General features: G+C 46.3%; 14 protein-coding genes across 17 annotated transcripts in view; 1 reads left to right on the plus strand and 13 right to left on the minus strand.

Annotated features, from left to right (window-relative positions):
• Nucleotides 1-2,233: 2,233 nt before the first annotated feature.
• Nucleotides 2,234-6,323, minus strand: LOC143430574 (calaxin-like). The gene is made up of 5 exons (XM_076906916.1): nucleotides 6,227-6,323; nucleotides 3,974-4,294; nucleotides 3,368-3,482; nucleotides 2,789-3,042; nucleotides 2,234-2,696 (listed from the first exon to the last, which is right to left on the minus strand). Exons 2-5 carry the CDS (start codon nucleotides 4,288-4,290, stop codon nucleotides 2,474-2,476), a joined length of 909 nt encoding a protein of 302 aa, XP_076763031.1. The 5' UTR covers nucleotides 4,291-4,294; nucleotides 6,227-6,323; the 3' UTR covers nucleotides 2,234-2,473.
• A 196-nt stretch (nucleotides 6,324-6,519) lies between these two features.
• LOC143430771 (uncharacterized) lies at nucleotides 6,520-7,402 on the minus strand. The gene is made up of 4 exons (XM_076907188.1): nucleotides 7,192-7,402; nucleotides 6,901-7,135; nucleotides 6,674-6,815; nucleotides 6,520-6,613 (listed from the first exon to the last, which is right to left on the minus strand). The coding sequence occupies exons 1-4, from the start codon at nucleotides 7,306-7,308 to the stop codon at nucleotides 6,520-6,522; spliced, it is 588 nt and encodes a 195-aa protein (XP_076763303.1). The 5' UTR covers nucleotides 7,309-7,402.
• A 564-nt stretch (nucleotides 7,403-7,966) lies between these two features.
• On the minus strand, nucleotides 7,967-9,382 carry LOC143430637 (uncharacterized). The gene is made up of 3 exons (XM_076907011.1): nucleotides 9,140-9,382; nucleotides 8,179-8,509; nucleotides 7,967-8,110 (listed from the first exon to the last, which is right to left on the minus strand). The coding sequence occupies exons 1-3, from the start codon at nucleotides 9,219-9,221 to the stop codon at nucleotides 8,089-8,091; spliced, it is 435 nt and encodes a 144-aa protein (XP_076763126.1). The 5' UTR covers nucleotides 9,222-9,382; the 3' UTR covers nucleotides 7,967-8,088.
• Nucleotides 9,383-11,536: 2,154 nt separating this feature from the next.
• LOC143430789 (uncharacterized) lies at nucleotides 11,537-25,519 on the minus strand. Its single transcript, XM_076907207.1, has 5 exons — nucleotides 25,514-25,519; nucleotides 13,571-13,660; nucleotides 12,790-13,238; nucleotides 12,198-12,610; nucleotides 11,537-11,878 (listed from the first exon to the last, which is right to left on the minus strand). The coding sequence occupies exons 2-5, from the start codon at nucleotides 13,653-13,655 to the stop codon at nucleotides 11,845-11,847; spliced, it is 981 nt and encodes a 326-aa protein (XP_076763322.1). The 5' UTR covers nucleotides 13,656-13,660; nucleotides 25,514-25,519; the 3' UTR covers nucleotides 11,537-11,844.
• On the minus strand, nucleotides 23,363-25,211 carry LOC143430699 (uncharacterized). Its single transcript, XM_076907080.1, has 4 exons — nucleotides 24,947-25,211; nucleotides 24,151-24,305; nucleotides 23,641-23,869; nucleotides 23,363-23,532 (listed from the first exon to the last, which is right to left on the minus strand). The coding sequence occupies exons 2-4, from the start codon at nucleotides 24,227-24,229 to the stop codon at nucleotides 23,481-23,483; spliced, it is 360 nt and encodes a 119-aa protein (XP_076763195.1). The 5' UTR covers nucleotides 24,230-24,305; nucleotides 24,947-25,211; the 3' UTR covers nucleotides 23,363-23,480.
• A 4,713-nt stretch (nucleotides 25,520-30,232) lies between the features above and the next one.
• LOC143430852 (uncharacterized) lies at nucleotides 30,233-30,889 on the minus strand. The gene is made up of 3 exons (XM_076907288.1): nucleotides 30,754-30,889; nucleotides 30,506-30,668; nucleotides 30,233-30,437 (listed from the first exon to the last, which is right to left on the minus strand). Exons 1-3 carry the CDS (start codon nucleotides 30,887-30,889, stop codon nucleotides 30,233-30,235), a joined length of 504 nt encoding a protein of 167 aa, XP_076763403.1.
• A 3,401-nt stretch (nucleotides 30,890-34,290) lies between these two features.
• LOC143430562 (uncharacterized) lies at nucleotides 34,291-40,278 on the minus strand. Of its 2 annotated transcripts, none has more exons than XM_076906901.1 (6): nucleotides 40,074-40,278; nucleotides 39,268-39,540; nucleotides 37,968-38,924; nucleotides 36,097-37,461; nucleotides 35,596-35,913; nucleotides 34,291-35,432 (listed from the first exon to the last, which is right to left on the minus strand). In XM_076906901.1, the coding sequence occupies exons 1-6, from the start codon at nucleotides 40,141-40,143 to the stop codon at nucleotides 35,212-35,214; spliced, it is 3,204 nt and encodes a 1,067-aa protein (XP_076763016.1). In that variant the 5' UTR covers nucleotides 40,144-40,278; the 3' UTR covers nucleotides 34,291-35,211. The 2 variants fall into 2 exon arrangements, with proteins under 2 accessions (XP_076763016.1, XP_076763015.1); XM_076906900.1 differs by having other exon boundaries at nucleotides 36,097-37,464.
• Nucleotides 40,279-45,846: 5,568 nt separating this feature from the next.
• On the minus strand, nucleotides 45,847-60,623 carry LOC143430558 (hydrocephalus-inducing protein). The gene is made up of 36 exons (XM_076906890.1): nucleotides 60,542-60,623; nucleotides 60,383-60,478; nucleotides 59,852-60,303; nucleotides 59,568-59,668; nucleotides 59,121-59,247; nucleotides 58,902-59,012; nucleotides 58,346-58,588; nucleotides 58,038-58,261; nucleotides 57,842-57,962; nucleotides 57,628-57,764; nucleotides 57,298-57,549; nucleotides 56,878-57,178; nucleotides 56,469-56,729; nucleotides 56,019-56,343; nucleotides 55,580-55,867; nucleotides 55,055-55,299; nucleotides 54,504-54,797; nucleotides 53,778-54,051; nucleotides 53,420-53,642; nucleotides 52,642-52,869; nucleotides 52,089-52,393; nucleotides 51,578-51,737; nucleotides 51,230-51,425; nucleotides 50,744-50,977; nucleotides 50,501-50,670; nucleotides 50,178-50,382; nucleotides 49,104-49,669; nucleotides 48,754-48,889; nucleotides 47,939-48,229; nucleotides 47,619-47,834; nucleotides 47,239-47,349; nucleotides 46,864-47,097; nucleotides 46,578-46,802; nucleotides 46,365-46,510; nucleotides 46,077-46,260; nucleotides 45,847-46,002 (listed from the first exon to the last, which is right to left on the minus strand). Exons 1-36 carry the CDS (start codon nucleotides 60,597-60,599, stop codon nucleotides 45,847-45,849), a joined length of 7,896 nt encoding a protein of 2,631 aa, XP_076763005.1. The 5' UTR covers nucleotides 60,600-60,623.
• A 1,039-nt stretch (nucleotides 60,624-61,662) lies between these two features.
• On the minus strand, nucleotides 61,663-64,612 carry LOC143430670 (uncharacterized). The gene is made up of 8 exons (XM_076907047.1): nucleotides 64,538-64,612; nucleotides 64,247-64,464; nucleotides 63,646-64,148; nucleotides 63,339-63,509; nucleotides 62,971-63,142; nucleotides 62,436-62,879; nucleotides 62,086-62,284; nucleotides 61,663-61,764 (listed from the first exon to the last, which is right to left on the minus strand). Exons 1-8 carry the CDS (start codon nucleotides 64,538-64,540, stop codon nucleotides 61,663-61,665), a joined length of 1,812 nt encoding a protein of 603 aa, XP_076763162.1. The 5' UTR covers nucleotides 64,541-64,612.
• Nucleotides 64,613-65,840: 1,228 nt separating this feature from the next.
• LOC143430671 (hydrocephalus-inducing protein homolog) lies at nucleotides 65,841-70,773 on the minus strand. The gene is made up of 16 exons (XM_076907048.1): nucleotides 70,585-70,773; nucleotides 70,275-70,513; nucleotides 69,973-70,092; nucleotides 69,827-69,910; nucleotides 69,556-69,737; nucleotides 69,161-69,396; nucleotides 68,877-69,101; nucleotides 68,612-68,774; nucleotides 68,340-68,542; nucleotides 67,950-68,159; nucleotides 67,617-67,853; nucleotides 67,180-67,335; nucleotides 67,051-67,114; nucleotides 66,683-66,868; nucleotides 66,198-66,454; nucleotides 65,841-65,984 (listed from the first exon to the last, which is right to left on the minus strand). Exons 1-16 carry the CDS (start codon nucleotides 70,771-70,773, stop codon nucleotides 65,841-65,843), a joined length of 2,895 nt encoding a protein of 964 aa, XP_076763163.1.
• Nucleotides 70,774-70,838: 65 nt separating this feature from the next.
• Nucleotides 70,839-73,324, minus strand: LOC143430672 (hydrocephalus-inducing protein). Its single transcript, XM_076907049.1, has 9 exons — nucleotides 73,186-73,324; nucleotides 72,899-73,100; nucleotides 72,628-72,814; nucleotides 72,370-72,494; nucleotides 72,197-72,290; nucleotides 71,700-72,078; nucleotides 71,340-71,566; nucleotides 71,046-71,285; nucleotides 70,839-70,970 (listed from the first exon to the last, which is right to left on the minus strand). The coding sequence occupies exons 1-9, from the start codon at nucleotides 73,322-73,324 to the stop codon at nucleotides 70,839-70,841; spliced, it is 1,725 nt and encodes a 574-aa protein (XP_076763164.1).
• A 3,207-nt stretch (nucleotides 73,325-76,531) lies between these two features.
• On the minus strand, nucleotides 76,532-81,989 carry LOC143430673 (uncharacterized). Its single transcript, XM_076907050.1, has 5 exons — nucleotides 81,827-81,989; nucleotides 81,421-81,625; nucleotides 79,565-80,027; nucleotides 79,381-79,467; nucleotides 76,532-79,330 (listed from the first exon to the last, which is right to left on the minus strand). The coding sequence occupies exons 1-5, from the start codon at nucleotides 81,987-81,989 to the stop codon at nucleotides 76,532-76,534; spliced, it is 3,717 nt and encodes a 1,238-aa protein (XP_076763165.1).
• An 854-nt stretch (nucleotides 81,990-82,843) lies between these two features.
• LOC143430713 (beta-hexosaminidase subunit beta) lies at nucleotides 82,844-87,192 on the minus strand. The gene is made up of 7 exons (XM_076907100.1): nucleotides 86,909-87,192; nucleotides 86,103-86,328; nucleotides 85,060-85,181; nucleotides 84,456-84,828; nucleotides 83,912-84,204; nucleotides 83,226-83,485; nucleotides 82,844-83,074 (listed from the first exon to the last, which is right to left on the minus strand). The coding sequence occupies exons 1-7, from the start codon at nucleotides 87,113-87,115 to the stop codon at nucleotides 82,897-82,899; spliced, it is 1,659 nt and encodes a 552-aa protein (XP_076763215.1). The 5' UTR covers nucleotides 87,116-87,192; the 3' UTR covers nucleotides 82,844-82,896.
• Nucleotides 87,193-92,546: 5,354 nt separating this feature from the next.
• The window catches only part of Brp (ELKS/RAB6-interacting/CAST family member bruchpilot), a 59,919-nt gene continuing 14,515 nt past the window's right edge, over nucleotides 92,547-137,950 (plus strand). The window contains exons 1-5 of one of the 3 annotated variants that reach the window (XM_076906891.1): nucleotides 92,547-93,311; nucleotides 113,660-113,809; nucleotides 117,636-117,732; nucleotides 119,587-119,714; nucleotides 128,543-129,445. In XM_076906891.1, the coding sequence (XP_076763006.1) occupies nucleotides 92,547-93,311; nucleotides 113,660-113,809; nucleotides 117,636-117,732; nucleotides 119,587-119,714; nucleotides 128,543-129,445 (2,043 nt within the window). The remainder of the gene's footprint in view (nucleotides 93,312-113,659; nucleotides 113,810-117,635; nucleotides 117,733-119,586; nucleotides 119,715-128,542; nucleotides 129,446-137,950) is intronic. The other 2 variants (XM_076906893.1, XM_076906894.1) reach the window with 2 other exon arrangements.

The following is a 137,950-nucleotide window of genomic DNA, read 5'->3' on the forward strand; positions in this document are numbered from 1 at the left end:
ACGCGATTCTATTCTGCGGTGTGTGTCCGGAACGAATTTTGCATTATTTGTAAACGTCGTTCGGTTGTCGATACGTCTGTTTTGTTCTTTTCTTCTCGCGCTTAATTTCTAGATAGACACCGTAACAGCCAGTTAGTTTTCCGCCGAGGCGAGCCGCGCTTCGCGTCTCGTTCGTGACGATTCTGAACAAAATCGATGCATTCGATCAGCAGCTGACATTCGAACGAGTATCTCTCGACCCGAAAAATAGCGAGGCGTGGTCTAACTTTTGCTGAATTTTTCGAACGAAATTCCCATGGGACGAGCGAATGAATTTCTGTCACGAACGACGCGCGAATGCGCGGGATACGTCGAGAACACAATTCCTCCAGGAAGATGTAACGCGCGTCTCAATCAAGACTGTAAATAGGAAATAGCAGGCGTTCGATGGACCTCCACCTTAAGGTTCCCACACTACTCCCGACGTTTAAGTGCCTAAAAAGTAAAAAGGAAAAAAAAATGAAATGAAAGAAACCGGAAATAAACCGCGTCTATCCTCCTCGAACCTTCGTTGTCTAGTTTCTAGAAGTGGGTAAGATACTATTTTGACGGCCGGAAGCCACGGCGAGACACGGCTCTCCCGGAAGGCTAGCATACCGTATTTCGAGAGTGCCGCGGCACACACGTACACACTTTCTTTCTTTTCGTCGTAGAATCTCAAAGTTTAAAAAACACTCTAAGTAATAGTAACGCTACCAGTAGTGGAGTATCGAGAAGAATGTAGGAAAACAGGCAGAGAAAAATGGAGAAAAAAAAAATAACGTATAAAACAAGAATATATCTATCTACGAGACATCGGTGTTTAAGGAAAACAGAAAAAAAAAAGAAAACGTAAAAAAGAGTTACGCGATAGGAAACGTGGACTGTAACGCAAAACCCTAGGTGACGATAACGGAAGAACATGTAGGTGAAAAACAGAAAAAAGAAAAAAAACAAGCAATCGTCATTCCCACTTTGATGAATTAATATACGTATATATATACATATAAAATATATTGACTATATGCATATATAAATATATATGTTATACATATATGTATGTAAAAGACGAAATAGTATTTTATCTGACTGCTAGTTTCACGTAACAAGCGGACGGACGCCGTTCGACACAGCCCTCAGCAGATCTCAGCACTCTGACGAAACGAACGTGGATCGTTTATTTTTTATTCGCGCATGAAAGTCCCGCTCGTTTCCGTGGAGCGCGTTTATGAACACCGGTATTCACAGGCTGCGTCGGGAATCAGGATTCACGACTATAATACGTAAGGTACACACGTTCAAAATATATTATATTTTAGGCAGAAATCGGATTTTTCGAATAAACTCGCGACCATCGTCTTCTGCTTTCTTCAACGGAGTAACGATCAACGTTTCAGAGTACAAAGGGTTAACGTACAAATACATCAGGAATGAAATCGAACAAAATTAATCCTGCTTTCTCCGCTTGATGCAAATGATAATTCCTTTCCTTGTCATTTTTTCTTCTTTCCATTGAAAAGAGAAATTATTCGTTAAAAATCCGATGGCCTTCGGTACAATTGAATCTTTCAACCCCTGTTCCAGTGATTATATCGTACAAAGAAGCCGCATTCACTCGATTCGCGATGCAACCTGTGAACGCGCGAGCGCGTGCGTGTATATTAATTATTACAGAATATATATATAACAGAGTATATATATATAAATAAATAAATAAATAAATAAAGAAGAAAAGAATATATATACACAATGGTACACGAGTCGTGTCCGTGGACAAAGGAAAAATGATGGAACCTTGAGGTCGCGGCACGGGTCCCTGGAACCGGAAGTACCGCGACAGCGAGAGCCGAGATATTTTGTTGCGCGTGCAGAGAAGTCAATTTTTTCGATTTAAAATGAAAAGAAAACAAGTAATAATAAAGAGGAAACCCCTTGCATCACACTGTAATACATACCTCTAGAGAATGTTTCATAGTTTTTAAAATTAGCCTTCGGGTTATCGGTCGAGGATCGAGCGCGATCGATCGTTATTTTTCTTTCAAAACGGCGGTTCGATGGGGAACGAAAAGGGAAGAAACAAAAAACGGGGAATAATTGAAAAGTGATTTCGATGCTTGGTAATCCGAGGGTTAAGACTGATTCAGCAAACACGCTATAAGAAAGCCAGATCGAGCGTATTTTGTAATTATGCTATTATTATTATTATTATTATTATTATTATTATTATTATTATTATTATTATTATTATTATTATATTATTATTATTAATATTATTATTATTATTGTTTGTAATTACGATTACTATCGAATTTGTTTTTAATAAACGGCAGGTGCCATGATTACGAACGTCCCGATTGCATTTATCCTTTGCGATTAACACTATTCTATTATTTTTCCTGAACAGCCGCTAGTAAAGCGCTTAAATCAGGACACCCTTCGCTATCAGCGTATCATTTCACGACTGCAACGTAGCTAGAATAGAGGCGCAAGTCTCGTCCGTCGCCAGACACTGTCCAAAAGCTTCCAACAGCAGAGGCTCCTCCGTCACAGCCACCTTGTAGTCTAGAAAAGAGATTTTCCCGTCACGATCCACGTCCAGCTTCTTCAACGCCAGCTCGGACAGATCTTTCACTGCCTCGTCGGGATCCTCCTCGCCTGGCTGTTTCATTAGACAATTCCTACGAGATTACCTCGCATAAGATTACGACCGCCAATTAACGCCTTAAATCAAGATCGAGTTAACGGTTGACAGTCGAGACGAGGCTCTTACTTGAACAATTGAAATATCTCATCCTTCATGATGAAACCGTCGTTATTCAAGTCGTACACCTTGAAGCAGAATTCGATCTTCTCACGCAGGCTGCCGCGCAGATACAGATCTAATCCCATGACCCACGGCTCCAGACGGATTATTCCCTCGTTCTCCCGGTCCCAGCAGCAGAATATACGCTCCACCAGCGCAACCTCCGTGATCACTTTGAACGTGTTGTGCAACAGCTCGCGGAAGATTGTCCTGTCTATACCCTGAGAAAAAAAATAGCTCCGCTTTAATTTAATCAGAATGTGACAGTACTGAAAAATATCATACGTATTAGTATCGAGTGTTCGTTATTAGACTCGATTAAAAACCGTTTCATACGAATCGTTTTATCGATCAGACGTTACCGCGAAAGTGGCAACCACGCGCTGAATTATAGTTCACTCGACGACTGAGAAATTGAAACATCGGGATAATCGCGCCCTGAGGTTGCATTGTGTGCATCGCATGATCGCGAGAGGACGTAATGACAGGCTCACGCACGCGAGTTTAAAAGTCGCGGAATTCGAAACGGAAGGCGTGTCGCTGTACCTCCATAGTTTGATTCGGCTGTGGTCTCCTCCCTATGATAACCGATTGTCCTACTTGTTGCTGTCCAGAGCTGATCAGCTTCTTGTACAGCTTGCACAGATTGTCCAACTCTGACCTGTGATCGTTGAAAATAGCGAATTAAAGGGTTGCGTGCGATACGGTAGTTTAGAGGACGATATGGAACAAGTAGAGGCGTTCTATTTAATAATTGGTAGAGGAAAACACTTGACAATTTTTAGACGTCTCGAAGTGAGGCAGCAAAGTGTCGTAAATTAGAAATCTGTGGGTGTCTTAGGAATTAAAGAGAAATATCAGCGTACGCTCAAGAAAGAAACTGATAAATACGTCAATCATCATAAGTTCCATGTCTCATCAATAGTCACAGTGAATTTTCTGATATTTTTCAAATTTTCTAGATACCACAGATTTATGGTTCATCAATTATACTCTATTATCCTACTTTCCACAATTCGCATCAGTCACATTTCTGAATATGCACACGAAAACTCTATCCAAAATCGAGGATACCAAATTATCACTGTCATCTCGACTATTAGCAATTTCTCTGACGACAGAACAATCGACGCGTTTAAGGAAGCTACTTGCCACGAGAATCTGGTCTTCCTCTTCAGCGATTCGGTCAGCTTCATCGTGTACGCGGTGTTCCTCGCGCTTCCGGCGACGGGCATCCTCCTGCGCGGCTTTCTTCGCGGCTCGTGCTTGGGGCTACCGGAAGTCTGCCGTTTGCCGACGACGGACGCTTTGCGGCCGCTCATCAAGAAGATCGAGACGCTTTTCATCAACGTCGCGCCTGCACGAAGGCTGACGGCGCCTCGGACGTCGGCGCCGACGCCGACGCCGCCGCTGCTCCCGTGATTCATTCGAGGTTTCGCGCTCGACGAGAGGCTGCGTTCGCCGGACATCCCTCTGAAATTCGCGAGCTTAAGTTCCGTGTTCAGTTCCCGCGAAGCTTCCCCGAGCTTCCAACACTTTCATCGATCCTTTCTTTCGACGAAGATTCATTTACATGAAAATATTCTTTGCTGGTAAGTTGCATCGCAGTTATATTATACTGAGTTAAAATAGGATTGTTAGTTCTTCGTAGACGATCGAGTAGTATAAGTCAATTATTGAGCTAACAATAGCGTCATTTTTCTCTTCTTCTCAGAAGCAATCATACTCGTATTAAAATGTAATTCTCGAACTTCGAGACGATGTCTGTACATTCGAAACAATGCACGAGATATTCAGTTTCGAGGTTGTCTGAAGGATTAATCGAATCCGTTGTAAGCTGTACGTGGTTCTACCAACTCGTAGACGCGAAGATTTAAGGAGTGCGGGAAGTAGGTCTCGAAAGATGAGCGTCCTGATAGGATGTGAAAATTGGATTGCGAGTGCAGGTGTTTCGCGATTTTTCTAAAGATTTTCCATAGAGAGTTTTTGCCGCGTTACGTAAGCTTTCAACGCTCGAGGTGTAAATTCCGAGAAACTAGGTAATTGGTTGATTAACCGTTTAAGAAACATGGTTGGAAATCGTGTTTTCTTGGTTGTAATTATATATAGTTGCCACAACATGAAACGCAAATTGATCGCGCCAAGACGATAGAAGCTATGGTTACGGATCGATTGATCAAATAACGGGTTACGATTCATCGTTCGCGATTAGAAACTGAATCTCTTCGTTATACTTTATTGTAAAATCTTCCAGGGGAGACAGGTTGTTGTGTCGTCGCTCGATCCAATTTGTTTCCGCCTGAAATCGATCGCGTTTCGACGTACACGACAGAACTAACGCGAATCCTGAACGATCTAGGAAATTGAAATTTTCTTAGCTGCAATTTTCTTCCGCCAGCTCCATGAGCGTTCGCATGGAAATTGATGCGAATTATTTAACGAGCTCGATGCTTTTCCGTGGGCATTTCAACGTGGATATGGAGCAGATTTGCATAAACAGATTATCCAGTAATGGTTTCGTGCTGGAAACTCATTCAGAAATATGAAAAGTTTCTCACCACGTACGAGATCGTTCTCTAGGCAGTAATAAAACACTTGTTTCCTGGTGTTTCTCGTATGCATTGTTACCTCGTGCCTGGCACTGTAAGCTAGTGTTTCAATTTCCGGAAGAATAATGGTACAACGGATATTAATCCGAATAATCGCCTCGTTAGAAGGAAAACGCGATGTTTCTTTAATAAACTGAGCTTAAAATTTCCTGCGCCTGTAGCGTTGGAATATGCACGCCTGAATGAATGCAATTTCCTGCGCTTTGCGATCACGGTTGCGTATCTACAGGCGCTGGTGGATTCTTAATTCTCGGTTACTTGTTATTCAGAGGAAGCCAGTCGCGTTTTCTCAGGCTAGTGACAGAGCTCGATGGATAGGAGAGGAGACGGATATAGGAGAGGATCGAATTAACCGGTTCGAATTCAGATATCATAGGTGCAATTTCACACCAGATTAGATCGCGCCACGATAACAAACATCACTGAGTTCTCGATTTAACTTCTCTAAGTTTGCATACACGCGATACCATTAGTCATGCGAATAGTTTTAAGCGTTGGTGAGAAAAGAATGGACTGAGATGCGAAGTGCTCGCATGATTTCAATGTTTTCTGTTGATCGCAAATTTTATTCTGTATAAAATGTTGCTCTGTTCGACAGGAATTCCGTTGGTTGTACGTGATTTCAGAGTTTACTCGACAGTTCGCGTAACGTAGTTGTCGCGAAATGGCACTCGTGTCACAACTTCTTGCTCGAGTCTTTTATCGAGATTCGCGATTTTAAAACCTTTCTGTGGGTTGGAGACTGGGCTCCAGTTGTTGCAACTTTGAATAAAAATCGCATTAGCAATAAACTCACCTAGGGACAAGAAGCAAGTGCCGGCCTCGTGACGGTTTCTTTCTTGTTGCCAGCAGTTACCTAATGAAATCGATCAAACTTTCTGGACGCTCGTCGAATATCGTAACCATTAGCTTCCGAGTTAAAAAAAGGAAAATATGTACAAAGAGAATGCAGGAAAAGATGCGTGCAGAATATTATTTTCATACTGAGAAATGGACAATACGATCGCATAAGTCAGCTACTATAAATATTTATGAAAGAAGCGAGCGTGCGTAATACAAAAAAAGAAATCAGTTGCGCATATATGAATATTAATTTTCCAGTATCGATACTTTCTTGGGCTGATCCTTGGATTCTTCGATCGTACCCTCGTTCGATCGCGTCGATTGCACGGAATGATGTTTCCTACGAAAGTCGATCCTTAATATAAAACGAATCGCAATTCCTCGACCGCGTTTCCCTTACCTGCAAAGTTTCTCGAAGACGCTTCGAACGAACGTCACGTGATTCTGAATATCCATCAACACGTTGTCCAGAGTCTTAGCGATGTTCTTCGCAGTTTTCATTTCTAGATCGTTCGTGGTATCCACTTGAGAGACTGGAAGTCCTCGAGAAAACACAACGACCAATTAATAGTCTCGACTATTCCCACAAATCTTCTCACAGCAAAAAAAAAAACAGTTAATAATTACTCTGAATTATTTGGCCCTCGTTAATTCGACCATTTCGCTGATATGCGTTCAGTTTCTCCGACGAATTCAACAGACTCCACAAACCATTGTCGTTCTTGGACGGTGGTTCAATGACCCCCGATGGCGTACTCGTCTCCAACATCTCGCCGATCGCGTGGTCGATGTTCTTCATCGAAATAGTCCCGTCTTGAATCAGCTCTCTCAGAATCGTGTTCAATTCCTTGAACAATTGCATCTGGAACGTCAGATTCGATTAAAATTGCGTATCGCACGATATTCCATCGAACTTGCCTCGCGTTGCACGAGATTGTTCACGTTGGGGAAGTGAATCAAGAGTTGTTCGAGCTCCTGGCTTCCTAATAAGATCGCCTGCTTCATCATGATGTCCTTTACGGTGCTCTTCAACATGGAGTCGTTGTTCGCGACGAGCTCGTAGTTAGCGACACGGTGAACTCTTGTGCTGCGCTGTTCGTCTGGTTCTACTTCATTTTCTTTACAATCGAATTCGTGATTAAAGATATTTAGCAACAAATTGGTGCTTCTGTTCGATCAAGAATTTGCTATCGCAGCAACTGTCTCTTACCTCGAAATTCTAATTTAGCAAGCGAACCACAGTGTATCTAGAATTAAACGATCGTTGCTAAAATGTTGCTTCGACACGGCAGATTTCGCTTTTTACTTACATGCAGAAAAAGCGAGAGTAACGAAACTGTTGAGATCTTCATTGTTCGCCAATTTCAGCTGGAATCTTCGCAGAATCGTTGATCGTCTACCAAGAGTCACGCTAATGAACGGCTCTGGTGGCGTGATCGATTTTATAGCAGCGATACGCGTTGTTGAACGCACAGTATGGTATGCAATGTTTATCAAACATCCCTCGGAAAACATCCACTTAAGATCGAACGGAACTGCGTCCACCAACGAACAGCGATAACTCATTGCGGATAGCAAAAGTTTGCACGCGTAGAATGTCGCTAGCCGCGCAGTGATTTCATGCTCGAAAGTGAAATTATTTAAGGAACAAAAGCGCATAACCTTCGACAATCAGCATCGAATGTACTCAGTGTTTGTTATACAAAAGTTAATTTTATTTCACAGAATACTGTACAATCGTGGAGGTATTATACAAAAGTTGAGCAACGCAACCTAGGTCATATCCGTTTATCATTCTTCGAGACAGTGAAGGCCTTATCGTCCGTATCCGTAGGATCTGCAACAAAAGACGAGTAATTAACACGCCTGAGTTCGAAGACATTTATAAAGAAAAGGAATATTTACCCAGCTTTTGCACTCGCAAACGACGCGCTGCCAAACGGAGAGCTGAAGGATCCAGCGTTAGCGTAGCTATTGGCACCACCTCCGTAGCCTCCGTAAGGGTAACCACCACCGCCAAAGCCGTGATGAGGGTAGCCACCACCGCCATAGCCGTGATAAGGGTAACCACCACCATAGCCGTGATAAGGGTAGCCACCACCGTAGCCTCCGTAGCCACGATGGATTCTCCCAAGACCAAATCCACCAATGACACCAAAACCACCGATTCCTCCGAGTCCTCCGACTAAGTGTGGATCAGGCTTTGCTTCTCTGACCACCCTTATCAATAGTGGTTCTGAAAAGATAAAACACCCACGTTAAAAGAATTGCGAGGGTTTTGACAGTTTTTTTTTATAATTTCGTAAGAACGAACATCATGAAAAAAAAGAAGTTTGGATACAAAATAGGAATAACAAGAGACGCGTTGGAAAGGTGAAGGTTTCGCAACCGACCAGGAAGTGGAAGGTTGCATCAACCTTGAGAAAAAAAATAAGGTCGTTAGGAAACAACTTTTGTCAGCCAGCTGTAGACCTGTTAGACGTTCACTAAACGATGAGTCACAGCTCGGAGAGTATTTCGATCCCATCCGTGTGACGCGGAGAGTGTTAATCATTTGATGCTTCGGAATAACACACGTAGCGAGACGTAAAACAGAAGCTGTCGTGCGACTATCAATCGACTATGAAGAGGACGTAATCCATATGCGTCTCGACTCGTCAAGCAGAGACGAAAAGGAATATTCCACCCTTAACGTAACCGTGGACGCTACCGCTATTATTACGTACTACCTCCTCGAAATTATCAGCTGTACAACAATTATATCTTATTTGAAATTTTCTTGACAAAAAATCGTTACAATTTCCAGCTCGTCCCACTGTTACACGTGTAAAACAAAGAGAAGAACCCCTTCTAGGAAGTGGCGTACCTTGTTCCTCATTGTCAGAGTAGGTAGGGTAGGCACAGACGGTCGCCAGCGCCGCGATTAAGACGATCACCGCGATCTTCATGTTTCCGGGCTTTTCTACACGATTCGCAGCTCGACGGGCGTCTTCGAAGTTTGAATACGAAGTGGCAATAAGGAAATACGGAGGGCGTTCTTTATATAGTAAGCGTGGACGTCTCGATCGTTCCGGGATGCCCCAGTGCGTTTACGTAGGTACGAAACAGACACTCTACCACGAGGAACGGCCGCATCTCATTAGCACGGATGGACCGCCATTGTGCGAACGCGTTGCAATTTAACACGCCACTAATATGTCGACCATTGGGTCTTGCTCGTGGTCGAACGACAACGGACGATGATTAGGCAATACTCCAACCCTACGTCTCGGCCGTCACCCTGTTTCGTTGAAATTCCACCGGCTGCACGACACGCTTCTTCGATCGAACGAGTTTTATGGTTCTTTTTATGAAACACGCTCCGTCGTTGATTCGATGAATCGCGCGTCTCAGAGGACTCGCGTCTGGAATCGTGATTGCACCTTCGTCTGCGGATCTTACGAACGTTTTATTAAATAATAACCAGCGACCTTCCGACGATTTTTTTCTTTTTTCTCTCGTTTTACGAGTCAATGGGAGAGGATCCGACGCAGTTGCTCGCGAGACTCGTTTCGACGAGACGGACTGCAAAGTGCTCACCGTTTATCGCGAAATATGAATCCATCGGATAACGTTGGATGAAAAAAAATAATTGCGCGATGGAAATAGTTGCAACAGTACGCAATGCCGGAAAATAGGTTGGAATAATGAGGAAGAAGCGCTGCATTGAGGAGTAATTCATGAGACTCATTTTAATGAGCCGAGGCGCGAAACGTCTGCGTATATCGCGACACCACGAATTCATCATCGGTTTGGGATATTTTATCGAAAACGAGCAACGATGGGACATGAATAATTTATTAACCAAGGAAGAGGAACGAAGCCTACGTCACGAGCGAGACAATAGCGGGGAAGAAATTATTTTTCGAGGACCATAAGCGTATAAACCTAAAATCCTGACATACATATATGCATGGACTCTGTCTGTAGACTATTTCACGCGTGGTTTACATTACCATGCGTAAGAACGGGAAATTTTTGAAACGGTAAAGAGAAAAAAAATTCCATAGTCACCCAATGAATCACGCGAACGTTTTCACGTAAGAATTACACAGCGACTTAATCGTCTTTTATAAACGACGGCCAAGGCTTTCGTATAATGCGCGACGATTCCCGCGGCATCGTCTAATTCGTCTGTTTAGCGAACCAATTCGATCCATTTCTCGTGTCGAGCGCCCAACATTTGCTTCGCCTACGCGAACGGATCGTCCGCTCCTCTCGTCTCATTTTCAGACCCATAAGAATCGAACGACGTTACGTCAGTTGTAAGAGCCGCTGTTTAAATAACTGCTCGCTGGTCGTTTGAAAGCGTGTTTGCATTAGCATACTCTGATCTCTAATGCCTCTAACTCATCCGGCTGAACGACTCTCAGGCCTCGGACAAATTGATCCATGTACCGCTGCGTCGATTCAAGAGGAGGCTCTGAATCGCAAGCAGAAGATTTATTCCTCGTCTAGCGACTTTCTAATGATGACTAGTCGCCAGTTGACCAGTTAGAAAATTGAAAATTGACCGTGAACCTGAAATTACGAAACGGATCGCTGTCATTCGAAGAGCCATGAGTTGCTGTTTCTTGTTCCAGGAAGCACTCGAGGGTATAATTATGATTACTCCATCTTACTTCATAATCACTTATAATTACTCAGTGTACGATACGTATTTTTGACAGCTGCTCGACGGGTCGACGTTTAATGGCCTTGCTCGTTTTGAATTTCGTCGCTTCCTGTTACGAAACAGAGATTCCACCTCGATGAAAAATCTAATTCGATGAAAATGAGAAGATGTAAGACTGGAAGCTTCGTTTGAAAATAAGTTTATTTCGATATCGATGTCTTACGCATCGTTTAGGAAGGACAATGTTCTCTGCTCGAGACAGATTTAATGAGTAACAATCCACGTTGCTGGAGTAATGAATTTCTCGTCGATGAATTCATAAGCTATCGCTAACTCGTATTTTCTTATACTACGAACTATATACTACAAGTGTGATTAGCTTTGATCGATTTTTTTTGTTCTCGTCGATTACGACTTTAATGGCAGTTGAACGATCGCGCGAGCCCTTTACCAGCGTCTTCTAATATTGCACTTGTCCATTCGACAACACCTCTCGCGTTTTTACTTACGTTCTACCATCCTAATTTAAGAATACGAGATTAACTAATTATATGCGAAGCAAGGGAATGAGATTAATTTTGAAAATCATCGGTAAAGGGTTCGAGCGGTGTTCGACGTTGATCGTTCGATGGAATTTCGCATCGCGAGGAGATGACATTGGCGAAAGAGGGAACGCGAATCGATTTCACGGAAGTTAAACCTAAGATGGCCGTTCTTCACTCTCGAGAGATGATCCGGGGTTGATTTCTTTGAGCCACGATGGAGAGTAGAGAAGTGGAGCGTCGTTGAGTCTATGAAATATAATGCACGCGTCCCGTGTGCGCACGTTAATGTCGCGTGGAATATTGATGTTAATGATGTCGGGAAATGGGCGTCTCACTCGTCGATCCTGCGTGCTCGATCGACCGGTCGGAGATCTATTCTTCGACCGGCGGTGTACGCCGTTTTTTCCTGCAAAAATTGTTTCATAAATTTTACGCGAAGCGAAATGACAAAATTAAGAAACGAAAATAGAAAAAAACACAAAATAAAAGTTTATAATAAGAAGAAATATGAAGTAACGTCTGAAATGAAATCAATTTTCAAACTAAGAAGCGGAAGTGGAAGAAACACGAAATAAAAAATTTAGAGAGAGAAAAAATATGAACTAACATCTGAAATGAAATCAATTTTCAAGCTAAGAAGAGGAAGTAGAAAGAACGCGAAATAAAAAATATAGAAAAGAAGAAATACTGAGTAACGTCTGAAATGAATTTTCATGGAAACCTACCCATTAGGTGATCCACCGTAAGCAGTCGCCACAGAGCTAGCAACACCCCCCTTTCCAGTGGAGTAACTGTTAGCGATCGCAGTTACGGCTCCAGGTGGAGAACCACCGGAGGATCCAGATCTAGTGGACCCACCAGGGAAACTGAACACCATGGGGAAGAAATTGTTCAGGTTCGGGTAGTTCTGTCGGCGGCGATTGCCTTTGAAGGGCACGAAGGGTACAGACAGCTCGTCGTCGTCCTCGTCTTCTTCCTCCTCGTCATCCTCGACCACGACTGGGGTCTTCTTGTTCTTCTTCCCATGGTGAACCTTCGGACGATTCGCGGACAGTTCTGTGCTGGTGTAAACTGGCTCCTCGGCAGGAGTCACCGGGGCTGCCTCAGTGGTGAACACTGGAACCGGTTCCTGTTCTTCCTGTTGAGAAAGGCATTCGTTCGACTCTTCGATCTGACGTGCATCTAAAGCGTCTGTTTGTTCTGTTTCAAGTACTCGAATCAAATTCCCTAGTCTCTCTCGCATCTTTCATTTCAGAACGAACGACAGATGAACATATAAAAATGTTCCTCTTGTGGATAAGTAAATTACAAGGATACCTGTGGTGGCAAGGCACCCTGCTGTTTATGCTGATGCTGTTCGTCCTCTTGATTTTGTTGGTCATCCTGTGGATAGTGGGCTTCCTCCTGGGGACGATGCGCGTCTGGTTGGTACTCTTCTTCCTGTTGCACGACAGGCTGCTCGTCCTCGTTGTAGGACTCTTCGACTCCTGGCGCCGCCTGCGCCTCAGCGCTCGACACTTCCTGTTCCTCGATCGGTTCCGGGCCGTTGTTCAAGTGTGGCGGTTGCATGCCACCGAAAAAGGCCTCGCCGCTCACGGCGTTCCCCTGCGCGAAGACGCCGGTCGCCTGGCCGCTGTGACTCGAACGGCGAACGGGTCTGTAGTAGCCGGTGAACATCATGGCTCTGTGGGGATACGGGTGCACGGCTGTCCTCTTCTCCCGCAGGAAGACTATGGGGTTCCCGTAGGGGTCCAACATTACTGAAACTTTACATTTACTGAGTTTTAAAGAGCTTGAAGAGAGAATAGAAGGTGTATTGATTTTTCTAACGAGGAGATATTTTACGATAGCGGAATGGTTTAATTGGAAGCTGACGTGTCGATCGATGAGAAATTGTTCGAGTTTTATACGTCAACTATTTGGCGTTACTAAAACTTTGGAAACATCTGAGATAAAATTAGATTTCTATAGTTAAGAGTACGTGCGAGTTTTGCAGCTATGACAGTTGAGGTGAAGAAAATTGGAACGAATTAGAAGAAATTTCGAATAAGTTCCCTGGAGAAGGCAGACGAGCCTAACCAAGGGACGATCTACTTACTCGGTTCAGCAGGGATAGCCCTAGACTCTGCCACAGCTACCGTCGTCGCCACGACGAGCAGTGCCAGACCGATCCACTGTGCCATCCTCGAAACCGTTTGAACTCGAAGCTGAACGTGAACACGCGAAGGATCCTCCGCAGCTATAGGCCAGCGAACGTCGAGATAATTCGTCGGTACACCACGAGTCGAGGGCAAAGCACACCAGCACACTTGGGCCTGTTGAAGGTGGGTCTACCTGTGCCGCGAACTTTTTGCACGATGCTGCAATTCTCGAATCCGCAAATGCTTTTATACCAGGAGCTAGGATTCACGCGGGGGATGGGATGGGCGAACGACGGCCACCGGCTATGGGATGGATCGGACGGATCCACGCATGGAACGGGGATACGGGACTCTCAGCAGTCCCCACCATCGTTCGTCAGGTGGTTGCCTCGTACCCAACAGGATCGTCGTAACGCAAACGTGCGCATCGTTCAACGATACGTGATCGTCATCCGAGATCGGACGTTGCCTGGATCGAACGCATTAATTGCGATCTCCGTAGATCGCCGTCCGATTTTTGGTTGATCGTTGCTCGACGATCGTCAACGGTCGCGTTTCAAACGCGGCGAGATTAGATGGGTGGTCGAGACGAAGGACCGCGCCGTACCCCCTTTCACGCGCGTTGCAGCCAGCGTCGCTGGACGAGTGCAGAGGGACGCCAAGGGGATGCGTTCAAACAGACGCTGCTATATAGCCTAGAATTTTAATTAAGACGTGTCACAGACGAGAAATTGAAGATTAATGTAGAGAGGCCTCCTCTGACAGGAAGTTACGAAGGATTATCAATGAGTGCGGGGGTTGACAGATGATATCGCCGTTTCCTCCGTGGCTGGTCTCGACGGTTGTGAGTCAGGCTGATCGAGCCACGATAAAAGGATCTAACGACGGAATAACGACGGGGTTCATACATTTTCAATCGGTCTATAAATACTCGGTAACCAGGAGACCAGCCAGAACAACGCTTTCCGCCGATACTCTCTTCGTCTGTGCCTGTACTTTCACGGGAATTCGCGTTTCCAGAATTTCTATTCCCTTCCCCCCCGTTCACCTTCTCCTTTTGTTCACCGATACGATTTTTCCACGAACTTCACCCTCCCGGCTGATTTCATTGCCGTTCAACCTCTATGCTTCATCGACGTCGTACAGAGAAGTATAAATTTCCCGCAGGCTGCATTAATGTACATCGTAAATCGATCGTCGCTACAGCCCAGTGAAATAACTGAAAATTCATCCAACTTTGAATAATCTCGATCGTTCGACGATCACAATTAATCCGCGCAGATTATCAGGACCATCCACTGTCCGTCTTACGCTTCTGTCAGCGGATACATATTCGACTAACACGCGTCGATTACGGACAAGTCGCGCGCGAAATCTGCGCAGCCACGCTCGAACCTAGTTTATTCTCGATCGATCTTCCGGCCAATCGTTTCCGCCGATCGAAGGCTGCGGACGCTGGTTGCAGCGGATCCATCGTCCACCCGGTTAGGTAAATGACGTCCGCCTTTGACGTAACCTCTTAATATTAATATTATGTCAGTCATACACTCCGTCGAATAGTGGGCCCGGCGCAGAGGGGGTGGAGGAAGGGGGGAGCGTATATGACACTTGGTCAGAGGCGACGATAATTCTCGGGGATGATCAAAAGTCCGTAAGAGTCCAATGGCGGTGGCCGCGGCGCTCGTGCTCTGAATTTCAAGCGTGCTCAAGACAGATCCGCCTTCACGTGTCACTGTCCGTTCCTCCGGCACGCTCTGTCCCTCTCGCTTCCTCCATCTTCGTCCGTCCTCTGTCCGGCATCGAATCGCGCCGTGGCAGCGAAAGAGCAACGGAATTGCGATCCGACTCCGCTATAGCCTTCTGCAGAAGCCCACCGATCTCTCTTTCTACCCGCCACTCGCTTTCTCTCCCCCTATCTATCTATCTTTCTCGCTAGAAGGACCCCTTTTAACAGTATTTCTCCTCCGTTCGGGGTACATTATTCATCCCGCGCCTCATCGTTCCTGTTTTTCCTCTCGTGCGAGACGCGATCCTCGCCCCGGTTCGTCGCTATTGTTTCTTTGCCGGACGAGCGTTCGTTAGAGGGTTGATGCGAGGTCTCCTCCAGTCGATCAGGGTTGAACCAGAGTGGTCGCAGCGAGGACGACGGAGTCGTCGAGGCGATCTGTGTGCGACGATGCGAGTGTCGTTTCGTATGTTCGTAGTAAGAGAGAGTCTCGATTTTTGTCTAGTTTCACGAGCTTTCTTATAGATTGGTAAGATTTGGGCTTGGTTCTAGATAGATGGGGATTAGAGATATTTAATTACGAACAATTCATTAGACAATGAAAATTTGTACTTAAGCAGGAGCTGGTAATTATGATCGCTGTCGTTGGAATAATTACCAGCGATACAGTGGTTGATACGGTACGCAGGCTGGCAAAGTGGCGCGATGCCACCGACGCGAGGGTTAACAAGGCTAATTTCCGTTTCGTAGATTAACTCGGAGGCGGATCGATCGGGCGATCTGTGTACCGCTATCGCGTCGTTGGGTACACCGTGAATTCGTACTGTTTCATGAATCAACTTCCAAACGCACCGTTTCCCAAGTCACGCATATCGTATTTTCGAGCGTGACCAGGCGACGCAAAGCGGCCACGTCCACTTCTGATAGAACGAACGACCGTTCCGCTCGGATGCAGCCGGATTCGCGATGCCACGCAAAAATTTACATTGCATCCGTTGCTCTTAGACTCGCGATTTTTCGTGTTTCTTTTTTTTTTCTTTCTTTCTGACCGTGCCCGTCCGTTTCTCACGGACCGCGGATTAACATAACCATCTTCATGAACCGAAAAGGATGTACCCGAGGGGATCGCTTTATGCGCCGTAAATTCTTCAATTTTTTCCCCCCTCAAACCCCTAGAAACGGAATAGTACAGCGCGATTGAATAATGGCGGGTATTATAGGGTTATAAAGTGGACGTTAAAAGTGTCGTTCACCGCGCAAGTGCGTCGAGAATGTCCTCGAGATGCGATCGCCTCTTCGCTTCGACTATTTCGAGGATACGAGGCCTGGTTCGACGACCCCGTGGAACAATCCCATTTCGCGTATCGTCTTCGAGCCGACGCGGACGTCTCAGAAATCAGTCCATCCGCGTTTAAATTCACGACGCGCGTCCGTCTGCTAGACACACAGTTGCCTAGATACAAATACGATCGAGTAGAACGGTCACGCGCGTTTCTCGATTTATTTCTGGCTAGCAACAATGCCCGAACAGGTTCTTCCTGGAACGTGATTACCAATTAACACGTTAAGCGTCGCATTTTCATGAAATATTCAGTTTCTTTTAACCCCTGCTGCTAGAAGTACTCGAGTCGGTTCAAGGAAAATCGAATCGACCTGAAAACCCAATCGATCCTATCGATCGCACCCTTCGTTTACTCACGAGGAACCCAACAACTACCCTTGGCTCGCGACGCAATAATATATACAACATAATTGCACTTCGAGACGTCAAATGTTCGTAGATACGCTTCATTACCTAAGCGCAATTAACACATCGATCCCTCATGAATTCCCACGTGATCCTACGGCTGTAAATCATGGGCCACCCTATAAAGTTTCACTCCACCCCATTATTTTACGATCGATCGGCAGCCAGGTATGAAAAGATACGGTTAACGGTTCGTGGCCGCTCGTAAATTGTCAAATACGAGCTGGGATGGATTCGTATCGACGAGCGTATCGAGAGCCGCTCGTAAACAGTCGGCGAATCGCCGTACGTCATCCGGTTGAGAGGATCGGCCCGCGAGCAGAGCGCATGTAAACCGATGATGCAAGTCCCATAATAATGGAATTCACCGGCCGTCCGTTCGTTCGTCCGTTTCTGCGCCGGCCACTGGAGCCATTCGTCTTCAGGAATCCCTTTGTTTGCCCGTTTTCCATTGTTTTCCTCGGTTTTCCGCGTACAACCCGTAAACGCGTCGCGTCCGCTGCGAATCCGCGGAATCCGTGGACGCGATCGTACGCGCTCATCTCATCGATCGAACGACGAGGGGGATGGGAAAAGCTGGCGGTGAATTAATCGAACCCTGGTGCGAACCAACCTACGATCACGAACAGAAGTAACACAGCCGTTCGAATCGGTAGGATCGTTTTGGAGAAAGTAATCGAAGCGTTTATATGGTACGAGCTTATAATAATTCCGTACGTTACTCGAGCGGAACCGGACGATACCGTTTTATACGCTCGACTAATTGACAGGTGGTCAAGGGCCTCGATTTGGGTCAGAGTGGTAATGAGCGGGACGGAAGGGCTCCCACGTAAGCCTCGCGATTTGAATACGCGGTTATTGGTATCAAGGATGACGAAGCGGAAAAAGTGGCAATGGCAGGAAGCTCGACAGCATTGAAATCGATAGGAACGAGGATTATTATTAGAACGTTCGTACCTGACGAATCGTCATTTGCTTAATAAATGGTACAATGGCCACCAGTGGTCCCTTTCGCTCGTTGTTCCTGTCTGGTAATAAGTTTCTGAAAAATCGTCTACCCTATCATTGATTCCTCGATTTCTTTACCTGAAAATTGAATGTGACGTACCATATGTCCATATCGCAAACGGAGATGCCGAACAATGGAACATTAAAACACATCATGTCCTAATCCCGCGATACTCCTCCGACATACCTAATCCTTTTTCAGGAAATATCATGCTAACTCGTATTTGGAGACGAATAATGCATAAAGGGAACCCGGACGGCATTCGTATGAAGCTTTCAAGAAGATGATGAAAACTGAATATAAAATCCCCTTGGTTCATCTGGAAAAAAAGGGGATAAGGAGAAAGGAGGAAAAAGTAAGATGGAGCCCGTGCATTAAGCTACTCGATCGCTGCGCAACTTAACCACGAGGAACGACTATTTTTTCGTGATTCACGTCGACTTTTATTAGGTAGAAGAATGAGTAACATATCGTTCGAATTTATCGTACACATATCATCCTAATTGACATCGCTCGTGCACGTAATATCGTTCAGCTCTTCGCAGTCTCTTAAAAGAAATCTTTTAACCCAAGTTTAGAAGGAAAATGTCTTCGTTACGAGGTATTCGTGCGGTAGCAATAAAAGTCGCTAAACGACCCAATCGCAGTGTCTCGTTGCTGCATCCTCGAAGTCTCGAACGTAAACTCCGTTACTCTTGACTTGCATAATCAACGTTTCTCTCAGAAAGGCGATGTACGATACCCTGAATCGACGTCGTGTCCGAACTAAAAACTACGCGACTCGTTCGAGCTACTTGGCGGATTCAGTCAAATCGAATCATGTAAATCACCAACTTTGGAACCGAACCGTTCATTCACCAAATTTACCAGCGATGCAGATACACCGACGGAATGTCAATCCCGTGTGCGACGATTCTGTTAATCCAACCGCGGGGCTCGCTCGAGCGAGAATAGAAGACAGTGCGTTCCTCGAGTCGGTGCTAGCGTTAATCGTGTATGCCAGGCGTCGTTTACTTATTTGTCGCAAAATGAGCGAGCCAGACGATGACTCTCTGGTTCTCAGGAGGCTCCTGTTTTCGTGAACAGCCGCACGCACGGAATCGAAGATGAACCGGCGTAGACATACGCGTGCTGCGCAGGGGCATACAGAATCGGACACGTCTGTCTCCTCACGTGCGGCAACTGTCGAAACGTGAGGCAATCGTATCGCTTCTGCGGTGGGTATCGCCTCGATCCGTTCGATTATCGCCGCGAGAACGGCGCGCGAAGACGTACGACGCCGTGGAAATTGCGAGATCGACGGCGCACGCGATCTGGAGCCGCGCGGCGATAAAACGGAACGGAAAGCCACTGTTGAGGGCGAACGGTACCGGAAATCGAGGGAGATCGAGAGAGACACTTGGGTTCGCGTCGTTTCTGCGACTTGGAATATCGATTACGTACAGGAACGAACGCGGCTGGATGCTGGGTTATCGTAGCAGAGATCGATGAAGTTCCAGTGATAAATAGCGCGATCAAAGGGGTGGAAAAAGTGAGATACGATTTCGAGGAGCTTAAACGGATTTTCGTATCACCGTGAAATACTCCTCCACTGGTTTTTACTAATTTTTTCCAACCGCCTTTCGATTGTTTAAAGCTACTCGCTCGTCCACTTCGATCGAACAATGCGGGTGGTTGACTCAACAAAATTGAAAGTAAAATGGACAGTGTGCTTTCAATCGAGTTGTATCAATCGTATCGTCCAAAGAGAGTGCATCACTGTACTCAATTGCATTTTGGGTTGATTATTTTTGTGGCGTGCAGTGAAATACTTGACCTGAAAAGCTAGTGAAGTACCATATCCAATAATATCGAAAGAGCAGAAAATTTTAATCCCATTAATTATTTTATAAACTAATAGCTTAAATTACAAAATAATTTTACTCAATTCACAGCGATTACTCTGCTATATACCGTTCTATAACAAAAAATCGATCGTTCGATGCTTCCAAAGTGACATTGAAGAGAAATAGCCTCCGCAGTCGAAGCTACGACGACAGCTGTTCTGTCTGAGAGTACCAAGCGTACGAGGAAGATCATCGGATCATCGACGAATCCGGTTTCTGTTCGCAGAAGAAGGCACGTCTCCGCGCGCGCGCGCGTCCAGTTTCCCGGAAGAAATTAGAGGGTTGTTTGCCACGTCGTCCACGTACGCGCATGAATCGTCCGCGGTTCTTTCTCGATTTTCTAATTCACGCCCGGATCCGGTGGTTGATCTACGATTCAATAGAAATCCCTTCGTAGGAGGCAGAGGAGGCACGTGGATAGCGATGTTTAATTCAGGATCGTTTCTCGGAATAATTCCGACCGTGCAAATAATATTACACCTCACGACCTCGCCGGACGGATGCCGGTTTTGCCGTAGAAACGTCCAACCCGTTGGCAGAAACGAAAAAAAAAAGAGGGAAAAAAGCGCAACGCGACTGAAATACATATTTTATCGATCATCGGCTCGTTCCTCATCGGTTGTCCCGCTTTGACGCGGTCGACGCGTCGCGCTCCGCTCTGTTCCCCGTTTCTCTCCTCGTTTTATCGCAACCTGTTCCCCGTTCTCCCATTTTAGATTTATCGAACCGTTTCGCCTAGGGAGGACGATGACTCTCGATTAGATCCGCGCTCGCGCGCGCGCGCGCGCTAGCAATCTCTTCAGATATTCGAACACGAATCACGGAGAGCGAGCACAGGTAAGCCCAGGACGACGGGTTGAAGGACCGCGTTACATCTTGACCGTGGATCGCGTTCATTTCGCAGCTTTCCAGAATAAAACGGCCGCGACAGGTGTTTCGACATCGTGTCACTAGCGTAACGCGTCCAGTGCTAGACGCCTATCCTGTTCGCTGGCGCGGAAACGAGCCTCTCTTGAATGACCAACGAGCGTTATTCGATTCGCTTGCCTCGCGGGGAAAGAATGGACGACTTCGAGCTCTGATTGTCGATGGGAACGAGTTATCTTCGACTCGAAGCTCGCAGACACTGGCAACGAGTCTCGATCAGCTTTCAGGAAAGAGTTCTTCGAAATAGACAATTTCTTAATACAATTTTTCACATATCTCTGAAGCAACAATTGGCAATCTTTTTCTACTATTATCAGTATCGTTGTTTTTATCGTATCTACCATTATTTAGCTTTAAGACGTAGCATCTTCATCGCGAGGACGCTTGCTCGAACCACATCGTAGCTACAAGAACAGCGAGGTCTATTAATTTCAAAGGAAATAATCCCTCCAGGATCGTCGTCCTGGCCACCGTGACGCGAATGCCCGATTAGAATTCCGCAGTGAAAGCACTGTGCTTTAAAGGTATAAACGGATAATGAAGGATGAATAATTAAGCCTCCCTCTTTGTACGCCAGTGATCCTTCTGATCAGCAGTCAGTGGATCGACGGACCTGGGGTAGGCCGGCTGGAATTTACTGTCCATCCTTTCCAGGGAAGACATAAAATAGTCGCAGGTGTATAGCTGGCCGACATAAACGCCCGCGAGTATTCGCAACAGCGGCTACGGATTCTGCATCCCGATGCGAAACGAGATCTGTCCGGGTTGCACCTGCTTGCTCTTCGTCAGACGTCGGGGTGACTCAACGAGGATCGATCAGAGGGAGAGCTGCCGCGATACTTCCGGGTTTTGGTCAACAGACACGAGTTTAACTTGGTTGCGATCGAATCCTGACGTGGTTCGAAGTCCTCGAATTCATTAGAATCGATTATTTCTCTTCTTTCTCTCTTATTACTAAGATGGAAATTCCTTACAGTATTAAATGTACGATAATTAAACGAATTCTAATCGAAATAAAAATTTCTGTTTGAGAATTTGAACAGATTTAGTGGGTAATTATTGTGTACTGATGGCTGTAGAAGCTTGTTAAGAAATTTTCTGCACATTTCGTTTGTGTATCATAGCGTACTGAAGAGCTAAGGATATCAGCCGCGGTGGATGAAGCTTCCAGGACAAGGAAGATTGTTTAGTGGCGTCCTGGAGGCGCCAGTCGTACGATCGTTTGAACCTGAGATCCTAAATCAACGTCTGCCTGGACATTGATAACAGCGGCGACGTCAAATCAAAAAGTATGACGAACACTTAGTTACGTCAGCGTGCCTATAAGTCCGGCCACGAATCCACCATAAAATATATAGTGCTAGCTGTGCATGACGCGCGGAATACAAGATTTCTCCCCTTGCATGAATAAAATCCCTTGTCCGACGACGACGCCGGCCTCCTGGCTTTTTGCGAATTACCAAGCGGACCTCCGCTGGACTTCGATATCAATCAAAGGTTCTACGACTTTCTGCGATCACCTCGATACCAGCGACAAGAAACGATTCAATTTACGAAATCCGACTCCATCGTTCCGACACGCATGGATATCTAATAGATGAACCAATTAGCTCGTAGATACGTCTATGGTAATCAGTGGTTTCTCTGTAAAAAAAAGAGGCTCGATTCTAGTTAAGAGTCGAGTTACGCGATGAAGGGGTTAAGGGTTAAGATAAAAAGCTGTGAGAGCAGATCGATTCGAGTATTCGATGATTTCGCACGGAAAAAAAAAGGAGAAGGTTGAGAGAAAACGGCAAAGGGGACAAAAGGAAGGAAAAAGGAAGGGAGACGATGGTGAGTTCCTAAAGGTTTTGGACGTGCGTGTCACGTGCCACGGGCCGCGTCACGTGACTCGCGGCGCGGTAGATCTGCGCGGCGCATGATTGCATGAAGATCGCGATGGCGGCTGCCTTTTGAGCACGGCCTGCCATATTTCAGCTCAGCCGATTTTTCCAGCTCGCGCGACGCACACGGAATGCCTGACAATCCGCCGCGGCAGCGTCGCCGGCAAGCGTATATTGCGAACGTGGATCAGCGCGTTAGGGTGCATTCGAAACGACCGCGGCGAGCAATTTGAAATTTTAAACGGCACCGCACGCCATCTTTCAGCCGCGCGTCAAGGGAACCGTGTTCTGCGTGCGACGCTCGCCTTGCGCTCTGATCCATCCAATCTACGGCGCTCTCGATCGATTTTGCTTCGATTTCGTCACGAATTTATTACATGTTCGCTGATATTATTCTAACGAGATCGATCAGAATGCAAATTTTCAGTTTCTTTTATGTTTAAGTTGACGAAATGAACGTTTCGTTTCGGGTCGATGGGATAAATGCAGTCTTGGAGAAAGTGGCGACCAATTTCGAGTGGAATCGGATGATTTAGGGTGAAAATAAAAATGTCTAGAGTCGATATTGCTGTGACACAGAAAATTTTTATTATCCTTTTTGTTACATGAGCCATAGTCCGAAAGTGGTCCGAAAAGTATGGTCGGAATGGGTGTGTGAGGATCGTGCGGTTGTCCCCGGAATGGAAATTTCATCGTTTCCGAGATTTCAGCAAGAATCCCGCGACGCCCATGTCCAGATACCTAAAATCAATTTTTTTTACAAATCTATCCACTTAACTGTTACACCAAACCAAATTTGTTCTGAAAAAAAAGAGGGAAAAAGAAACGCTGTCGTCTCTGTGAACCCACCTCTTTTGCAAATTTGAAACATCACGTTTGTTTTGTTTTTTCTCCGATGTAGTTTGACTGCCATCGTTGGAGACAGATCTGGAGGTGACTGCAGTGGACTTTTCAGATGAGCCAGTGGTTGCTGAAGGTATGTTCGTCAATCTTTTACCCTGGCGGCTTTCTTTGGACTTCCTTCTGACATTGAGATCCGACGAGACCACAATTTCGTCAAACGTTTGTCCGACAATGGCTAAAAAATTGCGGAAAGAAATTGATCGAAGCGGTGATTTGAAAAATGCGACTGAAATAACAATGTACAAGCGACAAGAAGGTTAATTGGATCGTGGAGCGTGACTGTGGTTGCACGTGCAACCATGACGATGCACACCGATGACTAACACTACTTTTAAACGACTACAAACGAGAAGCTTAGTCATCGACGGGCAAAATCGACAGGTTTTAGTTAATAGATTTCCGCTGTAAAAACTTGTGTTCAATTAGTTGTTCAATTCAAACTCCTTACTGACTTACGTTTTTTATTAGACGTTTGTTGGGCGTGGACAATTACGCAAGCTAAAGTGATCACCAAAAGGGCTAGGAAATTCGTCATTTTGCCGAATTCCAGGTGTTGGCAAATTTTCCTTAAATTTCTTTTTTTGTTGAGTGGTCCAAAATTTCTTTTACCCCTGCAAAAATAATAAGTCTATAAAATTACATCAAGACAGATTCGATGCGCAGTAAGGAACGCGTGTACAATGTTTGCCACTTCGATATTGCCAACGATATTGATGTCTCGCAATGTTTACAGGTTCTTAATCGACCACAAACGAATGAAGTTTCTAAACCAGCAACAGTCACAAGAATTCTCTGGAAGAGAGACTTGCCCAACGTCTCCTACGTTAGAGACCATATTGACCTATCACGCGTCACTCGTGACGTCCCCAGCGAACGTCACTTGGCATTCTCTTTCCAATCGGCACTTTCTTTCGCAACGATTCAGAGACCTCGATGTTGCCAACCAAACCATTAATCATACGATACCAATCATACACCGACCCACAAACCGTTCTCTCGAATCTCCACCATCTAACGTTGCCAAAGAACAGATCACCCCCCCCAAAAAAAAGCAAAAGAGAAAGAAGAAACCAAGATGCAAGAGGTACGCACCTACCCGCGATATCGAACAATTTCAAGGAGGAAACAAAGAAGAGGAGCAACGCTGAACTAGACGACGACTCTCAAGGATCACGATTATTCGTCAGAACCGATAGATGAAGCAAACAGTAGCAGCAAGTATCGCACAGGGAAACTTCCTCAGCCGACTTACCGACAACTTAAGCCAGAAGATACTTTCCGAGTCGACAACCGCACGAGAAATGCGAGCACAATGCCGCGGAAGGCTTGAAGAGAGCATCGCGGGCTCGCTATAGTGCGTGGCGAACAGGAACAGGCCGGGGGTAAGGGTCCAGGAGGAGGCGCCTCGCGGCCCGTTCGCACACACTGTAGATCTCTATGCACCGGACAGACCACTTTCTATTTCATTTTTTTTTTTTCTTTTCCCTCCACTTTTTTTCCTCTCGTGCGTCCGTCTCGCTCTGGCGAAGATCCGGCCTTCTCGTACGATCAACCGGGTAGGACTGGTCTCAGGAACGGGCCTCTGCGTGTCCAGCAGCGGCTAAACAATGCTTAACGACCAGAGAGACGGACCTTTAACGAGCCCCTTTAATGCGTCCACGGGTGTCACGAACCTCGGTTGCACTCCGCTACCGTCCTTCACGGGTGTCTCCAGCTTTTGTCAGCGTCCAAGGATCGGCAGGGTGCGAATTAGGGTGGTTCAGCGGGATTTTCCATCGAGACTTTCAAACAATCTTAAGCGTTATATGGTTTAATCAGAATAGACGAAACATGGACGTAATAATGTGTACAATTAGCATTATGGTATTTGTTTTGGACTGGACTTTAAGTTTTCTTCTTTCACTGAAGATAATAGCGCGATTTAAATGCTCGATTGGGGTGGTCAGCAGTCGAGGTATTTACCGCAAGGGAAACAGGTCAAATCCGATGGGGTAAACGTATTTATTTTGGGCTAGGTGGTTCGTCCGAGTGTTCGAAAAAGGGCTTCTTCGTTCGTAAAGAATAGATTTTATGACGAGACGATTTGCATTGTAATCGAAGGCTCCCGAGAGGAGGTTCCAAGTATTCTGAAGGAACGTTCTCGAGAGCGATCGAGAAATTACAAAGCAAAGGAGGCTGCCGCACTGCGCCGGGTATTACAAGCCAATCGCAAACGGTTACGGGTTCCCAGAATAAAAACAGCGAGATTTGCTACGCGAATTCCAAATGAACGAGTACCAATGTTTTATTACCCCGTGGCTCTTTATAGACCGATCCGACAAGAATATATAAATTCTCCTCTCCGTGGCTACATTCCCACACTAGTTCCCTCGAAACAAATAATTACTGTCGGATCCTCGCAAAAAATCCTCTGCTTCGATGCAAGCTCCGCGCACGCGAGCCCAAGAGAAACCTCGCACGAAAATCACGCAACAAGCAGACAACGAGCCTCTGAATGAAAATTCGTTAACGATACTCCTCCAGTCTCTCCAGTGCAATTAGCAAGAGGCCACGTACGTGGAGGTGGAACAAAGAAAAAGCTCGCGATCGTTTCGTTTCCAGGTGTTTTTATTTCCAAACGAAACAGGCTCCCATCGGAGAAAGTTCGAGGCGGAATGATCTCGCGGCCGTCGAAGATCGCGTGTGTGTACGCACGCACGGATCGGTCCCGGTCATTGCACGCCTCCCTACGGATCCCGATTTTCGGCGCGTTTCTTTTTTTTTTCTCTCTTCCTCCTCCTTTACGCGCGCCCTCCTCCTCTTCCTCCTCTTCTTTCGCCTCCCTTTGTGCTGTTTAATCCCCGGCCCTCCGTCCCTCTGGCACCGCCGATTCCTCGCACCGGCTGGCCTCGTCCCTCCGCGCCGCCGCTTCGACGATATTTTGTCGGTTTTATTCGCGGGAACATCTGGCGCTCGGACAAAGGGAGCCTGGCTGGGCCCTCTCACAGAAAATCTCCAGGAACCGGAGGGTGGTTCGTCCCTTTAGAGCGCGCGAGCGCCCGCGCGCTTCCTCGCGCGCCTCTATTTACTTATTGCTACCTAGTGACGTAGAATGTTTGTAAACAATGCTCCTCCATTGGATGTGGACCAGCGATCGTCGATCGATGATACGGCGAATTAGTCTGCGGGGGTGTGTCCGTCGGCGTTGGTTTGAATCTCGTTACCTGAGGAAGAGTAGAGACATTTTTAAATTATTTTTGCAGACGAATAGGTTGAATGCAAGTTGAATTGCACTTTACAAGGTTTTTCTATATGAGATGTTGGAATGGATGATTCTATCTCTGGAATTATTGATGGTAATAATGGTAATAGTAGGTGTGTTTGTTATATCCTGTTAGGCAAGGGCGATAGAGGGTTTATTAAAATTTGTTGTTTCGAGATTAGCCGAAATTCGAATGCGTCCAGAATGTTAATGGTAATAAGATGGGGAGGTTCGTTGGAGGATCGACTTTAAGGCCTGAAGCCAGTTTGCTGGACGGAGTAACAGGACTTTCACGAGGCGCAATCTAAGATCAGCATTCTCCTCTGCCAAGGTATACGTGTACGCATGAATAGACGTGTGTGTACAGTGCGGAGGCACTTGATGACCTTTAACCCTTGCCGAATGACCCTTGAAAGGGAGACCCGAGGCGATTTGCATACCGGGATTTATTGGCTCCAACGGAGCCCAGATGATGATAGTGTACGTGCCCGCGTGATTGATACGATTTTAACAATTCATGATACAGTTGTCCGTCGTGCGATCAGTTCTCGTTAACTCCATCCCTTTCGTTCGGTGCTTGCTCCTTTATTTACCTTCGCATAGGTAACGCGCTTAGAATACGCAGCAGAAGAGTACCAACAAGTGCAACATCCTCGTTTCTTTCTTCGTCCAAACTCCAATTTAGAGTAATCGAAAAAAAGAAACGCAGTTTGAGGAAGATATGCTACAGGTGGTTGAAAAAAATTCCTCGTTCGACCGCGGAACCGTAGAAAGAAGCATTTTGAGATTCTATCTATCCATCCATCCAGCGCGACACAAGGACCAACCAATTCACCCTGCTGTTTACATCTGCTTAAAACGCACGTAGCCAGGACCAGAGAGTGCGGATTTAAAACGAAGCCCCGAATGCGAGTGTAGGCGCATTTAGGTACGAAAACAGACCGGTTCGCCCGGCGGGCAGAGCCGGAGAGGCCGCAACATCGAGCTACGAGCGGGCATAACATGGCGTCCCTCCTGGTCCCTTTAAAACGAGTTAATCCGTCTGTCTGGCCGTCTGCCGATCGCCTGAGAACCAAGAAGATTCATTTTCCCTTTGTCCATTCTTTTTCACACGTACCAGAAAGGAGCTGCGGCTCAATGGGACAATGCGAGGCAGCGCCGCGCTGGCTTGAACCCGCGCGAGCGCGCGTACCACCGCGTCCCTTTGCGTCCGCAGGTCCCACACGCGCGCGCGTTCGAATAATCAACGCGTAGGCAAAAGCGAGCTTTTGTCGAAACGAGCCGGGGACATTGAGCGCTCTGTGGAGAGCGAGGAGGACAGTGGAGCGAGAGGATCGAAGGGACGGCAAGGATAACGATAGGAAGACAGAGAAGGATGCTGAAGGCAGCCACCGCAGAAAAGTGACACGCACGAAATACGAAATGATTGTTGCGTCTTACACAAGACTGGACCAACGCTCGGACCCTGGACAGATGTTTCTCTCGCGTTCTCGTTTTGGTACCTTCTAGAGAGAGGGATCGTTGTGGTCCGTGGTTCACCAGGAGGCAGAGACGAAATGACCACGCGTCGCGATTATGTCAGACTTCCTCTTTCCTCCTTTTAATTCGCGCGGGTTCGTTAACCTTCGAACTCTTCCTTTCGTCGCATCTCGAGGGAGGCGCGCCTTCTCTTTCGGCTCGTTCGTCCCTCTCGAGGCGCGTTGCACATCGCGCGAACCCTGGACCTTGGTTTTTTGCGCGCGGGTGAACGATCGGAGAACCTTTTGAGAGAAAGCGCGGCGGTTCGAATGATGCATGGTCATCCTCGTCCCTCCACCCCGTTTCTTCTCGCCTTTTTTTCTAAACGGAAGTCGCGCGGAAATTTGTGGACGATAAATATTTTATTGGCCGTCCGTGGCGCGTCCAGAGAACGACCGGGGGACTCTCCTCTCGATCCGAAGACGTTGCCTCGGTCGACAGATGTTCCTGAACGTTTTGTCGATGGAGGGAAGCATCTCGTAAAAATCATGTAAATCTCTAATGGGCGAAGTTCGTTAACCCGACACGCGTGAATTTACGGCCGGTTCTCGAGGGAACAGAGGAGCCTTGAGATCCTTCCGACCAATGAGACGTGCACCGCGCATGTTCGGTCGTTTTACGACTTCCTACAGTCGCACGCAAATCCTGGTCACGATACTTGGAAATTCCATCGAACGGGACATCTCTCCGTTTTGATGCCCGCCTCTCTCGCGCCGCGTCACCCCCCTCGATTCTTTCAACGTGGATCCCTAAAATTCCTCGCGCAAAGCTAAACTATCAACCGTGAAACCGATGCCAACTAAATCGTTTTTTGGAATTGTTTCTATGTACGAACTTCGAATGATTATACGAAATAATTCTATCGAGCGTGTGTATCGCTTCGTGCTCCAAATCCAGAGACGAATCCCACTGTCAACCGTCCAAGAATTCCTTCTCTCCCGGCTGCATCTATTTCTGGTCGACGGCATTAAAGATTCAATACGTCAACGCGATTAATTTCATGTCACGGAAAGGGTATCACGATTTATCCATCCGCGGCTGCGAATCGACGCACGTTCGCGTGAATCGCGTTTCCCGGAATCCCTCGGAAGGGTTACACCTCGCGATTAGGCGTATTTAGCACGCGAGGATTCCTCGCTCGTAAATAGAATCGTACGCACAGGCATCTGCACCTGAAGGAATTGCAGGAAGAACCGATTCACGTCGAACTGATTCGTCTCGGCTGGCGTTGCCGGCGCTGATGATCGCCGGTGATCCTCGTTGAGCTGCGACGCGCGTGCCTCGACTACACGCGCGCGCGGAGTCAATTAATATTCTTGGTTATGGGACACGGGATGGTTCGTGTCGTGGCTGGCTGTTACGTGCGTTGGAACGGAGAGGGATACGGTTCCGATGCAGGAGAGACTCAGTTTGTCGTGCTTTTAAACTGATTTGAATTTGTAGACGCATCCTGCGCGTAGTTTACTACTCGCGTTCGCGATCGATCGTACGATCGATCGTTCAGGGAATTGAATCACGTACCGCGACGAAGGAGAAACGACGGTCTAACGATATAAATATTAGAAATGACACGATTTTTCGAGATCACAGCGATCTTTCCAATCAATTTTTCGAGTGATAATCGCACTGCAATAATTGAACCCGTAACTTCGCATCGAAATACCGAAAATATTTCGTGTGCAAGTGAGATTGCTTCGCACGTAAAAGTGTGAATTACTTTCGGAAGGTGTGAAACGGATATATCTGTACGAATAAAAGCAAATAAATACCTTCGACATCTTAAAACCTTTGACCAGAGGAAGCTTCAGCGATGCTGAAAGACGCGGAATACGGTCCGATATTGAAACTGGCACTTTGCGCATTCGCGTGGCTCTGTCCTTCGGGTCGACCATGCGAGTCGATGGATCCTGCGGACGCTGTGGCGAAGGATCCACCACCCTGTTGCGGATACGAAGGCACAGGGTAGATCGCGGGTGGAGGATATCTAAGATACCAAAAGAAGTTAGTGAAAAATCGCATAAAAGGATTAACACTTATTTAGAAGATACGTACGATGGATACTGTCCATAAGAACAGTCACCACAACCCCCTGGTTTGTGGTGGTGCTTGCGGTGATGCTTGAAACTACGTTCCACAACGAAATCTGAGCCAGAATCACTGTAATCTTCGTCCAGGAATCCAAACTGCGGCGATCTTTGTTCCCTCTTGTTCTCGTCTATAGAATAAATCAGTACACGCATTGAATTACCTTACATAAAAGGAAGCGATCGTCTCGCGTCGAAGATAATTAGCTGACTAACCAACAGTGGACGCCACTTCCGTCTGCTGCGCTGGACTCAAGGATCGCGGACTCTGGAGCACTTCCGTTGGCTTCGCGACACAAATCTCGCAGAAAACCGCGCACACCACGAGCAACGATATAATTCGCGTGGTCATTTCGATGCAAACGATGCCAGCTGACTCGCGCGATGAGAATCGATGGATAATCGTAGCCAGTTTCCGCTGCACGCCGCTTTTATACGAGGAGGACCGTTCACCGTCAAAATCCAAGGAAGACACTCGTAGTTCCGCGATTTCCGCCGTATCCGATCGACGCAGTCCATTCGTTATTGGCGTTCGAACGAGTGGACGACCTTATGGTCCAGGGACGAACGAAAGTGGACCGCAAGAAAGTGCCAGCCGCTGTTAAGGACGCTAATCAGCCTGGTCTAAACACTTCGGGGAATTACGTGGTCGAAAAAAAATAGGAAAAAATGAGAGAAACAAACGAGAGAGAGAGAGGAAGCCAGTGATTTATAATACCGGTAGACGATATTGGAAGAGTGGATCGTTCGTATCCATGATTTCCTGGTATCATGTTTTATTCAGTATTTTTTGGGGGGGTGGGGGAATTGTCAATGTTGAATTTGTCGCTTAAATGATCCTACGAGTGATTTACTCAAGGTTCCGTTCGGTTTTTGACATTTAGTTCCTGGAACAGTGTTATTTTTAGTGTGGCTTGGGTTTGGAGAAGGTTTCGAGCGCGATGAGCTAAGTTAAAGGTGATCGAATAGATACAGGGTTAATTGTAGGGAATTGAAACGAATATAGAAGATAGTTTTCTTAGAATTACGTGTGTGCTCTATGTATATGCATGATACGCGATGTGTCAATAACCGATGTACAGGCGCGATACGCTCTAACTCTGCTAGTAATAATTTCAAGAGCGCTAATTTGAATTCAAGTGTCTATTCATTAGACAAATCACGTCGTCGGTAATTGGCTTTATCTAGTTGAATACGGACGACACTTGGGTTACATTCCGAGGAGTTTACATAAACCTAATTCTGGCACAACAGTTGGTGCCCAAGTTCGCAAACTATTCTGCAATCTTGGCCAGGTTGGAACTGAATAAAGTTCATCGTGAACGATCAGCAAATCAACAGTGTCAGCGAAGTGCATTCCATACATTTACGTAATGACTATATTTTCAGGAGAAGAAAAAGCGAACGCGATCAATGGTAATTTATCAGGAACGATCGATTCTCTTCGAAAACATCGATCGAAGCAGGAATATCCTTTTTACCCTTTTGAAACTGATCGCAGTTTTATCGACTGATGATGATACAAGAAAATAGAAGATTTAATCAATTTCGTAATTGAAGGTATTTCCTGATGGTTAACAAATAACCATCATTGCAACAGCCGACGAGAATCAATAGAAAAACCAAGGGATTTCATTTTTGCCATGACTTCGTCATAGAACAGAATATAACAGATTTTTATAGCGTCGACCTTTTTAAAGGATATTCTACCAGGGTGGAAATTTTGACCGTGTTACGATGATTGCTTGACCTGGCAACCACCCAGTATACTCCTTAGAATTTCTGGGAAGCAATAAAATTGGGGCTGCGTTTGGAAATAATGGAACAACGGAAGAGATAGCAGTGAATTCAGAATGATTTACAGTTTCAATTTTTGTTTGTATTCTAAATATAATCTCTCCATAGCTAAAATAAATATTTCTACATTCCCTTAATGGTTTCTCTTAATCATTAAAACTACAGAAACATTCCACGATCCTCGACGATCCTTGACCCAAACTGTCTTCTTAGAGTGAGTACGGGGTTGCAGCTAGGGCGAAGAAAATTCGAGAACTTCCCAAATTCTTGAAAACGCACCCTAAAGCAGGTAGAGAAAATCCTTTAAAAGGGACTTTACAAATTCTAAGACATTCAGTAGAGCGACCGATTCCTGGCAAGAATGAAGCCGCTCGATTTTCTATTGATTCTCACCGCTGTTGCGACGATGGTCGCCTGTCGGCCATCAGGAAGCGAAATGTCTTCGATGAGAAGTAAGAATCTTTCGTATAAATCTGAAATTTAATTAAAATACTTTATTAATTATTCCGCTTATATCTTCTTGGAATATCAAAATATAATTATTTCATATATAATGTATTTCTAGCAGACCAGGAAATTAATGGAATTGCAGAAATGAATAATGAGTTTCGTAAGGTTAAAAAGGATTCGATCGACGCGCTAAAAGCATCCTGTAAGTTCTATCATAATAATCGTACGCTTCCAATTGAATTGTTGATGGAGATCGTCAATTATCCCAGTTGCTATTCGCGATGTTTATTTTTCTTTCTTGAGAAAATATGATTGCCACGCAATTATGGAAGGTGTTCTACCGACATTGTTGTCGCTTCGTTAATCACTCACCATGGACTTTATTCAGTTTCAGCAACTGGTAAAAGGTGTAACCAGTATCCTGGACTTTGTTTGCGCCTAGGGTCCACGTCGTAAAAACAAAGTTTCGAAAAACCACTTGAAATGGAATCCGTAATCAACAAAATGAATTTAATTGCCGATGGCGAGACGCGTGGAACGGAGATACTTAAATTTCAATTAGCGTTTCTAAAATTACAGTAGATGTCTGATTTAAATAATGATTTTTTAGGCGATAGCTCTCTGTTGCAGTTCGAGAAAATTAGTTTCTTAATGGTACTCTAGCGTAGGCTTAAATTGTAATTGTTAGGGTAATTTTAAATTGCGTAATGTTGTACAAAGACCACAGTGAAGAGGTCGGCTATTGACACATTGGAGAGGCACAAGACTGAAATTAAAATAAGACTGACTATCTTTGTCAATTTTCGATCGATGTTGATCGTTTAAGTACTTTAAAATACATTTGTAATTTTAAGAAAATTGGTTTTATTCTTCGTTAATAATTTCCCTTATACTCTGAACTCGCTGTAACTTCATCAGTACAAATTCAATTATCCGTAACTTAGTTTGTCGCATTCCAAACATTCCCTGAAACCCAACTGTCCCAAGTGTAACAATTATTTCGGGAACCAAATGTCAAAAACCGAAAGGAACCTTGAACCAATCGCTTCGAGTAGACTTTTAAAACGTCAGACTCGACGCTGACAAGCAAAAGCGTGGTGCTTAATGTATGCGCATCTACATATCTTGCGTAAGAGAGCGAGACGGAGGACTTCGCGTAGAGACGCATGATAAGACGTGATAATACGGAAAATCCGTGAAGACGCAACACGAATGATGGCTAATGTAAAAATAATTCTCGATAATTATACCCGAATTATCAGAATTTGAGAGCACGAATATTCCAATGCATCATTTGCTCCTAATATTCGTACATATAAATCTTTCAGTTCCAGCGTCGAACTTAAATTTAAATGTATACTTGGCGGATGTTATTCAAACTTTGCAGCAAAACTCGCTAACTACGAAAAGTAGCAAACGATATTCCTTTGCGTCGAATAGCATCGCGCATCACGATGACCTATGCCCTAACGCGATGGAATACGTTAGAAATCAATACAATTTGCGTTGCTTCTAGATTAATATAAAAATGTTCGTTTATTATCAGTAGTCGTGATTAAAAAGTTACATCGCAGATCTAATATTCGATTCGAATAAATATGATGTTACGCAGAGACAGATAAAGCAGTGTCACGGTCGAAAGCCACCTTAAACTAACGATTAAAGCAGCTTTCGTCGTTACGAGAAAGCAACATGAATACAAGGCACGTTTCAATCGAATATTGTAACGGAGATAGCATTTTATCTGTCCCAGATACTTATTATTAATTCAACGATACAGGCTAATCGTATATCGGTGGATACAACTAAAGTATTGCTTGAGACGATTAAAAGGCGTACAGTTTTTAAACTCGCACTTTGAATATAATTAAGGAAAAAGTTGGAATCGATGAACACAAGCTAAAAAGTTTAAGGTAGAAAGAATTTTCGAGAGTTTAGTCGAGCAAATATGATCCTCCCCCGTGGTTCGTACAGTGGCAAGAACAGTATCACAAGTCGCGATAAATTCATTTGAAATTCTCGACTCGTCGAACAACGATGGACAGTACTAAATTTTACAGGAAGCGCAGTAAATCGCGTTACATAACGCGCGATGCGACGATCGCACCGCAAAATAATCGCGATTTACGCGCGGCTCGATTATAATGTCACGATCCCGCGTCGCTAATCGCGTCCCATCGACGTTCGACGAGTCGTTCGTCGTTGTTGATTTATGTATTCTCTTAACTCTCGATCCATTGTCGTTTCATTTTCCTTTCAGATCCTATAGGCTACCATGAATTGCTTATTCGCGTATCGTAAATGTATCTAAAGATCCTACAACTTTCAGAACGATGGCACGGTCCGTGGAGTTCGCGTTTGTCCTTGGCGAGATGGCCAGAGGAGTCCAGCCACACGCTTGACGCAACGATTCGGATTTTTCAGCGGTTAGTTGCTGAAGACGAGCATGTTCCTGGTGTCCACGTTGGCGGAGGCACTGCTGCTAGCGGAGCTCTGGCCAGATCCTGACGACGACGCATGGCTGGACGCGATTGCGCTGGCCAACCCGCTTCCGTTTCCGGAAGCGATCGATTTGGCGGACGCGTTGCTCGTAGCCAAACCTCCTTTGGAGAACGAGTTGGCGTTTGCGTTTGATATAGCGCTAGAACCTGGAGAACAGAGACGCAATCGTTCAATTAGAATCAACCCTCGTGAAAGCAGTATGTAATAATTATTAAAACGAAGGAATGGAAGCGTACGTGAGTATAATTAAAAAGTAATTAAATAAGAGAAACGACAAAGCAGTAAATGTTTAACAAGACTCGAACTTACCTCCGTAGGCTCCTGCTCCACCAGCACCTCCAGCAGAGGCAGATGCGTCAGCCTTGGCGCTAGCTGCAGCCGAACCTCCACCGTTTATGTAGCCGCCATTGAGACCTTTCGCAGGAACAACGTAACCACCGAGTCCATCACTCCCAGCGTTGGATGTCGCGCCAGCGTTTGCATTACTTCCAGCGGAACCCCCGCTCTGTCCACCTTGTCCGGATGCTCCTGTGCTTCCATAGCCAAGTCCAGCGTTACCAGCACCTCCAGCATTGGCTCCTGCGCCAGCGTTGCTATTAGCTCCAGAAGAACCTCCGCCAGATCCACCTTGTCCAAAGATAGCACCGATCATACCATCGGTATCAACGCCAGCATTGCCACTCGCTCCAGCTGGTTCACTACCGTAACCTGGTGCGCCATTGTAACCAGATCCAGCACCGCCAGCATTGCCACTTGCTCCAGCTGATCCACTACCGTAACCTGGTGCGCCATTGTAACCAGATCCAGCACCGCCAGCACCGCCAGCGTTTCCAAAGATGGCACCGATCATTCCATCGGTATCAGCGCCAGCATTGCCACTCGCTCCAGCTGATCCACTACCGTAACTTGGTGCGCTACCATAACCAGATCCAGCACTGCCAGCACCTCCAGCGTTTCCATAACCAGATCCACCGCCTGTTTTGCTCACGCCAGATCCACTGGATCCGTACACGGGTTGTCCCTTCGTAGGTGCGACATAGCCGCCGTTACCAGCGCCAGAAGCTCCAAACCCGCTGCCTGATCCTCCACTGGGTCCTTGGTTGTAATTTCCAGAGGGTACCACACGAACTCCTGAACCAGACTGACCGTATCCTCCAGCAGCTCCACCCGCGTTTGCGCCAGCATTCGCTCCAGCGTTTGCTCCAGAACCGGAGCCTGCACCAGCGTTACCACTAGGATACGCTGAAGGGTAGCCTTGTCCTCCGCTTTGACCGCCAGCATTCGCTCCAGCGTTTGCTCCAGCAGCAGAGCCTGCACCGGCGTTACCACCAGGATACACTGAAGGGTAGCCTTGTCCTCCGCTTTGACCGCCAGCATTCGCTCCAGCGTTTGCTCCAGCAGCAGAGCCTGCACCGGCGTTACCACTAGGATACACTGAAGGGTAGCCTTGTCCTCCGCTTTGACCGCCAGCATTCGCTCCAGCGTTCGCTCCAGCGTTCGAAGCTCCTCCTGGGACTACGTAGTGATCGAGTTCGTGTTTGGCTGGTATATTGAGGAAAGGATTCTGCGCGCCGATCTCTCCTTGAGCGACTCCACTCGCACCAGCGTTGGCATTAGCGTTCGCGTTACCTTGGCCAGAACCACTTGGAACCTGACCGCTTGGAACTTGACCGTTCAAGAAGGGATTGTTACCTCCAACGTACGAACCGCTTGATGGAGGGTAGTTTGGTGGATTGTAACCTGGTTTCTCAAGAGGTAAAGTCGCTACTGGATACGCGTTTCCGTTGGCTCCTGCGCCAGCGCTTCCTTGGATTGGTTTTGTCAGGAAGGGATTGTTACCACCGATGCTGGCTGGAACGCCACTTGGTCCTTGAACGTAGCCTGGGGTGCCGAATTGATAAGCTCCTGCGTTCGCGCTAGCTTTGGCGCTAGCCATGGCGTTAGCATTGCTGTTAGCGTTAGCGAGAGCATTCGCGTTGGCGTTAGCGAGAGCATTGCCATTGGCAAGGGCGTTGCCATTGGCGATGGCGTTGCCATTGGCGAGGGCGTTGCCATTAGCGATGGCATTGCCGTTGGCAGTAGCCACAGCATTTGCGTTCGCATTGGCTCCTGCGAATCCTGATGGACCGACGGCTTTTCCTGATGGTCCGTAGTATCCACCCTGTCCAAGCGCACCTGCTGAAAAGAAATACCTTTCAGTATCAACGAATAGCAACGAAGCGCTAATCTCATATCGCTTTACTGTACAATATATGAGTGGGTAAGTCACACACAAATGCATGTTACAAATCAATATTTTCGAGTACACGTAAAATCAATTAATCTCATGTTAAATGTTAATCAAAATAGAACACAAGGTTGAAGAAGAAACTTTCACGATCGTTCAGAGTCAGCAGAATCTCAAGAGCATTAATAACAGTTCACGCTATGTACACGAGCGACGAGAGAGTCTTCTCAACTCCGAACAGCAGAGACATTCTCCTGAAGCTGCGGCGCGCCACCGTCGTTCATTTACGCATCGATCCATCGATCACTCTGAGCATAATTACAAAGAAAGAGTTAGACACGACATGGCAATCCTCTTGAACGGAGAACAGTGCTTATTTAGGCCGCATGCAATGTAGCATCTGGTGCAAATGAAATAGAGTTCAGCCTCGAAGATCCCGTCGGGGGCGGCTCACCTTTGCCTCTCTGCGGCGAGCTAGGTTCCTCGACCACGATCACCTGCAGCGAGTCTGGTCTTCGATCGTGATCAGGTCGCTGGAACATCGGCGGACGAGGATGACTGAAGGGCGACCCTTCGACGATCACTACTGGTACCACCGTGTCCTTATTATTCACAGGACGCGGAGTGATCTCCAGAATCGGTTCAAACGGAAACAACTCGTGAGCGATCACATGCGAGTGATGATCATAAGCAAAAGGAGGTGGAGGAGGATGAGGACGAGGACGTGAGTGCAAATGAGGCGGGAGGGGCACAGGGATCACTTCGATGTCTTCATCGTCGTATCCTCCGGGAACAGGATACGGAGACGAGATTGTAACCGTAGGAAGTTGCTTCTGGAGAAGCACAGTAGCTTTGCTGCCAGCTAGTACGTTTGCAGCTGCTTTGTTTCCAGCGATTCCTGGCGAGTAGTAGCCTCTTGGCAATCCTCTGCCATTGTTGGATACCACGTTTCCGTCTGCATTAACTTGAAACCCTCCTGAAGGGTAGTAACCACTGGGTCCTCTCGTTCTTCCAATGGAATCTGCTCTCGCCTCTGCGTTAGCAATCGCTCCAGCATTAGCGTGAAGACTCGCAGGCGAGTAATAGCCACTGGGCGCTCCTCCATCGGTGTTCCAAGTATCCTTGGCGTTGGCGTTCGTGTTGGCAGCCGCGTCGCTCGCTACGTTTCCCGGAAGATAGTAACCGGTCGGCGATGCACCGATATTGGAAACGGCGTTCGCGTACGAGTTCGCGTCGGCGTTCACGTTCGAGTACGGCCATCCGTTCGCGTTTACGTTCGCTTTGGCGTTCGCCACGGCGCTCGCGACAGACTGAGAACCACCGGGATTACCGTACTGCACCGCATTTGTTGGAACGTACTGGCCGCCAGCGAGATTTGAATTATAATCCGGCCCCGTGGAACCGGCGTAACCTATGTTCAAAGAAAATTCAGCACGCTGTTTACGCGATCGGAACAGGACTCGGCTCGTACCACCCTTCCTGTCCCCGCAAACCGTCAGCAAACCGTGATTTGCTGTTCGTCGTGTGTTATTTACCGCTCGTGTAATATGTGACATCAGTTATATTTATCGATTACGAAACGTTCGCGGGTATACGTTAAAAATCTCTGCTTCTCAATTTGTAAATCTTGCAGGTTTTAACGACGTTAAAGCATGTACTCTTCTGTAGAGTATTTTCGAATTGAATTTCCCCAAAGTATGAGTCGCAAACGTGACTAAACACCCCTACGATAGTTCAGTTGTCATGTTAGGTACCTTGAGCATTAGCAGTTGCGCTAGCGTCAGCCTTGGCAGAGGATCCTCCAGCTAGTGCCTGAGAATTCGCGTTGGCAATCGAGCTCCCGCCATTGCTTTGGGCCGTGGCCGATGATGTGGCCAGGTTGGTCGAAAAGGAGAGTGGTCCTAGCTGCAGGTTCGTTCCTAGCGAATCCGACTTGCTCGACGCATGGTTGCCTTTGTCTTTGTGGAAAAGACCCAACGGATCCAGCAAACTGATGCCGCGATTCGCTGCTATCCCCGAAAGCAATCCTGCAAAGTAAAATCGATGACTCTGCAATTCACCATTCGAGTACGAGAGCAAATATTTTGATAAGCGAACGCAAAATACGGTGCTTCTATCGATAATATTAGAATATTCTTGTGAATTTGTAAAAAAAAACTAAAGGAAATTTGTCATAGAACAAACGATCAGAGAATGTAACATAAGATTCTATCTATAGAAGAATAATGAGAATCCGTTTCAAATGTCAGCGAAGGAATTTTCAATTGATATAACGACTAAATACAAAGTGCAGCGTTACTTTATCAACTATAAACACGATAAAGTCTATCTGTGAACGAGGAAAGAATTAAAAAATAAAACAACAGAAACAGTACACGGATAAAATTATGAAGTAGAAACAGAAAAATGTTCCAAGTGAAATTAGAGAAATTTCATCGACGAACAGAGAAGAGTGCGACTCTAATTTCATTCCCCGTCGAGCAATTAATCTCCACCCCCGCGACGCGATGTCCGCGTTCGAGCCGGAAGTGCTCGAGAACCAAAGGGGACGAGAACTCACCAGGCCTCGCGGACGAGCTGGCAGCGTAGAAAAGTACCAGCACCGGCACACAACACTCGAAGAATCGCATGGTTCTCGCACTCTCGACCGTCTAAATGCTATACACGAATCCACGAAACTTGGTCTTGCTCTCACTGGCACCGCTGCTTCGAGTCGATAATCGGCGTGGTCGAAGAGTCAAGAACGACTGAGGCTGTTGAGCGAAACAACAACTTATATATACGAGCCACCGGTGGATTTTACGTCGGCCAATAATTGACCGTTACTCACCGCTGATCGTTGCTACTCCGTCCGTTTCCCTATACGAGGAATCGAGCTTTCCACGAGGGGACACTGTCTCGAACGCGTTTAAAGGCTTCCCGAAACTTTACGCTGTCCTTGGTCAGCCGATCGCGGCGAAGTTGTAAATCAGGCCCACTTCGCGGGTGAAGGGCAGAACCCTCTTCTCTTCTCTCTGTCTTTCTCACTCTTCTTCGAAGTACATAAAGCTTGATACTGCCAAGGTCTAAATCGCCTTGTCGCGTCGGATCCCATCGCATTTTTCCACGTCCAGGTACCCTTTGCGCCTAATCCCGTCCGCAAATTATGCCTCCGCCAAGTATATAGTAAAGTAAGCCTAGCAAATTTCTGCGTTTTATGACTCATCGTTAATGCGTTTGTATGCACAGGACAAAGAAAGTGGAGCGGATATCCCTGAAGGAAAAACGCATTTACAGGAGGGTTGAAATGGTAAGATAATATGGGTATCCTTTTGGCAGCCATTATTCCTTTATTAGGTAGGACAGCTTATTTCCTTTTATTTAAGCACTTTGGACCACTGGAAATTTTCGTACGATATCTTGGATTAAAAATAAATTGAGATAGGATATTGTACTGTGCGATAAGTAAAAGCATTTATTTTATTTAGGCGTTAACTGATTAGTGCCGTTAGCGATTACCTTGGAATGGCTCGCTTACGTTGGCAAACGCCATTTAAATAATTCTAGACTTCAGTTTATTCGTACACGTGTATTCTTCCTAATTAGCTGCTCGGACGTTATCGAATAAACAGTGAGAGAGAGCAGTGTCTCTCGTATTCTGAAGAACACGGACGATGGATTCCCAAAAAATGAAGAAAAAGTATATTTCACGGAAAGTGGTATACTACGTTCAGGAGGATTTATTTGTGAATGTGTCTGTGAGGTAACCTGTTCAGGAGCAACATAATATCTTTTTTACTTAAGGACGTTTAGGAATCCAAGCCTAGTCGAGGCTCGTGTACCGCAAAAACATACATATTTCTCGGTGGCTTAACGAAGCAATTAATAAACGTGAGCAACGCTTACCGCGTAGGTGCAGGTAACAGAATCGTGTAAAGGTTGTGAGAAATTAGACGCACCGATGAACATCCGGTTATCGATAGAACCTTGCATTAGAACTGGTTTGCGCGGCTCGTCGATCTTTCGATACCATTGAATATCAATTTTAGCGAATTAGGATCGTCGACGAGATCGAGGATTAAAAATGCCAGACGAGTGTCGGCATGGAAAACCGCAATAAAATGATCGATAGCATCTACTGACGCGATGCGTGTTTGTTTCTGTTTGCGCTTATCTTTAAGCGTTAGATAATGGGAATTTTACGATTGAAAACGGCGTCGTCAATGGCATCAGCGTGCGAGGAAATTCTGACGGCGACGTTCTTTTTAAAAAGCGGCGCTAAGAGATACCCGATCGTAAATCACGCACGATTCATTTCGCGTAACTCGATTATTCCCAAACGCGTGAAACCGATTAAAACGAGAAGAAAATAAACATGACGATCGACGAGTGGAAATAAATATTGGAAAGCTGTAAAACACTGGAGGGAAAATCCGGTGATACACGCGTAACGTTGGATTGAGAATCACGCGTTGGTTTCAGCTTGGTGTGTCGAACGCGCGAATAATCACGGATCCGCCGCGTACATTTTACGATCGTGACCCGATGGAGCTCGATATTGGGTCAAGGTACATTTCGCGAGAAATCAGCAAGAGGAAAAAGTAGAGATCGAATAAGCTGTCGCTCGAGAGACTCGCCTTAAACTCCTTCGAAAGCCATGAACGCTGACTTCGAGTCGAGATTCGGTTGTTACCGTCGAGATACGCACAACCAGTCGAAGGTTAGCAAATCTATGAACGAGAAGAAGACGAGAAGTTATGCAATTCGAATTGAAATCTTTCGTGGTGACAATTAAAAATGTCTATAAAAAAGCTATTTTAGACTTGATTTTCGTCTGGTTGTTCCTTCGTGGCGCCTCTCACTCTCTCAGCGATCCGAAATCCTATTGACGTAAGCAGCTGGTTTCGAAGGCAAGGATACATGCCTGCGATGACTATCGTACATCGGAATACTTTCGCGGTAGAATGTCAGCTTGCAAAACTGCGACTCTTTCGCAAAGCTCCATTGTTCCCGCGTTCGAGTATCCGTCATAGTCATTCGCGCGCGTCCCTAGCTCGCGGACTCTCCTATTTTACGGTTTATACCGCGAGCCTGCCCACACTCTTGCCGATCACGGGTTTCGAGCCTGTGAAAACCTGTATCCCCAAGGTCAGGTTCAACGACTGCCAACCCATTGGCTCTGTAACAGGAATACTCCCTGGACGTGCGTGCCAAAGTAATAACCGTCGTTACTGCCCATTAACAATTAATACGAATCGTGGAAAATATCGAGTAATATCGTTAGCCTCGAGCTTTAATGCTCCCGTTTCTTTATGCAATCGATTCGATGTTCGAAGACCAGCTAAAACAGCGGGTATGAAGGAATAAATAGGCAAGTGAACTCATCCCCACCTTTCGTGTTCGTAATTATGCAAACCGGCAACGAGAACCGGTTGATTTTATTTAAGGGGCGAAAAATATATCTTCGAGACGAATCGTTCGTTTCACGCGACAGAGAAGTGTACTTCTCGATTTTTGGGCACGATTTTTTAGACGATACTCCCGTGAGATACGTTCACGTCATAACTGGGAATCTTATTCTGTAATTGGTGGACCGTGAAAACTGGTAATCAACCTTGTCAAAGTCCGCGGAGACAAACGACAGGCTGTCTTCGCGCGTACGATAAATTAAAAGATTTCGATAATGACTGTTTGCGACTACCGCGTTATTATCCGCAATTAACTCCATTAACGCTTGGACGAGGTAATACACGGCAGTAACGCGGCGCTTCTCCCAGTGATTTATGTATTGACAGATGCGTGATTGCGGTTTTGGGCTATTTATGGAGCTTGATTTATCAGGAATTCGATAAATTGCGGTAACTTTTTAACGTAATTCGAAAGGTAAATAAAAATAATCTTGAAAGTAAAACACGATTTAGAGAAAAGGAATAACGGTGCGTTCAATTAACGTACGTTTAGTAAACATTTAATATATTTTCCAAATGGAGCTTGAATTCTATTTTACAAATCAATTTTCTTCGATTAAATATTTATTGAAATTGACGAAAGCAGTGTTACTTCACGTAAATGTATACTTCACTTCAAAGAATTTTAATCTCTATGTAAATCATCCTTCGACGACAGAAAATTTCTGTTACGTGCCAGTTAATGTTTATTGTACAATGTGCAGAAACGATTAAGAGATTTTCTTGTAACACAGAACAATCGTGCGCTGTTTGATGTTTCATTTCGTATTCCGAGGTTTCCGCCTACATACGTTACGCTAATAGCATACGTACCGGAAGTAGGATACCTTAATAAACAGTTGACTGCAAACATCTATCCGATCATACACCTTCGACCACTAGTTAGAATCCCAGAATCCCGTGATGGGACTTCCAATTAGGTGCGAGCTGGAAATTCCGCTCTCTGAATCACGCTACGGGCATTTGTATAAAAAATTATTTCGATTTATCGCACGCAACGCGTTCGATGTACATATTTTACCTCACAATCGACCGTAATTCATCGTCTATAAATTCTATCACTGCATCGCGTTAATACCAACCAGCAGACGCGTAAGTATCCACCTTAAATGCAATCGCGCATGGGGTGCCACCCTCTGATTAAAACTCGCCAGAACTCTGTTCCCATCTGTTGCTCGAGATTCGATCATTTCACGCGAGGTAACGAACGTAGACGCCATCGCGAGATTCATTGCGGTCTAATTAAATACGCAACAAGAGCGCACGTTCGCAAAAACAGACAACTATCTATGCAGAACTTCGTTTCGAAAACGATACGATGAAATCTTTTTTCTTGCACTCTGCGAGTAGCCTGAGACTTCGACATGGTTTAGAGCAATGCAATTGGAGTGAAGATTTCATAATTATGCAAATAATTCTGCTATAAATATACAATAAGGCCAGTTGTGTTACCAATTTATGTTTATAATTTACAATCAACCAAGGGAAACTTATAACAATTTCTAAAATAGATTGCATCAAGTATTGTACATACTCAGAGATTCTAATTAATCACGCGTATCAAATGAACGTTTGAAAGGGGATCTCCTCGGAAATAGAGCGTCGCGAGATAAAAATGTCGTTCCACATAGAGCACAGAATTTCGCTCGTATTTGCCGCGCGTCGTTGCGTGCGACAGAATCCGTGGAAACAGATCGACGAAGAACTAAGTGGGGACCAACACAAGTGTCAAGTTCCTCGGGTCAAACGCCTGATAATAGCGGGGCACCGCGCAGTTGATAAGGAGCTCGCGTTGTTATGAAACGTGTCCGTGAAACCTTTCACTCGCGCGGTGCGCCTCGATGAGTCAGCCGCGCGGAGCGAGCCGCGTCAAACGCGCGTCGAAATTCGATGGCTGCCGAGAAAAACCCAATGCCATGCTTACGTGACGATCACGCATGTCTCGGTTCTGTTTGTTCGGGCGAGCTGATCGACGGAGATAGCGGATTTACATACGCGTATCTCTTCTCTCTTTTTCCTCTTCTTTTATTCGTTTTTTTTTTTCTTCCTCACATTCGCCCTCGCGCGCGTACCCGTTCGCTTGTGACTTGTGGACGACGAGGATGGACGACGAAGGAAGACACGTCCGCGCGGAAGAAATGTATGTATTATAATTTAGAGGCTTCACTGTGTTGGCTCGTTCGTGTGGTTAATTAATGGACGTCCGCGAATGGTGGCCTGTGTTAATGAATCGTGAGGAAATCCAGAGGTGAACGGTGGTAAGTAATATCAGCGTTGTGAAATAAAGGGTACAGCAGGTATTATAACGGCGATATGATACGTCAACGGTATTTTGTAATTGGATTACTTGTGTTTAGTTATTGGCGTATGACTACCTGCAGGATGTGAGGGAGTGGTTAGATTCATTATCCTTTCGGCATCCTTTTAAACGGATACGGTTCGAACGAGGTTTTAGCTCTACATTCGCGTGATACGTTCTTGCGAATTGTTTTTAGAGAATTAAATGGAGATTCTTGATTTTTACATTGTCATCAGATGGATTTAGAATCGTGTATCTTCTTCTTTCTGGTTTTATCCTTACAAAAAGTAAGGAAGTTGTTTACAGCTACGACTTTCCTTGATCATTGGTTACGTAGAAGTAATATTTCAATGCTAAAAGTGAAACATTTAATTTATTAGAGAATAGGAACAGAAATTTAATATTATTTTTTGTTAACTTATGACAGACTACTGATGGCAAAAGCTCCTTTGGAACTGTTGCCAGGTTTGCTCTGTATTAACCCTTTCACTATACCACTAGGCGTCCTTAAGCATTACAGATACGCTTGTTTGATCTCGATTCACAGATATAATTCTTATTAAATTCACGATTACTTCGTATATCCTTTATTCGAAAATTCCTCTCAAGTAATATGTCCAATTTACATTAGAAAGTTCGTGATCAGTGCAATACACTATTAGCTTTCCTGTAACTGGATACTTGTCTTCCACGGACTCATTATTCTGTTCATCCTCCTTAATATTCACTTTGATCTCGATTCCCTAAGAAATCCAGGAAATCGAGGCCATAAATAATTTCTTTATCACAAATTAATGCCAATTCGACTTCAACTTACCTGTTTGGAATTCAAATTAACCGATAGAGGATCTACCATGAAAGATTCCGGAACGTCCAATAGAAAATTAAAGGTCTTCGTCTCTCTAAATACATTTTTAAAGGGTATAACTGCTGGAGATCCTCGAGTGACCACGTAAGGACCCATAGGTTTTGGTAGACCGCAAGAACCCACCAAAGGAAACCTTCCAAATAAACAGCAATTAATATCTCACACTCTTACAACCCATACGAACGAGTCAGTTTTTTTTTATCCAGATAAAAACAACGATACGAATGAAACTCTTACACAAATTCCCCAGCAATGTCTGAATTTGCTACCAAAGTCGCGCTGACATTTCCGACGTCACATGGCTCGTAAATCACGTCTATCACACCGTCACTTAATCCTTCCGTGGAGATATCTTTTCGACACTCGAAACAGTCGCTGTCCACCTAAAGAACGATAGAAAAGACACGTGGAATTGTAGTTCTTAGCGACATTTCATTGCATTTTCCATACATCGATCAAAAATGTGGTGATATCTCGAGTAAGGTTCTTCACTGGAAGCGTAAACGTGCAGGAGCTCCCCAAAGTCGCGTTGACACGTGTCACCTTCTCGAGAGCCGCGGGGGTGGCTTTCAACCGCAACTCGTACGGAAACAGTCCCAACTTTTTACAGACGACGTTCAACGTGACGGTTTGATCGATTGGTAACGTTGGATGATAATTTATGTGAAGGAACTCCTGAAAATTTTCGAGGCTTCAACTTAAATATTGTCAATGTAAATTGATGATGGTTATTTACGTGTGACAATGGTTGGACGATTATTGGCACGCGACTAAGCGTGACAAACGGATGAAGACACTCTGCCGAATATTCTATCATATCCTGTTCCAAAGGGTTCTCCAGTTTCAACGCGTGGCACAGCTGAGATCGCGCTGGGGTTGCTAATTTGATCGACTGGATCACTTCTGGCTCCGTTACTTCGTACTCGATCTCGTAGAATTGATACTCTTTCTCGTCGTTGGTGAACGTCACCTGTACGACAAGAATATAGTTACAATTTGTAGTAGAGATTTTAATTTAACGTGCCAACTTTGAGTTCGAGCTATATACAATTTTATACAACGACAAATCTACTACAAAAATAATAATTCATTTTAATGGAAAAGGAGTTACTTTAAAAGAAAAATTCCATTCTTTGTAGCAGTAGAACACCACACGATAGTCACGCTGGCTGTTCCCTGGGACATCGATTCTTTCGTTACCCACGAAACTGTACAGTGGACTCTATCCACGAAGAACGAAACAGTTAAACAACTTCCACTTGTAGGCGAAAAAAAAGGATTTAGGGGTTTTAGAGCCCACAATTTCGACAGCCGCGTCGATTGAGACGGTGAAGAAGTTTATGGTGCGGACGTGACCTTCCATAAAGCGACCGAAAAGCTTAGACCAAGTAAAACGGTTACCATAAACCTTGTCACCGTAGTAAAAGCAAGGAAATTCTAAACTGCGAACTGTGTTTTCTCTAAACTACTCATATATCGTAAAAACCGAACCTCTGTTTGATTACTATCATCTTTCAACAATTCAATGTCACATCGAAACCGTTGCTGATTGTTCAGCCAATTATAAACAGGCAGCAGCTCAGTGTACTTCGTTTTCGCAGGGAAACGACGAACAATTTTCGCTGTAGCTTGCGGTGGTAAGCTTCGTCCACAAAGGGAGTACAACAGGAACAGATTTTCGTCCAAAGATTTCAGTGTCAGTGTTCCCTACAAGGAGTAATAACTTTCAATAAATTTTCATTATTACGTTCGTTTAAGAACGTAAATTTCTTACTTAGAAACATCAGTAGATTAATTAAACATCGTTTTACCAGATGAAGAGTGTGCTCAGAGTTCGTGACGAGTGGCGCGTAGGTGACAACGCAACGAGCGTACTCCTGCGGAGGGATCTGCAAAACCTCTTCGACGAAGAAGTAGTCACCGATTACTTGAGGCTTCAGTTTCCAAGGAGAGTTCGTATCGTTCATTACAACAACCGATCTCTCCTGTTTCTCGCGTACCATACACTCGAATTGAATGGTTTCGATCGGCTCAGGAAGCTTGCTACACACTCCAGTAATTTTCAGTCTCAGAGGTTCGTGGTTTTCAATATCTACGATGGCCTACGAGAAAAATCGCAAACACAATAGTGGGTCGAAGTTGTCTCGTAACTTTTCCACAGTCATCTGGATTTTAAATTCTACACGCGAATAAAATTGAAACGGTGAACAGAATATCTATTCTTTAATTAAGAACGTGTACTCTTTTAGAGTGTCTTAATTTAATTCATAAAAATTGCGCGAACTGTTTTTAAATATTCCTCGTGGAAATTGTTTTCTTTTAATCAGTCCTCGTCTGCTTTCAATCTCGTCGCAGTACTCGCCAGAATTTCGAAGTTAAGAATGAGAATACCGTTCGGCTTGTCGGCGTACGGTGGTTTAAATACTTTCAAGCACACCACTGAGAGTAATTAGTGGCCGAAGCTCCAATTACTCGGGGCGGCGGACAATTTTTTAGCCCGTGCAATCTCGAAAGTTAAATCGAGGGGTAGCAGGGGTGGCGGGTGTAGGACGCGTGCGGAGAATCTCATTAAGAGATTGTTTGACATATTTGTACGCCGCTACGGGAAACGGGGTCGTGAACTCACCTCACCCTCAATTAATCCCCGCTGTTCAGAGGGTTGGAACTTCACTGCGAAACTGACATCCACACCAGCCGAGCAGTAGCCAGATATAGGACTGATTTCGAAATCGCGCGTCAGCTTTGAGGTGTTCCACTTAAACCTACACGAATTTTTCTATTAATAACGCTCTTCTAACGTTATCAAAATTTATGTCACTTAAATAGCGAGGCATATTTGTTACAAAATTGCGATACTTGTCAGATTTGAAATTGATGAATTTCACACTCGCTATTTATACAATGTTAGAACAGAATCTTGTTAGAAGAGAAACGAAACGTTGTCGAGTAGTTAAATAAGGCAGATAATTTACGAACCTCGAGCCCAAATCCCCAGTGTTCATTAAAACCACCTTAGTTTCCTTCGCGTAACCCTGAACGGTCGTACCAAAGGGAATATGAGTTCTATTCAACCGGAACTGCGTCCCTACACAACTTCCGTGCAGGATGAACAACGGTAGGATCATCGAGGACGACTGCAGAGCCACCTTAGCAGCGAATGGCCTCATTCTGGTCGTGGGTTTAAAGGTGACCGACACGTTCACCCTTTTACTCGGATTTAGAGTGACATTCGATGACGGTTCGATCGTCAGAACGTCCGAAATGTGGGGTTCGCGGGTGTCGAGCGAGTGATCGATGGTCCAGGAACGCTTGGTCTCCAAAATGGACGCCATCGCCATCCCATTCGCGTCTTCGTGCTTCAGGTCGCAGCGTCCCAGGCGCTCCCTCTGCTCGTCGTACCCACTGAGCTGCTTCATCAGACCGAACTTAAGCTCCAACGGCGCTAGACCCTCGTTCACCACTGGAATCCTCTTCGTCACGCTCCTGGAGGCGGGAACGTTGCCGAGATCGATCGACTTGTCGCGTGGGTTCACCAAGCGAACCTGCAAAGCGTTCGAAAGACAGAACACAAAGTGGAGAAGCTAGTTTAAAACGCTAAAAGTTAATGGAGCTTAGAATTGAAACGATCGCTGACTGTGATGAGAATTTCGTGTTCCTCAAGAAGATCCGCTTTCGAACGGCAACGACGTTAATTTCTACCTCCGTTTTCGATTAAAATTTAATTCCCTAATAATTCTCAGCAAGTTCCATCGATTCCCTCTTTATTCGAGGCACGAGCGTAACTTCCACGCCACTTGAACGCGAAAACTTTCCGCTCGTTACGCGGAAAGATTCGATTCTCGAGCGAAACTCGCGTAAATATCACTACAGGACATTAGCCGCGCGTAGAGCGCCGCGGAACTTGCTTTGTTACGCTCGCCAGAGAGTTCGACCCGGCGGGTAAACCGGAGAACCGGCTCGACTGCGTAAAAACTGGCGTGCAGCATCCTTATCGGGGCTCGAAAGTTTTAACAAGTAGACACCGAGACTGCGAGTCATGGACCAACTTACCTTGTACCCTATACCCTGCCCTGTGATCGTTATCCTCTTCTCGATGGCAGAGTTAATCGTGAACAGCAGGCAGTCGTGGTACTTGGTCTCCTTCAGTGGTCGAAAAATTATCGGTATGGCGATGCTAGCGTGACCAGCAAGAGCTTCAGAGATGCAATTTACGTCGATGGACAAATGCGGTTTTTCCTCGTACTTGCATTCGATTCTACATCGTAATGGCCACATCAAGTTCCATGCAATCGACGCATTTATTGCTCCATGAATAAAAATTTAATTTGCACGGAAAAAGATAAATTGCAGCATGAAATGAAGAGAGAACTCACACGTAGGGGACACTGTCAGAATTTGTCAGACGAAGCTCCGCATAATACGAAATAGCGTTGTTCTTTTGAACGTAACAAAGTCCAAAATCGTAGCGACTGAAGCTGAACTCGACGGCGGGTCTTTTGAAAACTGCTTTCAGTAAAAATTTATAAGTAGAACCGTGGAAAATCTGAGGGAAATTGAACGAAATTTGTTATAGTAGTCTAGCTGAGGGACTTGGTCATCGATCGCGGTTAGTTTACCTTCAGAAGAACGCAATGGTCTCTTATCGTGGCTTTTCGATACGTTGTCAACGTCAGATAACAGCTGCAACGATTTTCAATCATCACGTGGCCTTGTTTCTGAGACATTGTCACGTTGTACGCGTTTCTGCTCTCAATTTCCGGCGTCATGCCAAGCTCCCAAGTGTAGTAGAATGCAACTTTACCGATATTTGTTATGTCAAATTTTATGGTAACGGGGACCTCGAGCATCAACTTCGAACGAGAACCAGGAAATATTTTCTTATTAATTCTTACTCTTACTATTTCTTTATAAAATATAGCATAAGGAAAAAGAAAAGGTAGGATATGTTATCACAATGAAGAGAGAACAGGATACAGTCAAATCTGAATGTAAAGCAAGAAAAAGGAACAAAACGATGACAGTAAGCACAAAAAATATAATAAAGCGTAGCTGATGATAACGTCTCCTTCGCTTCTCACAATTTTGGCAAAAAGTTTGTTCACCTTGCCCAGGTCGATGACGTTCCCCTCACCCTCGATAGCTTGCACGACGTCGCCGTTCGGTCTGCAGTACGAAACCGAGGACACGATATCGTAAACGGAGGCGGTCACAAAGATGGAAAGGGGGCTTTTCATCAGCTTCACGGCGCACTGAATGGAAAAGTGGAATTCACCGACCCGGCTCGGATGGTACTCGACCCTGTGAACGAATTAAAGCGTTCACCGTGCCATTCTGTTAGCGATTCTTCGCGGAATACACGAATTACGACGCGGGTTTCAAGAACGAACACATTTCCGAACTCATCGCGCGAATGTTGTGTCGCGTATTGTTGAGATAAGAGCGACGATTACCAGAGATGCTGCTCCGTTTTTGGGACGAGAGATCCAGTCATTGGGGTTACGCTGACTTTCTGCAATTTACCCTCTGAGTACAGAGATTCCTCCACTATTTTAAAACCTACAGAAAAGTCCTCGTTGTTCAATATCCTTATCGATTCCTTCACGTTGAATCCTGAAACCCCATTTTTAATACTTCTTCAATCGATACTTCAGACTGTGGATAGAAATGTGTATACAGAGTGTCTTATAATAATCTCTTGAACGTCTACCATCTCTAAGGTGACTTTTTTAAGCAACTTTTTCCTTTCGATCGCTGAATCATCCCCCAAGTGTCATCTATCAAAGTTCTAGGTCATATTATATATATTTGTGTAATAATTATTCGATCAGAAGCATCGTTCAAGCGATGGAGAGATAAAAGGTCACCCTGTATGCACCTAGGTCACGGAAGAAAAGAGAAAGAAGGACGAAGAAGAAGGAAACTACGTTAGTGATTCACGGGAAGAATACTCGAAGCACAAACCCAAGATTGTTGGCTTCAGTTTCACGTGAACAGTGAGACAGTGTACGGAGGGCTCGGTCACGACACCGACGAGCAGAAAAAGGCACTCGAGATTGTATCTGTCGATGGAGAAGAGCCAGAAGGATTCGAATACGCCTAACTCCTCTGCCAGGAACGTGAAACCCAGATCGGTTCGTTTCCCGCGTTCAGCAACGCCGTCTGTCACCGTGCAGTGAAAGTTCGATATCTCGTCGGTGCCGCGTAACGTCCGGTCCCTCCACGAGAAACGATAATCATCCGTGGTAGGGTTGATTAGGTGGAACTTTCTGAAATCGAGCCGTTCTGTTTTAATTTGACGATCGATGATCGCAATTTCTTACGAGCGATTTTATCATCGTTTTAAAATGCATGTTTCATATTATGATTCCCCATTTACCCTTCAGTTGCAGCTGGTTTAATTAATTCACCACGTATTTTCGACAAATGCAAATGAAACCAGCTCGTAATTTGTTATGAACTTCGTTAAGCCAGAGGCGTCGAGGTTCGCGAGCGACGCAACGCGCTACACACTTACTTCACGTGAGTCTCGCCGACGCCGACCACTTTAAATTCGATTACCCTGATGTTCCGCCACAAAGTGGGATCGTCTATCTCGTAGCCCACGGGACCGGGTCGCGACGGGTCTCGCCTGCCTCCTGTTACGTAGTCGCTCTCCTGCACGTCGAAATGACAATAAGGCAGCAAACTCCTCGCCAAGATGAGAATCCTCAAGTCCGCTCGTTGCGGGTCTAGATTTTCCACCCTGCATTTTTACGCCCTCTTTAAATTCCGTTTCACGCCTCTCACTGTTCTTCCATTCATACATTTATTAACGCCACTACTTTTCTCAAGTTTCTGGTGGATTTATTTATCGTCTTATTTTATCTTTTTAGCGAATTTCACCCCTTCTCGCCCTACTACACTTTGTGGAACATAATTCCAGCCAAAATCTAATTAGAGGAGTTATTATTTGCCAAACATCCTGACTCTCGCCAATTACACGGAGCAAACAATCACGCTGGAGAAATGTAAAGAGAAGAGGGAAAAAAAGAAAGAAGAGTGGACAAGCCAGAAAGTAGCAGTGTCGCCGAGTAAGTAGAATAGGTAGAGGATTAACCAGAGGGAAGATATTAAGAAATGTTCACATCGCAAAAATTCTAAACAGCCACTATTCTCTCCAACGCGTCTCGAACCCCAATCTATGTTTCCTCTCCTCGAAGATCTCGCGCTGCCATCTCTCATAGTCCCTGACATTCTTCTAATTCTCGCACATGGTATATTAAATTATTCCACGCCGCAATCTTTATCCGTACTTGCACGTGAGGTATGCCTTGTAATAAAATACATCCTTGGGTGAGAATTTTAATGTACATTCCACGGATTGCCCAGGTGGTATCGCGCCCATCTCAGGGTGAATCGCGAAAGGCAAATCGTCGCCTTCCAGCCAGCTATCGTTGCTCCTTTCCGACAATCCGGCGTTGCTGCTGAACAGATCCGATGGCCTCGTACTCGAGGCTGTCCTCGTGTCGACGCTGCCTGCAATTGTCGATATTTTTATTGGAAATTTTCACGCGTCCAGTTGCTCTTTAAAAAATCGAGACTTTTCGAAAGGAATTCTCTGAAATCGATTATCATCAACCCCTTAATAATCGTGATCAATCGCAGGATTACCAGAGACAAGCGACATGCATTGTTTGGACGATAAATTCGCAGTGTCCCCATTTTCCTTGTGAATGGCTTGATTTTTACTTCGCGATTCACTTGTTGCAGAAAAAATCCCTCTCGAACGTCTGTTCGGGGTTCCCTCCGCGGTCGTCGGGGTGGAAGTCACGTTTCGACCGTCTCCTATGTGCCTCTTCGGATACTGCTCGTCCATGTTTATCTTCCAAACATACATCGTATTTACGATCCCCGGATTCGATAAGGTAAACGTGTACTCTCTGGTCTGCAACGAAATTTCGTAATTCTACGCCTCGTGATTGGAACGCGGAAATCGTGATTCGATCACTCGATTCGCGATGCGAGAGGGAAACGTGTTTCGAATACGAGAACCGATCATTGTGCCGCGGTGTTTCGACTGAACATCTCTCATTTTGTCATCCATTTGCAACGAGTGACGTACGAGTACTTCAAAGGTGCACTAACAATGCACAAATACGTCAGAGATTCGAAGAATAAACGAGATAGTGGCATTCACAGGCGACGATAATATCGCGAACTCGTTTGCATCGATTTTTGTGGAAACTAATTGTAGGAGAAGCAGCCAGTCTTGAATAATAGCTCGCGTCTGACTAAACTCGCGACATTCTACTGCGACGCCCTATGGACCACTACCTCCTGGGTATTGACAGCGTTACGAACGAGTTTTTCTTGATCGTCGCGACTCGTGTAACAGACCTGGAACATCAGAGTGTCTTTGAAGTGAATCTCTTTGACGTCGCACGAACAGTCCGAAAATGCAACAGCAGCGCTTAGTAGGAGTTGGATGCTTTTGCCAGTCCCAGGTACAACTTCGTGCCTCGCCTCGACAGTTGGCTCGACGATCTTCTTCGCTAACGACTCCAAATCGCTTGGCTCTGATAAATTTTCGTGTAGCCTTTTCCATCGCACCTCAGTTTGTCTGTCGTCCCAAACTACCTCATCCGTCGGGTGTTCCGTGATTATTTCGCACACGAAACAATCGATACAGGTCTAAATAATACAAACGACTATCAGAATTTTCTTTTGCAAAAGATCGCAGTCGAATGTAGCTTTTTGCTTGGACAGAAGAAAATTAGGAACGCGTTATTCTTCTTATAAATTGATGGCTTAATAGTTACACTTGGAAGTTATAAAATTATACGGTTAAAGGGTTAACATTGGCTGGTGAAGAAAGTGTATCGAGGCTGGAAATTGTAAATTATTTCTCTCACGATTCGCGGACAACAGGTTTTATATCCAGAACGTACGTTTTCGTGATTGGTAGGTTCCGATGCCAGGAAGGTAGCTACGATCTCTTTGGACGTGAGATACTTGATGTGTCCAATAGATGGCACGAACACAACGTGGGGGTGTACGTTCCATTGGAAACGGAACCAACGGTCCGTGGATTTATTGACAATCTTGAAAGTCTTTTTGTACATTTTGCTAATGAAACAGAGCCCGTAGTCGAGGATGTAGGTCAGAGACACTGGGAACATCGGATTGCTCGAAGCTGTGTGAACACACATTTTACTTCGAATTACCGGTGATAAAGCAACAGCAAGCTTAAACGGGGCTGACAAAAAATATTATTCCATACGATTGCGATATCTCTAATGTATTCAACTCGTAAACCAGAACGCGATCTGATCTAAAATAATAGATTAGGGAAATAAAATAATAACAAATAGTTTTCTTCATTCGTGGTAAAACAATTACGAGGTTCGCTACTCTATTATTTTAGTTTTAACAATTTTACGCTACAGTAGATTCGAATCATCGATTTTTTTTACCCGACACCAGGGAATTCTGCTTGGACGAGACCTTTCGTGGCTTGTGGCCGTCTCGAATTCCGATCGAGACTTTACGTTTATTGTCCTCGAATGGAAGACCGTCCAATACTATTGATTCCACGTAACACTCGCCCTCCAAATTGATCGTCAAATTCTCATACGGGTTGTCTGTCACGTGCAGACGGATTTTCCCGTGGTGTTTGCCGATTTCAGTCGGCGAGAAGGTTACTTTGAAACGAGCCACGTTTCCGGGTGCCAAACGAACCACGGCGCATCGATCGTGCGACTCTAAAGCGATGAAATTACATTCTTAATATCAACTTATAACCCGCGCTTTTCTATATATTTCGTGTCTGAAATATCCGTTAGGGTCGGTCGATCACCCCTGGTACGCATCAAAGGGGCTAATATCGGCAAGAGTGTCCAATAAAGAATGTACCGTCGCAGTAATCCTCCCAGACTTGCAATAAACGCATCGTGTCCACGCAGGCATTGAAGAGGAACACGTTCTCCTGATCTCCATCGATCTCCACGATTACTTTCGCCTTAATGAATCCGACGTTCTCCATGGTGAAATATCCGCGACTGGCCTCATCGATCAATGTACGGACGAAGCACAAAGTAGGTGTATCCCGTGCACCGTGCGCTGGCTCCGTAATGGCCACTTCCGGCACGCAAGATTCACCGACCAGTTTCACGTGTAGCTGGTCAACCTCTAGATTCGAAGGCAGAACCACGGTCGCTTGAAACGCACCGCGAAACGTCTGCGAACATCCAGGAAGTGCCTCGTTCGAAAGGGCTCGTGCGTCGAGAAGGAACGAGAGGAATCGAAGCTCCCGTGGAGAGGATGAAAAAAATAAAACGGTACTATTGGATTGCCTGCAGTTACCTCGATGACGTGCGGTGTGAACGACACGGTGAACACTTTGTGGCTCATGGGAGGAATCTGTTCGCTTCGCGGTTCTACGAGGAAGGTGTTGGGCTTGGCTGTGACCGGGGTTAAAGATTCTTCCATGAAACGAACGGCCACGCTCGCAGCCACTATGCCACGGTTGTGTAACGTGAAACAGGTCACGTGAGTACTCAGCACGTTGATGTACCGGAAGTAGAGGCACTTCTCCTCGCGCGCGAACACTGTGTGCGGTCCGATCTGAAAATGGTTTAGGTGCGAACGCGAATTTGTGGCTATAAAGTTTTAATTAATTTAACCCTTTTGAAATGACAATGGTTTTCATGTGGTATCGTGTGGGTGGAATATATTAAAGGGTCAAATGATTAGAGAAGAGAACGATAAGAACGTTTTTAGGACAGTCGAAGTCCTGAATTCGATCGACCACGTGGTTCTCCTGGAAAATCGAATCGAGGTTCTGAAAATCGACAGTGGGGATGCACGAGTTCACGCATAACGTGACTATCTTCCCAGCACTGTCTTCTGGAGCGCTGTTCTCTATCATAATTGTAATCTGTTCGTCTTGAGAGCCGACAAATTCCGGGTAACAGCTGATTGGCACGCTATCCGTTTGGCCAACGTCCACGTTGCCCTCGGTTCTCATGATCGTCATTGGTCCTAACGTTAATCTCTCTGATTCATTGCGAACCCTATGAATTGACACAAATGGACAAAGCTAAATTCAATTGATATTACAAATATGTTTGTTGATTTTTTGTAGAAACTTTAAAGCTATCTCGCCAAACGAATGTGTTATTCAGAAAGATACTCGGTTTTGTCGGTTCTCGAAGATCGTTTTCCTTTCCTCGACGCAGCCTTCTTTCTTTTCGACGTCAGTTCTTTCTCAAGATCGTCAGTCCACAACCTGCTCATGTACATCACGGACGGGTACTTGTGCAGTAGCTGGATAGAATAGTGCAGCGGGAACTTTCCAGTGTTCTCGATGTTAAGATAGATGGTTTTTTCCGTGCATATGGCTAACGTTCCAAAGTCAATCGTGGGATAAGGATGGACACGGCATCTGTCGTAATTCGAAGAAGAAATTCTGTAAAACGTTTCACCTCGTCGAGGAATTCGAGGCAGTGATATAATTGTATACCTGGAATAGTACGCAACGAGAGATACTTTGATAGGAATCTCAGCGATTATCGTGGTTTCTTTGTGCGTGTCGATCAAATGACACTTTAATATCGGCGCTTCTTTGAGCGTCATTTCTGCCTTTGGCTTCAATATCACCTACGATAGCGAGAATAGTATCAAATGGACCTTTAAACTCGAGTCTCCGCGCTGTTTCTCGTTGCTATAATACAAACTTGCACACTTCCTTCTCTGTTCGCTGAGATAGTTCCAGTGGAGGGTTGTACTTCGAGTTTCCTCTTGAAATTCCCAGGCAAATTTAATTTCTGCAATCTCTCGTTGTCCTCCAGCGTGATTCTGCGAGGAAATCTTGCACAGTCTTGTTCGTCTTACGTAAAGTAACAGAAAGAATGGAGAGGAAGCTCATCTTACGCGTATTTCACCTCGTAGTCGCCACGATTTTTCATGGTGAACATCGCCTCTGTGGGCGTGTTCACCTTTACGCATTTCAAATCGACAGGATTCGCGTAGTTGATGTCCACTGTGACGTCGTAAGCTTCTGCGGATAACGATACAACGTCAGTGAAAATGGGATCCTCGTCGTCTGTGTGGAGAAACGCTTCGAAGATCACCCTTGTCTTTTGAATCGCTCCGACCTGTACGAAGTTTCACAAGAAACACTTCGTTCTTATTATCTTTCCATGTTCTAAAGACTGGAATCAATGAGAACACGGTGTTACCGTGGCAGCGCGATAGCAGAACTGGATGTCCTCTTCGCCGCGGAGTTCGATCACCCCCGCGCAAGGTGCGAACGTTATTTGAGGATCGATAGGTTCTTCAGCTTTCAGATCCCAGAAGAGCGGCACCGGGGTTCTGTTTCTAACCGTCAGCGTTCGATATTCCGTTCTGTAGAGAAGCGCGCGACCGAACGAGATTTCCTTTTCGCTCAGCTCGATGTCCAGCTTCGTTCCCTCGACTTGCATCTGAAGTGGCATTTTGGAAAGGTTTCTTAAGATAAAATCTCTTGGTCTGTCATATAAAATAGCAAATAATTAAATTTCAAAACGTAGTCATTTGCGAGGAATTGAATTTATTCTAGAAACTACACTTTCCTATAAAATTTCCCTTCTATGTCTAAGCATACATGGTCCACGTTTCAAATACTAACCTTAGCAACTTCGATGCTTCGAAATAAGCGATAAAGCAGAAAATCATGAAAAAGTTCAAAACTAAATTACGATCGATCAACTTTGAAAGCTCTCGAAATTAATTTCTATACTTGTTGCGTCTAATTACCTCGATCGCCTCGACTCTCGGATTGTTCCTCAGGCAGAAGTACAATCGTCCCGTGATAATCCCAAGTCTGACGGCGATGGCCGACAGGACGAGCGCCGCGGTGCCGGCCGGCTGCGTGGATTTCGTTTCTCGTTAACGAGATGGGAATCGATTTAACGGGACGCGCGACCTTACTGCTACGCGATAATTAAACGGGGATGTCGTTAGCCGATAACGCACAGGGATAAGGAGCTGCGAGGGCTGGACGGTGAAACACTCGGGGCTGTTACCCCCCAGCCAGAAACGCGCCTCCGCCTCCACCTCGGAAACGTTGCGAAACTTCAGCGGAGCGTCTCGACGGTGCGGCCTGCGAACAGATAAGACCCGGGTAACTTGCCAATTCCCCGTCTCCTAGGGCAGAGCGATCGAACTCGTTCGATTCTCCCCAGATTTCCTTCAAAATAAAGGGAATCGCTCGGTTCCGTTAACTCCTTCAATTACTCTTTGTTACTTATCGTTCAGAGCTTTCGACGCAACAGTATCGACTAACAAGGAAACGATTTCTACGTATAATTCGCGTGCATAGACTAGGAACGTTCGAGTATTCATTGGTGCACGAGAAATTCAAGTCTATGGAAGGTATAGAGTAAATGTATAGAGATATTGAAATTCTGTAGTTCGTAGAACCTCTTGTTTCCTCGTACCAGCAGCAGCGATCCGAAATCGTACAGTTCTCTGTCGTTAATATATACGGGGCTGTCTACCTCTGTTAATTTAGCATCGACGGTCTGAAATATATTTGCATAGAATTAACGATCGTGAATATTCGGGATTATTAATGTTAATTTCTGTCGTTTCGAGACAAATTTATGACCTGTTGCTATACAGATGGAATTTTTCGAGGTACCAAACAGATAAATACACTAGGTGATAAAAGAGTTTAGAAGATAGTTGTATAAAGTAATAAATACATTCGCGAAAATGGCGTCTGGATTCATGTCCAGCCTAGGTATGTCCGCGATACCAGATACGTTCACTTCGTAGGTGTCGTTGTTCCCATCCGAGACTGTGAACGCGTACGTTTCCTCGTGATGGCCAGTCACTTCCGGCTGGAAGCTGATCTTGAATCTCTGACTTTCGTTTGGCGGCAGGATCCATCGTGGCTTCAACGGCTCCTCCAGGATCGCCTCGAAAATTGAAACGTTGTTCGTATCCCTGCTCTCGATCGTCGACGAGTGTAAAGAACGATCCTCCGCGGTTTTGCTCGTGGACTTTTGCTCCTCCATCTTGCCAGCGGACCTCTGCCCGCGTCTGTGATTTCCTTTACGATCGCTGAGGTTCTCTTGCGCGCTGTGCTCGCTGACGTGGGTCGATTCGTCGACAGATAACGCTTCCGGTATCAGAGAGACCAATCGATAGACGTCTGGATAAACAGTTCGTTTCTTAGTGGTAATTAATATCAGTATCGATACAGAGTTCTTTTATGAAACGTTGAAACGTACCGCCATGTGTCTTTTTTATTCGTCTCCCTACTTCTGTCCACCTCAGAATGGAATACATTTTGGGTCGTATATCTGGCTGCGGTGCTGGCTCGACGGCTATAAAGGATATGTAAATTTCATCGATCGTTGTATATAAGAAGAGTTTGTTTCTTAACTTACCGAGAGCAGATCTCGCCAATAGATTTTCATTCATTTGTGCAACTACTAGATCGTACATTGCAGTTTGCCAAGGATCGCTGGAGTTTACGTACCATATATAAAAGTTATTCAGTGGCACCTATTTTAAAAATCCTTTTACACTCATTTCTTTCTCTAATTATGAAACCGTAATATATTAGTCACAATTATTTGTTTCGTATGATACCTCTCTGATCGTGTCCAAAGTACTCCTCTCCTTAGATCTTCCACTTCTTGGTACCTTGGACTTGATCGTGGCAGGCGTTTCCTATAGGCAAAGAAATAATTTTATCCTGGACGATCAAGAACGGATAACAGTAACAAGAACGAATGCTCCAAGTACCATGGTTCCTTTTATTGGATCCCAGTTGCGAATCGTACTCTCGATCAACGAAAGCTCCGAACGAAATTGATCCATCGCGGCCATAATTTCCTTGACTTCGCTTGGAACAGCTTCCTTTCCTGCGGAGTTGAACCGTGACACGGTCGTAAATCACGGCTATTATTTCTGGTTCTTCAGAAGACCTACTTCGTTTCGAGCTGTCCCGGCTTCTCGTCGCCCTGCTCGCCTCTCGCCTGCTGGAAGCCGGCCTCGAGTTCGTGGACTTTTTACCGGCCTCGTTCGCGTGTTTCGCCGGCTTTACTTTTCCTTTCCTCTTGCGCGTCTTCGAGCTCGCTACGTGGCTCCGTGCATCCTGCGAAATGGTCACGGTCTGCTTGAAAATTTATAACCGCGCGTCTCATATCCGACGCGTTGAATCTCGCGGGCTCGCAACCGCCAAGCTTTCGTGAATTATACAAAATGTTCGCGCCAAGTTAGACCAGCCATTGCCGAACTTTTAATTGTTTCGAAACAGTTGAAAGCTGATAAAGTCTCTCGCGATCGAATCTCGTTCTCGTTCTACGTATAAATCTGTCAGATTCTCGGAACGATTAGGCACGGTGGAATTTGATTGGTCGTGTAACGAGTTAGAGAAGAGTTTCGTGGGTTTCACAGAGGAACGAAGACGTTCAGACCTTCCCCTTAGCACGTTCCATCGTTCGTTCGATAAATCGAGCTCGCCTACGCGATGCCTCCGCCCTTCTGACCGGTAGAATTGCATTCAGATACATCTTCTTATCCTCGTCGGGAAGCTGATCGTACTCAGACAACGACATCTCGTCGATGTCCTGGATCCTCTGGTCGAGATCAGGCGCTCTCTCCTCTGCAAAGATGAAAATCTCGTTTTTCTGTGCCGTGGACAATGCTGTTCAATCTCTCGTAGCGAACGGCTGAACCGCTTTGAAGCAACGTTATCCGATAGATTCCCTCTCGATTAATCCTTTGCTGCCTCTACGCGAAGCTTCTGCACTCGTTTCCATTTTACCCTTTTCACGACTTTTTTAATTCACCTCGCGCGTTGGATCGTTGAATTGTTACGTTACAAGTGGCGTTAAATGGCAGCAAGCGATATGAAATTTGACATGAAATTGTATTTCGAATACTAGCATCGCTTATAATTGTAATAGATTAATTTGGATGATACTTTACCGATTTCTCTTCGAAGCTGCTCTACTTTGCTGTGATAACAGGCCATCGAGTTAAGAAAGACAACGAATTGAAGATACTCGATATGACCGACGATTCGCAACAGCGAGAGAAGAACTTCGTGCGCGTTGTTCCGCAGGAAATTGCTCTGCAAGCTTTGCACAACGAAACCCCGCTCGAGATCCTCCGCAGACAATCTGTGGACCGTTCGATTCGCGATAGAAATCAGTACGATTAACAATCCGTCGATTTATCAAAATCCACTCAGTCTACGAAAGAGTAAAAAAAAAAAGGACTTTTACATTCTAAACTGAAACTATAATCGTAGGGATTATTCTCGAAAGTAACCTTTCTCGAAGAGCTTCAGCTATTAACGCAGGACTAATCCCAAGGAACGTAGTTTCCTGCTTCATCCTCGCGCTTCTGTCCGCTTTGTCTCCTGGCGATTCGTGGATCGCACGAGCGTCGACTATCCTCTCCAATAATAAAATAGCTTGGATCTTGTATTCGTATCTGCTTAAAGAGTCCAGCGTTTCTAACTTCTCAGGGGCTGGAATTTTCCCGAGTTCCGTCAGTGGATCAGGATCGGCACGAAGTCGAAGGATTACTTCCTCTCGCGTGGCTGGTGCTTCAGTTTCAGTTGATTTCGACGTCCTCGTTTTCCTTCGACCCTTGGGGGAATCGGCTGTCCTCGAGGACTTGTCTCTTGGAGAACCTTTCCTTTTGCCTCGACTTCCCCGAGTCGATTCGGTTTCATCGGTTTCACGAGCGTCTTCGACGGCCAAACGATGTCTGATGACGATGGAACACGAATAGAAGAGAGAAAATGTTCGTTCGAACATTTCAGTTAACGTAGATGGAATCTGATTTGGAAAAATCTTACATCTGCTTCTCGTAAGCCTCCAAGTAACTCTCGTAGGTGTCATCGATAATCAGACGCATCTGAATCGAGCACGCGCTTCCGCCAAACGCGATCACTTCCGTGATCGCCTCGTCGATCCTGAGAACCGGGAGTTGCAGGACTTTGGCGCTTCTGCACGCAGCTTCTTGGTACTCTGAAGAAAATACAGATTCCTGAGTGTCGTCAACGACCCAACTTAATCGCCGATTAATAGCCATTGAACACGCATATTCGTGGAAATTCTGTCGGCATCCGCGACACGGATAAGCTCCACGCCAAGATAGATCGAGGTAGATAAAGCTTTCATTAAATTCATGAACGCATCGAGGACACGCGCAGCGATCGAGTACCAGTGAAAGGAGCCCCGTGGAAAATAACGCAGGCTCTCTTCAGCGGCTTCGAGGGACCCGGAAGATCGTTCGACGCGACGGATTTTCGCTGGATACTCGCGAAAAGTTCTTTCACCGGGTCTTTCATCCTGCTCTGGAAACCTGCTGCTTCATGGAGGCTGTCTATGTAGCCTGAAAGCAAGAATGCTATTATTCACTTACAGAGTATATAACTCGCGAGGTATAGCAATGATAATAGTAATAAATTAAGTTAGCAAGCAGTCACGAGCCTGATGTATCATTGAGGAAAAAGAAGTGGATAACTTACAGAAAAGCAGCTGTTGAATCTGTTCAGGATCGCTAGTAGGCAGAGGGAAATACTCTATCGAATTTTCTCCAAAAATTGAAAAGTCTGGACAATCTTTTTTGTCTGAATCCGTGCTGGACGTGTCGCTGGGAACTTCGCTTTTTTTTCCACGACGACTGGTCCTACGATGACTGCTTCTTCTTGACGTGGATTGTTGCGTGGATCGTGCTGTGTGTTTCCTTGATTTTCTTTTCGTACCACTTTTCACGCGCCTCCTTTCTCTTCTCTTTCCAACATCTAGTTCTGGGGTTTTTAATTCAGATACAACGTCTTCTTCTAATAGTTTTTGTTTGTCCAATTTCTCCATGGCTAATGCTCGAGACATCTCGTTTAACAAATCGTTGTAGAACTTGGTTAATTGCCAGGCCATTGGTTCGCCAGGCTTTCTAAGAGGTAGTAATATCTCTTTTGCCTTGTAATAATACAGTAAGGCTTTTGCTATGTGGTCCTCCGTCTGAAATGTGCTGGACAACATGATTGATTAATGGTGCAACGCGTGTAATAATAAATTGTCTTCATTGAGTCTAATAACCATAATAATTAATGTTGCAAAAATCCTTACTCGTCCAAGTGATGCCAAAAAAGCTCCATGGGATAATCGCACGCATTTTCGATCGTGAAAACCTTGTCCTGAATCTCCGTAAAAGGCACAGTGGGTAAAAACCGAATGACTGGTGCAATTATGTTCACCCTTTTCTCGATCCCGCGACCGATTAGCTTAACGATCTGCGTCTCGAAGCCCATCTTCACGATTATCTTCAATTTAGCCTCGATGTAACACTGAACCAAACGTTTCTCTCTTTTAAAATGACTCTTAAGTCACGAATTTCTAGCTTATCTTTCATCCGTTTACCATCTTTCGAGGCTTGAAATAGACACGAACTACTTCAGAATTGCCAGGGGTGCAGCGATTCGTTTCGCACTCCACGCTAAAAGGATACTCTTCTTGTCGCTTTTTTCGCGTGCCATCCAGTAACTTCGCCACCCACTCGCAATCGACCAATCCCCTGCGATATCGTTTAAAATTATCAGAGACTTAACGCGTACTAATGATTAATGGCGAGGTGAAGTGATTTCGACAAAAACGAAATAATCGAAGTGTTGACTGAAGTTATATTGACAGTGGAAACATCGAACGAGGAGTGAGCGAAATATGCGCGTGGATCGTTGCACGCTGGTTTATATGCACTCTGCTTCCGTTCGTATTACTCCATTCCGTGGTAAATGAAACGGGATCACAAATGAAACCGAGCTTAATCAAGATTCTGTTTAAAACGAGTATCAAGAAAAGATCTCGAGTAACGACACTCGGTATTCAAAGGGGAACCGCGAGGATTCGGCTCGTTACGCTTTAAGGGAAGTACGGTTCGCCGGAAACGTGCCGTTCCAGCGGACGGGGGAGTTAAAAATCTCGTATAAGAGAATCTCGTGTTTGCGGTTAAATATGGAGAGCGAGAAGTTCAATTTAGAAAGCGCATGCGATGGTTTCTGATACGGAACCGCAGTAAAAAGAGCTCTTTCGTGGAAGTGTGCTGCGAGGAAATTGAATTCGTAATACGTCGCTCCGTATTAATTTCGTAGCGAATGATATTATATTTATAGTTATCGAACGCACGCGATAAAACAGTCGTGAAAGAAAGAGAGGATGAAGAAATGCGAAATATGAGAAGGAAAAGAGGATGAAGAGGAAAAACATGGAGAGATATGCATCGAGTGACAGCTACGCCAATGCAGGCTCGAAGAAAACTGCGAATAATTCGTTGTTACGCCAATGACTCTCGCAAGCACCGAGGAACAGTGCTTTTTAGCCGACGAACAAAAAACTACCCCGCTCGAGCTGAGTCAGCAGCTTTTTATCGCTCCTCGTACTCGCGCACGCATTTCCAGGAATTTATATGGGTCACTAGGACGAGCTTCATTCATTTTTGGTACGTTACACGCGTGAATATACGAGGAGCCCTGGATCGGCGTAGAATCGTCCGATCTTGGTCGAACAAAAACAGAATTGTAAAACACAATCTCTTCTACGTGTCAACTATCTAATAACGAAGATATCGCGCGATTTAGGATACGTTCGAACAGTCAACTTCGCTACTTTAACTCGTACAATACTCGATTGTGGATGATTAAGTTTGTCAAGAAAAAAGAATAATATATTACTCGTTTCTGATTAAAACGCAGAGGACTAAACATTCTCCCACGACGACATCACGGAAGTCCAAAAATTTCGTATTAACGCTAACGTACGGATAAGTTACTATCCCCTTTATATTAATGGGAATCGTGCATCCGTGCGTAACCTGGAATAAATTCAATCATTTGTTAAACTCATGAGTGACAGATTAACACCATTATATATTCCATAACAAGAAAAAGAGATCAACAGCTCAGTAAAAAAAAAAAGATTTATTTCTGAAGAAACAAAAAAATACAAAAACTAATATTAAGCAATAATTAAGCAATAATTCTGATCGTGTGTAAGCACGAACGATCGATGCACTCTCGCATCGAACCTGTATATAGATCGTATGTTTCACTTCCGTGCTCCTTTCCAAAAACTTGTCCCTCGTCGGACACCAGATGACTTGAAGAACAGCAGACTCTCCGAGTGGTAGCTGAGACTGTTTCCTAAAATTCACTACGATGCCAGATCGTTCGAGGGGATCCTTTCTCCCAGCCGCTTTCATTTTCATCCCCACGTTCCACGGGCCGTAATTAATTACGCTCGCGGTATAATGAGCGGCGCGCTCGACGATCACGTAGCCCATATCTTCGGACAAAGTAGAAATGTATTCAGTTCGCGACTGGCGGATCATTAAAGAAAAATCTGTCGAGCTAATGGCCCGGGGTAGCGAATAAATTTTCGAACGAAGACACGCGGACGGTTGATGGTTGCCTCCCGAGTGCTTATGCGGTCGGTATAACGATGAGAGTTAACGGTGTACACGCGCAATTACGTCCCTGATAGCGGTAAGGGGGGCTAGGATGCGAGACGTACCAATAACGTGCTCGAATGAAAAAAGTTGAGGAATTGGCTCGTGCTTGCGAGTGGTGGTAGCGTGCTGCATTAAAATGTATGAATTTGCATCGACGAACTTCCTTGCCAAGTGCCTCTCCACCGCCATGTCGATGTCCATGATTCGTGGAAACGTCTCCTCGCGCGGAATAATGCACCACTCCTCGGCTGGAAGTAGGGGTAAGTCGCGTGTAAATATGGCGGGGACGGTTCAGCATGCCTAACATCTACCAGCACCGAGTCAATGAAATATTAATCCGACTGTTTTATAATAGAACCGCCTAATGTGCTCGGGTTTGCCGTGGGACTGGTAGTCCTTGAAATCAGAAGGGGATACGTGGAGCCGTTACCAGTTAGAATCCCCGCGTCCACGTCGAGCAGATCGTCCTTCTTCTCCGCGGCGATGTCCTCGACCTATCGTGCGGCGCGGAGCGGATAAAAATCTCTGCGGACATTTAGATAATCGCGCGATATCTTACGTTGAATATACGACTATCGGTCAGCGACTGGATGGCACGGTATTCCAGCTCGATCGAATGATAGCGAGGCGGTTTTCCTCGAGGTATGCGTGGATAAACTTGAGGGAGAGTGCCGCGAGCACTCACTTTTATGGGGATAGGCATCAAGTGGGCTATCTGGGAATTATTAACAGAGAGCAGGGCGAGCAAGTGTGAATTATTTAGTAAATTGCGGAACAGATTGACAGGAATGAACGAATACAAGATAGAGGATAAAAAAAACTATAAAAACCACTCTTACAGTATATACAGAAGAATTATACTGTCTCTGTGTATCTTGTCTTGCTCTCTTTTAAAAAATTTAACAAAATTCAGCGCAGTATTATCGAGTTTTCGATTTCTAAAGGAAGAATGTAATGAAATCAAACGTGTTATCTATCTGAAGGGTTTAATTCTACCTCCAATTGAAATTGATGATCGATAGAACCAAGGATCGTTGGCAAATGGTCCACGTGAAATTCCACGAACGACTCAGCGTCCACGGTTCCGCTGTTAGGCCAAACTCGCAACGATTGTGTATCAAAACCACCGATCGGCTGATTCGAAGCCGCCTCCGCGCCTTCTACTTTATATTCGAACGCAATCGCGCAGGTATTCCTCAGAACGAAAGCGCTGCGTTTGCGTTCCAAGAACAACTGCAACGTATTACACAATCCCAAGCGTAATGGCCAGCCGTTTCCTTTTGCTCGCGAGCATTAATCGTCGCAGAGAAAGACGAGAAACGTTACTACTTGTTGACCGAAATCGATAACGTCCGTGTCAATCTCGTATCGGACGGCGTCGGCGCGGGCGAGCACGCGAATCCTCTCGTTGGGTCCGCGAACGATCTCGCAGACGGCGGTGGCTTTTATTCGAAGCCGTTCGAAACCGTGAAATCCTACGTGGAGCCGTTGCACGGAATACGGAAGCACCGTACCCTCCTTTGGAACGATCTCCAGGACCTAAAACGATATTTCATACGTTGCTGACACGAATACGCGAAACAGAATGCTGCACCTTCTTCCAAGAAATTGATAATCATTCAACAAATCTGGTATTTCAACAAATCTGAACCATATACGGCTGTAATAATACTTGAAAGGGTTAAAGAATCACCAATCAATGACGCAATCTCTATTTACCTCGTTGATGTACGACTTCTTTGGCGGATCGGTACGCATACCTTCCAAGGCGATCAGATCTTCGTCACTCTTGAAGTATGGTATGACAATTGGTAGTAGAAATTCCCTGATTTCTTTGCTGGATACTAGGCAATCACTCGTCGCGGAATTCTTCTCTTCGATTGATGTTTCCGATTTACATTGGCGCGCCTCTGAAACGGGCGCTGCAACGAGATTCGATAAATCCGTGCGATGTGATTTACGAAGGAAACGCTAATTAAAACAGGCAGTACAATTCACGGGCGTGGTTATCCCTTTAAACGGCCCGTCTCCGCTTCCGTCTTGTCTATCGCTCACGCAAATATCCTCGTCTGCCTCTCTCGAAGCAGATGCCTCCTGAATTTCAGCTTCGCTCGTCTGCGATTTCGCCTCGCTCGACAAACAACATCCGCACTCCTTTAAACGTGCACGCAACAATTACCAGAGCTTTAAACGCTACCAATTAATGCGGAGAGCTATTCTTAAACGCGAACCATGAAACTCGGCTCATAAATTTACCAGTGGGATCGGTTCAGAGCTCACCAAGTGATCGCTATCCGTGTCACGTTCAATCTCGATGGAATCCGCGAGCCACAGGAATTTATACACGACCGGCACAGGACCGTTATTGGTCATCGTTAATATTTTCTCTGCGCTCGAGCCCAGCACGCAGTCAATTACGAAATCCGTCGGCTCTATGACGAAGTTCGGGAAATTCACGTAACCCTTGCACTTGATCGTGTCCTGAAACAAACATTGACGAGTCGTAACCAGTTAAATGATTTTTGAAAAACTAGACACACCTGATGGGGATGTTCCTTGTACTCCAGTCGAAGCGTGCCGCAATACTGCCTCGAGTAACGATCATCATTTTCGTCGAACGTGAAGAAAACGCGAATTCTTGTCGTGGCTCCGTCGATTAGGACGATTTTCATATCCTCCACGTGCTCTTCCGTGGCAGTAATCAAATAAAAAGGTGATTTGGTCGAAAGCTCGACGTTTAGATCCAGATTCGATTGATTGGTCACCAGTAATTCATCTGAACGAAAGGAAAGAGCAAGAAATGTAATCAAATCATCAGTAACGCGTTAAATGTATGGATATTTTGATTTCCATTTTTTGAGATTTTCTCAGCGTTTTTTCTCAACTTTAAAATACAAAATTCTGTACGCGAAATTAATGTATAAGACGATCGAACCAGTTTGCTGCAATTGATCAAAATCGGGGCCCAGATCCACGCGAAACGTTAGCTGCTTTCTGCTGAACAGAATCTGTGGTTCTGTCAAGGTAACCGTGAAAGACGACGTCCCGATCAGTTCCCGTTTCCCGATGCCCGTCGCGTGACCAAAAACGTACCACTCTTGCTGCACACGCTCGTTCCTACGTAAGAATGTTACACACGCGTGTACACGTGTCGAACAGCGTGATAAAGCGATTCCATTTCCGAGCGATTCCGCGATTCTACTCACACCTGCCAGAACAATCTGCAATCGACGCGTGCCACTTCTCCAGGAGGAATATCCACGATCTGAGGTTCGACGTGGAACTTCGCGCTGCGTTCAGATAAATCGATTTCGCAACGAGAGCAACGCGCGAGCTGGCATTTTCTACTTACGTTCGAGACACCGCGATTTCACCGCGCCTGAATTTTACTTCCGGCTCGGTCGACCAGATTATTTGATAGTTGCGTGTCCCACGATTCGTCAGAGTAATCGATCGACGGATTTCCTGTCGACTAAACAAGCACAGGAATGTATTACTCACGGATATTGATCTAGAATTAACGTACTGGCTCTCCTTGGCTGAATCGCCTCGACTAATATTTTCATACCTTCGAGGAAAGTGAAAGAACCCGCTGAAAAATTTACAGGCAAGACATTCGAACCAAGAAAAGCAATGTTAGAGAACCATCGAAACCTGAAGAGAACACCCCAGTCGAAGGTAGGGAATATCTGTGGCTCGAAGATTACGCTACATCCGTGACCAGTCGCCTCTACATCGACGAAGATGCTTCTACTGTTAACTATAGACAGTGTAATGCGGTCTTTATACTTGTCAGCGTCCAGAAGAAACAGTCTGACTGTGATCTTGATCGATCCGTTCGGCTCGAGCTCGCCAGACTCTGGTTCCACGCTCCACGGTGAACTTCTCCTGCCCTTTAATGGTGAAATTGAAGATTTATCTGGAATCGAATCTCCTCGAATGGAAACGACGAGTGAAATGGTACCAATGTCGCGTTGAACTGGGTAGGGATAGGTGAATCGCTGATCAGTTGGAATTCCATCGTCCTCTCTTCGAGAACCCTCAGCTCAGCGAAGTTCAAGGAATTCGGTACCGCGGAGACCACGGGTCCTTGCCCAGTGCACGCGAGAGTCAGACAGGACATAATTGGAGATGGCTCTCCCATGATCAACATACTGATCGAGGATTGCATTAATATCGAGTTTGGATAACTGGAATAACAATTGGAGTGCCCAGAATTTACTTTAACGAGACTTTCTGCGGACCCAGGACTCTGGTAATAATCGTCGCTTCGATGGTTTTCGACTGGCGAGGTTTGATGTATCCTTGGTAATTCGAGAGCGAACAAATCACTGGTGTATCCTCAGAAACCTGCATTCGAGGTAAATGAAGACCAACAAAGACAATCCATTATATCCTCGTGCCAACTGTTCGCTTTGACAGTACCTGTTGTGGAAGCAAATAAAAGTATCCATCTAAATAGGAATTGTTCTTCACGTCAAAGGATCTCGTGTAAGAGAAATTAACGAAGCACTGTTCGATGGTAATCTCCGATGGTACGATCGATAACGAAGCCACTTGGCCGCAAAATTTCACTGGCAACAGAACAGGGTCCGAGTCAGAGTCCCACATGTCGACTTGGAGGACCGTCTGACCGCTGCGGGCGATATTGGCCGTGTAAATGACCTGTGCGTAGTCAGACACGATTAGAATCTCTGTCGTGAGTAAAGGATGACAAACAGGATCGTCTACTTTTATCTTCTGCGAGCTGCGAGCACCAACCACCCCTTCTTTGGGGACCACGTGCAACTCTCGCGGATTGCTGGGGAAGCTGGGCTTGCTGTGAGCGTTTGCAAAATTTTCGTGGAGCACAGGAGGGTGGTGTCCATCGTTCGAGACGACGACTGTGAAGGCCACTGGTATAGGAGACAGGTTGTGCAGACGAACGTCTCGTCTTGTACTGAATCCTGAGAAAAAAGTCGTCGTCAAATTACTTCGTCTTTGAATCACAGCAGTGTTGCAAGGCACGAGTGACGTGTTGCGATCTGATAGATTCCCAATTCCTCTCTACTTAATAAAATGAAGACTGTTGTAACGCACCAAGAGCCGTCGTCCCGAAATCGAGCTTCTCCTTGTCAAAGTGCAAAGTCGGGCATATGATGCAGCCCCTGTAAGACAAAGTAGCAACGCGACCGTCAAAGGGTAGGCACCGTCTTTGGACCGATTCTCCACTGACTATCGATCGCGCGACGTACTTGATATGCAAGCTGAGAACCTCGAGGCTCTCCTTCACCACGAAATCGATCCTCTCGACGAAATCACCCTTGCGGTTCGACGAAAACGATAAATTGAAGGATTTGTGCTCGTCTGGCTTCAAACGAAGCGACGGGGGCGTCAGTTCGATCGTGCCGCCGAAATCGCTTGGTTTTAATCTGTGAACCAACGTGCCTGGAATGTGCCCTTTGTTCACCGCCACTACCTGAGACAACGATATCGTTCACTTTAAAAATCTTTCGTTACACTCATCGCTCGTAACCTGCAATTAGGGTTAATTTCTGTTGGGTACACTGGATCGCGTTACTAGACAAGACTTTTACCTCGTAATTGTGCACAGAACACATGTAAATGTTCCCTAAATCGATCATGAGCACGTTCAACTGAAGAACTGGTCCTTTACCTATTCCGTAAAGACTGTCATAGAAAAAGTATAATATTTAGCATAAAGTTAGCAAGCTTTGTTATTTAGTAAAATTTTGTTTCACGTTTTTACTTCAATGGTATCCTATCTTCGCGACCAGTCACTTCTAAGTAAGCAGTGCTGGTCACTTCGCCCACTTCCAGGGCACGATAGAAAATTGTGACATCTGTAGACGACTGTGGCCAGATTTCACCCTCCTATATAAAAAAGAATTAAGGATATATATTAAGCGCTCATTATTATTTTACCTATTTTGCTGTAATTATATTTTCTGACTTGTGAAAATATTTAGTGCTAGGATTATTTTTCTGAAATCTATGTGGTGTTCACCTGAGGCACGAACTTGAAGTATATATGATTGTACTCGAAGGTTTCCTTCGCCAGGAACTCGAGCTCGTCCACGTAGATGCGTTGATAAATCAGCTGATGAACGTCAGGGGTGCACACGTTGTAATGGTCGAGGTCCACGCAACGCGGCAGCTCGCTCTCGTAAACCAAATGGTACAGCTTTTTATAGCTACGACAACGACGTGTTTTTTTTTCCCCCTTTAGCTCGTCGGTCTTTATCTCCCGGTGAATCCCCTTTTCCTTTTTTGCTCACTGTTCTTTGCGCTCATTGTCCGCCTCGACGTTCTCGAGGAGCATCCACTTGTACCTGACGACGAAATTGCTTCTGTTGTGGATCGTGAGGATTTTACTCCTGGACAGACCCAGGAAAGTTTCCTCCATCCTAATCGTGCCTCTGTCGACTCGAATGGGGCAATTTTCTGCAGAACTTCGAAGATCTATCCGTAATTTTATTCCTTGAAGGGGAAGCAACGCGATATTATTAGCTAGCTGCGAGTGTCCGACCTTTTTCGATTATTTCTCCTTGGTCCCTCTAATCACCTGTGTCGTAGTCGAGGTAAAGGTTTCCTTGGAAGTCTCCAGCTTTGCTCGATAGAAAGTGTACAGTGAATTGAAGAGACTCTTCCTCCTCTAATCTACCTCTCGACGGCTCGATCCAGAAGCAAGGGCTATCGTTCATCTCGTAATTATTTATTTCGCAATGTTAATATCTTACTATTAATTTAAATTATTCACTTGTCGGTATAAAGACTGAAAATAGCTGGAGCATCGCCTACGTTGCGTACGAATACTGTTTTCAAAGAGGCGATCTTCACTGCTGTTAATGGTACTTCAATTTGATCAGGGAAATCTAGCATTCCTCTCGAACCGATCGCTGAAGTCACATATAACGATTTAGAAGACGAATATCGAAAATTAACGAAGATATTAAACGAAAATCTTACCTACGACTGGCACAGTCAGATCACCGTGGTCAGTCGCGAATTTCAATTGATAATGATAATCTCGATTCATTTCTGGCACGAATTTCACTTGATAGGAAACAGAGAGACCCGGCGCGAGCATGCTAGAATAATTGGATCCGCAAAACTCCACGGAGAAGAAAGGATCAAGCTCGTTAGAACTCCTCAAGTACCTCGGCACCTTGTTCGCAAACATAATCAAACGATACTCATAGATTACTGAGTTCAACGTCACTCGCGAAGGGAGAACAGCGTCGAATAAATCCTTGAAAACAGGGCTGAGAGGCAATCGCGTTTTTCATTGCGAAAGTTTGTCGATTTACCCGCGTCACGTTTCGAACCGTCACCGTCACGCTCAACGAGCTACCAGCGACGAATTGTTGAAACACCACCACCGTGGGGCTGACTTCGAAGTTGCAACCCTCGGATTTGGTACAAAATGGCAAATCCAGTCTGTGACTCCACTTCAGTATATACTGCGTCATCTCGTCCGTCGTCATCGACATCTGCCTGATGTATTCTGACGGACGACCAATGTACTGCAAATATTTCATTAAGAATTCCCTCGCAATTTGAATAATTGTCGATGATTCATTCTCATGGGAATTTTAAAACGCGAAATGTTATTAGAGTACACGTTGTAACGTAGAAATACGTATTTCGATGGTAATCTGGATCGTGACAGGCAAGATGAAGAAATTAACTAACCTCCGCCCCGTCTCCCTGCTTTTTATAGTGTAAATCGCGCAACAGGCAATTTACAATCTGCACGATATCGCAGGTCTTGGGGACAGTTTTTATAGCGTCTCGTTTCTCATCGTCCATTTTATCCGCGCGATATTGAAAGCGAGCAATCGCACGAATAATAATTGATTTTCACATCCGACAGCTGCATTCGTATTACCTACAAAAACGTATTTCGATAATCAATCAATCTCTTAACTTCGTGTGTACAGTATCGATAGATCGCAATTAAAATTTTACCCTGTTTACACATTGATTATCGTTCACAATTTACCTCTCTTTTTTTAAAATTAAGATTCCATTCAATTAGAAAACACGGCGTATCACGCCAGCCACTTGATGCACTAACGTAATACCGCGGATGATGTATGCATAGATCACGTTAGCGGTACGTCAAGCAGCTCTTTGAGGGGTTAATCTGAAATTAGTCAAAGTTTACCCAGTCCCGGAACACCAGTCCTCAAACTTTGCCTACTTCGCCTAATCGTCCTACGCTTTTAATCTCGTTAGAAATTCACTTTATACACCTCTATTACACCAGAGGGTAACAACATTCGCACAAACTTTTTCTTTCGCCAACGACAACTTTTTCTCCTCTTCACTCTCCATTCCAACAGCGATTAACAATATTAACACATCCTAATTTTTGTTGCTCAAAGCATTCTTCTTATTCTGCTATAATAACAATCAACTCTCCCAGAAACATTTACAGTTCCATTTATTAACATGCAACAAAGTCCAAGTACATTTGTATTTAACAATTAAAATTATCTGAGAGCCTCCTTGATCATTAAAAAAACGTCCAGTATACACCCAGACATCGTAGCCTCATTTACGCAAGAATTTTTCTTTCCAACAACTCACGACTCGCATGGAGGAACGCGATAAACTGTCAGAAATGTTCATTAACTGCACGGGAAAGGGTTGGACGGCGGTGCGGTGCAGCAGGGCGACGGACAATGGGGTGCAGTTGTGCAAACAGGAGGGCGGGAAACGGAAGGGCAGATTTGCGCTAGCGTCTCGCAGCAGAGTTTAGAGCGCAACCGTGCGCTAAGCGGGGAAAGTGGAGACTCTGGGGGATAGCCGACTGCCTTGGCGTACGTTCTCAGCCAGCACAATGGGGGTGCTCGACAACGAGGTGGCGGCGGGGGTGGCGGGCAACAGGGCATCCGCGACACGCAGCAAGGATCGCACGACCCCTCGTAACAGCACATACCTGGACAAGGACCTCGAGGGCAGCCCAAAGGCGGACAGCTTACGTTGCAGACTTCTGGTTCCGGTTTGCTGTTTTACAGATCAGATATACGTAAACGAATGTTATATTTGCCTGCATTATTCACAAATAATTTGTGGTTGCGATTGACTCACGTGCAATCGAGTTCGTCGAGGATCTCGAGCATCTCGTCCATGTAGTTGCGATACTTTTTGCAGGAGTTCATGTTCGATGAAGTGTCGATTGATTGTTTGCTGAGAATTTTAGGTTTCACGAATATGCCTTGGATAGAGATTTAATTTAGATCATTTTGGTGTCGAAAGGACTGTCAGAACAAAAGCATAGTGAATGCGTTGTGTTGATAGTATGATTAGGATTAATCGTGGATTGTAGGATGATGATCGACTTTGAAACTGACACATTTCAATTGAAAATTACCAGGGGAAAAGAAACTAGCCACTTGAGCGGTGAAATCTGTTCTATTGGCAGACAGCAATTTGCTGATGAGGACGGGACGCTATGGTAACAGCGCGGACAATGGGGAGAAAAGAAGAAAAGCAACAATCCTAGCAATGAGGATGTGCTTGACGTTGAAAGGGACCAACCATTCAGGATGAATAGCGAAACGCTCCTGGATGTCTTCGTTGCTGTTCCATTCGACAGCTACTGTTAAATACCGACTACCACTACCCCAAACTCCCCCCCTCTCTCGTCCTTTCGATATTAAAACGCAGTCGATCAAAATTGTAGGATATCAAACATTTTATTCGCACAATTACAAAAGTACAAACCATTTCCTTTGAAAGCGACAAGATCGACAGAGCTTCCCTTTCTCAAAGGACTCGGTTCGTTACGAAACGATTAAAAAAAATCACAATACAGATGCAAAAGCATCGTAAAAAAGGTGTAACGATAAAAGTCGAGCTACAAAACAGGAATAAAAAAGCGATAGAAAATATTTCCACTGCTAATATATCATCGGTGGTTGCACCAGTCTGCTTCCAATCAGAGTTTCCGGCGCCACGAGTTGCTGGCTGGGCAGGTAATCCTGTTTCCTGGCCAAATACCTCACACCCCCGATCGTCCTGGCCTCGTGGATGTTCGGTTGACTGTAATACGTCCTCTGCAACGGCGCCTTCACCTCCGTCATTTGTCCATTCATCATGCCATTTACGCATTCAATGGCATCCCCGCCAGCGTGGTCAAAATTCCCTTTACCCTGCTGCACCCTCTCAGTCGATCCCACGTCCCCCTCGCCATTGTTCCTAGCCAAATTTCTCGTGTTCTGGTAATACTGTTGCATCTGCTGATAGTGTTGCGGGTAATTTTCCTCGAATTTAAACGGCACCGCGTTCCCACCGCCCATCATTGGTCTCCTCTCGTTGCAAGGGATCACAGCCATCGTGTTCTGCCCGGGTAACCGTTGCTGAACGTACATTTGCGGCTGTTCCACGGCCACGGCGTCGTTCTCCTTCTCCGCTTGTACACCGTAACAGTTCCTCGAATTGGTTTGTTTCTGTCTGGGATACTCTCTGAGGAATTCTTGCTCCGCCTTCTTCAGGTTCGTCAAACGCTGCGGTGGCGGGTTGTTCGGGTCCCTGGAATTCTCGAGACCGTTCGCAGAGACTCTTTTAGCCGGTGGTTGGTAGCCAGAGGTGATCAGTCGTTGTTGAAACTCGGCTTCCAGGTCGTTACGTTCTTGCATCCCGTTCAGCTTCAGCTGTTGCTTCTTGGCAGCCAAATTCGCTAGATATTCCAACCCTCTTCTCGTCTCTGCTGACACTCTGAGATCCTCCAACTGCCTCCTCGCTATCTCAGGGTCCTGTAAACCGTTGTTCCGTTTCTGGGGACGAATCTCGTTCTTGTATAGGCGTAGTTTCAACAAACTCGACGGCTCTGTCGATGGTCTGTTCTCTTCGTACGATGGTTGGTGGCTGGTAGTTTGATCTGAGTCTCGATTCGGCTGAGAAACTGGTCGATAAAGCTGTTGGTATTGTTGTAACTGCTGATTATAATATTGTTGATGAGGTTGTTGATAAGGATACTGATATGTCTGCTGATGAGATTGTTGATGGGGCTGCTGATAAACGTATTGATATCTAGGTACGTTTGGCTGATAATTCGTTTGTTTCATTGGTTCATTCGCGTTACCAGGCCCTGAAACAACTTGAGGTTGAACGAACACGTTGTTATATCGTTGCTGGGTTCCCTGTTGCTGTTGCTGCAAGCTAGGCTGCCAGTGTTGATAGTTCTGCTGATTCGTAGCCTGAACAGGAACCTGCTGGTCAGACATCTCGTTGATTCCATGCTGTTGCTGCTGCTGCATCATCTGCAGCTGTTGCAATTCGCGTTCCCTGCGTCGCTGTTCGTGCATCTTCTCAATTTCCGTGTAAGACAATCTTGGTGGAGTTAAGTGAACCATCCATTCAGGCTTCTCGTCTTGTTCTTTCCTCTTACGCGACACAGGAACAGGTCTTCTGACTTCCTGAGAGTCGTCCTGATGTATTTGCTCGAGATACTCCAGATGTCTTCGTTGCTCGTTCAGCAACCCCTCGAACTGCCTCCTCATGATGTCCATCGGCACCCCTTGCTGTCTCATAGCGGCCAGCAATTTTTCCTGATCACGAATCATGCTGACAGTGAACTTCAGAGGCTTCTTCTTTCTACTTTGAACTCCTGGATCGTTATTGGATACCTGCTGAGGGTTGGGCTGCTGATTAGGACTCAATTGGTTGTTAAAGTTCGTATGCTGGTTGAACGTAGACTGATCAGACGCCATAAAGTTCTGATGTTCTTGCATCGTCAAATTCCCTTGCTCAGAATTTCGATACAATTGTCTATGTTGATGCTGTACAGGTTGTTGCTGATAGAGAGTTGCTGGCTGATGATACTGAGGCACGAATTGCTGCTGCTGGCTCTGCTCTCTATACAGCGGCTGATTACGATTTACCACGTCCACGTTGAAGGGTTTCAGCTGAGCTTTGACGCTGGAGTACTCAGCCACTTGATTATTCTTCATCCACCCATTCTGCGGATTCACTGTGTAATTCAAGTCTCTCTGGTGTACAGGATAATTTGGTTGACCAAACCCCATCATCCTCGTACTTTGTATCTGATTCGCAGCTACATCCTGAGGTACAGCCATCCCCTGACCAGGAATGTACCTTCCAAACTGCTGCGCGTTGTAAGCTCCTCCGTTCATCTGTTGCTGATAGGTCATCGCTCGCAGCTGCAGCTGCTGCTGCTGCGCCATGTTCTGCTGCAGTTGCTGATAAATCTGCTGAGGATTCGAAGGACTCCTGTACAGTGTATCGTGACCTTGCGCGAAGTACTGATTCTGAACGCGTTGATTGTTAACATCAGATCGATTCAACGCCATGTTATCCACACCATTGGGCATGCTTGTCGTCATCACGTTTCTGTAGAGCGCTGCGTTTCTACCTCCAATTGGTTGCTTGTCCAAGTCGAGGTCATTCGCTTGATCGTCGTTTCTTAGTTTTCCCCGATCCACAGCCGATCCTGAACTATTCGAGACCTGTTGAACGCTCGGCTGAGACGACGCCGGCACTTGAGAAGGATTGAGAAAGGTTGCGTGAGCATTCTTTCGCGGGGAGAAGTCTCGCGATCCGTGAGGCACGAAAGGACGATGGGATTGAACGTTCGAGACCTGTTGAGGCAACGCGCACTCCGAGTGCGGGTTCATCTGACCGATCTGATGGCTCGTCTGCTGAGGCGCAACCTGTTGCTGGCTAACGGTCTGCATGCCCTGCGAAACGATTAATTCGTACTTTAACACGGCTTTCGAAGTTGGATTACTCGGGGATCCAAACTCGAACTGTCCATCGCTCTAGTCAACGTGGTACTTGGAAGAATCTCTAGAGGATATTCGGTTAAGGACGAGCTCTAACAGTAAACACTACAGTTACCTCCATCAAACTACTTCAAAGTATACAAAAAAGTAATAAGAAAATGAAACAAAGTAGTTAATTCATTGATTTACCGGGGTTTGTCGATATTGGTTCAATTGCTGCGCCAAAGCTGCAGCATCGCCTTGGCCATTGTCGCAGCGTTGATCAGAACGCGTGCCCACGTACAGAACACCCGATTCTTGAGGATCCTGCTGCACGATCACGGCTCCTATGGGTTTAGGGGTGAAGGGCGGAGGCTGCTCCAGCTTTTTGATTTTCTCCGCGGGGAAGTACTTTAGCCTGGGCGAGAAACACGTCCGCGATTCTCTGCATCTGTCCTGCGAGCTGAACCTGGTTTTTGGTGTGCACGTGTCCACAGCTTTGCTCACCATTCGCGCGGAATCGCACGTCTCCGCGAGATTACGCGTGGACGGTTGTTTCTCGGGACTCTGGTGCTTCTGCTGCACCATGTGAGATCGAGCATGGTGCAAACTGCTAGTGCTGGGTCGTCTGGACGGTTCCTTGTGTTTGCTGTTTCTGTCAGCTGACGCTTTCCTACGAGAAGGTATTTAAATTGTACGATGTGGACGATAAACGAGAACCTGTTAACCCCTCGTTCTCTCGTGGATGATTTTTCGATTTATCAGGGGTAGTTTAAAGATCGTGGAGGGTGTACCTTTTGTTCATTGTCCTTTTAGAATTTTGCGAATGATATGGATATGTTTAATGGTACATCATCTAGGATATGCCAGGTAATTTTTTAGCTCAGATTTTGCATCACCGCCAGGGGAAGTAGGGAACTCTGACAGCTGGGCTTCCGTTAAGCTTTGACAGCAGATTGAGTTGCTATGGATGCTGTTTACAGTCTCGTTTTCATGACCAGTCGTTATAGTATGTATGCGAGTTGTTAAGTATATGCAAGCAATTTCACGTACTTGAATCAATTATTAATTCGATCGATTTATATTAATTCGATTTTGAATTATTTAAATCGAGGGATATATGTTTAAAATTGTGGAAATGAAGAGAACGATTAAAATGTGATTTTATCGCTTTTATTGGATATAGTTTACAAAATCGTGCATCGTTTTAATTGTCTCTATCGTGTAAGATTAATGAAACCCTTGGGCGTTCCAAATTTTCAGTTTCAACTTTCTCGAACGCGATACGGCTGGATCAGTTATTTCGCTGTCGCAACTGTACCAAAACCTTGACACAACGTGACTTGATTCATAAAAAAAAATCACAGTAAAAAAATGAATGGTACTTGTTTTCTATTGCGACCAACGCGATTAAATACTGAAACGCCGTGTTCACATTCGGCTGGTTGTTTGTAACGCATTTAGCAAATACGAGACAATCCTCGCAAAAAATTGTGTAACCAAAATTAGAATTATTTAAGCACTAAAACTGAGCGATGAACACCGTAAGAGTACATTTTTCGTCTCTTTACTAATTTTTCCTCGCAAAGAAAAATTCGTCAGAGTTCGATCGTTAGTAAATTCTTCGTTGCAAGTTTTGGTGTCGCTCGAAGCCAGCAGAATAATTAGCGATCTTCGTGTCCCTTTTTCGTCTGATATTTTCCTAAAAGCAACAAAGACATTTACCAAAAAATGAACAGCGTTAACCATTACCCAAATGAGAAGCATTCTAGACATACAATTTTTAGTACAACTTTTTTCGATGATAACGAAGGTGCGTGGATGAAATAACTATCGTAAAACTCTACCTTCCTCGGTTTAATAACATTTTCCGTATCCATCGTCCTCGTCGGATACTACCCTCACGCGATACCCTGCGAAACCGAAAAAATTCCTGAACTTACGCTCGTTGCGCTGCTAACAAGGGGGTTGTGGCACTGTAAAAAGAGAACCGTGGCGTCGAGCGTTAATTACATAGTCGTTTTCACAGGGATCGTGGGTAATGATGAGCATTATGGCGAACTAACGGCAAACCGCTCGACACGGTGAGCAAGGGGGCGGCGTGGGTGGTGGACAGGGCATGCAGGGTACCATTTTCTTGGTGCAGACGAACGCCAGAGTCGGCTGGGGCGGTGGACACGGTGGCTGAGGCGGTGAACACGTAACCATCACCTTTGGTGGACAAGGAAGGGCGCAGCAGGGTGGACAAGGCGAACAAGGCCGTAGGTAAACCTAATTTCGAGGTGAGTTATTAAGTTACCTCTGCGATAACAAGCCTCGTGCTACCTTAATAGGTTTTAGTTGCCGTTACGTGATGATGCTCTGCGATGTTCTCGCGACGAAATTAAACAATTATGCAAAAGGGAGCGTGAAGTATTTATTTTATAACATTGTTTCTTTAGCTAGCATCTTTTTTTTATCGTTGTGACTCACCGTCGTTCTGGTCGGTTGAGGGGGGCATCGAGGTGGACAGGGTGGTCTGCATATGATAGTAGGTGGGCAAGGGGGTGGACTGGAAGAACAGCATGGAATGCAGCAGGGTCGGTTCGAACAAGACATGTCTTCGAAGCACCCTTCCTTTCAAACTGAAATCCATCCTTTCGATTAATAATTTAAAAAGAGCTTATTATAACTGAAGCTGTGTTACAATTTTCATAGGACTCTCAATCGTTTTCGTATCTAAAATTCGTTCACCTAATCGACTCTCTCTGATGGATTTGAATTTTTTAAACTCTATTTCGAGCCGCGTATCGCAAAATCGATTAACTGCTAATGAAGGGGTAATTTACTTGATCACACTATGATACTGACGGGACGCAGGCTGATTATAGAAAGTTAAGCCGATATTTTCCGGCGATATCCATGAGCCTGTCTGCTTTTATCGATCCCCTGGAGACCGACCAGGCCCAATTCAACGAGAAACGACGGCATGGATGTGCTTCGGGATCGATTTTGGATAACTTGAAATTTTGACGCTGAACGGTCGAAAGTATATGGCGATGTACGGGAAAATCGAATTGTTTTCCACACTGGTTGCCCAGGCGACTCGATCTTCCTCTCTTTAATCGGTGATTTTGCTTTTTTTTTCGAAAATCAGCGTGAGAAACATGGCTGACTCGTTCAATTCTTCGAGAAAATAGTCACGCACAAGTTGAACGTTCTTCTTTATTATCACTTCGATAATCTGTTCACAATAAAATTAATTATCTTACTTTAATTATGTCAATCACCAAATGCATATCGTCAAATAAGAAAATTCTGAATTTATGCTACATTATTTGCCAAACGCGTTGCGCGCACGAAGAATCGCTAAATATATTTTATTCTTAATTAAATCACGATTTCCCTTCCGTGAATCATTAAGTAGTCATCGATGAAAACACGGCGTATATTTATAGCACGCGTGAATAAAATTCGATGCGCTCCAGGAAACGTGGAACCAGCGAAAAGTAGATTTATTTTCGAAAGCGTGCACGACAATCCTACTCTATATCGCTGTTTTACTATATCACGCAGAATCCAGGTCCGTTCGGTGGCTGTGCCGGAATTCCACGTCTGTTCATACGACACGAATGCTCCTCGAGGCGTTGGGCGGCCTTGTTCTCGTCCTGTTTCGCGTTGCTCCAAAGACGCTCCGCGGCTGCGCTCGCACGCGGCCATATTCTCGGGTGCACGTTGTTCCTGGAAACAGGTATGGTAATCAGCTACTCGACAAATCGATCACCAAGCATTTTGCAAGTCACGAGAATCGAATGCACGATAATCTTCCATTCGTTCCCATTTACATTCAATTTATCCACAGTGGCAAAGTAGCAAAGAATATTGGCTTTACCTATCGACGAATTCACCCCACATACAGGCTTCGCCGCCCAGCATCAAATTGGTCACATTTCCGACGCCATTAAACGACAATGGATCGCATTTGTAGAACTTTTTCCAGTCCCCACCGCCAGCGATATGATCCAAGTACCAACAAGCGGACAGTAACACAGGATGCCCAGCCTTGGTCGCGTTCTCCAGCAATTTCGACCACATCCCTGTCCACACGTGGACCACCGTGCTCTCTGGCATCGCGACGCCATTCTCGAACACCTGAGGACCAACCACAATTCAGATTCTAATCCGTTGACCCAGTTCCCCGGCAACGGTTTAATTCACCCGTTAACAACAGATCAAACGACCCAATAAATAATTCGCCACGGGACGTTCCTTCGCGATGGAATATCCCTGAGCGTTTAGCGCGACGCGAAACAGGGACCAACTGGAACGACATTATATTATTGTCTGGCGAGATACCCGCGCGAGAGGATCGCCTTGCTGAAAGCGTTCGCCGATGATAAAACGTAAAACGCGACCGTTTCATTTGCAATATCCACGGCGCGAAGCAGTTACCAGGGGTGGCTAACGGGTTCGACATTTGCTTTTATTGCTTTTATTGGCTCGTTCCAGGGGCCCATTTTATAAGGTGAACAAACAGCCAAGGGGATGGTGGGAAGATGAGAGAGAGAGAGAGGTTACCTCCTGCCAGACGATCGTGCTCGCCTGAAGGGAGTCCGTGATCTGCAGAAGCTTCCCGATGTACTCGCTCTCGAGGCCAGCGTAGTTCCTCGACATATTCCGCGCCTTCATGTAAGCGGTGATCTCAGGATTGCTCATCCAGCAGTCGAACGGGACCTCGTCGCCACCCAGATGGACGTATTGATCCGGGAAAACTTGGACGATCTCCTCGAACAAACGGCGCAGAAATTCGTACAGATGCGAGTTCGTCGGGTTCATCGGACCCAATCTACCGTTTGGCTTCCCTTTGTTGTCTGCCAGAATATTTTTCAAGACGATCATTCATAAGTCTCTGATATAACAAAATTATATCGAGCGAAACCAGCACCGCTGAGAGGATTCAGAGTCTCAAAGGTATTGAAAAAATCGACTAATAATCCTGATGTAATGTCACACGTCCAAGATCGCAAAGTCGAGCGTGTTGGCCTTCTTTCCTCTAGCCTGCTTGGACGTGTGCATTAGCGGTGCCACTTTCGTTTCGTCAAGAGTCGAAGTATGTATCTACCGTAGCAAGTGGTCAATAGATCAGGATAGGCCAAACCCCATGACCTGGTATGCCCAGGGGTATCGAATTCCGGCATCACTCGGATGCCCCTTAGCCTGGCGTAGTCGACGATCTTCTGAATGTCGTTCAACGTGTACACCATCGACGGATGGAACGCCCCTTTGGCGGACAGGTCCGGATAGCTGGAGCTCTGATAGGGGAAGCTGCTGTCGTCGACGATGTGCCAGTGGAGGACGTTCATTTTATTGTACGACATGGCGTCCAGGGTGAGCAATATGTCTGGGATGGGCAGATAATGGCGCGACGTGTCCAAGAGCAGACCACGGTGACGAAGTTTCGGTCGATCGGCGATAGTCTGGCACCTCACTTTTAACTGTATAAAAGAACTACGTCAGTTTCAAGCGATCATTTTTGATTTACGAGACACGGGAAAACCTCGATCGTTGGGACTACCCTTTCGATAGTTTAAAATAAAAATAATTCTCTTCCACGCAGGGTTATTCGATTCTTCGAACTGTTCGATTATTCGAGTAGCGTGCGTCTTGTTCGATTCGGAGAATTCGATTCGAGGTTTTATCGTGCTTCATTTTTTATGTACACTTACGTTGGAACCGTCTCCGGCTGGGAATAAGAGTTGAGAGAAAGTCTCGAGACCTCGAAGAATTCCCCATACGGACTCAGCTGTCAGAGTCGCGACGCTGGAGGTTTCGTTGATGCTGAGTCTGTCTGCAAAAGTTTAATTGCACCTGGTTTAAGTTTGCTCAGATAGCGAGCAGCCCTTTCGACCAGTGTTAGCAAGGGTTAAGCGATCTTCGAGATCTATTGTACTTGTCAAAGTTTACTCGAAAGTTCGAGGCAAGCGAACCTGATGGAACTTCGCGGCATAAAATTGTTGGAAGCCTGGTCGCGACGTCATCGAACAAGCAAAGTGTTTATTACATCCGAGGAGGAAAGAACGGAGTAAAAAGCTTCGGAAAAAAAAGGGCTCCGAGAAGCATCCACGAGCGTGTTATCGTCAGATGCTATTTCTCCGGTTAATCGTTCGATTTGACCTCAAAGCTGCTCGCGATAAGAGAAGATAAAACGAGCCAAGCTTTGTCTCAGTCATCCCGCTAATTTAATTACTCGTGTCTCATTAAAACTATACTTCCAGCGTTTGATACCAGCCAATTGAAAGCGTTGACTCCTTTTAATTAACCCTTTGAGAAGTCACATATTTCTTAAGAAGACTATCAATCGTCATGGTAGCCGAGGATACTCGATAGCTACTCGAAGGGGTGAAAGGTTATCCTAAAATTCAAGGGTAGCAATCGAATTTAATTGCTCGCAAAGATTTTCTAGAGTCCCATTGTTTCAGAGAATCGTTCGAGGGAACAGTAAAACTGTAATTTCACGATAGAACGAGGGAATCAGAAAAGATTGAAGAAACCTTTTATACCGTCGAAAAGAATAAAAGATAAACTAATGAAGAATGATATGGTTTGATGAAATTTACTGATACCAATCGGCTTACCAGCTACCTTAATCGTTTAAACGAAAGGACACCTGTTTGCAAACGTGTCACTGTCGCATCGAGATCCCTATTAGAATTGTAATCAGTCGGTCTGTCCGTCTGTTAATTATATCTTGCGTAACAGGAGTACTTACATGACTCCTTCATGTACAAATGAGGCCAGTGCTGGCCATCCTTCTCGCAGGGCTCTCCTAAATCGATATCCAAAGCGCTCAGGGTACCTTTGACGGTGGCATTGTCCCTCGCGGAGGACCTGGTGTGGCCCTGCGAGAAGATTTTCGCGATTCGCGCCTCCGTTAAGATGATCGCCTTGTACCTTTCCACGGCATCGGTCACGATATCGCACGTCTCGCCAATTACCTGAAACATTCGACTCATTCTCCACAACCCGTTACGATATTACGTAACTCGTTCATGATAAACGTATTCGATAACAGCTTAACGGCTAACGATTTATTCGGGAACACCCGTGCCTCGTACTTTTTCCTGTTATTCCGCGTAAATGATACCAACTATTAGTATTATGTCACTCGGATAACGATAAAACGAGTTATCGACAAATTTGAAGTTGTATAATTGTAGATAAAAAAAGAGAAACACGAGAATTCTTATGATAATTAGCGCTGATAACCGCGCGTCGTATCTTAAGCTGGGATGCACAGGTGTTCCCCGATTTAAATAAACTTGAACTCTAAGAACAAGGTAAAGCAGTACAAACCACGAGACCGTGAAAATTCGTTTTTCAATTACAAAGTATGGAGCAGATAATCATCGAACGACAGAATTAAAAGCCTTGAAAAGTGGCTAATTTCAGGGCCAGAAATCTCAGTTACCGATCTCTAAATCGTTACTCGAGATTCAGTCCACGTGGAACTTCGATTAGTCCCACGCAGAAACCGATTACGTCCACCGCCTTGGCTACCTCTCTGAGCTCACTCACGTTAAACTGGAAGGTCGAGGCTCGCAGCTGATAGAACGCGTTGCCGATCCGTCTGTGGTTCGGATGGGGCCACGGTTCACCCTGCGTGGCCTGCACCCAAGCGCCAGCGTTCGAGTTGAACGATTCCGCCCTACGAGCCAGCAGGATCGTCAGCGACAGAGCAGCCAGCCCCGACAACAGGAACGACCCTCGCAACCCGGACCCCATGTTCGCAGCGGTTCACGAGCGTCGCAGGTAGTCGACGGCTGGAACGATGCGATGCCAGCGAGTGGTCATCGTCTACTGAACGCGGAGAACAACGCGTACGTACGAGTGACGAGAGTGGTAACGACCTTAGGCTCAGCCACTTAACTTTCATCACTTCGCCTGGCGGGCGTGCTCACGGTCAAGTGGGAACAACCAGTCCACGGTTCGGCCCTGTCCTTAAGGTTTTAAGCGATCGTCTTCCAGCGGGGCGCACCAGCAATCGCCGTTAAACCGCCGATCGCGCTTAATGGGATGCGAGCGTTACGTATGGAATTTTTGCGGGTGACCGCGTTGGGCATGAAAGGCGAACGGTCCACGGAATCGAACACGGCTGTTTCGATCGCTCTGTTACATTTTAAATGGATACTGAGAGTCAGTTGATTTTCGACGATGTTGAATTAGCGTGCTATCTTAGTCGAGAACTGAGAAGTATCGCAGACAGTATGTAGTCAAGAGGAATTATTTATTGGTTCTTGGAGGAAATTCTGTTTAAAAGTTTTCAGAACAGAGTGATTACAATATCTATGCTTCGAGACTAGGAAATTTGTTCAGAATAATTACGGGTAATGATACGAATGTATGGAATTTGTTCAGTGAAGATGCTTCCATCTTAAAAGGAATCAAAGCAATCGAAGTAGAGTGTTTATCGACCATAAACAACGGAAAAATTGCTAATTAATTTTTACCGATCAATCCATTCTGCTGGATTATCGTATCTAGTGTTTATATCTAATCTTACTGTTTATATCTAATCTTAATGTTATATCTAATCGTTTTCCGTCACGGTTGAATTGAAGCTAGCAAGGGGAATCACCACGTTTCGAAACGGCGTAACGTCGAAGACATGCAAACATTTGCATCGTATTATGAGTACGAGCTTCCATCTGAATGGAAGACGTCGGTTATCGTGTCTAAATTGATTGGAGAATGAAGTTCAGTCGAGTGTGATTCCCCGACGATATCGTCGGCCAATATCGAGCCGGCGAGGCATCGAAGTGCAAAGGTCGACGATCGCTCCCAACTACCGATAGACGATGCCGATGGATCGTCCTGATAATTCACGAATGACGTGGGACGCATGTTTTCCTCCGCGGACTTTTTACTCTTTCTTGTTTTTTCCATCGTTGACACGAACGAACGCGAGAGTTACTCAGCGCCAGAAATATGCGCGATCTTTTTCTCCCGACGAGGCTGATTTCGTCAGTGGCGAAGGTCCGTCCGCGATATGAAGCGTCCGTTCGCGACAATGTTTCGCCAGAGATCGTCGAGTCTTCTCGTTCGTTCGAAAGAGCCCCCCGTTATTTGCCGGTCCCTTCGAGACGTTAAGCCGCCGAGTAAACACGAGTTAGTCTCGTAGGGGAGAAACGCGAAATTCGAAGGTTGCCGAACCGACCCTCGAAGATTAGGGCAAAGCGCGTTGGTATGAGAGACGGAGGGGGTGGCTCCTCCGCCAGCGTCCGTGTTATCAAAGAAGCGGCTGGCCGATCGTAAAACACGGGCTTGCGCATTTCCTTCGTCTTCCACGAGCAACGACCACGATTCCCAACTTTTCCCGACGAGGACGCAACTTTCCGCTCCGAATTCTTCGCTCGAGAACGTTTACGACCCCGCTCGCAATCGCGTGAATCGATAAGAATTTGAAGTAACGCGAAGGGGGTAGGGGATGAGGACAGGAGCACGAACCTTTTAAAAATGAAACATTTATTTCAATTAAAAATTTATAGGAACTGCATTACGAATAATTTAACTTGGCTTTTTACAATCTCGGTTAACCGTATGTCTGGCAGGGAAAAATAGGTGATCGGATATGCGATTCCTGTCCGTCTGCCAATTCGCTCGATACGTAGCTCGGTTCTCTCTTCTGATTTATACATTGTTGGGAATTATTCATGAAAAAATTGACGGGGCGCCTGGTCGGTGAGACTAGAATTATGGGAACCAGTAGGTGGTACGGCACTGCTCGGTGAATCGTAGCTTCATTGATTGCGATGTCGTACGCCGGGTCGACGGACGCCAGAGGGGTGAGACGAGGAGTTGCGAAGTGGAACGTGCATCCAGGAACGTGTCACGCGTACCAGACACCACGACGATACGTTTTCACTGGGTATCTGCAATCTGAAATTTTTATCCTGCAATCGCAATCTTCCACCCTCCCGATTTCTAGCCTAATTCCAAGAAATTCACGTCTCCCTTGAACTGAAACATGAAATTGCGACACAAACAAGAAATTTCATTGGACTGACGAAGGTGTTAAGGAATCGTACGCGAAAAAGCGAACCGAACGTCCGCTACTGCGTTCGTCAGTCTTTGACTGTCCATTCACCAGTCACTGACGATCGCAAGGAAACGAATCAGCACCCATCGCTCCGACCAGCGACACGCAAACTGCGTATAAATCTTCGGCCAGATTTCTCGCGCGATAACTCGCATTCCACGCGAGATTCCATAGGAACCAGCTATCAGAATGACTGAATACTATTCGATCGCGTAACACCCCCGATCCCCGCCCCCAGGATAAAGTCTTCGAGTATGAAAAAAAGGCCAGAATGAAACTACCATCGCCACCCCTCATCCGGCGGTGAAAAGGAAAAAACAAGGGTGGTGGGGATCTCCGTAAAATTCCTCCGGACAAAGTTTTCCCATTAGAGGCCGCTCCCCTTCTATCCGGCAGAGTAGCGGATAGGCAAACAAAACCCGTAGAGGAAGAGGAAACGCAGGCCCTACGAATCGTTGGTGGCTGGTCGAAAAATCGTCCCGTCGAGGGTGCACTTCGTACACCCGGCATGGATAGGCGCGCGCGAGCGCGTGCGCGCCGCTACCCCATCTGCGCCCGAGGGAGAGGAGCGTCGAGAGAAAGGTTGGCACGGTGGGGCGTCGACGACGGTCGGGGAACGTGTAATCTATAGGGTGAAACCGGGTGGTGAACGGGTGGGGCGGTAAGGGTGGGAAGGGTCGTGGAATCGAGCGAACGACGCGACGCGTGATGCTCGTGGTGCTCCCGCGATAGTAGTAGTCGGTCGTAACGACGTCGATGACGTCGACGGAGGGCGCTGCCGGCGCGGTCCACTTAATCGGTGGTGGTAGTAGTAGTAACCGGGTCGGTGGTGGTTGCGGAGGATCGTAGTGGCGTGCGTATATACGAGGGGTGGCTGGCTCGTGTGACAACCCGGCCAGGGGGTAGGGGAAAGACAGCTCGAGACAGCGTGCGCGCCGCTTGCTGGCCGCGAGGGGTGAGGTGAGCGTGTGTAGAGCCGTGGAGGGAAAAAGAGGGACGGCGGATATAGAGAGAACGAACGACGGGCAGAGCCGGCGACGGTGGAAACGAAAGGGTGGTTCACTCGCGGTTACAGTTTAGTCCCGTGAGTGCGTGGAGTTGCGGCGTGCGCCCTTCGATTCGCGGTGCGCTAGCCTGTGGAACGAGACTCGATTTTCCGCCAGGGTTTCCGGTTGGTCTCCGGTTACGGTGGCATTTAGCCGTAGATCGTAGGCGCACGAGGATCTTGCGTGCACCGCACCGCACGTCGTTCGTAACCGTCGGGTGAGCGACCACGCTCCCTGGTCCAGAGTAGAGGGGTGTGTTACTACGACGGGTAGGTGTGCGTACACGGTGGTGCCGCGCGGTGTGTGCGCGCGCGTGTGTCGAGGTGAATGTGTGCGGTGGGAAAGGCGAGGGTGGGCACGTAGGTGTGTGCGCGGCGCGGCGGCGGCGGTGGCGGCGAGGTTTGGCGGCGGTAGCGGGTAGCGAGAGAGAGTGGTGCACGGAAGTGTGGCGGTGTCAAGTCGTGGTGGATAGTGGATGGTGGCGGTTCGGGCGGTAGGTTGGATCGGTCGGTTCGAACATCGTCTTCGTCGTCGTCGTCGTCGTCATCGGCGTCGTGATCGTCGTCGCGGTCGGTGACGAGGATAGAACGAAGACAGCGGGGGAAGGGTGCAGGGGGAAAGAGGAAGAAGAGGAAGAGGAGGAGGAGGAGGAGGAGGAGGGGGACAGAGGAACGCGAGTACCAAGAACGTGGAGGCGAGAACGAGCACGGGACCAGAGAGAAGAGACGCGAGGATGAGATCGATAAGGAGGGAGCCGAGGTGGTGCGGGTTTCGCGAAACGGGAACGCCGCGGCGCGTGTAGGCACACGGCTGGTAAACAGACGCGCGTAAAATACGCACGCACGCGCCCCGATCGTACGCGCTCGCCCTCTCTCTCTCTCTCTCTCTCTCTCTCTCTCTCTCTCTCCCTCTCTTTCTCTCTGCTATCGCGGTGTCGGCAGAGGGTTCGCGGAGAGGAAGGAGTTCGGTATCTCGCGGCTGGACAGACCACGGGACACGGGACCACGGTGCGGAGAACAGGGACTCAGCCTCGTCCGGTGACGGATCCGCGAGACGGAGGCCGAGGGAGAGAGGAGAGACCGGAAGAGTGTGGTGGTTGACCGGTGGAAAAAACGAACGGATTCGCCGCGGAGGGAACGGGATCGTCCTCCTCTCTTTCTCTCTCCCCCTCGATCTCTATCCATCTACACTCGATGGGCTTTGCCGGTGAAAGAAGGTCAAAGATCGATCGTGGAGTACGAGGGTCGTGACCTCACGCATCCGCGGGACGAGCCACGCGTGCGGCGCGGCGAGGAACGAGGCACGAGGAAGAAGGAAGAACCGGGAAAGGAGAAGGAAGAGGAAGGAATAGTGGATCCGTTGAACGATGAGACCGATCGATCGCCGGACCCCTCGTCGATCGGCGCTGTAGGCGTTGTCGTCAATGCCCGCCGCTCGTGTACGAACATTTCGACGTAGAATAGAAGGGCTGACAGGCCGATTACGGAATTCTCGAGCGTCTCGTCGAGCCTCGATTGGATGGACTAACAGGAGGAGGATCGAGAAGGATCGCGGATCGGCACACGTGCCCGAAGAGTGTCCACGTAAAGAGGGAACGCGTCGCGCGAGGTGAAAGAGATATGCTCGTCGCTGGTCCGGACGCAGAACCAACGGTAGTAGATCGACGACGCGAAGACTCGCGTAGGACAGGGGGATCGTAGAACACTAGACCGGAAGAACAAAGCTAGGGAGGGAGACGAGGAATTGTTCCCGTGACGCACTCGAGATAATTACTCGCGTGAACTCGTGGCAGAGAGACACGGAGAGAAAGCGAGACGAAAACCGTGAGAGGAAGTCCAAGTAATTAGTAGTAGCACGTAGTCTGAGGCCGAGGTGAGTCGGGGTTACCCGTGGAGCAGCGTAGAGAACGCGTAGGCAAACCGTAGGCAAACAAACTCACGGAATTCTCCACGAGAAGGCGGAAGCAGGCTCGAGCGAACCTCGCAATCGGGTGAAAAGGCGATTGGGAAATCGTACCAGCGGTAACAGCGGCAGCAGGCAGCAACAGCAGCGGTAGCAGCATCAGCGAACGATGTCACGAGACCCGTACTCGAGCGGAAGCGGCACTCGTTCGCCTCGTAGCGGTCGTCGCGTGGGCGAGCTGCCCACGGTCGACCGTAGCCCGTCTAGGAGCTACGCGAGCGGTCGCGGCAGTCCGTTGGGTCGTAAGAGAGGCACTCGTAGCGGGAACAACTCGCCGGAGCACCTCGGATACGGCAGCTACCATCACCATCAGCTGGGCAGTCCGTACTACTCCCGCGACGAGGACCTCGCCAGTCCCGTGATGCTCGAGGAGAGGGGCAGGAGTATGTCAACCGGGGGCGGTGGGGGCGGACATCACAGATCCAGAAGCGCCTCGAGACCCGCCATGTCCAGCTCGGCGGGCATGTCGGCGAGGTACACGAGCCTCGATCGTGCATCCGCGGGTATACTCGATCACGACCGCGAGTTCGTGCCGATACGGGATCCCCGTGAACGTAGCCGGGACCGTGGACTCTACCTCGAGGATGAGCTCTACGGATCGAGATCGGCCAGGCAGAGCCCGAATCCGCACATGCTGCGTGACAGCGGCGGTTACATCGGGGAACTCCAGCATCAGAACAACGATCTCCAACGAGAGCTCGGGAACCTCAAGAAGGAGCTCGAGCTGACGAACCAAAAGCTCGGCAGCTCGATGCACAGCATCAAGACCTTCTGGAGTCCCGAGCTCAAGAAGGAGAGAGCGCTGAGAAAAGAGGAGAGTTCCAAGTACAGCCTGATCAACGAACAGCTGAAGCTGCTTAGCTCCGAGAATCAGGTCAGTCGAATGCGGATTTTTCCTTACCGACTTTCTAACGCTCGTTTTCGAGCCCTTCTTTACTCTTCCATTCCCTCCTGCGCCTCGTCTTTTTCTCCCCCTTTGATGACGGATAATGACGAAACGTCCGGTCGAGGTTCGTTCTGTGCGGAGGATGCGTGAACATTTTCGTCGTCGCCACTTCGATGCGATCTCTGTGACCCGTTTCGAGTCACGCGTGTGGAATTTAGGTCGAACAGCGTCTCTTGGTATCGTGTATTCGTTCGATTCGCCGCTTTGGTGGCGATTCCTCGACGAAGGAATCGTTTCCCTCTGTGCGATGTATTCCCCGAGAGACGCTCTCGTCGAGCGTTTTTCTCAACGTGATTACCTAAACGACCAGCACCGGGTGGAAAGTTACCAGGTGGAACGAGCGATTCGAATGTCGTTAGAAACTTATCGATCTACCGTTCCGACGATTCGTTACTTTTTTCTCTCGACGCTTTGTATTAGACGCGCTTATTGATTGGCCAAAAATGTGGCTCGAAGGGGGAGCCACCGATGTAACGATTCCTCCGATAATTTCAACGCGAAATCTCGCTAACTTAATGATCCGATCGTTCGCCGGGACGCTTCGACCTTTCAGATCCGATTAATTAGCCACCCGGTCGTGGAAACGTGTCGCGAACCGAACTGTCACGTTGGCAGCGAAACCTTGATCGTTGTTACTCGTTGGCATCGCAACAAGTCTCGTTTCGAATCGCGAAACTCTTCTGCGTTTCCTTCGACCAGACGTGTACGCATTGCCTTCGAGGATGGATCAATATGTTAGCTGTTCGCGAAGCCTGTCGCATATTTATGTAATATCGTGGTCGAACCCCGCTGCTAATGAGCCTGTCCAACGAAACGATCGTTCCTTTAACAGACCAGGGTGCTCTTTTTCTTCGAAATCTTCGATTCTTCGTTGGTATTCGAGGAAGACAATTGGGTTACGTTATCCGTGGAGACGTTAGGTTTCGTTCGATTACGAGCGAGCGTCACGTGAGCGTCGTTATATGGGCCTTAATCGAGCCGTTTAATTCTTCGTCGTTGCGCTCGTGGCTGAAGAAGAGCAGCCGCGAGTTGTCGCGGTGTTTGAGAGCGAACCGGACGAATTACAAAGTGAAAATACTTGTTTTTGATCTTAGATGAGGGCTCTCGGCCAAGAGAGCGTGCAGAGACGAGTTAGAGGAGTTGTTCCGTGCCGTTCCAAAGATTGAAATATGAATTATATATGAATTGTGCGCGGCGAGCCTTTTCGGTGACGTTCGCTTTTATTTCTGGAATTCCATTTTCGAAAAACGTTTATGAACCCTCTTGGATGCCTTCTCTGTACTTCACACCATAGAACATGGGCAAACACGAGTTTTCCGTGGCTTTATTCTCGGAATGTTTACCGTTTGCTTCTGATTATCGCCATAGCAGCGGCATTAATAGCTTGCCTCGTAAATTACACGGAATCAAAGCCTGGAAATAGTTTCCAGGAACGCGTATATATTTTCGCGTACTAGTACCTTTAAATACGCAAACGATCTGCTTGATAAAGAACTGATAAATTCTCTCTTTCAATCCTCGTTTCGACGTTCAAATTTTCAATTAACTTCCAAATTCTTCTCAACTTGAACCATCGAAAACCAAAGCATTTAAAGTTCTAAAATCATTCCTATGTATATTCCACTACTGTGCAGAAGCTGAACGTTTTATTACCGGATGGTAGTTTCCGTGATTATGATATGATTCAGCTAATAATAATAATAATAGCAATAAATCATTTTTATTGTCATCTGTGTAACAATGAAGCGAGCAAAGTTCAATAGATAGTTATTCTCGCATACTACTAACCACTAGACTTGGAGTCTCTGCTTACATGATTCTCAAAAAACGTAGACATTTAAAAAAAACAGAATTTACTTTCAACGAAACTGGGAGGATAGAAATACGATTTGACAAAAAAATAATACGTGCAACCGCTGGAAAGATAATGACCGCGATGCATCTAAATTAGACGAATGGTAAAATGGTAGATCGGCGTTCTCGCGTGCAACGTGACTACGCGCTTGAAAAGGTTAACATAGAGATTCTCCAATCATTCGACTCGTCCCCCCCAAACAGAATCAATCTTTTATCCGAGTCAATTCGAGCCAATCGAGCGTCGGTGCCGGCGCACTGTTCGTCAATGTTTCCCGTCACGGTTCGCCAGCGTGGCTCTGGGCATATTTTTGGCCGCGATGGCGGTGCACATGAGTCATCGCGGCAGCGAGGGCATAGGAATCTCTGGGAGAGGCGGATTCTCTGGCCGTCTGCCCACGTTTCTTCCTTTTTGTCCGTCGTCTGCCGTCGCGGTGCACACCAGGACACGGAACCACGGTTCTTACGCGACACGCGCCCAAACCTCGACCACCGTACCCGCGAGAGACCATTGTTCCAACGACGATCGACCGTGAAATTGCGTAATCTGGCCTGTATCCTGGAACAGCCGACGCCTCTGCCCACGACGACCATGGTTTAAACGCTCGAGAGTATCGACGAGCAAAATGTTGGGGTTTCCGATGGGAACGCGGAATCGACGAGTCAGGTGGAGGCGATTGGGGAGGCGGTCTGCGGGAGATTATGGTGGATCGAGGGTGCTGCCGCGCAGATAGGAAATATTGCGTAGGCCTGGCATCGTTCGAGTTCGATCTACGAGTTGTACGGGTAATTGTAAAACGCGACCAGGCGATTCGAAGATAATCTATGCACTCGCGTACATAAATACTGCAGGGACCAACAGGAAATGTAAAATGCACACTAATCGACGATAACAGAGTGCACGCGCGAGTGATTACCATTCATCAGGGTGGGTTTTCAAACGGAATTTTATACATTGGCAAGATCGTATAAAGTGTACACTTAGACGTGAATAGTCGAGTAATACAATGCAACGGTGGATGCGATTGTATGCAAATATATTTTATGACCGCTGCATACTGTCGTTCGTGTTGTTTGAACATCAGTGTACGGATTAACGTCGCTACAACCTGCTGTAGGTAGATACCGTTCTTTTATGGGCTTCGATAATTCTGTTTCGAGCATAAAAACTTTCGACCGTGTTATTTTCGTACGTCATTCTACGTAGGAAAGGCAGTCGCGGCTATTTTCGTGGATTTTAAAGCGAAAAGGATCGCGCGGAGCCATCAATATTTAATCCTCTCCGTCGTCGAGCTCGTGGATTATCCCCCTCGTCCTGGCGCGCCATTAACATCGGAAACTTCGGGACGGAAGGTGAAAAAAACGCATTAAACGGCTGGGAAGGGCGGCGAGTCAGGGCGGAATTAATTTTCCTTTTTCTGTCGGGTCGCGTACGCGACTCGCGCCGTGCCTCGAAATTGGCGTACGCCGGAAGTGGGTCGTAAAAAATGCCGTGGAACTTTCGCAATGCTATCGTTCCGGCAACCGATTCCTCTTTCTCCCTCGTAGCCCGTCGAAAAAAAAGAAGAAATACAAAAAAAGGAGAGCCGCGAACCACGGGAATTAAACTTCATGGGCTCGCATTGCGTTTACTGCTAACGAGCATTTTTACCCACCCCTTTTTGTTTGCCTCCTTTGTCGCCCAAAAGGGAACGGAAAATCATCGTGCTTGTTCGATTCACGAATATTACTCGAGGCTTCAAAGCCACGGTGGATGCGTGTTTAGGTTAAAAGAGATGTATACTTGATTATAAAAAGTATCGACACGCCGTTGCACTGCCTTCAGCGTTCACGCGTTGATCAATCAGGTCCGCGTACATTAAATATCGTATCATTTAATATCAGCGGCTTTCACGTGACTATGAAAATTTGATACCGTGGAAATGAAATAGACAAGCCCTGAATATCTCACTGGAAAATATAGAGCAGATACGTGTCGCAATTTTCTGCAGCTACTGGAGTGTCAGTCTTGATCAATCTCTTCGTTCAAAGATAGATTTCAACTGTGAAATATTAAGGGCACTCCGTGTGCCGCGATGGTACCCAGAAAACATCGCACAAACACTGATCCGCGAGCGGAACGCATGGTATTAAAAAATTCCGTTTAGAACGGCGTTTTTTCACGTCTGTCGCGAGGACATTGCATGGAATAGCAGCCCTTCGGATCTAATTGCTCACTTGACATGGTTCCTGGTGAATGAAAAATTAGTTGCCGATGGCCTCACCCCGCGAGGACCCTGGCGATGGTTGTCGAGGCGTGCTTGAAACGGTGGATCGAGTTCGATTCCACGACTCTTTTAAGGGATGATACAATATCGAGTATCTTCTGGAGTTTCCGCTTTTATCTCCATTCAATCGGATCAGCGAGACTTTACTTAAGGTATCTCGAATGCTTGCGAAAGCTTCGACAGCGGCAGCTGTGCACCGGTAATTAAACATTCAACGAAGCTTTCGCAGTTCACCCGATTTCTGTCTCGAGCGAACGAGCATCGCGTCTCAGCCTGAGATCATCGCCGATCTCTCGTCGCTGGCCAGCGCGAGCAGCCTAAAACTCGATTTGCGGTTACGTATCGCGTGGCCTGTTCGCCTCTGAATGGAACGGCCGGTTCTAAATCGAGCAGACGTCCAGCGAAAACTGGGTCTTGTGTCATTTGCACTCAAGAACTTGATTGCCTCGCCTCGGGAACTCGATTGCTATCAAACTTCAACGTTGTACTCTGTTTCGAACAGCCCCTCGACAGCCCTTTCCTTTTACGGGAACAGCGCGTGTGCGGTATTACGAAACTTTCGAGTTTTAATAAACAATCTAAGATCGTCTCGCGACGCAGTCGTTGAACATTGTTTCCGACAACAGGGAATTTCGATGAAGGGGATATAATTGGCCTATTAGGAGCGCGACTAAACAAATTGATTTCGACGCCTGTAGAGCGAGATAAACCACGTAGCACCGTTGACCACGGGTGCCTCTGTTCAACTTAATGTCGTTGGAGTGGCCACTCTAATGGTTGCTGGTTTCCATGCATACCGCTGCTTCAATTCATCTCGAACGCAGCTGTCGTTCAGTGCCGTCTCTAGCTGTAGGGTGAATCGCTACTTTAACGGAAATTACATTTTGCGTAAGTGTCGTTTCAAACTTGACTGAAACTAGACTCCGGATTACATGCCAAATGTATACATAAGTATACTTATACACTTTCATAGAATGGTTTGCTAGGCGTTTATATTAAATATTTAGTGCATTACTTTGTATCCCTCTGAAAAATGTATTCGACCAATAATATAATCCCTAAATATACCAGTAATGACATTAACGAACAATTAGATATCGTGTTACAGTGTTGCATTATGATTGACAATATTCTGCTGAATTCAAGGATAATTAGAACGTTATAAACCGGGAATGAGAATTTAAACTCGAAAAATTGTTGCACCCATTAATAGTTTCAGGAGCCTGAAGGAAATGCTGGTATATAAAGGGAACTCGTTCCCATGACTGACGACTTATTGTTGCACTTCCTGTGCCGCTCCCCAAACTCTCTTAAATCTCACGACCAGAACTCAGACTGATCCCTTTTCTCTCTCTCTCTCGCTCTTTCCCCTCTGATCCCTCCGGTTGCAGCATCTGGCACTTGTAGTTGGCAATAAGGCGGCGCATACATTAAGTCGTGAAACGAAGTGCGTCGTAAGTCCTGTTTCTGGAAAAACGGATCCTGAACCTCCTCGTTAGCTATCCTTTTACCAGCGACCCCTATGTCGTCGGCTCGCACGAATTGAATACCGGAGGGATTTCGTAGCCTTTGCCAGGGCGTACGCGAGACAATATCGTCTGGAAATGGAAATTCGCTCTGGGAACATTATCGTGCTCGCTAAATCGTTCTTGTCCCTTTTTCTCGCAACGGTAATTCCTTCTGCGGAGGTAATGTCCTCGGTTATATCCTCGATCGACGTCGTCGCTGATTTCAATCTTTTATTGGTCGCCTATGACAGCAGTGAAATCGCAGTGAACTCGCAATGGAACGACACATTTGTACACGCGAGCAGACTCTTAAATTCCATAGAAGAGAATATGGTAGAAATAACGAATGCGAACAGTTTAATGGGAATAATTTGACAGGAAAAAGCGCTCCAGAATGCGGCTCCCCCTTTTCTGGAATCGATAACCCAGAAACCCGAATTATTTTTGTCTCTAAGTCTGAATTAGGTGGCCCTACTCGCAGCGCGGAAACTGCTGTGCCATTTTTACGCTCCTTAGTCCGCGTTTACCCCTTTCGCGTGGTTTAAGCGATTGCTTTAAGACCCGCGAACCATTGTGCTCTTAGAATTCTCTTCTCTCAAAATAACCACCGTTTCCCCAGCCTCCACTTTTAATAGAAATCCACCGTACGCTGTTGGCAGAACAGCATCCACTGAACCGATCAAACTTCTCGCGGAACCGAACAATATTAATTCCAATTTGCGAAACACTTCTAATGGCGAATTCTAAAAAATGCTTGACTATAAAAATACCTTCTTTCTACCTGGGAAACTCTGACGCAAAGATGGAGGCATCGCGCGTATGCAGGAAGTTAATAGTTGAAAGAACAATATCGCAAGTTTCACCAGGGCAAAACAATCATCCCCTCGCGCGCAGAGGGTAGAGCCGCTCGCGAGAGTGTCGTGGAGGACCGCGTAAAGTGCGGCGCACACGTCCGTCTATATCGATCGGCCTAAATATATCGAGGCGGATTATTAGCGAGAACCTATGCCACGCGGTCTAACTATGGCACGACCGCATTGTTCCACGGGGTTACAGAGTAAACGTGTCTCTCGTGGTCTTCGAAAATGAATCGATCGACCCGGCCCAAGACCCTCGCGCTCCCTCGCCTACCGCTGTTATTCCTACCGATAACGTTGCTTACCCGCCGTTTAATCGCGTTTACCAGTCGTTACAACTTTCATTTCCACGCTAACGCGATCACCTTGTAACCCGCGTCTGTTCTTAATGGCCACGATGGAAAAGTATGACTTGGGGCAAAAAACCTTCCCGAGCTACTCGTACTCGTACCGTCGATACCTTATCGATAAACCGTTCGCAGTATCGCCGCGTAACGGGGTGCTCTCTTTCCGAGTGAAACTCGGAACATTCCCTTAAACTGTGTTTCACCACCTGACGCAGCAAATTTCCAGCACGGAATATCGGTAGAACGCAATATTCTTCGAACGAAGAGACCCTAATACCTACTGCCTGGAAGATTTTGTTATTTTAATGCTTCATCTCGTCATTGAATTTCGCAAAAGTTTAGGGGACTTTCTAATATTTTATTGCAATGTTATATTAATATTTTGTAACAAATTGTGTCTGTAGAATTTTGAGGAACTTTGTTACTCCAGCGTTTCGTAACGGCACCGAATTACGCTCGAATATACGTACACGGGCATTGTGCTTCTATGTACGGTCGTTTTCAATTGTAGCCAGGGTAAATTCATTCCGCGGGGCCGACGTGCATAATCTTTCCGTACCGAGTACGTGTCATCCCGGGTAACCCTCTATAAATCATGCTTTGAAGGCATGTGCGCGGTAGCTGCAGGTTTAATGAGGAAGTGACTTCTAGCGCGTCAGTCTCCGTTATTTGTACACGGCCAGAGCTCGCGGTGGCTTGCTTAGACATTTGTCGTCCCTTGGAGGTTCCCGGTCTCAGACGTGCATCGAAATTATTATTACCGGTTCCCTGACAAACAGCTGTCGAGTTCAAATAAATTTCTGAACGCTGGAAGCCCTCGTACATCTATCGTTCTAAAACCTTCTTCGATACTGCTCGAGGAGAACCACTGTCGTTGAACTTAGATATGAAAAGTTGAATGGAAGAATTAAAAAATTCTTAACCAACAATCACTCGAATAATTATACTTTTTTCTGTATTATTGCTGCGTTCAAAACTTTAGACCATATAATGTAATATCGAGGCAAGCTAGCGTGAAAGATATACGGTTTGGAAATTTGTAAAGTAGAAGCGAGTAGAGGCAATGGCGGGTGTGTAATGAGTGGAAATATAAAGTGAAATCATTGATCACGAAAAGAGAAACTTGTAATCTTTAGAGGTTGGACGAGTGAAACTACTGCTCGAATGAATTTACGTTCGTATGGAATATTAGGTTGGAAAATCTGTAGTTGTAGTATTAATTCTACAGTAACTCGATATCAACTAATTCAGAAGCGGCTGTATAGTTTAGCACGGTAGAAAGTTGTTTCGCGTGGAAACCGGGTAAGTACACTGTTCCACTCGGCCGTTCAATTAGAGGGAAATATAAGAGCGCCTGGAATAGTGAGCACTCGAGTATATTTAGAGTCACCGATCTATTTCCGATCTTCGAATGTTTTCGCAGTTAATGCCACGAAAAGATAACTACGACCAAAGCGGTGATACAACGGCGGTTCGGATTAATCCTCGATATCGATTCGGTAATCTATGTCAGATTACTTAATGGGATGACCCCCAGAAGCTATTTCCGTGTATGTCAGCTATCGGAGGCTCGTGTCTAAAATCGATGCGGAGCCGTCCCGATCTGTCGCGTGGACTTGATGCATTTCTACTCATTTTTTCCTATCCCTCCTTCGCCCTTTCTCCGTTTTCAGTGCCCCTCGCGGTCGATTCAGACCCGATAAGGGGGTTGGTACGATGCAAATGCATCGAGCTTAATGCTTGACAACATGCCAGCAGCTCGATAACAAACGTAGCCACCATTTTTCTTCGCTGCTCGCTCGATTTAACGTTCGACGTATCAATTTGGAACGTTTCGAGCTTTAAAATAGCATTTAGGGACGTACGAGCGTGGGATTCGATCGTTTAAGATTATCGTCGAAGATTAATCGCTTCGCTAACATTCAGGAACGTTTGATATTTGTTTTTCCTGGTCCGACAACCGCACGATGCGTCCCACGTTCGATCGGCAATCCTTGTTCCGCTCAGTCCCTTCCATCTTCTTCTCTTCGACAACAGATAGACGAAACGAAGGGCCAACATGTGGCGCGATAAGATAGTCGGAGTCGCAGCTGGTTCCCAGTTTTTTTTTTTCACTACCATTCGCGAGGTCGCGACAGCCTTTGCGCGATTCATGAGTTTGGCTTTTTTCCGATAACGCGAACGTCGTTCAATTCCACGGACAGGGGGCGGACGGGGTTGTTTCTGCCTCGGAACGGAGCCATTCCGGTCATTGTGACTACGATCGTCGAACGATTTCGTTCGATGTTTGAACGACCCGCCCGATCGATTCGCCGCGAAGAACCTATGTTTGCTCGCTTTCAGCGAAATCGTAGGAAATGTTTTACGGCAACACTCGGAAAGAGCAAATATTGTTTTTTCGGCCAGCGCGTTGAATAGCCGAACTAAATACGTGACAATAGTTAGGGGCAGTGGAAAGAAATAAAACAAACGGGGAACGTTGCACCAATGCAAACCAAGCGTGACGTACGTGCGATGACGAAAAAGTAGTGTCGACTGAAATTAAAAGTTGGCGCGGAAAAATTTATGAGCCGCACACCCCCGCGCGATAGTCTTGCAACACGACTGGTTACGTGGAAACGATGGAGGAGAAGCCTTTCAGCTTTGCGCAGGGGAATGCGTAACGCTATTTTAAAAAGCGTAAAATTTTACAATTTTAAAATTCACATGTAATACACGTATATCTTTGTCGTAAATATGCCGCGCTGTGCTGCTTGCCGTTTTAATATTTGCATTTAAATTACAGCAGATGTGGATTATGATTGGAAACATTCTAGACCAGAGGATATATATTGTGCTGATATATTAAAAATGTCGCCAGCGAGAGATAAACAATTTATAGCAGGTGATGAAGGTTCTGCTTGGAAGTACAGCGTTTCAGCGTCAAATGAACCCCTCGCGCTCTAAACATTTTTTCAAAACATCGACCATCCACTTTCCTACGCTGCACATTTTGCATTGTAATGCATACTAGGCACGCCTCCATATCGGAGCACAATGGAGTTAGAAAGTGTAATATGTATGAGCGTCCCAGCAGCTGAGTCAACAGAGTCTAAAGGGTTACCACCAGTCGAAAGGGTTTCCGTAGGAATTTTCATCGAAAACTCGAAGTCGCGTTGCCTCGCGCAACGCTCCTTTAACACTCGAGTATAAATCGCCGGCAGTAAGTATCGTTTGACCAGCGATTGTACTCGGATCTCGTACGATCGGATGCACGATACCGGAACACACACAGACGGGATATCAGACCCGGTGCGATAAGCGCGATTCGCCTGGTGTATCGGTCGATCTGCACGAACGCGATTTTTGCTCGGGCCAGTCACGATCGACGGGCCAGATACAGTTTCAGGCCACACCATTTTCCATCGAGCAACATAATTACCGTTGCCACGCGTGATGCATGGCCGCCATTTCTCGGCTGTAGCCGCGAAACGACGATTTCGGCCCCACGGCTGCTCTGGTCAGCCTACCACCCTCCGGATCGGAGATAAAACGGACCATCGGTGCGTGTTTGCTCCTCGTTTGTTTCCTCGACCGCTCGCCTAAACGGTCGCATCCTTTTTACTTTCGCACGAATAAAATTATATTAAACGAGAGGTAGCGTGTAACTACAGAAGCGTGAACGAGAAATTCACACGTGAAATGTGTTACTATACAAAGGAGGAATCGATTGCTTTGTCAATTTGCAAATTTGTTTAACGAATAATACTCAATAGTAATTGTTCATGGATATTAAGACTCAACGAGGCGAACGAAGAAAGAGATACGGAATCTAAATGAACTAGAATGAGGGTGGCAGGGAAAGAGAGGATGATGACGGAGCAGAAGCAGAGGCGTTATCGAGCGACAGGAACTAACTCCTACCTGCTCTGTCTCTCTTTCTCTCGCTCGCTCTTTCCCGTTGTTATTCTCCCTCGTTTTCCCCCGACGTCTCTCTCTCTTTCCTTCAGGCTCTTTGGCTTCCTCCATCCTTCTCATACTTCGCTCTGCCCTCCTCTTATTTTCTCTCTTCCGAACTCCAACAGAGCCTATCGTACTCTCTGCCTTCCTACGCCATTCTCCATCCTTTTTTCCCCCTCGTTTCCTTTCATCCGACCCGTAGTATCGTTCACCTACTTTATCTCACACCTTTCCTCCCACTTCACTCGACCGTCTCTGTCTTCCCTCGGTTTCTCTTGCTTCCTCGCCACGTCCCCTTCTCCGTTTTTCTCACCCCCCTGGCGCCACCCCTTGCGCTCATTCTTGCTTCCCTTTTCGTTTTTCTTCTTGCCCACACACGATTCTCCCGCCCTTCTCGCCCAAGGAAGAAGTCTTCCCCCATTTTTACGTGACCCTGTTTCTCTCCTCCTCTCGCCAACGCTCTTTTTTGACCGCCCCTCTACCTCGCCACTGGCTCCGCGAAACACCCTATTTCCCTGTTCCATCGTTTCCCACCCTGATGCGCCCTTTCACCGATCCTCGTCGCGTCTACTTCGTCAAACGCGAGTAATACAGCGTCCCGAGGCTCGCGTTCGTTCTTTGCCAAGCAAACCTATCTATTTAACCACCGATTTTTTAAAACTTATTTCTTTTCTTATTTTTCGACACTTAAGGGATGAAATTGGCTGAAAGTTAGGGGTGTTAAGGAGTCGTTATAGTGATTTATATAATAATAAGCTAGGATGCTATTCGTAGGAATCTTTAATAGGCCTTAACAGGAGTATTTTCTTCTGGATGCACCACCTCTCTTAATAAAAATCTAGCGAGTAACATCCTCCAAAAGTATTGACTTCAAGGCTCATCTCATGCTCCATCACGAGATTTATGCCATGGTCGAAGCGTGTGCTATTTTTGGGAAACATCTTTAGTTCTTTCTACCGTCTGGGTGGCAAAATTTATCGTGAATCACCTTCGATACCGTATCAGCAGAGTTAATCCCACCAGTCGACGGAAAATTGAGGACAATCGCGTCTATTTTCGAGGTCGAGATACTTCCCTCGTGAAAATTTCATTCGCGAGCCCCGCTGACAGGTTAGAAATTGTTCGGCACCCCGAGGAATTCTTTAATTTAATGTTTACGAGCAACTAGATCCTTGGTCTCCGGTGGGAAGGTGGAAACAGTCAGGAAAATGAGATGGAGATCCATTTGGGGTTGATCGTTCATCGTGAAAATTGGAATTCCAATTTCCATTTAAGAAAATTATTATGCGACCCGGTTAGTAATTAAAGTTTGAACAGCGTGAAGGCAACTTCGAAGAGCATTACGTGTTCGAAGTCACTGTATACTAGGAAACACGACACTGACGGGGGTAACTGAAATGCTTCTTTAATTCATCGAATCGGCTCGCCCCGATGGCGGAGATAATCTCTGCGTTGATCTACTCTAACAAAACTAAATGGAATTAAACGAGAGGGTGCTTCGTTAAACACGGCCAGCCCCTCTCGAAATAATTGTCTTTCGCGATTAACGAAGCCATCCGCGGAACGTGAATATCTCGCTGACTATTTGACAGCTGTTCCACTGTCTCAACGTTGCGTTCCACTCGAAACGAGCAGTGCAATTTCACCCCGCTTAACGTGATCACCCTTGTTTCGTCGTGATCTCACCCCAAAGCGTTTCATACACGTTCAGATTAGCGTCACGGCGCACCAAGCGTAATATCTCACATTGTTACGCATATATAAAAGTACCCAAGGGCGCAACCCTTGAACCAAGAACAATCATCCAACACCAATTAAGTTTGCATCGAACAATTCCCAAAATCCCATCGTGGATCAACCAGGAACACCACAAAGTCGAGAACAAAATGCACCAAACAACTCAAGACTCGAGTCAAACTAACTCGAAAGTAGAATATACTTCCGTCACGTCACGTTGTGCAGCGTCTGACGAAGTCACGACTTGGGGCCACTTTAATTGCTCGAATACCTCGGAGGACGTCTGGGTTTCCGGATGGTCCCCAAGCCGGATGAGTGTTTCGCTGCCTTCGCCCGTCTGTCCTCGGCTGGAACACCCGGTGGGCTCGTCTGAACCGAAACGGATTTCAGGACACGCGAACGACAAAGGCCGTCACGGTCGATCGATACCACCAGCTTCGTTGACTTCGACAAAAAGGGGAGAGGAGATCGAGGGGCGGCGGCGGGTTGCAGAGGCCAACAGAGACTTTGATGGAAGACTTTTTCACGGCGGAACGGGCCACGATCGTCTAAGGTTCGCCTCGATGGATCGTTAAAAGCCCCGTTAGCAGAAGTTTCCGAGACTTCTGCAACTGGAAACCATCTCTGTTCCTCAGTTGAATTTTTTTTTTTTATGAATGAACATCAGTTTTCTCTTACCACGATCGTTCGTTTCGCTTGTCGTTAGATCTGCCATTTTTTTATCTTACGCGATTTCTGCGGATTTTAACAACCGCTCAATTAGATTCTGTGTAATGCATTTAGTTTTTAATTAGCTATTCTTATATCTGGTTCCAAAGCGAGTCCATTTTTTTGTATTCTGATGTTCACTCAGAAACTACTCTTCGCAGAATCTTCTTCTTTTAGCCGCTGGGTACGTGTACTTAACAGATATCGTTCATTCTTAGCATGAATTAACGCAGATATTGCTCAGGCTATTCTTAATCTGATTCCACGAGACTTGAAGTAGTATTTAAGAGAGACCAGAAGTTTCTTTATCCCAGAATTGATTTAGCAACGTAGAATTAACGGAACAAAAACTACCCCCGGTTTACCTTTCCTTAATTACACGAATCGCCAGGCCACCACGCACCGCGGAACCCGATATTACAACGCAAACGTAGAAACCAGTCTCTGGTTTCTCGGGGTCGTCGTACCTTAGATCGATCTTCCGGCTAGGAGCGAGCTTTGCCAGGCGAGGTCGCCGTAAAGGCAGTTTCCTCTGGCACGAAACGCTGGTCGTTCCTTTCGTGACGTGGTTATCTTACCGTTAAGACTGGTTCATGATCCCCTCGTTGCCCCCAGTCCTCGAATAAAGCCGAGCTTTCACATGCAGAAACCACGAGGATTGAGAATCATCAGATTCTCATACGCCAATTCGATTGTGTTTCTGGCAACAGCAATTTTCAATGCCTCTACCAGCTTCCAGTATTCAGCCTTCGAGTCTCGTCTGGTTTGGTAATTTTTTTCTTGGATTTCTATGGAAAGGAAAGGTCAAGATGTAACAGTAACAATGAATTATCAACGAATCAGAAATCTGACAAGAAGAAACGAAGAGATAGATTGAACAAATCTTGAGAGGGGAGAAAGATGTTGGAGGATGATTAGTTTTACAGCAAACGGTTTGCGATAACGTAAATCTTGGTTCGCAATCTCTCATCTTCTTGAAAGCTCGAATAAAATCGAACACACGATTCTACTCGCCACTTTGGTTGCAAGCATCTCTTGCAAGACAGTTTTACGCTCTCTCAAGCATCGAGTTTTACGACTCTGAGGTTTACGCTGCTTTCTTAACTAATTGTTTGTTACACTAGGAAAACGAAGAGTGAAGATATGTAAAAGTAGATGATTATTTTTAAGAGACGACTTATTCACAGACAAAGGCGTACACCTTGAGTTTTTCACGCAAACGCGTAACTTACGTCGAGTTTCATCCCTTCTCCATACGTTTACGCATCGATTTCTCCCCGCCAGCCCCATAAAAATTTTTTTTCCTCCGTGTATTGGTCATTACTAAGGGAACCATGCAACCCTCAAGGCCACCGTGCTCTCACCCTCTAGATCCCACAGTATGTCGCACGCAAGAACAATTCATTGTTGTACCAATCGTACCCTTCCATTCTTAATGACTCCTTCCTTTCTAATATCGATATAAAGACTGTCGCATGCTCAGACTTTCTTTGAAACTCTCGACATCATAAGCCTTGATAATGTTCCCTTTAAAAGCAATGGACGTCACCAAATTTTCATCACAGATAAAAAAAAAGCATGGAAAAGTTATGTTAAAATTGCGTCATTTTGCGCACAGCTATTTGATAAAAAAGCTACCAAAATGGAGGCAACTACGTTATGCATACAGTATTAACCCCTTAAGGCACAAGCCCATGAAACTCGCGAGTTATGACACGTGAAAAATTTATTTGGAAAATATATTATCGACTAAAGTGGGGCATGAATAATGCGTCCCGATAATTCACGCTCCGGTGAAAATAACAAAAATGAGATATAAAGTAGCCTGAGAAATTACAAATTGATGCGAGGATGATAAAAAGACCGCGACGGGATTCCATATAGATGCAAATCAGAAAACGATTCCGACTTTTACCCCAGGGTATAATATTTAAGGACTCTATATTTGCTGAGGACGGATCGAGCGATGTGTCTGCGAGTTATTGTCAAAAAAAAAAAGAAAAAACCGGGTAAAGGCTTCGCGACTTTTCCGCGAGGACAGACGAATCGATCGACAGGATGTCGCTAATGCTGGTATCAGTATTATAATGGCCGGTTTAAAATGGGACACGGTGACGACCCACATACGAATTCGGAATGGGGTCAGAGAAAATCGCCGGATTTAGGTCAGGGAAATTTACATCGCCGGGACCCGACGGTGCAGTTTTACGTTTCGCCCCGTTGTCCTTCGCGTTTGACGTCATCGATTTCTGCACGCGTCACATCGTTACACCCGGGGAATTTTATAGTCGCGAGGATAAAAGAGGAGAGAGAAGAGGATGATACGAAACGAGGAGGCGGCTACGACGAATACTCTGCCCGGTACGAAACAAGACGGATTGCCTGCATAATTTATAAGACTGGCCAAAAGGGTACCAGCGGGCTTCTGCGATGCGATCGCTCGATTTGATTATCTTTTATTTACGATCAAACGATACCAGGCCCCGATACTTTGTTCCACTGCTGCGAACCGTTCGAGGCCTCTTTCGAAGCGTTCCACAAAATTTGTCCGCGATTGTAAAAACACGATAAGCTCTACTTTCCCTTGATTTATCCGGCGATAAATTCACGTTACCGCGCGAATGGCCAGAGGTCCGTTTCGGCCGTGCTTTATCACGTTTTATGGCCACGAAAAAAGGAAACACCGTCGCCAGGCTTCCTGTGTTGTATACCTTTGTCAGTTAACAATTACGATAATGCAAACGAATTACGCTGGTGGCACGTGCGCGCATGTCTAATTCCGAGCTATTTACGAGGGCGGTGTGTCATAAAAAGGGGGTGGAAAAATATTTAACACGCACGAGCCAGCGGGAGAGGCGGAAGAGATCGATTTATCGTGCAACGACCCTGGAAAAATCAAAGAGTTGCCGGTAAAGCTCTGTTGCTTGATAAAAAAAAAAAAAAAACACGCCACGTTTTGCGACCCATTTCGTGTTTGCTTCTTGGAAGCTCGTTATCGCGTGGCGCTGGCCTCGTGAAAGCCTTTTTCGAACAACCTCCTTTCTTGAGCTTTCTGTTTTTTATGACACAGAAATTTATAGCGATGTGACGCTGCCAGAAGTGCCTTGATTAGAGGCATAAGAATTTTACGATCATGCAACCTGAAGCCGAGCCTCTTGCTTTCCACAGTGTGACGTTTAGCCTCGCGAAGTCTAGCGTAAATAGATCCTCCAAAAGTCAATGAAATTAGGGAAAAGAAGTTTTCCGTAACAAGATTATTACTCTCTGTTACGTGATACAACATTCAAGCCTTGTACAGTTTTTAACTAATTTATTTATTGCGTATAATTCTTCGTTACGCGTGCATTTACGTTAAACGAGAGGAATCCTATTAATTTCCAAACAATCTGATTTATATAACATACGTGAGATAGATGTTAAATCCTATAAAAAAAAATCCAGTGAATGGGAAATGCAGAAATTTATTATAATACGCGAACGATAAGCGATTCGGAAGATCTTTCTCAGATCGTATCGCAACAGTTTCTCTCGTTTTTAAAGAAAGACAGTGCTCGTTGCTCATCTCTATTAATCAGAACAGTTGGTGTCTATTTTCCGTCGTGGAACGAGTTGACCGTTTTGGCAGGTGGCCGTTGCCGCATTAACATTCCAAGACCGTGGACGGGATCGGTTGTTTCCGCGACGAGGGCTACACGCGGCGTAAGGAGGAACGCCACGGTGAGATAGGATTTACGCGATCGTTAATAGGATCTCGTCTTAAGAGGGGCTTCGTTTAAACTTTAAACCCCCGCTTCATCTTCGTTCCTCCGACGGTCTCGTTGCACCGCTCGATATAGCCAGAGTAAACTGTGTCGATGGACGATACCGATCGCACCCGTGAGAGAACCCAGGGAGAGGGAGATCGGGTTCCCCGAGCGTCGAGGGTTAATCGAGGGCTAATCGTTTCGAAACCAGAACATGCGACACCCTGTACACATCGACGCGCAGAGCGATCGTGGCTACCTCGAGGGTACCGCGACGGATCGTTTTTCCCTCGCGTCCACTTGGAAACGTAATTCCTCAGTTTCGGTTACCGATCTGATCGTCGAAATCGTATACTCGCGTACTATTATTCCCTGCTGTTTGATAATCGTATAATAATACGTACAAGCGTGGCACGACCTTACAAATACAGTGAAACATACCTATTTATAGTATAAAATGTGACAGTTCAAGGTTTGATAACTTTTCTAAGATTATTTTATTATATACTGGAACTCTAAGAAACAGAGTACACGTAGAGGTATTTGGTACTTTATCACAGCTCTTAGATTAGCGTGTCAAAGAGGTGGCAGAGGAGCTAAGGCTTGTCGATGGAATAACGATTAGCAATGAAAATTGGGGCGATAAATGCGATGCAAGGATCGGATAAATGATGGTAGAACAGAGGAATCGGGGCAACGTGTGGGAAGTAGGGTAAGAGCGAAAGGGGGAATTCGGTCATGGCTTGGTGGTCTGATTTCGTTATGGGGGTGACTGACGTCACGAGCCGGCGGGGAGGACCTCTCGACCTACACACCCTCCGTGGCACGTCGTTGCTTGCTCGTACGCGAAATCAGGTCGATCGTCGCTATTGAACGGCTCCGCTTCCGGTCGAGCATCGTCCCCAGCGTGGCCTTTGGCTCCGCGGCGACGCGGCGCGAACTTTGTTAACGCGTAGGAGAAAAACTGAAATTGCGTTCTCACCCTTACACCTGAACGTCCCTCGATGACGCGCTTCGCACCCCAGCTACAACTTTTTGCTGACCAACCTCTAAATTAGTTTCATCCTTTGTGCGTACATGTAAAGATCATTTTTGATCGCCAATCTCGCAACAAAGATACTAATTTCATTTGACAAAATTTCCAAAGGCGCCCTACTTGGTATTTGTATTTCTAATGACCCCGAGATTATCGAAATGGACTATTCAACGTCGATAAGATATTTTTAGCTGCAAAGGTCGTAGAGTTGGAATATTAAACAAGCTAAACGAAGACGAGCAAAAGCGAGCCATACGACGAACGGATCAACGTCGTGGAAGTTAATCGTTTGATACGAAGTTAATTAAAGGAAGCACGTATTAATCATATCCCCCTGGGTACTGAACTTGGAAAATTCACGTAAAGTGGTGTTAATCGACTTGACCCTTGCGTCTCAGCCTGGCTCGCGCGTACATTTTTATCGCTCGTTTAAATTCGTCGCTGGACGGGGTAGTTATTCGACGATTAGTCAGAGACTCGGATGGCGCGCTCGAAATGACTTGGCATTTTGTTGTACAGCCGTGATGTGCATGCCGAAACATGGAGTATCGTAATCATCCGGTTCGCAGGGCGTCTTTTTCGTCAGTCTGTTTCCTTTGTCCGACTGCCGTCGCGTTGTCGTCATTAACGATGCCTAACGAGCTAGACGAAGGCCTTAGGACAATATTCACGAAAGCGTAGTTGAATGAGAGGTTCAAGCAGAAGACACGGCCGCCTGCTGAGGGCAGGGACGAAGAAATTCAACGAGCGCTAACAATTTGTCAAAAACTAACAGAGAACAGGGAAGGGGCAGTAAGGTTGTACGAATAAAGAGGTAAACCAAATACAAAACAGTTACGTAAACGTGCTGAGAGATGATGAGAACTTCCATAAAGAAAATTATAAGACACTCCGCGCAGAGTGCTTTCAGAAAGGAACACCCCTTCAGAAAAGATATACGCGTAATTTAGAATTAAAATATCTCTGAAAAATGTACAACCTCGAAAAGGTTATATAAAGGAGTGCGCGAACAGGGGAATTCTATGGAAGATTCTATGGAAGATTCCAGAGGGAGACGGGAAAGGAAATGGGGGTGGAAGCGCGCCGGATGTGGCGTAAAAGCTTTCTCGAGACGCGAATCCGAAGGGTACGCGCGAGACGATCGAACTTCCCTTAGAAATATTAACTTTGCCCGAGTGTTTTGCACGCTCCCGGAAAAAGCTCTTTCCAGACACCGATACCACCCTCTCAGACCGTAATCGGCCGATTTTCCCACCGTCTAACCCGTTCCACCGATGCAGACAATCTTATTTTGTCCGTCTCGTGCCGTTCTTTCGGCAAACAGGGCGAATTTATGCCAACCACGTCTCACAAACTGATACCATCGAACCCTCGAAACGAGAACCAGGAGATACTTTTCAATGTTGTTGAAACTTGGTAGAAGAAACGACTCGCGGACGGTGCACTCGAATGCCTAATTTATTCGTTGAATGAGTATGCTTTTTGGGTGACTACAAATCGTAAGAAAACAAGGAATATTGTTCCTTTCGTTCTCTCCATACTTTTGAATTTATTTTGCAAGGTGTTTGAGTGCTTTTTGAAATTGTCTTCAGGCCATTGTAAATATAGAGACATTTTCTTATTTGTCTTTTTATTTATGCGGAATATGCATATTGATTATAAAAATAGTTTATGGTGTTTTATTTAATAATAAATACTGTTTGATTTTATCGTGCTACGAGTTCCGTTCCAACCTGTAGGAAGCTCGAGTATTTATTTTAAATTGAAACAGCGGACACAGTGTTGCGGAAAAAAATTGCGAACTTTTCGCTCGCGACACGTTTCCATCGACCCGCTTATCAGCTTCATACTCGACGTAGTTTCACGTGGCACGAATGTACAATTATTTTAGTCTAAAGAAAAAGTTGACTCCTTTATAATTCCGTGTATGCAAATCGTTGGGAAATAGAACGATCTCTGCTTTATAATTTTAACACCCAGAGCAGCGAATCACGTCCCACTGCGATCGCAGCCGCGAGATAACCACGGTAATGGTAAAAAATGGGTAAACATTCCGAAGACACGAGATTTGTTCGAAAACTCTTACGCGTGCGACTCGTGCACAAACCAATCTGGTCCTCCGCAAGATGCAACGTAAATATCGAATTCCATTTTTGCGAAACGTACACTCATTCCCGATTCTGAAACTGTACACGCTTTCCCCTTTTCCGTTCCTAGCTATCAAACAGATAACCAGAACGCAAACGGTCTTTGAAACGTTTCGTTTGTTCCCTGTTACAGAAACAAAGTATGATGGTTCGCCAACTGGAAGAGGAGCTGAGAATGCGGATGCGGGGGCCGAGCGTCGAGATCCAGCAACAAATGGAAGTTTTGTACAACGAGAACGAGCATCTGACGCGGGAGATCGCCATACTTCGCGACACTATCAAGGTAAGCCTGTCAGCGTCTAATGAAAAAAATGACCGGCAATTTTTCAAGCCGCGAGACTCCGTATTCAACGTCGCACCGAAAATGGCACCTTATCTATCCTTCCCGCTCCAGTTCCTTTTCGTATCGCGAGCACGAACGGTATAATGTTAAAAACGAAACGAACCTGCCGGTTTCGCGTTTCCAGTCGCGCCTTTTCCACGATACGATACGTAACCCTGAACTTGCTCGTTTACTCGAATCAGAAAATTGTACACCCGCCTCTGTCCAGGAGATTCCTCAGCGAGATGTCGTCTGACAATGCGTAAAGAGAAGATTGGTCGCGACCCCAAGCTCGCCAAGCGTCTGCCCCGGCGAAAATAATGAATTTCGCGAGAAGAAAAGGTCGTCGTTGGCTTTCGTTCGGATTGGAATTCGCCGGATGAATGGCGTTCACTACTGGGGGGATCATTATAATCGCGAATAAAAGGTAGAGGAGGCGAGAAACGGGAGCAAAGGCGGAGGAGCCCAGCTCGCGAATTTCAAAACCTACGGGCATCCTTTAACCGTACGACCTCGTTTCTCCCGTTACTGGCCCTCTGTGTACCACTGCGCACAATCTGCGAGGTCCAATATCTGCCATTATCCGAATCGTGCGCTTTTCACGTACGATTATTCTTCCATCCATTTAAAGGAAACACACTGGGTATAATGATTTGAATCGCGTCCAATACCTTGGAAACAACTCGCGTCTAGCAAGTTCTGCTCTGCGAGCGAACGATAACACGCGATATGCGTGGTTTTCCTCGCTGAACAGCATCGCGATCCTCAAGTTTGCTCAGCCCCCCTCCCCTAATAGAAAATTCGCAGAATCTCTCTGTTTGATGTTCTTTAAGATTTATGGAGCCCAGCTTCAGACTCTTTCCAAGTTGCTGAACTGTCGTTAATCTCCGGACGATCTAATTTCAGCCAGGATAGAACGCGTAGTCCAGTGGCGTTTATTGATCCAGCGTCGCGGGGAGGGACGCGTTGGATCGCGTTTTCGGCGCCACTGGGTAGCTAGCTTGGGCTTAACGGAGTTATTGCGGGAAGCTGATAGCCGTTGCCAAGATTTCCGGAAGCATCGCGGACCGTTGGCAGACGATCGGTCGTTTACCTCGAACAACACCTAAACCCTCTTGTCTATTTCGGTTGTCCGCATGATGCCTGGGCGCTTGTCAAACCGCACCCCAGGGGAGATTAGGCGAACGAACCGGCCGCTAAATCACTTATTTCCTGTCAAAACGTTGATTACACCGGGTCCCACGATCGTCTCGATGCCCTTTGTCTAATGCGATCCTGAATATTCATTCGAACGCGTTTCAATGCGATCGTTTATTCAATTTCGAAGGCTGCCGCGAATTTTACCAACCCTTATCTATATCACCCCTCTCTATCTGTTACTCGTGGTCTATTGAATATGTATCATTTCCTCGTACGAGTTATCGTCAGCGTACAAGAAGTTATGCGTGCAATGCTGCTACTTTAATTAATTGCAGATTAGTGGTTTTTACGATGACTTTGCAAATCTACACGACATATCCGTTCAGTTCCGCAAAATTGCGTCAATCTCGTTACGATCCTGCTGCATTTAAATGAATATGCTCGCACTGACACGGAACTCTGGCTAAATGCATACCTCGGCTCATATATATGTAAATGGACCCCTTAAGACCGCGTTTACCTTGACCACATTTCGCTCGGAGGCAAATCGTCGGTATCGACTCGTCGCCCCGCCGCAGAATCATCCCCGTTCGCACAAAGGAACACCCCTCGCGGACAGTCTCTCTGGTGGTAAAGTCGAAACGTCTCTTTCGAGGCAAAATCCATCGATTTCCGCGCGACAAAGAGAAACCGTCCGCGTAAAATTGGAAGAACTCATCGTCGAACCGAGAAGACTCCACCAGACGAATTAGCGGCCATGTTCCTTGGCCAAATGGTCGCGCGGACAGGTCAAACGTGCAACGCACTAGAAGCAACTGGTCGCCTTTGGCCAGTGGCCAAATTATGCACCGCCGCTTTTCTGGCCACGTCCCCGTAGCCTTTATTATCGAATACGCCGATCGTGCCCAGGGTCCATCGTCCCCTCCTAACATCCGGCGTCGTATCTCGCGTAAGCAGCGACCATCTCGTCTGAGGGTTGCGCCAGTTGCGATCGATAGCGCGATATCGCCATCGGGACGATGATGTCTCCAACGATTTTCCTCTCGTTTCTCCCTTTTTAGCTCGTCTGCTCCCTCCTCAGCGATCTTCCCTCGTTCGATCCGTGCGAAATTGACGAAGGAGGATAACGCGTCTGTCGCTAACGATACGTCGACGAAGATTCAGCGTCGTTGGACGCTTGCTCCTGCGAACGATCGTCGCTGCGCGTCTTTCAGTCCTCCGCGTTCCTGGCGAAATAGAGGCGAGGGAATTGAACGGTTGAGAGATAGATCCCAGGAGGATGCGCTCGTACGGCGTTGAAGTAAATTAGATGGAGGAACGCGCATCGGGGTGGCGATGGATTTTTGTTCGAATTCAATTTCGATTCGCGAGCTGGATGCTGCGTAGACGGGGATCGAGAAGGGGGGCAACGCGTGTCTGAGCCTTGGTGTATTTCGAGCGCAAGCTCACACCGATAGCTTTCGTTTATTGAACTTAGACCGTTTAACATTGAACGGGCGCATTTATTTTCAGCCGCGCTTTGAGACAGCGCAGCTTCCGCGCTGCGAAAGTCCATTTAACCCGAGGTTGATGGTTCTCGCTTTTTAATGAAAGGGGGAACGAGCGACCAAGGGCCGATGGCCAGATTGTTCCTCGAGCGTGAACGCTTTGGAATTAATCGCGAGGGTACGTCGATCGTTATCGTTTATTCGCTTCTCTCGTCGCACCTTTTTGTTCTACGTTCGTTCTTGTAGGAATATTTGTAACTTGTTCTAGTTAGAACGTGTTAGACGCGTAGCCTCAGTCGTTCTCAGCATTAGAAATCGTTGTTTGCAGACAGAATCAGTGGTCTTCCATTACGTAAACTGATCCAGTTCAAATCGGTTAAGTTATATTGTATTGTGACTCATCCGTTAGATCATCGACTCAATGGATAACACGTAACAAGCTTGAATTTAGATTTTGAATCTGCTAGAACGTGGAATAATTGTTCATGCTTCTTTAATAATGAATAATTTTTATATTTATATTGTCAAAAGGATATTTGCGAGGGTTTTGAGTATAGAAAAAGATAGGCTACGCGAATTTGATGAAAGAGGATCGAGAGGGAAGTCGATTATGTTTTCCAGCGACGATGTCGGCTAGAAAAGGAAGAGGGAAAACCAGCGGGTGTCTAATTCCGGGCTAATTACGTTGGTGTCGTCAAAGGGGCGGTCTAAATTCGTTATACAGGCGCAAGCACCGCCACTATCTGCTGGCAACGTAACACAAATCGAGCATTTCCCGGTGAAACAATTCGCGATTCACTTCCCTTTTTCATCTCTTTCATTCCCTCGAATCCGATGCTGAATAAGGAAGAACAATCGCGGCCTTCGCGTGTTTCAATTACAGTAATAACGCGGCGGTTAATAAAAGAGCTGATTAAAGAGTTATTTTAGATTGTCATTTTCAGTGAAAATTTAACTGGCCAGCGTCACGTTTAGTTTGTTGAGCATTTTAGTTTCCTCTTCTTTTTCAACTAAAACTAAAGCAGAAGTTACACAACATCTTACTAGTGGTTGTTTTAGAAAGCAATTCTTTCGCTTGAAACTCGCGAAGTTTACATCTCGAGAAGTTGGCTGAAACATATTTAAACTAAATTTTATTCTTTTTTTCTTGTGCATTACAGGAACTGGAATTGAGAATAGAGACGCAGAAGCAGACCCTGCAAGCACGGGATGAAAGCATCAAGAAGCTGCTCGAGATGCTCCAAAACAAGGGGATGGGTGAGGCGTTCCATTCAAATCCTACTTTCCTACACAATCACCGTCATTTTTACTAATTAACGTCTCGTTCATGCAACAGTGGCATTCAAGGCAATTTCTGCGAGGACAGAACTGAAGTGAGAAACGAAAAATTGATGTAAACGCTGTTGTAGCTTCTTTAAAAAAAACTGGATAGAGCCGATGTCGTTGTAAACGTCCAAGCGACATAGAATCGCCCTAGAGTTAGAAGTAATTCTGAAACGAAAGTGACGGAAAATGAACGTTCACCATTGCACTTCATTTCTGTGATCATGCAGTATATATCCATCGTTAAACTATTTCATCTCCTAGTAAAAAGTATGTGTGAGCATTCCGCAGAACTATTTATCTTCGTGCATAACATAGATAACATTCTAGCAGACAGAGACCTCTTTCATTTAGCAGCATTACGTAACTCCTTAGAGAAAATGCAAAACAGATCCTACTATTAAGCGAACCTCGACACGATCGATAGAGTTTACCGCGACTGGATGAAACAGCTTCTCTAGCCTCTATAAAACTGAATTTAACGATTAATCAGAATCCCAGAAAGCCTTTTTAGCCGCGTGCAAGCCGTGCAAACACGACGCCGGTGAGTTTCTGCGTGAATTTAAAGCGTCCCCAGCGCTCGCTGGGCTCTCCAATTTCGTGGAAAACAGAGGCCCGCGGAAATTACGCGCCGCGGAAACGGCCTCGCAGCTATAATAATCGTAAAGAGGGTCGCGCGTAGACCAGGATAAAGCGGTAAACCGCTCAGGTGCCGCCGAATTTTCCTCGCTTGCTATTCTCTGCGGTTACTTTTCTCCAATTATCCGTGCCCACTCGTGGGAGGTAATAATCACGAACGAAAGTTCTCGTCGTAGCCACCGGTAATTGTCGGCGTGTGCACGTTCGCAACTGGATCGCGGAAGCCGCTCTCTGCCGAGGACGTAGGCAAACTTATTTCCGCGACGTCGTGCTGGACGCACGAAAATACTCTCTGCTTTCGCTCTGACCGAGATACTGGGTCATTCCATAAGTAACGCCGCGTTTGTCTTCGCGTACGAACAAACGCCATGGTATATTCAGAAATTCCACGTACACTCGAAACGTTCTTCCATGAATATTCGTGCGACCGTAGATTTCTTAATCCAAATCAAGCACCAGTGCTCGGACCATACTTTAGTGCTGAACAAAATCTCATAATATGCTTTTTGAGCTTGAAACAGAAAGCAATGCAACTGGCGGTGTTGCAAAAACTATTTGTAAAGTTTGCGGAGAACAAGTTTGAAAAAAGCGCCAGGGATGTTATTAAGACGAAGTTTCTGCAACAAAGTTTTACAAGAATTCTTTAATTCGAATAACAAGAAACTTTTTATAAACACGTAGAAAGATTCTCATGCAAGCGAGATATCTGATAGAATAATACTTATGGAGTGACCCAATGGAGGGCTGTATAGTTCATCATCGACAAGTGTTCCGATCAATCAAACAGTTTAAATAATCGAGAATCTATTCGTTTCTATTCTGACGATCTTCTAATGTACAATTAGACATCATCCGATCATTGACTGCAACTTTAAGCAACAAGACACCGAAAAATGGCACTGACACCGCGCGGTAGCATGCGACAATGCGCGACGCGTGCATTGTCTAAGTATAACGAAAATCTGCCATCACGGAAGAACTGTTGAAGTAAAAGCAAACTCACCTTTGTAATGTTCACGAAACGGCGAAAGTTAAGCAAAAAAAAAAAAAAAAAGAAAAATGTTATCACGCTCCCCCCCACACGAAAATCTCGAAGAGAATCATACAAAGAGACCTGTAAAAATTGATGTTAAATCGTGTAAAACGCAGACAGAGACCGTTCGAAAATGTGGACACCGAGCAGACCTCCCAAGAGCTTCTCGTTGCTTTCTGCTGTTCCAGGAAAAGAGGAGGAAAGGATCATGTTCCAGCAGATGCAGTCGATGGCCCAGAAGCAGGTCCTTAAGCTATTTCTACCCATGTCGGCATATTCATATACATATATATAAATTATTATTATTCTCTCTCTCTATATATATATGTATCACTATCACTCTGATCGACGATATATTATTGTCACGCTCATCAAACGTATATGTACATATCATGTATCGTTCGTCTATATCGCGAGGCCATCTGTAGGTACACGCATCTCGCGACACAGAGATGCGCGTGCACACATTGCATATTACGAAACCGGGATCGACATTGTTATACTATTTCTTTTTCTCATCCGTTCTGTTCTATTCTTGGTTTTTGTTTTTCATTTGTTGTTGGTTCTTTTTTTCTCTTTCTTTCTCAATTGATCTTGAAATCGCTGCCCACTGTTGTAACGTAGTTTGCTTGCACAAGTAGAGAGTTACTATAATTGCGCTGCCAGTGGCTTCAATTCTCTTGCCCCGCGTCATTTCACGCTTCAGCTCCCCTCGCAGCCGCCACTACCACCCCCCATCCCCCAACCCCCACCGAATTACGTATTATTATTATTATTCACGTCCCGTGCCGTTAACGCCGATACGTGTCGACCCCATGGAAAGGGAAATCGAACAACTTTCCAACGAAAGAACGAGCTGTCGCGAAAAGCAGACTTGTCGCACACCAAAACCCAGTAGGAAATCGAACGTAAACCGACTGCTGCATATCGACCACCGACATTTTCGCGACCAACCGTGCGCGTTCAACGAGATACAAACGAATCGCGATTTCACTAATTGGAACGTCCAGCAACGCGTTGAGTCTACGTTCAGGCGCTGCCTCTTTCCGTGCAAGGGAAAAACGCATGCAGTCAGGGGCAAGAGGAGGTATTCGACGGTGCGCACACGCCTGAAAATACGACGGACAAGTCGCATGCCTCGAAATCGCATGCGAGATTGCACGGAAAAAGGCATCGTCTGAACTCTGGGCTGCGCAGCGGCAGGTCGCGAAGATGTGACGAGTGATCGGATCTCGCGTACACCTCCGGCTCGATTGCGCACGAATCTCGCACGAAAACTTCTATCCATCTTGGCCTGAATTATCCACGGGAGAAAGCCAGACGAAACGTGTACCAGGTACGGTATGTTGAGTTGAAGCTAACCGACACACGGACTGCGTTCAGACGTGGAACACCTTGCGTTTCTGTCGTCGACGTAGGAGCTGTAATCGACTCCCCTCTATCGTCGGGAATTTTCGGTGCTTCTCGCCTCTCCCTCGAACGACGGGAGAAAAAAACGACAGGTCGAAATGATCGACCTTCCATCCTTCCAGCCACCCCCCTGTTTCTTTCAATACGCGACGCTTCCGGTCTCGTGAAAAGAGTCACGTTCAAACACGAACAGCACACGTTCCAGAGGTATACAAACACACGAACATCGCCCAATGTCTTAGGCACTTGTACCGGCGCGTTCACCAGCACGCAAAACTACGCGCACGTATACCTCCCGTTTCATGCTCGCGCGGCACCACTCTGTGTACCGTGCACGCGTGTCCTTGCACCGTTCTGTCACGCGAAGCGTCCAAAAGCTCTGGTCAATTGGCCATCGAGATTAAACGAAACGAAATTTCTACTTTCGTCGAGAACCAGCGCTTTGACACTTCATTACTCGTACTTTTGGTCATCGATCAACATTGGTTTGCTGTGTTGGTTGTCATCGCGAGCGAGACAAGCGTGTTACGTTCGTCAACCGCTAATTTGTATCAGATAAAGTATATGAAAATCTTTTAGTGTCGCGATTCGTTTTGGAGTTGGAAATATTAATGCTGAACGGAACGAAACGCGAGCTTTTGGACGGTTTACCCATAGCAGTGCTCAGAACAGCGCTTGTTCTCGTAGCATTCTATATACTGTCGCCATTCCGCTACCACCAGTCACCGTAGCAAATATTTGTATCGTCACTGCCGTCGCTGTTCCGCGAGCACCGCCGCCACCATGTTCTATCGCATACCTCATGTAAATTCGTCTGTTAGAACAGTCGTAGTCGTTCCCAAGAACGTCGTTCACGTCCGTAGCTGTGTACAACCCAGCCCGTAGCCTGATCTCGGATGCGACGTCGCCGTGGAACGCAAGAGAAACGCCATAGAAGCTGCTTGGAAGTTGAAAATGACGCTCGATCGCGGGGACGAAAATTGCTGTTAGGATTTTCCGAGCGTGAAGAAAAAAGGAAATGCTAGTCAAATGTGGAATACAACTTTATAGAGAATCTCGCATTCGAGATAGAACCGTCCGAGGACGGGCCAATAAAATATCCCATTAAAATTCACTCTCGACGGAGGCAGTAGAATAGTTCGCTGAGAGTCAGACGCGCTCGATCGGCTCGCAACGCACAGCCGCCACGTTCAACGCCATAAATTCGAGCACGGAAAGCAGTTCGAACACGCGTGCCACGGTAACAACGACGCGAGAAACAGAATCTCTGGGAAACGCGGCCCTTTCGAGCGAAAGGAGACACGGGTGAAAATAAATTGGAAATTCCCGGCGACGTCGCATCCCATCGAGCACTCTCCGACCTTCCTGCATCTTCGTGTATGTGCCTGCGTTAGATTATAGGATTTAGGTGAAGTCTACGTGGCTTGAGTGGCAATTTACAGATATATATATAATATATATATCTATATATTCAGGGGAATTCGTGCGAATGTGGACAGAGAACTCATTTAAGCAATCCTCGAAGAGCCATCATGATACAGGCCGGACAGAGCACGTATTCCGAACGAAAAGAGCAACAACATCCTTTTCATCACACCTTTTCTCTTATTCTTTCTTTCTCTCTTTTTCTTGCACCGGAAGAGTGCATCCGCGGCAAGGTGCACCCTTCCATCGACTACCGTTCGGTCATACGAAGATTGGACCGACCACGAGATACGTCGTAACGAAAAATGCACAAACACCAAGGCCTGTCTCTCGTCACCGACATTTTTCTTGCATCGTCGATCTAGCAGCACCTTCTTCTCACGGTATTGATTTCTTCACCCTCGATCAACGATCCCATCCGTCCTGTTCATGACTGACATACTTCATCCCCACGAGGAAGCTATATGCCCAGGAAACGATCCGTTTACGAATATTGCGATACCCGAAGTTGGATTCGACGCTGTAACGTTACCACCACGATAATCACCACGATACCGCCCTAACGTCGGCAACAAGAATCGAATAGGTTCTCGCGTTCGCAAAACTGGGATTTTATTTTCAGCCTGCTATCTGTTCGTGGATTTTGTTGCGCGCAGGGCTCGATCGATTGGTCCAGATAGTTTATTTTTGGCACGGGCGAACAGGCGCCACGCGTTTAATTGGAAGATTATTTGCTTTGCATACTCGTGTCACGATTAAAACGGAACTCTGCGAGGATAATTGTTTCCAGGCTTAAATTGCGTTGGAAACACGAACAGTGGTGGAGGGTATACATATGTTTTTTTATTTTTAGCGACGCATGTGCTTCCTTCAGTTGCCATTGCGATGGGCTTTCTTCGTTTTCCATTTATCGCTAGCCACCTTCACACGAAACCTGGTCAAGCCTGATCGAGAAAACCAAACGCAAGCACTCGATGGCAGTGCGTTTAAGCTATCAGTCGAAAGAGAGAGATACGTGTCGGAATGCCAATGAAGTATGTCAAGCCGTGGCTAAAATCCTTGACGAAGCATGCGACAGGAATCGGTCTCCTAACGACGGGACACGCGAGAGCGTTTAAGTCTCTCTCTCTCCTCATCCCACGAGATCGTTCTATCTCTCCCTGTCCTCTGTTACTCTCTTTCTTTACTCTCTGTCTGCCTCTTTACCGCGTTCCGACTTTCTCTTTGCACCCTGCGGTTCGATGGACGACTGTACGAGACGTCGACGACGTGGACCCACTGGTAAACAAGGGACGGTTGATCGAGGAAAGTACAAGGACGTTGAAAATAATGCGGAACGCAATGAGCTAAACGTGAATGCGACGGATACGTCACACGATACTAATTTTTTCAATATTTATATACATACGAACAATATGGACGACAAAAAAAAAGAAAGAAAAAAAAATACGTGCTGCGATTGGAATGCGTGGAATGAGCTGCTTTGGATGTGTAGGTGATAAGACGTTTTAGCAACCCCTAACGAGGGGGCGGTAAATCACGCCCGCATCCACCCCTTCGTCACTCACTCCGTTTTACCAACTTTACTACTACTACTACAACCACCACATTACCGATCGGCCAACAACCGTCATGACCACCGCCATGAAAAAAAAATTAAACACCGATCATCGTCATTATCGTGATCATCACATCGACATCGACACCACCAAATCGTCACCACCGACCGGTCGTTAAAGTCTCCTTCGAAATTAGTGGCCGAAGACATGCACGTGACCTCTCTTCCCCCCAGATCCAGGCCCCGGCAGGGAGGACCCGAACAGGTACACTGATCACACGATTAAGTCTCGATTAAATCGATCGCAAAACGACAGGGTACAATCACCATCCACTTAACCAGCCCGCCGCACCCGAACCCATTCCGAAACAACCCCCATTGACTAGCTCGTAAATCGGATCGACTCGTTTGGACGAACCGTGGAACGGACCGTCGATGTTTCTTTCTTCATTTTCTAACTGCGTTTCTTTGCGTCGAGCCAACGAACAGGATATTTCGCGCAACTGCAATTCGTCGAGGCGAGGGTCGAAAGTGAAAAGTATTGAGCTTAAGTTTTACTTGTATCATTTTGAAATTACCATCTTCACTGAATACACGTGTACTCTTCGATACGTACGAATTACTTTTGGAGGGAACATATCGAGACAGCTGACAAGTATTCACCGCGGCGGCTATTCGAATAAACCAAGCGAAAAGTCTCGACAAGTTGGTTTGCGCGAAATCTACGGCCTCCGCAGAAACGTTACGTGACGCCTTCGATAGGGAAACGACGTACACGTGTCTAATACATGCGCGTCTCGAAACTTTTGTGCGTATACACCCGCTGGAGATCGTGCCTTCAGGAGAGCCACGGTATGTATGCTACACAGTCCGCGGAGTCTCGAGTCAAAAGTCACGCCGCAGCCGGTGCCACGATCTCGATTGTCTATTTTCCTGCCACCTCGATCGTTCCGTGACGATCGTCGCGTCCCATTCGAGAGGGTTTCGAATGGAAATTTCGTCGACGATCGGGAAATTTTCATTTGAAACGCGACCGATTTCACCCCCGCTCTTCGTCGCGAATTGTCCCCGCGGTTTCTCGCGCCGGATGAAATTTATAATTAAACCAACGACCCGTGACATTCTCAGCCAGCAGTCCCGGTTGAAAATCGTTTCGATCGGACACGCTGTTTGCGCGTGGTCGCGATCCACACCGGAACGCGGAATTAAAATCGCGCATGGGAACCGGAAACTCGCGCGATCGCTCGATCCGACATTTATTGTTAAGCAGAGATTAACCGTTGGAAATATCAGGAAAATATTCAGCGTGCAGACGACTCTGTACATAATCGACTGTGTGAGAGACGCACCATGCACCACGAGGCCGAATAAATCTGCAAAATCGAGATTCCGGGCATTCTGCGTTGCCACTGCGTTTGATACGGCTTACAATTAGTCCGATATACGCACCAAGGAAATTGATGCACATTCACCGCTTTCATCGTGTGCACTGTCGAGGCCAGTTAGAAGTTGTCGGTGTAAAGCACAAATCAAATCACACGAGTTATCGACGAACGCTTGACTGGCTCTGCAAAAGGGCATGCTAATTTGTTGTAATTTTAAAAGCGAAGGGGGGAAGGATAGTGTTGTTGGGATAATCACGTATTAAATTTTGAATGAAGTCTACAAGAAGTTGTGTAAAATCATGCATACGAAAGAGAGGTGAATCGTCGCATTGATAGCCTCGAACGGAGCTCGATTTTGACGATCTGAAGCTGTGGAGGACAGGGGACAACATGGGGCCACGCGAGACTTTTGATTCGTTCCGTAAGAAATACATTCTCATACGATCATTCTCTTTAATGTGTGCAGCTGTTCATTACCACGTCACGTGTGCACCGGTTGAGACGGTCGTCGGTAGAAAATTAAGATGTTTCGTAATCTATTCGCTTCGTGGACGTTAATGAACGACGAAAGCTACGCGACCTCTTCTTTAACGCATTTCAACTTGCTCGAGTTCCTTCTATTCATTAAGAAATGTCATGTAGTACTAAAAGATTGACAGACTGTTCATTTAACGTTAATATTTTAATTTTAAATAGAGATGGACTGGGATTAATTTAATGACAGTTGCATTAAGGTTTGGAAAAAATTCTTGAATAATTCCAAAAAATATAATTTCCATTGATCGTCCATCAGGAAAGGTTTAAATCTCTATGTCACTTTCCACGGAACGAATATTTCACAAAATATTCCACGTTCTACCATCGAACATCTCATCTCGTGTATGTACACCCACACACGCGAATGAATGGCTACTCTTCTCTATATGTATATTTTGATACGATTACGGAATGTTTATCCCTCTCACCAAGACACCCACACGTAACTTCTCTCTCTCAAAAAAAAAGAAGTAAAAAAAAAAGAAAAAGGAAAGAAAAGAAGCGCACCAAATTTTTCTTTCTCTGTACATTCACACGATACAACACGTATTAATTTCTGTTGATTTCTTGATCTTGGCCATCTCCGCTGTGACTCTCACTGAATGTTTTTTACCCGCCAGTTATATATTTATATACTCTATTCTCGTTCTTGTACGTCTCAGACACGTTCTTGCCCATCACGACTAACCGCTATCATGGCCAGTCGTCGTAATCGATGCACGAGCAGCGGGACGGTCCGAAAGTCGTCAAGTCGCGTCAAGCCATGCCGATCCCAGGCCCAAGGGAGGACTTTGCGACTGTTTGGCACCGACCTGATGCGACATGCGATAATACGACGTCGTTCTCCTCGCGTAATCTACTGTCTTATCCTCTACCGTTTATACCTCTTGTGTTTCGTCCATCGTGAGTGGTCGCAAGCCGAGTCTCGGTCCTCTTACTTGCTCTGGCAAACCATTTCATAACAATCGCTTCTTCGCTCGATTATGAGCCCATAAATAATCTAAGAAACGGAACAAAAATCAAGATTCCCTTCGAAACGATTAACACACGAAGGATCACAGTTTTCGAATTGACTTTATCCATTTGGCGAAGACAATATTCGTCGGTTTGCAATCACTCGAGGGATTCATCGTACACATAGCCACGCACATTCGCCGAAATGCGTATCCACGAATCGTGGCCATCCCCAGATATATACGTTCATCCATCATCGCTGTTTCAGCAACCGCGAGACCCCTCCAGCATCTTTGCACACTGTTCAGCATCGCAATGCTCTCGCTGTTCTGACCGCGCGTGTACGATCGAGTTCACCGTCACCTTCATCGCACCCACCGCGCCGATTTGGCGTCCATCACGGCGAGTCGTGGATACGCATCGTTGTTACTCATCTTGTCCATGCGACGTGGCCGCGTTTCGGTAACTATCGTAGTAGACTCCTGTCGGAGGAACTCGCGGGAAAGTAGGCCAAATTCTCGTCCAGACCATTAACCGCTAACCATGCACGTGTACATAATGAACGGTGGCTTGGATGCCCCGCGATTAAACGATCGGCGAACAGTAGCAGAGAGGACGGGTGGCGATGAACCGAGGGGGAAAGAGTGCCGTCGAAACGCCGCGCGCAGAAATATGGACAACGATGTCGGCCGTACGTCGCGGTGGGCGAAAGAACTGCGGCGGCGCCCGGCGTCCGCAAGAGGAGAGAACTTTCTGCCGTGGAAAGAGCAAAAAACAAAAAAAAAAAAAAGAGAAACACGTTCGTTCGCATCCAATCGAGAAAGATCGAAGGCTCGCTAGGAGTGAGAAAAGAGAGCAAAAAGAAAGTTTAAAGAAAAGCCTTCGGTTGGTAGAGTGACCTTGCGATCGTGGCGCCCGCGAGAGATCAAGTCCTTGTGGACGATCGTGGATGTTTTCATCGGTGATCGGTGGTGCTCCTTGTAGCCCCGCCGGAGAGAGAGCGAGAGAGAGAGAAAAAAAATCTATGAAAGACAGCAAGACAGAGATACGTTGCGTACGTGGTTGTCGATGAATCAGAGAAAATGTGTACGGCTCGGGGAAATGATAACGGGACCCATGGTCATTCGGAGGAGCGCGATATGATCGGCTGGATGTGTCGAGGGAAGAAGGAAGCTCGGCGGAACGTCGCTTTTCTTTCGTCAACCGGGACGCTGCCCGGTGCCACTTCCGCTTCCTCGAGACTGTCCCGTGTGGAAACGACGGGATCTCCTTAATAGTTCAATTTCTTGCCCTATCCACTGCATGCAATTTTTCGGACATTGGACGCAAACGTTGTAGCTAAACGAAAAGGAAATTTAACAAATTTTGTCCTATATAGGTAAAAAAATAATAAGAGAAACTCATCGAAGATACAGTCTGTATTAGTCAGAACGATCTTTTTTTATATTTCGAAGCTGAATAACAAAAAAAAAAAAAAAAACAAGCGTTGAGGGAGTAGAAAATGGTTTGAACTTCGGATACCAAAGAGGCATGCACTGGATGAATTGAACTCTCCAGAACTCACGGGACAGATTTCGTGTGTTAGCGGGGCCGCACCCAACACCACCGTTAGTGTACATCTCTTCTACCGAACCACCGCATATACATCACACCAAGAAAAAAAAAACTGTAGCAGTAACAAAAAAACCATAAAAAAAAAAATACAAAAAAAAACTAAAAGTCCCTCGCACGCTCGCTAGAGAGACACGAGACGACGGAACCACCTACGAGTGTAACCGTGCCCCTATTGCTTGTGTTGTAAAGGAGCTCAAAGCCACGAACGAGAGCCTGAAGAGCCTGCAGACGCAGCTGGAGCTGGCGTACGCGTCGACCGCGTCATCCGGAGCGGCAGTGGCGGGCGGAAGTGCTGGTCTCGGGCTAGGTAGCGTATCAGGTGCAGGCGGTACTGTCCTTGGAGGTAGCGTGGCGGTTCCAGGCGGCGTGCCCGGTAGCACCACCCTGACGGCCATCTTGGAGACGAAAGACGCGCGCATACAGACCCTGGAGAAGGAGGTGGCGTTGCTCGAGGCCGAGTTACAGCGTATTAAGGAGTGCGGCGGTAGACTAAGGGAGCAACTGCTGAAAGCGAGCAGCGTGGCTGATAGTAGCGGGGGCGGTATCGTACAGCAACAGATAACAGCGCAACAGACGCAACAGCAACAACAAAATCAGGTTACCGCGAGTGGTATCGAGCCGCATACGCGGCAGGGATTGGTGACGGCCGTGGGTGGTCCGCAGCAGCCCGGCACGTTGGCCCTGGCCAGGGGACCGTCCGTGATGACCTCGCTGGTACCGTACGGTCACACGTCGTCCACGGCATTAACCAGTTCATTGCTTGCCGGTTCGACAGGTGGGACCATGAGCGGCGGAGGCGGTGGGGGCGGTTCCTCGTGCCTGGCCGGCATCTCGTCGGGTGCTACCACCGGCGTGGTCAATCCCTATACCGATCGTTACGCGGATCATCATCTCCATCAGTATCATCATCATCCTCATCATCATCAGCCTCATCTCCATCAACACCACCACCAGCAGCAGCAGCATCAGCTGCAGTTGCACCATCAGCAGCAAATGCAGCAACACTTGAAACAAATTGAGCCTGCGGCGCAGGGCGCGCTGGCACTGCACGCGCACACCTTCAACAAGCACGACATGAACTTCAAACGGCAAGTAAGTTTCTTCATCAACAACGTGCGGATCGAAAAGAACGACGCCGCCTAGGGATACTATCTCGTACCGTGGATATCTCTGCCCTCTTGTTGCGCCACACGCCGGACCTTGCACGCCGCAGGTTCCCCCGCGTGAGTACACCCGAACTACCCAGTCTACAACAGGTATATCGAGAGAAAAGGCTCACGATACTACACAATATACTACCATTACTACTACTACTACTACTACTACTACTACTGCTACTACTACTGCTACTACTACTGCTACTACTATTACTACTACTACTACTACTACTACTACTACCACTACTACTATTACTACTACTACTACTACTGCTACTACTATTACTACTACTACTACTGCTACTACTGCTACCACTACTACTACCACTACTACTGTTACTATCTTGCGTCTCGTTTCGAACATAAAAAACAAAATATCACCGAGAGAAAACAGAGACTGAGCTTCTGTTGTTTCTCCATCCTCCTCGAATCAAGTACGGAGGGTGCGTAACGATCGTGTGCGAAGAAGCCGGCATTGGCCATCGCTGAGAGGGATTTAGACCCGGCTGAGTTTTGGTAGACCCCGAATCGGGACGACGAAGAGTCGTCGTCGTCGTCGTCGATGCTCGCGTGCATGTGTGTGAGAGGGAGAGAAAGAGGAGGAAAGAAAGGAAGTGAGAAAGAGGAAGCATGATCGATCAAGTGAAGACGCATGTAGCCGCGTGGTACGTGTTCTGTGACCTAGCCATCCGCAGAGAGGAAAGGAAGCCGAAGAAACGCGCACCGCCAGGTTCAGGTCGGAACGTCCCACGGATCATTCGATTCCTTTCGTCTTGTCTTCTCGAACGCCGCGTATTATACGCGTCCCGGTCTATATGAGTCCGTGAGAACTAAGATGTTGCGTCGACGATAATCGTTCCAATCTATTAGACTTATACCGTTCCGTCGAGCGACCCTTTCTTTAACGAAGACTAACAGAGAACGCGCACAACCCCGTGGGGGGAAAAGCTCGAGAGACCGTTCGAAACTCGAGCCAGGGCACCCTCCAAGTTTGGTCTAAGACACCGATACGCTTACTTTTTCTACTTTTACTCTTGGCTATGTTTTTTGACAGCCGAAACGAGCAACTTTTTTAACGCCACGAAACGAGAACGTTCCTGAACAATTTCATCACGGCGAGTGATCTTTTTTTCTCGACTTTTTTTATCCGAAAGGAGGAGAGCGCGAAGGACCATTTTACTTCTCATCGACTCGTATACATCGTACGTGTGCACTCGTGGCACATTAGCGTACCTGTTTTCTTTACCTCCCCGACACCCCTTTCTTATCGAACAGCAGAGTTTCTATTTTTTGACTCGATTGTACCTGTTTAAGAAGTCGTAGGTTTACGAGAAGAACCGATGGGAAACCCAACACCTCCGATTCCCCCGTGCCCGTGCGATCAACGTCGAAAACAGTATACCCATCGTAGATCGATCTTCGACCGATTCTCTCCTCGATCGTTCCCCGTAGCTGTTGGGGGGCTGTCTCGAAACGAACCGCGGGAAGTCGAGGAGCCGCGGGACAAGAGGGAACCTCGAGATGGGTTTCGTGCTGTTCTGTATTGAGAGAAAGTCAATGAGAAAGTCACAATTCGGTAGCTTCTAAGCGTAGAGCCCGAGAGCAACTGTGCGTACCTAATGTCTAGGCCTTTTAGAGGATGATATAAGTTGTTGAATTCTGGAATATCTATTAGATGTTGACACGTTTTACAATCCCGGTGATTAATTAGCCAACCCGTGTCTTTTTAGAAGGCGCGCGTCGTTTCGATTATGATTAGAGTCTCCGCGCGCTCGCGGAGAGGGTGTGTCATTTTGCGAGACGCTCGTGGGACCGTTGCGCCTACGTTCCCGGTCTCGGGGCAAAGATTATCGAATCGTTTGTCAAGTGGACGACCCCCGGATTGATAGCCCGTTAAGGTGAATTGTTATTCTAATAAAGCCCTATTTTTCTGAGATGATGGCATATTTTTAGGTACACGAGTCGAATCGTCGAGTATATATTCTCGGAACGTAGTCAGAGTACAAAAATGCACCGCGTTCGTTCCTATAGTACATTGTTGTTGAAGTAGTCAAAAGTATACGTGTATATATATATATATATATATTTGGAAACAAGAATTCCCTCTATTTAAAACGCTGTTTGAAAGTAAATAAACGTAGCCTCGATTTCTCGTAGAATTATAGGACAACCGATCGTAGCGTTGGACGTCGATTCGTTGAAATTGCTCATTCGATCTATCGATCATTGCTTTCGGGTGAGGGAATAAACCGTGGCAAAATCGCGATTAATAGATTATCTCTCTTCGATAATTACTCGGTAAATTCTCGGAACGATCGTCCACCTGAGAATCCAACTGTCTGACAATCTTTTCCCCGATACTGACCAAAGAACGCACGGCTTGCGTCGAGCACATTCCACGGGAAAGACGCTGATACGCGTCTGCAATGGCGATGCACACGCTCATGCGAAGACCCCGAAGGCGTGCGTGTACAGTGCGCGCGTAAATGAGAAAGAGTAACACGAGCAGAAGCTTCCAATGGTATATTTTCGTAGCTGAGAGCGTTTTAGATCGGCCCCCATGACCGCTAGTATCCTCGAGCTGTTGGTGTGATTCCACGTTTAGAAGCCACGCGTATAGCCTAACCCAACCAGAGTCACGCCAAAGTCACTGCGGCGATAGACAACAGCGAAACGGCTAAATTAACCGGCGAAGGAGCTTCGAATTCTCGTAAGCTGGTCTCGTTAGCGCGCGTCGTCTTCTTCTCGCCGTTAAGACACGAGCTCTCACGCGTGTCCGGAGGTTCCGACAATCTTTTATTTTTCTACTCTAAAATCTAGAACTAAGAGCGTCCCTGTTTCAAAGATTCGCCCCTGACACACGATAAGGCGATGCCATACGAATCGTGTCCCAAAAGAAAGACTCGCCCGATCGTGCGATTTTAAACGAGATGCAACATTCGGACGTTTCGAGGGAGACAATCCTGGAAACGATCCTCGGACGTGATTTCACTGTACGATTAAACCATCGAGCAGGACGAACCAGGCGTTTTCAAGTCTACTGAACGCAGTGGGTCGAGCTGGCTCTACTGACAACCCCAAAATCGTTTAGCCCCGCAGCGATAATCCCCAGTTTCCATCCGGTGTTTTTCCCCTGCGCCGCGAGGATGGAACCCGTGGCAACCGGAAATCGACGCACGTTCGCTCGCGCAAGGACATCCCCGATCTCCGGACGACCCTCCGCCTCGACGACAGATTCACGATCTCGCGCGTCGACGCCGTCTTGGGGACGTCTCTGCGCTCGCAAGGTCCGCATTGAGCCTAAAACCGGAGCGTGTTCACGCGCCCTCCGCCGATCCTCTTCGGACTCTTTCACGGCAGAAATTTCTAGCGAACGTTTCGCACCGTCAGCCCAGTGGAACTCTGCTGACCGCGAGATAGGCGTGAAAAAAGAAAACGATAGTAAGAGGAGACAAAAACAAAGTGAACAAGATGTGCAGAATAATATGCGAGAGCGGGCGAAATCGGACGATTTCGTTCAGCGACGATACCCTATCGCTTATCTCTCTCACTCTATATACCCGTACCTGTGCGAAACGGTCCTTTTTGAGACGTAGACAGACTCGAGGCCAACGATGCTACACAAGGACGACTTCAGATACCTCCACTGGAGAGGAAAAGAGCAGATATGTCATGGAAAGTACACTATCGGTCTCATTTTTTATTCCAATGCTTTCCATATATAAATTGGTTCTCCTTCAATCCTCGTCCTTCGATTATGAGACCGAGGCTATCGTACTAGAAATGAAAGAACACGAAGGAAAGAGAGAAACGGCATCTTTGCAACCTCGAGGCAATCTGTATGTCGTAATTCTCTCCACGATTTAGACGGAACACAGTTGAAGGGTGCAGGTCAATGACGATCGAGCATCAGAGTGACACTGATTACGTGGATTTAAGCAAGAAAAAAGGAAAGAATAATAATTAACAACAGAGAGAAAGAAAGAATAATTCTGTTCAATCGTTCCCCGCATCCAGCTTCAACTCCCGTTCCCGACCCGGTTCTGTTATGTTTACGCACGAGAGATCTTCACGGGTGCGAAGTATCTCTTTCAACTTCTCATACGATCTCTCTTTCGTCACGTCCCATGAAAAGTAATTCGATCACCATCACCATCGACTCAGAACTCCATCCAGTTACCATCGAGAGAACGCCATCGACCATATTCGTCTTTCACGCACTCATCTCACACGAAAACGTTCGATTCATTCATGGCAGAGGTCTCGTTCACCCCATACCCAGTGGATCACCGTCCGACCATCGCCACGAGCAATCTGCGAGTCGCCTTTAAACCGATTTCTCATCCGTGCACTATTTTTTGCTTTTTTTTTCGTTGTCCCGCCCCTACCCTCTTGGTCGCAGTAGCCCTGCAAGTAGTGACTGCCAACGATTTGTCTGCCCGCCACCGCTGACCCATGCCATTGACTCGTTTCACTTGCCTTCTCGCAGTCACCACACTGAACAGACATTAGGACCACGAAAAGGATCGGTTAGGTAACGATCATCTTGTCACCATCACGCTCTTCATCAACCCTTGGTCATCGACTCATCGATCGTTCACCTAGAATCAGACATTGTTCATCTCGATCACACTCCATCTCGATCGTCCACTTCACTGGTACATCTCGTTCGAGGCACGATCAGCGCTCGAAGGGATCACAGTTGATCAGGATCAATCGTGTCCTTGGTAGATCGATCGAGTTGTTTTTTTTTGGAGGGGGGGATCATGGACAGTTTGTCTCAGAGGAGAGGGGATCATATCACGAGTGACACGATCATCGCATCTTTCATCACACGCTCATCGTCGTTCGCCATTCTCTCGTCGCGTAGAATTCGAATGAAGCTAGCGTTCAGGCATGATGCATGCGTGGGAGAGTACGGCGACGTAGACAGCTGTTTGTCACTCTTAGAATCACCACCTTTAGGTACGTCTACTTTTCTGTGAAGATGCAATCTTTCCTTGCGTTGCTTATGCGTCGCCACCAGCCACTGGATACGTGTTCGTTTGAAATCTTCCAATTATTATATAACGCCCTGGGTGACGGAGAAAGATTGCACTGCCACTGTTGGTAATTTAAGACATCTCACGGCTAGTATCACCTTAGTCGAGGTAGCTGTTACTAGAACAATTACATCAAGCACTTGAATCTCCATTAGGATTCCTTGATATCGTCACACTAGAATCAACAATCAACGTCAATTGTTATATTTACTATTGCAAAAGGTGTTGGCACATACCAAACATTTTAATCAGCGTTCTCCTTCAAGAAATGGCCCGATTGTTCAAATATAAAATCACGAATTACGATAACAACGTTTTTATAATTTAATCTTAAAATTAGGAGGTTCACTAGATCTATAAGGATGCAACAGGCATCGAACCGTACTTAAGTGATAAAGTAAATACAACGATGTGCCAATACTTTCGTGCATCATAAATACATTATTGGTGCGTAAGCATTTTCAAACTTGATATTCGCGCTGATCGAACGAAAAGTACAAGTCAGCTGAAGCCTGGAAAAAGGATCTTGAAGTAGAACGAAGGCTAAGAACCACGCAAAAAATCGTACAATTTCCCCTGTAGTCGATCGAGCGACACAGTTATCCAGTGGACCGGTTCGTTATCGTGTTCAGCTGGAGGCAGAGAAGTTTCGGACGATTTTCTACGAGTTGCCACGATAACAAGGAATCCCCGTGGAGCCGGGAATCGCTGGATAAACCTCACCAGCGCATTGAACGTCCGCTTCACGCCATTCTCGACGGCCCAGACTCACGGAATTGACTAAATACATATAATAAATAAATAAATAAATAAATAAATATATATATAAAAAGCTGGAAGTAAAATCGCGCAGACGAGGCATATAGATCGACGTAGATCGATACGTTTGGTCGCGTTTGTTCGTGTTTGTTCGTGTTTGTTCGTGTACGAATCACGCTTGACATTCTCGGTCGATCACTTTTATGATTCGTTCGCGGATGGATCCTGACAATTTTTTCTCTTAGAGAAAAACGCATGCGAGTTCACGAAGCGGTCCTCTGTACCCTGATTATATATTATGCATGCTGCATGCACGCAGACAACCGTATCGTTACTCTTCGACGCATCTCTCATCCATCTATCCCCGATCAGGTAAACGTATCATCATCCATGGATCACTATCGCCCTATAGCCGCGAACCATAACCACCATTGGCTCGCGAGCTTCGTGGAGATATGCACGAAGGAACGTTCGGTTCAGCCTCTCTCTAATACTTCTATCCGATCTCTAACGACACTGCCTCCTTTGGACTCTTCTCGCGCTCTAATTAGTTGCTCAACAAAGTTGAGGGGCTTACAACGCGAAACAACCAGGGAATTATGTTACAAATTGAGTTTAAAGCTCATCTAATTGCGTTTAACGCTACGAAGTTTATCACCTGAGCATTTATTTCATCCCCTAAAAAAAATAGTCAATATAATGGTACGTAATATTCTGATCCAGTAAGCTCTTCAATTTTTACTCTCATGAAAACATCACGGGCTAATCCTTCGTCAGAATTGCATACTTTCGATGTCAATTAACTTTCGATTCGCTTACGAAAGGAAAGAGTGAGATAAACTGTAGAGAATTGAAAATCGATGATCTCGAAACGTGAACCGAACGTCACCCTTCGCCATCCGCATAGTCATAAGGGTATAAGCATTAGCAGTTAAGCTAGAGCTAAGTTAGCGATAAGTCAGCAACGGATGGCGGTCCCCAATTCCGCTGAACTCGTTCGATACTTTCACTCTGGCGATCAGAATAAATAACGATCCGCGATAAATCGCGCGCGCGATCGTTAATAACGTTGCAGCGTTTAACGACAGCCGGCGTATAAATTCCTACGTGCCCGGAATGAGAACGGTCTGGTAAATCAGCGGATACGGAAAGCTGATCACGTTCGATCGTGATGAGCGTAAACTTTTCTTGTCTGTTGATTGAACCGTCGACGAAATTTAACGGAACGCGAGGTGATAATAATAATATCCCATTAATATCGAAACCCTTTCGACACTGGAAGATTGACCACGCGATATGCGAGAGCATTTTGCTTCCCTTGAAACGAGAGAGAGTCGTGAATCATAAATTTCCTCGATACGAATTCGAACTTGAATTATTCCGATGAGAGAAAAGATGAAAGACCTGATCAATTACGTGGAGAAAGGGTTGAGCTACTACGATGTCGCGTTAAAAGAGGGAGGTGGAGTTGGGTGGCCTACGTGGTGAGCGAAGCATTATTAAACGTGGTGCCCCGATATTCTAGCTTTCTGAGGAGGTAAGGATATTCTTCACCCGACAAAGAAGCACTTCCAAGCCACATCACCTATCCTTCGTTATCCATCTACGTGATTACCGTATTATGTAACGGAGTGTTTCGATGTTCCGTAGTAACACTATCTCTAACACACATACACTCTCTCTCTGTCTCTCTCTCTCTCTCTCTCTCTCTCTCTTTCTGTCTCTCTATCTATCTACCAATCTATCTACCTGTACTCTGTCTCTGACTCTCTGTCTGGGATGGCCAGTAAGTTCCCGCGGAGGCTCGAAACTTTTATAACCGATCCGGGAGTGCTTGGTAAATTCCCGTGAAATTTTAGTCCACGATCAAGAATAATTTGCGTAACCACGTTTCCGAGGTATTCCCCCCCGCTGACTTGGAAATTAGTTTCTTGATTGACATCGTAAAATGGCTCAGAAGATTTTCTACCCCCGCCGCTCCGTGATTTTTTCCCTGAAATTGAATCCCTCGAGTTTCCTCTGTTAGCCTATCCACTGCTAATTACCAACTCGGTTAATGACTCAGGCCTCTAATCTGCAATTTTTCGCTCAATCAAATCGCTTTGGTGACTTGAACTGAAATCGTGGCTCGGTTTTCACGCGGTGCAGTCCTGGTGAGCCACGATGCGACCGCGGTACGGTCAGTTTTACCAATCAACGAGACGAAAAGACAGATATTTGGAAAAATTCGTTCGTCCTTTCGTGGGAATTGGCCAGCCACCCCAAGTACCGTCTTTCTTTCTCTCTATCTGTCTCTCTCCCTCTCTCTCTTTCTCTCTCTGTCCCTTTCTCTGGTGTGAGTCGTTGATCTGACTGTTCGCAATGGTTCACGTAACGCGCGCGGAAACGACTCCGCGTCGTCGTTCACCATTGACGGCGGAACGAGGCAGGAGAAAGGAAAAGGCAAAGAAACAGAAAAGAGATAAACTTATTCGGCCGAGTTTCCCGCGTAACACGTGCGTGTGTGTGCAGCCGTAAACGACGATCGTAGTTACAAACTTAGTTGAACGTAGAAGACCTTGCGTTTGCCTCTGCGGCTCGTGGCCGTCGTCGAGCGACACCGGGATAACCGCGACGTACGCGTGACGCCGCTTCGCGGA

The sequence above is a fragment of the Xylocopa sonorina genome, chromosome 15, assembly GCF_050948175.1.
Source record: "Xylocopa sonorina isolate GNS202 chromosome 15, iyXylSono1_principal, whole genome shotgun sequence".
Taxonomy (NCBI): Eukaryota; Metazoa; Arthropoda; class Insecta; order Hymenoptera; family Apidae; genus Xylocopa; species Xylocopa sonorina.

What these genes read in the sequence shown, in the direction of transcription:
- LOC143430852 (XM_076907288.1), bottom strand. Translation starts at nt 30,889, where the DNA reads ATGACCACGCGAATTATATCGTTGCTCGTGGTGTGCGCGGTTTTCTGC. An exon ending in GGAAGTGGCGTCCACTGTTG is followed by an intron (nt 30,669 to 30,753) that starts GTTAGTCAGCTA and finishes TTTATTCTATAG; the next exon opens with ACGAGAACAAGAGGGAACAA. An exon ending in TCTTATGGACAGTATCCATC is followed by an intron (nt 30,438 to 30,505) that starts GTACGTATCTTC and finishes TTGGTATCTTAG; the next exon opens with ATATCCTCCACCCGCGATCT.
- LOC143430670 (XM_076907047.1), bottom strand. An exon ending in TTTTGGCATCACTTGGACGA is followed by an intron (nt 64,149 to 64,246) that starts GTAAGGATTTTT and finishes CATGTTGTCCAG; the next exon opens with CACATTTCAGACGGAGGACC. An exon ending in CCACGGGGCTCCTTTCACTG is followed by an intron (nt 63,143 to 63,338) that starts GTACTCGATCGC and finishes TATTTTCTTCAG; the next exon opens with AGTACCAAGAAGCTGCGTGC.
- LOC143430699 (XM_076907080.1), bottom strand. Translation starts at nt 24,229, where the DNA reads ATGACGAATTTCCTAGCCCTTTTGGTGATCACTTTAGCTTGCGTAATT. An exon ending in ACAAACGTCTAATAAAAAAC is followed by an intron (nt 23,870 to 24,150) that starts GTAAGTCAGTAA and finishes GCAATTTTTTAG; the next exon opens with CCATTGTCGGACAAACGTTT. An exon ending in GTTTCAAATTTGCAAAAGAG is followed by an intron (nt 23,533 to 23,640) that starts GTGGGTTCACAG and finishes AATTGATTTTAG; the next exon opens with GTATCTGGACATGGGCGTCG.
- LOC143430574 (XM_076906916.1), bottom strand. Translation starts at nt 4,290, where the DNA reads ATGTCCGGCGAACGCAGCCTCTCGTCGAGCGCGAAACCTCGAATGAAT. An exon ending in AGGAAGACCAGATTCTCGTG is followed by an intron (nt 3,483 to 3,973) that starts GCAAGTAGCTTC and finishes CAACGATCACAG; the next exon opens with GTCAGAGTTGGACAATCTGT. An exon ending in GAGATATTTCAATTGTTCAA is followed by an intron (nt 2,697 to 2,788) that starts GTAAGAGCCTCG and finishes GTAATCTCGTAG; the next exon opens with GAATTGTCTAATGAAACAGC.
- LOC143430673 (XM_076907050.1), bottom strand. Translation starts at nt 81,989, where the DNA reads ATGGATTTCAGTTTGAAAGGAAGGGTGCTTCGAAGACATGTCTTGTTC. An exon ending in ACCGTGTCGAGCGGTTTGCC is followed by an intron (nt 80,028 to 81,420) that starts GTTAGTTCGCCA and finishes ACCTTCTCGTAG; the next exon opens with GAAAGCGTCAGCTGACAGAA. An exon ending in ACCAATATCGACAAACCCCG is followed by an intron (nt 79,468 to 79,564) that starts GTAAATCAATGA and finishes GTTTACTGTTAG; the next exon opens with AGCTCGTCCTTAACCGAATA.
- LOC143430671 (XM_076907048.1), bottom strand. Translation starts at nt 70,773, where the DNA reads ATGTTGATCATGGGAGAGCCATCTCCAATTATGTCCTGTCTGACTCTC. An exon ending in GAAATCGCGGTGTCTCGAAC is followed by an intron (nt 69,911 to 69,972) that starts GTAAGTAGAAAA and finishes ATCTGAACGCAG; the next exon opens with CGCGAAGTTCCACGTCGAAC. An exon ending in CCGATAGTCGTATATTCAAC is followed by an intron (nt 67,115 to 67,179) that starts GTAAGATATCGC and finishes GCCGCACGATAG; the next exon opens with GTCGAGGACATCGCCGCGGA.
- LOC143430771 (XM_076907188.1), bottom strand. Translation starts at nt 7,308, where the DNA reads ATGTTGAAGAGCACCGTAAAGGACATCATGATGAAGCAGGCGATCTTA. An exon ending in CGAGGGCCAAATAATTCAGA is followed by an intron (nt 6,816 to 6,900) that starts GTAATTATTAAC and finishes TGTTTTCTCGAG; the next exon opens with GACTTCCAGTCTCTCAAGTG. An exon ending in GTCTTCGAGAAACTTTGCAG is followed by an intron (nt 6,614 to 6,673) that starts GTAAGGGAAACG and finishes CGACTTTCGTAG; the next exon opens with GAAACATCATTCCGTGCAAT.
- LOC143430789 (XM_076907207.1), bottom strand. Translation starts at nt 13,655, where the DNA reads ATGGCACAGTGGATCGGTCTGGCACTGCTCGTCGTGGCGACGACGGTA. An exon ending in AGGGTGCCTTGCCACCACAG is followed by an intron (nt 12,611 to 12,789) that starts GTATCCTTGTAA and finishes CTTTCTCAACAG; the next exon opens with GAAGAACAGGAACCGGTTCC. An exon ending in TACGGTGGATCACCTAATGG is followed by an intron (nt 11,879 to 12,197) that starts GTAGGTTTCCAT and finishes CAATTTTTGCAG; the next exon opens with GAAAAAACGGCGTACACCGC.
- LOC143430558 (XM_076906890.1), bottom strand. Translation starts at nt 60,599, where the DNA reads ATGTACGATCTAGTAGTTGCACAAATGAATGAAAATCTATTGGCGAGA. An exon ending in CTGGGAGGATTACTGCGACG is followed by an intron (nt 55,868 to 56,018) that starts GTACATTCTTTA and finishes TCATCGCTTTAG; the next exon opens with AGTCGCACGATCGATGCGCC. An exon ending in GACATTGCTGGGGAATTTGT is followed by an intron (nt 46,261 to 46,364) that starts GTAAGAGTTTCA and finishes TTTATTTGGAAG; the next exon opens with GTTTCCTTTGGTGGGTTCTT.
- LOC143430713 (XM_076907100.1), bottom strand. Translation starts at nt 87,115, where the DNA reads ATGGGGTCCGGGTTGCGAGGGTCGTTCCTGTTGTCGGGGCTGGCTGCT. An exon ending in CCTCGACCTTCCAGTTTAAC is followed by an intron (nt 86,329 to 86,908) that starts GTGAGTGAGCTC and finishes CGAATGTTTCAG; the next exon opens with GTAATTGGCGAGACGTGCGA. An exon ending in GCACGATCGTCTGGCAGGAG is followed by an intron (nt 83,486 to 83,911) that starts GTAACCTCTCTC and finishes GTTGGTCCTCAG; the next exon opens with GTGTTCGAGAATGGCGTCGC.
- LOC143430672 (XM_076907049.1), bottom strand. Translation starts at nt 73,324, where the DNA reads ATGAACGATAGCCCTTGCTTCTGGATCGAGCCGTCGAGAGGTAGATTA. An exon ending in TTACCTCGACTACGACACAG is followed by an intron (nt 73,101 to 73,185) that starts GTGATTAGAGGG and finishes TTCCCCTTCAAG; the next exon opens with GAATAAAATTACGGATAGAT. An exon ending in GACAATGAGCGCAAAGAACA is followed by an intron (nt 72,815 to 72,898) that starts GTGAGCAAAAAA and finishes TCGTTGTCGTAG; the next exon opens with CTATAAAAAGCTGTACCATT.
- LOC143430637 (XM_076907011.1), bottom strand. Translation starts at nt 9,221, where the DNA reads ATGAAGATCGCGGTGATCGTCTTAATCGCGGCGCTGGCGACCGTCTGT. An exon ending in CTCTGACAATGAGGAACAAG is followed by an intron (nt 8,510 to 9,139) that starts GTACGCCACTTC and finishes TTATCTTTTCAG; the next exon opens with AACCACTATTGATAAGGGTG. An exon ending in TTTGCGAGTGCAAAAGCTGG is followed by an intron (nt 8,111 to 8,178) that starts GTAAATATTCCT and finishes CTTTTGTTGCAG; the next exon opens with ATCCTACGGATACGGACGAT.
- LOC143430562 (XM_076906900.1), bottom strand. Translation starts at nt 40,143, where the DNA reads ATGCGATTCTTCGAGTGTTGTGTGCCGGTGCTGGTACTTTTCTACGCT. An exon ending in AAACGCTGGCGGTGCTGGCG is followed by an intron (nt 35,914 to 36,096) that starts GTGCTGGATCTG and finishes TCTTTGGACAAG; the next exon opens with GTGGATCTGGCGGAGGTTCT. An exon ending in TGGAGCAGGAGCCTACGGAG is followed by an intron (nt 35,433 to 35,595) that starts GTAAGTTCGAGT and finishes TCTGTTCTCCAG; the next exon opens with GTTCTAGCGCTATATCAAAC.